The 144,179-nt window shown below is 42.7% G+C and overlaps 3 protein-coding genes and 1 long non-coding RNA gene across 5 annotated transcripts; 2 read left to right on the top strand and 2 right to left on the bottom strand.

The window, feature by feature from the left end:
- Positions 1-43,264: 43,264 nt before the first annotated feature.
- Positions 43,265-55,501, bottom strand: LOC125464969 (uncharacterized). The gene is made up of 3 exons (XR_007250151.2): positions 55,044-55,501; positions 54,814-54,934; positions 43,265-43,759 (listed from the first exon to the last, which is right to left on the bottom strand). It is a non-coding gene; the product is annotated as an uncharacterized LOC125464969 (long non-coding RNA).
- Positions 55,502-55,852: 351 nt separating this feature from the next.
- On the top strand, positions 55,853-75,730 carry LOC125464968 (testis-specific serine/threonine-protein kinase 3-like). 2 transcript variants are annotated; one of them, XM_059654421.1, is made up of 4 exons: positions 55,853-56,240; positions 65,058-65,128; positions 71,017-72,708; positions 74,087-75,730. In XM_059654421.1, coding segments are annotated over exons 1-3 (741 nt in total). In that variant the 5' UTR covers positions 55,853-56,238; the 3' UTR covers positions 71,685-72,708; positions 74,087-75,730. The 2 variants fall into 2 exon arrangements, with proteins under 2 accessions (XP_059510404.1, XP_059510403.1); XM_059654420.1 differs by lacking the exons at positions 55,853-56,240; positions 65,058-65,128 and adding an exon at positions 68,588-68,890.
- Positions 73,069-121,328, bottom strand: bsdc1 (BSD domain containing 1). The gene is made up of 11 exons (XM_048557951.2): positions 121,076-121,328; positions 106,934-106,997; positions 105,925-106,041; positions 104,061-104,228; positions 101,190-101,244; positions 97,724-97,839; positions 95,465-95,533; positions 93,442-93,523; positions 90,430-90,966; positions 84,341-84,444; positions 73,069-77,422 (listed from the first exon to the last, which is right to left on the bottom strand). Exons 1-11 carry the CDS (start codon positions 121,084-121,086, stop codon positions 77,390-77,392), a joined length of 1,356 nt encoding a protein of 451 aa, XP_048413908.1. The 5' UTR covers positions 121,087-121,328; the 3' UTR covers positions 73,069-77,389.
- Positions 121,329-142,118: 20,790 nt separating this feature from the next.
- On the top strand, positions 142,119-142,852 carry LOC125464903 (dynein heavy chain). The gene is given in 5 exon segments (XM_048557769.1): positions 142,119-142,213; positions 142,215-142,311; positions 142,314-142,612; positions 142,614-142,670; positions 142,672-142,852. Coding segments are annotated over 5 exon segments (729 nt in total).
- The last annotated feature ends 1,327 nt before the right edge of the window (positions 142,853-144,179 follow it).

The raw sequence follows: 144,179 nt of genomic DNA on the forward strand, positions 1-144,179 counted from the left end.
CAGACTTCTTTCTCACCATCCCCTTGATGATGAAATTCTTCCTCATCTCAGTTCTAAAAGGTCATCCCTTCATTTTGAAGCTGTGCCTATGGGTCTTAGTCTCTCCTACTAACAAAAACATTATCTCCACGCCCACTCTATCCAGGCCTGTCAGGATTCTGTAAGTTTCAATCAGATCACCCCTCATCCTTCTATACTCCATCAAGTACAGACCCAGAGTCCTCAACCTCTCCTCACATGACAAGCCCTTCATCCCTGGGATCGTTCTTATAAATCTCCCCGGTGCCCATCCCCAAGCACATCCTTCCTTAGATACAGGGGCCAACACTACTGACAACATTCCAAATGTGTTCTGACCAGAGCCTTATACAGCCTCAGTATCACACCCCTCTTTTGTATTTGAGCCCTATGAAATGAATGCTAACATTGCATTCGCCCTCCTAACTGTCAATTGAATCTGCATGTTCCCCTTAAGAGAATCCCAAACTAGGACTCCCAAATCCCTTTTTGTTTCAGATTTCTGAACTATTTTTCTATATAGAAACCAAACTCCGCTTTGATTCTTCCGACCAAAATAACTTTGTACCTTCCCACATTGTACTCCAACTGCCATTTCTTTGCCCACTCTCCTAACCTGTCCAAATCCTTCTGAAGCCTCCCCACCTCCACAACACCACCTGTCCATCTACCCTTCTTTGTTTTATCTGCAAACTTAACAAAAATGCCCTCAGTTCCTTCATCCAGATTTTCCAGAAGAAGTGAAAGAGACAAATAAGATGGAGGTGCAAGCAAGACCATCAAAACAAAAAACAAACACTACACGGCACTTTACTTAGTAATAAAATCAAAACCTGCAGAATGAAATAGAAGGATTATGGATTGGGCAACATCAGTGGCATTTTTACCAAATTGCAACTGTTCAAACAATGTATAGCACTTGATTTTACAGATGAAGTGATAGATGATCCCGAGAATCAAGCTCTAAAGGTCTTACACACCACCAACAAGGATGACTTTGTAGAATTGATATATCTGGTTGCTCCATCTATGATCAGAAGCATCCAGATAAAACACTTGAAAGACTTCACATCTCTCCCCAATGAGCTCAATGCATTCTGTGCTCGTTTTGAACAGAAGGTCAGTGAAACGATGTCACCTATCCCATCAGCCTCAGGTGTACCTGTACCCACGGTCACCAACGTCAGATCGACCTTCCTGAGGGTGACCCCACAGGAAGCGATTGGCCAAGATGGGCTCCCTGACTGTGCACTCAGATCCTGCGGGGACCAGCTGGTGGGAGGATTCACTAACATCTTTAACCTCCCCTTACACTGACGTGAGGTTCCCACCTGCTTCAAGAAGACCACCATCATCCCAGTGCCAAAGGAAAATCAAGCAGGGTGCCTCACTGACTACCACCCACGGGCTCTAACATCCATCGTGTGAAGAGCCTCAAGAGGTTAATCATGGCTCACATCAACTCCAGCCTCCCAGATTGCCTTGATTCTTTGCAATTCATCTACCATTACAACAGGTCCACAACAGACACCATCTCCCTGTCCCTACACTCATCCCTGGAACATCTGGACAACAAGGATACCTATGTCAGACTCCTTCTCATTGACTGCAGCTCTACCTTCAACACCATAATTCCAAACAAACTCATCTCTAAACTCCAATACCTGGGTTTTAACACCCCACCCCCAACCCCATAACTGAATGGTCAACTTCCTCACCCACAATCATTAAGAATAAGCAACAACACCTCCTCCACCATAATCCTCACCACCAGTGCCCTGCAAATCAGCGTAATCATCCCCCTACAGTACTCCTTATACACTCCTGACTGTGTGGCCAGTTTCTATCCCAACTCCATTAACACGTTTGCTGACAACATACCATTGTAGGTCAGATCACTAACAATAACGAGACAGGATACAGAAAAGAGATTGAATCTTTAGCAGCACGGTGCAAAGACAAAAATCTTTCCATCAATGTCAGCAAAACGAAGGAGCTTGTCAGTGACTTCAGAAAGTAGAGTGGAGGGCACGCCCCTATCTACATCAATGCTGCTGAGGTGGTGAGGTTTGACAGCATCAAGTTTCTGGGAGTGACAATCACTAACAGCCTGTCCTGGGCCATTCACATCAACGTGACAGTCAAGAAGTCACAACAATGTCTCTACTTCCTCAGGATGCTAAGGAAATTCAACATGTCCACAAAGATTCCCACCAATTTTTATAGATACACCACAGAAGATCTTCTGTCTGATGCATCACAGCTTGATAAGGCAATAACTGATCTCACAACTGCAAGAAACTACAGAGAGCCGTGAACACAGCCCAGCTCTTCACGCAAACCAGACTTCCTCCCATTGACTTCATCTAAGCTTCCCACTGCCTTGGGAAAACAACCAGCATAACCAAAGGCCACTCCCACCTCGGTTACACTCTTCCATTGGGCAGAAGATAGAAAAGTTTGAATATGCATACCAATAGATTCCTCCCTGCTATTGTCAGACTTTTGAATGGACCTCTCATATATTGATCTCTCTCTCTGCACTTTCTCTGCAGCTGTAACACTGTGTTATGCCCTGTGTTCTGCTACCCTAATACACTTTGTACTGTACGATCTGCCTGTATAGCACGCAAAACACTGTTCACTATCTCGGTACAGATGGCAAAAATAAATCAAACTCAAACTCAAGCTCAAAGACCAGGTGAAGGTAAGAATTAATTTCAGGGTTAACTGACTCTAATTGGTGTCATACAGGCACAACCCTAAAAATTTGAAGAGTCATATTGAACCTGAAACATTAACTCCGTTTCTTTCTCTAGAGATGCTGCTAAACTTGCTGAGGTTCTCCAGAAATTCCTGTTACCATGATCCAGAGATGGCCTGACAGTATTAAAGTGCCTGAGGAGATTTATTAATTTTAGTGACACAGAGACAAAATTGGTGCTTCAGAGCATGTCAACTTCAAGGGCAAACAAGTCCTTATACAAAACTCAAGCTATCATTTCAATATTAAACCAGGGACACATGAGTATGGAACAGACAAAACAGCTAACACCAGCTGGGGATGAATCAGGATGTTCAACAACTCATGAATACACATCGAGCCCAAAGGCAGAGGTACCCTCTCCATCCGTACAATGTTCCAACCACTCCTTGAAACAAAGTCACAACAGATCACAGTGCATGGGGAAAATTATATCCTTGTGATGAATTAATTTTCTAAATTCCCCATTGTTTACCAACTCAGCAACACTATCAGCATTATCATCCCTGATATTAAGAGCAAAATTTTCAGTTTATTCAGTATCCCAGATCAGCTATTGCCCGATACTAGACTGCAGTTTAATGGAAAATTTCAGTGACATTTGTACTGACCTATTTCATGTCATCAAGAAATTATCAAAAATCAGAAATCTCTTATAGGGATAAAAGCCGAAAGAACTGTAGATGCTGTAAATCAGAAATAAAAGCAAAATGGCTGGAAAAGCTCAGCAGATCTGACAATGCCAGTGGGGAGGAATCAGTGTTAATGTTTTTGCACCGGTCACCCTTCCTCAGAACTATTAAGGGCACCACGGTGGCTCAGCGGTTAGCACTGCTGCCTCACAGCACCAGGAGTCCAGGTTCGATTCCACCCTCGGGCAACAGTCTGTGTGAAGTTTGCACATTCTCCCCGTGCCTGTGCGGAGTTTGCACATTCTCCCCGTGCCTGTGCAGAGTTTCCTCCTGGTGCTCTGGTTTTCTCCCACAGTCCAAAGACGTGCAGGCTAGGTGGATTGGCCGTGCTAAATTGCCTGTAGTGTTTGGGGATGTGTAGATTAGGTGGGTTATAGGGGTCTGGGTGGGATGTCTGAGGGTCAGTGTGGACTTGTTGGGCTGAAGGACCTGTTCTCACACTGTAGGGATTCTATGAAAGAACACTGTTCTACCTATGTGTTTAATCACCAATTGATGCTGCAGACTGGTGTATAATTCTGTGTATCTGTTCAGGGTAACTTTGTGTCTTTGAAAAATAGGGAAATGTTGTGTTATGTCCCATGGTTAGTACGTCAGGATAACTTATAAGAGACATGTTCATAATATCATCACTGTATCCTGGTCTGTGCCCTGAAGATATAAAGCTCACAGACTGCATCTTACCCCAGGATCATTCGAAGGATGACACACTGCTGGGAGCAAACTAATAGCTTAATAGTTGCCCAGGCAATTTAGTGACTGTGGAAAGTAACTTTTGTACACGATAATTAAGTGTAATAAATGTGACTACATTATCTACACCAGTTTCTTATGTTGTGTGAGATAACAAACATTGGGTCTTCAGGTAAAACACACTCCTGGAGGAAATCCCACATCACGGCATCCAAAAACCTGGGCATTGTCTCGCTGCCTCAGTCCTCGATTCCTTTGTCTCCAATTAGAGAACTGGCACGAAGTGCAGCTTCCCTTCAATCGGTGCAGCTCCTCTTCAAGAGGGACAAACCATCTTTAAAAGCTGATGTCTACATAGACCCCATGCCCATATTAGCTGCAGTTAACCCCGTGTTGAGCAGCCAGGCAGACACATGTCTCCAGCGCAGCATCAGTCTATAAGCACCCTCAGGCAGGCAGGCTTGTGTGCTTCCTACCTCTAACCAACCAGGGCAGGCAGTTTGTGAATCCCCTCTCCACCCCTCTTTCAAATACAGGGCAGACAAATTTTTTTTATCCTTTTCTGTTTGTCTTTCATTCAAACAAGAGAGGAAAAGGACAAGCCTTTCATTATCTGATATAGGACCAAAAGGACAGTGTGGAGAAGGAACTTTGACGGTTAGAAATCCACAGGAATCTGTAAAATGTTATACTGAAAAAAAAACACGAAAATTCCAGCTCTCGTTGTGTTTTAACTTGAGAAAGCATAACCTTTGACCCTCTCTGGGGATGCCTGGGAATTTAACCAGTGATTGAGTAAAAACATGTGTCAAACAGTTTGTTGGGGCCAGCCTGTTTAAGTGCATGCAACAGATACTTTTGTTTTTTGCAGAATAAGTCTTGGTGTTGTAATTGTGAGGAAACCTTCAGTGAAGTCCACACTGCCAGTCCCTTTGTCAAATCATTCAGATCGAATGCTATGGTCCCAGTTACATTCGGAGACAATTCTCAACTGAGCAACACAACGAGGCCTCTGCCTTTGTCCATTAATGCTCACTCACACACGCTCACACACTCATGCTCACACACGCTCACGCTCACACACATGCTCACGCTGACACACATGCTCACGCTCACAGACACATGCCCGTGCACACTCACACGGACGGACACACATGGGCACACCCATCCATACACACACACATGCATGCACACAGTCACACATACATGTGCACACCCACACACACTCACGCAGAAACACACACATGCCTGTGTGCACACACACTCACACAGACACACATATTTGCACACATACATGCACACACGAGCGCATGCACACTCACATGGACACACACATGCACAGGCATGCACACACACTCACACAGACATGCACACACACATACATTCACGCACACTCACACTGATACACACACGCACAAGCATGCAAACACACATGCACACTCACTCACACAGACATGAGTTCACACATGTGCACACAAACATGCACACATGACATTCACTCACATGCACACACACACTCACACTCACACATGCACACACACATGCACGCACACACACACTCACACTCTCACATGCACACACACACACACACACACACACACACATATATATGTGCGTGTGCACACAGGTAGAAAAATGATTCAACAAACATCATTGCAGTAATCTGTACAGGCAGCCAACCATTCTCTTCCCTGCAAACATCTCCCAGCTCCAGGATAATTAAATAGGAAATCCTTCTTAAATATCGGGTGAAACCGTTTTGACTGACCCCAAAACACTGAGAATAAAGCTCACAATTTGACCATTTTTCCAATTGGCTGTGAAGTGATTAAGAATGCACCATCTGTAATGCCTGGCCTACATTTACTTGTGTATCCACCATTGCAGATGTGAAGTATCTGGGCAGATGTGTATCAGTATCCCATTGGAAATCCTGGTACTCTGACTACATTGACAGAAATTCCGAAATGCAATTCAGCTGCAGCATGGGAGTCTCCGTGGATGTGTATGACCCGGATCCCAGGGGATAGATGTACAGAACCTGCCTGCACACTTAACATGGAGATGTTGGGCAGTTTAATACCTGCTCTAACACATAATGTAACTAAATGAACAACACAGCCATCAGGTCCTAAAGGACATAGTTGCCAGACTGCATCTGTAGCAGGTGGTGAGGGAACCAACAAGAGGGAAAAATATACTCGACCACATCCTTACCAATCTGCCAGCTGCAGATGCATCACTCCATGGCAGTATCAGTAAGGGTGACCAATATACAGTCCCTTGTAGAGACGAAGTCCCGCTCTCACATTGAGAACAACCTCCATCATGTTGTGTGGCACTATCACCGTGTTAAATGGGACAGACTTCACACAGATCTAGCAACTCAAGGCTGGGCCTCCATGAGGTGCTGTGGGCCATCAACAGCAGCAGAATTGTACTCCAGCCACAAACTGTAACCTCATGGCCCAGCATATCCACCACTTAACCATTACCATCAAGCCGGGGGATCAACCCTGGTTCAATGAAGCGTACAGGAGGGAAGGCCAGGAGCAGCACCAGGCATAGCTAAAAATGAGGTGTCACCCTGGGAAAGCCTCCAAACAGGACTACTTGCATGCAAACCAGCGAACACAGCAAGTGATAGACAGAGCTAAGTGATCCCACAACCAAAGGATCAGATCTAAGCTCTGCAGTCCTGCCACATCCAGTTGTAAATTGCAGGGGACTATTAAACAACTTTCTGGAGGAGGACGCTCCACAAATACACCCCATCTTCAATAAAAACTGAAAGAACTGTGGATGCTGTAAATCAGCAACAAAAACAGAAGTTGCTGGAAAAGTTCAGCAGATCTGGCAGCATCTGTGAAGGAAAAATCAGTTGTCATTTCAGGTCCATCCTCAATGATGGAAGAGCCCAGCACATCAGTGTAAAAGATAAGCCTGAGCTTTCGCAGCAATCTTCAGCCAGAAGTGCCGAATGTATGATCCATCTTGGCCTCTTTCAATGGTCCCCAACATTACAGATATCACTCTTCAGCCAATTCAACTTACTCCACGTGATATCAGGCAACAGTTGGAGACGCTGGACACTGCAAAGGCTACAGGCTGTGACAACATTCCAGCAATAGTACTGAAGACTTGCCACTCCCCTAGCCAAGCTGTTCCAGTACAGTTACAACACGGGTATCTACCCAGCAATGTGGAAAATTGCCCAGGTATGTCCCGCACAGAAAAAGCAAGACAGATCTAACCCAGTAATTATCATCCAATCAGTCTCCTTTCGATCATCAGTAAAGTGATGGAAGGTGTCAGTGACGGTGCTATCAAGCAGCACCTGCCTAGCAATAACCTGCTCAGTGACGCCCAGTTTGGGCTCCACCAGGGCCAGTCAGCTCCTGATCTCATTACAGCCTCGGTTCAAACATGGATAAAAGAGCTGAATTCCAGTGGTGAGGTGATAGTGACAGCCCTTGATATCAAGGCTGCATTCAACCGAGTGTGGCATCAAGGAGCCCCAGCAAAACTGGAATCAATGGGTAGTGGGGGCAAACTTTCTGGTGGTTGGAGTCTTACCTGGCACACAGGAAGATGAACGTGGTCGTTGAACATTAGTTATCTCAGCCCCAGGATATTTCCGCAGGAGTTCCTCAGGGTCATGTCCTCAGCCCAACCATCTTCAGCTGCTTCATCAATGACCTTCCCTCCATCATAAGGTCAGAAATAGGGATGTTCACCGATGATTGCACAATGTTCAGCACCATTCACAACTCCTCAGATACTGAAGCAGTCCATGTTCACATGTAACAAGATCTGGACAGTATCCAGGCTTGAGGTGACAAGTTGTAAGTGACATTTGCACCACACAAATGCCAGGCTATGACCATCACCAGAAAGAGACAATCTAACCACCAACCCTTGATGTTCAATTTTGTTACCATCACTGACACCCCGTAGCAACATCCCTGGGGTAACTGTTGACCAGAAACTCAACTGAACTCACCACACAAGAGCAGGTCAGAGGCTGAGAATACTGTGGCAAGGGACTCACTTCCTGACTCCTCAAAGCCTGTTCACCATCTACAGGGCACAAGGCAGGAGCGTGATGAAATACTCCCCACGTGCCTGGATGGGTGGAGCTCCAACAACACTCAAGAAGTTTGATACCATCCAGGATAAAGCAGCTCCCACTTGATTGGCACCACATCCACATTCACTCCCTCCACTACCGACACTCAGTAGCAGCAGTGTGTGCTATTTAAAACATGCACTGCAGAAATCACCAAAGATTCTCAGACAACTTCCAAACCTACAATCACTACCATCTAGAAGGACGAGGGCAGCAGATAAATGGCAATAGCACCACCTGCCAGTTCCCCTCCAAGTCACTCACCATCCTGACCTGAGAATATATTGCCAGTGGAACAACAGGCAGAGCAGCATCTCAGGAGAACAAAAACTGATGTTTCGGGCTTGAACCCTTCAGAGAGGGGGATGGGGAGAAAGTTCTGAAATAAATAGAGAGAGGGGGGAGGCGGACCAAAGATGGAGAGAGGAGACAGACAGGTTAAAGAGATGGGGATGGAGCCAATAGAGGTGAGTGTAGGTGGGGAGGTAGGGAAGGGACAGGTCAGCCCAGGGAAGATGGACAGGTCAAGGAGGTGGGATGAGGTGGTAGGTAGGAAATGGAGGTGCAGCTTGAGGTGGGAGGAAGGGATGGGTGAGAGGAAGAACACGTTAGTGAGGCAGGGACAAGCTGGGCTGGTTTTGGGATGCAGTGGGAGGAGGGGACGAGCTGGGCTGATTTTGGGATGCAGTGGGGGTAGGGTATGAGCTGGGCTGGTTTTGGGATACAGTGTGGGGAGGGGACGAGCTGGGCTGGTTTAGGGATGCAGTGGGGAGAGGGGAGATTTTGAAGCTTGTGAAATCCACATTGATACCATTGCGCTGCAGGGTTCCCAAGCGGAATATGAGTTGCTGTTCCTGTAACCTTCGGGTGGCATCATTGTGGCACTGCAGGAGGCCCAGGATGGGCATTTCATCTAAGGAATGGGAGGGGGAGTTAAAATGGTTCGCGACTGGGAGGTGCAGTTGTTTATTCCGAACCCATCGGAGGTGTTCTGTAAAACGGCCCCCAAGCCTCCGCTTGGTTTCCCCAATGTAGAGGAAGCCACACCGGTTACAATGGATACAGTATACCACATTGGTGGATGTGCAGGTGAACATCTGCTTAATATGGAAAATCATCTTGGGGCCTGGGATGGGGGTGAGGGAGGAGGTGTGGGGGCAAGTGTAGCATTTCCTGCGGTTGCAGGGGAAGGTGCCAGGTGTGGTGGGGTTGGAGGGGAGTGTGGAGCGAACAAGGGAGTCACGGAGAGAGTGGTCTCTCCGGAAAGCAGACAAGGGTGGGGTGAGAAAAATGTCTTGGGTGGTGGGGTCAGATTGTAGATGGCAGAAGTGTCAGAGGATGATGCCTTGTATCCGGAGGTTGGTGGGGTGGTGTGTGAGAACAAGGGGGATCCTCTTGGGGCAGTTATTGTGAGGGTGGGGTGTGAGGGATGAGCTGCAGGAACTGTGGGAGACACGGTCAAGGGTGTTCTCGACCACTGCGGGGGGGGGATGTTGTAGTCCTTGAAGAACGTGCACATCTAGGATGTGCGGGAGTGGAATGCCTCATCCTGGGAGCAGATGCAGCGGAGGTGAAGGAATTGGGAATAGGGGATGGAATTCATCCAGCTCCACACTTTGTTTTCTTTGATTCTCCAGCATCTGCAGTTCCCATTATCCCCGAACAACAGGCAGTAATGTGGTGATAGGATTATTAGAGAGGAGTGGGTTGGGTAGCTTTTGAGTGCATTTTGATACAATACCACCAGAAATCTCACAGAGTGAAAACCCTCCCTGAAACTGGCAACTGATATTCAGGCAAAATACATAAGATTCAGGCTCCAGTTTCTGAAAGGCCCATCAACACATCTTAAAATATTGTTTACTCCATCAAACACATGGAAACACCACAACCTGAAAATTCCCCTCCAAGCCACTCATTGTCCTGACTTGGAAATATGTCACCATTCCTTCATCATCCTTGTGTCAAAATCCTGGAATTGACTCCCTGAGGGCATTGAAGTCTACCTACAGCCTGTGGACTGCAGATGTTCAAGAAGGCAGCTCATCACCACCTTCTCAAGGACAACTATGGACGGCCGATATATGCTGGGCAGCCAGCAACGCCCACATCCCACTAGTGGATAAAAAAAATTACATCTCCCACTAGCCCTCCAACCAGAACTGATCACCCACTCATCCATTAAGTAACTCACTCGTTTATTGAATACTTGGATTTTCAAAACATCTGAAAGAGCAACTTCTGTTTGAAAATATTCTAGCTCTTCTTGTGCTTGATGAGACAAACACTATTTTGCATTTTCTGATTTGGAACTGTGAGGTGAAGTTGAGAACTGGACTTTGAACAACAGCTTCTCAAATAAAAATCAGGGAGAAAATTCAAACTGATATTTGCACATGGGTTCTGGCCTGGAAAAATAATTGCAGGTTAATTATTGCTCTAAGAACACTGCAGACAGTTTGGTACCAGGCTGTTTTATGCTCACAGACAGGTAGCTGATTGGATGTTGCTTTGGTCAGTCAAGGGGAAGCTGGTACAGACCATCCAACCACAGACAATATGGGAAAAGGAAGAATCTATGGATTGAAGGGGTTTTAACTGGGTTTTGGGGGCAGATGGCTATGTGTTCACAAGTTGCTCAACTGGGAAACTGCTATCAAGTTTTACTCTCCTTCTAGTTTTATATTCGTTACAGAACAATTGAATGTTCTAAGAAAAGAATCCCAGTTTGTAAGAAATAAGTGAATATTCATAAGCGTTAATGGGAACTGCAGATGCTGGAGTCTGCTGAAAGCCGTTTGCATTGACTGGTGAATTTGGAATTCATACAAGATATAATCGTTTATCACCGCAATACAACACATTGTTCAAGGATTCCAGACAGACCTGGTACTCATTGTTGGAATAGCTATCACACTGGCCAATGATAACTTTTATTTTCTTTTGAATTGATCCCTTAACAGTGTCTGTCTGTCTGACTAAGTGTATAATAGGGGACTATTTTCAAAGAGGATTAGGGTTGAATCATAGACATCAATTTGATTATCTTATTTTCTAAATTTATTCTACAGAAGTTACAGTAGTAATAATAAATTGTTAATTTCTGTTTAAGTTACAAACTTGGCATCCTAAGTCCGCTAAAATCTGGTTAGAAACGAATGGACAGTTTTGAAGGTCATCAACAGTTTTAAGTTTGGTGTGTTGTGAGTCCAGTGTTTGATTTGGTCTGGCTTACTATCCCTGTATTATAACATGCTGAACTATCAATCATCACAGAAACTTCACTATGACAAGGACCGAGATGAAGAGGAATTTCTTCAGCCAGAGGATAGTGTGGTCACTGCCACAGAGAGCTGAGGAGGCCAAATCATTGAGTGTATTTAAGGCAGAGATGGATAGGTTCTTGACTAGTAAGGGGTTCAAAGTTATGGGGAGAAGGCAGGAGAGTAGAGTTGTGAAACATATCAGCCATAATTGAATGGTGGAGAAGACCTAATTCTGCTCCTTAATCTTATGGCCTAATGGGCTTATGATCAGAAAATATGGGTGTTAAGTTGTAAAAGTGTCAAGTCACAGAAATGCTCATGAACAGCTTCAACACACTCAGCCATAACCCAAAAGAAAACAAAAGATTTCTGAAGAACGGTCCGGACATGAAAATCTTTCTTGCTCCTCTGATGCTGCCTGGCCTGCTGTGTTCCTCCAGCTCCACACTGTGTTATCTCAGACTCCAGCACCTGCCCTCTTGGCCTCCTTCTCTCCAATGAGAACAGACCCAAGTCCCTCAGCCTTTCTTCATAAGGCCTTCGCTCCAAACCAGGCAACATCCTGGTAAATCTCCTCTGCACCTTTTCCAATGCTTCCACATCCTTCCTATAATGGGGCAACCAGAACTGCACACAATATTCCAAGTGAGGCCGCACTAGCGTTTTGTACAGTTACAGCATGACATCACGGCTCCGGAACTCAATCCCTCTACCAATAAAACCTAACACACCGTAAGCCTTCTTAACAGAACTATCAACCTGGGTGGTAACTTTCAGGGATCTATGTACATGGACACCAAGATCCCTCTGCACATCCACACTACCAAGAATCTTTCCATTGACCCAGTATTCTGCCTTCCTATTATTCCTCCCAAAATGAATCCCCTCACATTTATCTGCATTGAACTCCATTTGCCACCTTTCAGCCTAATTCTGCAGTTTATCCAAGTCTCCCTGCAACCTGCAACATTCTTCCACACTGTCCACCACTCCACCGACTTTTGTGTCATCTGCAAACTCACTAACCCATCCACCAATGCCTGCATCCAAGTCATTTATAAAAATGACAAACAGCAGTGGTCCCAAAACAGATCCTTGAGGCACACCACTAGTAACCGGACTCCAGGCTGAATATTTTCCATAAACCACCACTCATTGCCTTCTTACAGAAAGCCAGTTTCTAATCCAAACTGCTAAGTCTCCCTCAATCCCATGCCTCCGTATTTTCTCCAATAGCCTACCATGTGGAACCTTTTCAAAGGCTTTACTGAAGTCCATGTACACCACGTCAACTGCCCTAACTTTATCCACATGCTTGGTCACCTTCTCAAAAAACTCAATGAGGTTTGTGAGACACAACCTGCCCTTGACGAATCCATGCTGACTATCTCCAATAAAATTGTTGTTTGCTAGATGATTATAAATCCTATCTCTTATAATCCTTTCCAAAACTTTTCCTACAACAGATGTAAGGCTCACTGGTCTATAATTACCTGGGTCATCTCTACTGCCCTTCTTGAACAAGGGCACAACATTTGCAATCCTCCAGTCCTCTGGTACTAAACCTGTAGACAATGAGGACTTAAAAATCAAGGCCAAAGGCTCCGCCACCTCCTCCCGAGCTTCCCAGAGAATCCTCGGAAAAATCCCATTTGACCCAGGGGATTTATCTACTTTCACACCTTCTGGAATTGATAACACCTCCTCTTTACTAACCTCAATCCTTTCAATTCTAATAGCCCGTAACTCAGTCTCCTCCTCTACAAAACTCTCCTTTTCCTGAGTGAAAACAGATGAGAAATATTCGTTTAGCACTTCTCCGATCTCCACAGGGTCCACACACAACTTCCCACTTGTGTCTTTGACTGATCCTATTCCTGCTCTAGTCATCCTCTTATTCCTCACGTAACTATAGAAAGCTTTAGGGTTCTCCTTTATTCTACCTGCTCATGTCTGCTCATGTCCCCTCCTTGCTCTTCTTAACTCACTCTTTAAATCCTTCCTAACTAATCTGTAACTCTCCACCACCTCATCTGAACCATCTCGACTCATAAGCCTCCCTCTTCCGCTTAACAAGAGATACAATTTCTTCAGTAAACCACGGTTCCTTTACCTTGTCACTTTCTCCCTGCCTGACAGGGACATACCTATCAAGGACACGCAATATCTGTTCCTTAAATCAGCTCCACATTTCGATTGTCCCCATCCCCTGCATTTTGCTAACCCATTCTATGCTCGTAAGTCTTGCCTAATCGCATTATAATTGCCCTTCCCCCACCTATAACTCTTGCCCTGTGGTATGTTCCTATCCCTTTCTGTTGCTAAACTATACATAACGGAATTAAGGACACTCTCTCCGAAGTGCTCACCTACCACTAAATCAAACACCTGGCCTGGTTCATTACCAAGTATCAGATTCAGTGTGGTCTCCCCTCTTGTCGGCCCTTCGACATACTGTGCCAGGAAGCCCTCCTGCACGCATTGGACAAAAACTGATCCATCTGATGTACTAGAGTTATAGCAATTCCAGTCAATTGCAAAAAACAGTCTCTTCCTACCTGGGATCAACCTACTGAACCCTCTCTAGACTGTCTCCAATGCAGTTATTCATTCCTTATGTCAGGGGCCCAAAACTGTTCTCAGTCACCCAGCTGTGGTCTAGTGCCTTGTACAGTTTTAGCAAAACCTCCCTAACGTGCTGTAAAAGACACATTTTGTCAAATCATCAGGTAAACTTGCAAGAAACACAGAAATAAAGAGAAAACAATGTACTATTTGAGATGAGAGTACTGATGGTTGGTAAGTGTCCTCTGATTGGTGAAGATGTTGCCATGGAGAATGTACCTATCAATGCTGGTTGAGAGTTACCAGACAGACTATCTGTGAGCCAGCACCAAAAAACATCATTGAGAAAGGTGAACATAGTTACTCAGTGCTTCAGGGACTGTCACACCAACACAGTGTGAACATGATGAGTACTGAGTGTGTACCGTGATCAGGATCAATTTCTTCAGCCAGAGGATTTTGAATATGTGGAACTCATTGTCATAGAAGGCCAAGTCATTAAGAGTATTGAAGAACAGAGACAGATACATTCATTATTTATAAAGGAACCAAGGGTTATGGGGAGAAGACAGGAGAATGGCACTGAGAAACATAACAGCCATTATCGAATGGTGGAGCAGAATCAGTGGGCTGAATGGCATGATTCTGCTCCTAAATAGTACGTCTTATGATGTGAATCTGCCTGATATGATAGATTCTATAGTGAACATTAGCCTGGCTCTAACGCTCTTAGCTTCTCACAGATTTTATTTAATGTGTTCTTGAGATGTGGGTGTCACTGGCCAGGCCAGCATTTATGGTCCACAGGGCATTTTTGAATCAACCACATTGCTGTGGGCCCGGAGTCATGTGTAGCTCAGACCAGCTAAGGACGGCAGGTTCCTTCCCTAAAGGTCATTAATGAATCATGAGTTCAATTATCAAGAAAACATTGAGAAAATTAGAATTTACACTTGTAAACATTAAAACAATACAGGACTGTATACCTAATTCCCTGTTCCATTCCTTTAAATCAAGATTAAGTAGTTTCTTTGAAAACCTTTGCATTTTGCTGAACAAAATTCAGGTAAGTACCACATACCATATACCATAACATATCACCACATTGCTACTGAGAGTATTCCCATGAGAACATTGCATACAGCTCACCAACTCACTGCTTCAGTCTTTGGTACAAATAACCTCAGGATGTTCATTCCACACACGAACCACTCTGCGTGAAAAAGTTGATCCTCGAGTCCTTTTTAAATCTCTCTCCTCTCACCTTAAACATATGCACCCAAGTCTTGAAATGCCTAGGGAAAAGGCCCTTGTAATTTAACTTATCCATGACCCTCATATTTATATAAACCTCAGCCTCCTCCAAACCAATGGACAAAGTCCCAACCTACCTGTTTACTTTTACATCTCAAACACTCCATTCCTGGCAACATCCTGGTAAATCATTTCTTGAATCCACTCCAGTTTAGTGTTCAATCCTCTCCAAGCCCCAACTCCAGACCGGCCATGGGTACATCACTGACGATACTTGCAGTATCGCCCACTGAGCACTGATGCGCTTCCAGTCTTCATTCTGGCCTGCCATTCTCTCACCTTGGAACTAATTCAACACCAAGGCTCATATTTGTGTCAAGCTTACCTTCCTGATGAGCAAAACTAATTATTTTAATCATTGGTGCTAATTAAATCAATTTGCGAAAAGGCAATTGAATATTTATGAGGATAGCAGATTGTCCACAACAGTCTTTCATTAAATACAATTGCCTGTGAGTAAGCTCTTCAAAAGTGGATATGTGTTTGAAAATAATTTGATGTAAACGAAGAAAGGTGCTGTCCTTAATTAAGCTTCACCCGATGAAGAGGCAGTGCTTTGAAAGCTTGTGATTTTAAATAAACCTGTTGGGCTATAACTTGGTGTCATGTGACTTCTGAGTTTCTCCACCCCTGTCCAACACCAGCACAATAGAAATAGGCAATAGACAATAGGTGCAGGAGAAGGCCATTCAGCCCTTCGAGCCAGCACCACCATTCATTATGATCATGGCTGTTCATCCACAATCAGTCTCCTGTTCCTGCCTTATCCCCATAACCCTGATTCCACTATCTTTCAGAGCTCTATTCATCTCTTTCTGGAAACTATCCAGAAACTTGGCCTCCACTGCCTTCTGGGGCAGAGCATTCCATATATCCACCACTCTCTGGGTGAAGAAGTTTCTCCTCAACTCTGTTCTAAATGGCCTACCCCTTACTTTTAAAGTGTGTCCTCTGGTTCTGGACTCCCCCATCAGCGGGAACATACTTCCTGCCTCCAGATTGTCCAATCCCTTAATAATCTTATACGTCTCAATCAGATCCCCTCACATCCTTCTAAACTCAAGAGTATACAAGCCCAGTCGCTCCAATCTTTCAACATACGATAGTCCCACCATTCCGGGAATTGATCTCGTGAAGCTACGCTGCACTCCCTCAATAGCCAGAACGTCCTTCCTCAAATTTGGAGACCAAAACTGCACACAATACTCCAGGTGCGGTCTCTCCAGGGGCCTGTACAGCTGCAGAAGGCCCTCTTTGCTCCTATACTCAATTCCTCTTGTTATGAAGGCCAGCATGCCATTAGCTTTCTTCACTGCCTGCTGTACCTGCATGCTTGCTTTCATTGACTGATGTACAAGAACACCTCGATCTCATTGTACTTCCCCTTTACCTAACTTGACTCCATTTAGAGAGTAATCTGCCTTCCTGTTCTTACCACCAAAGTGTATAACCACACATTTATCCACATTAAACTGCATCTGCCATGCATCCGTCCACTCACCTAGCCTGTCCAAGTCACCCTGTATTCTCATAACATCTTCCTCACATTTCACCCTGCCACCCAGCTTTGTGTGATCAGCAAATTTGCTAATATTACTTTTAATGCCTTCATCTATATCATATTCTATATCATATATCACCTTCATATCTTGATTAAACTAACAAAGGTATTTCATACAATTGCATTGATTGTATACTAATATACAAATGGCTAAATCTCAAATCAGAAGGGACTTTTTAAATTAACCATTGCCCAAGTCTGATGGTGTGCTTATTTTCCTTGAATTCTGCTTTGGGATCTTTCCAATCCTTCCAAACATAATGATATCTGAATTAGGAGGAGTAGGCCCCTGTTCCAACATTCAATGAGATTATAGCTGATTTGATGTAGCCTCAAATCCACATTCTCACGACCTCCAGGTCCCAATAACTGTTGGCTCTCTTTTGGTGAATGTCACTCCAAGCCAGCCCTGAAGATGTAACTAAGGACATTCACTGAAGAGTATCTGCCTGATCTGGCCTTAGCATCTCCCACATTATCCCCACTCTGGCACCAGTCATAGCCAAGATCCCAACTGCGTGGGATGTGAAGCTGGTGTGAGTTTGCCTCAAACTGGGTGCTGCTTTAACCATGTTTATGTCATCTCCTTTAATATGATCCTGGGGATTCTGAAGGATTGGAAAATTGCCAGTGTGGCTCACCCATTTAAAAAGGGAGGGAGGTGAAATGTGGGTAACTATTGGCTGATTAGTGAAACATCTATCGTTGGAAATGTATTAGAATCAATGATGAAGGAAGTAATAGCAGAATATTTGGAAAATCATGGTCTAATCAAGCAGCATCAGCTTAGCTCCATGAAAGGGAAATTATGTCTGACTAATTTAATAGGGTTTTTCAAGGAAGAATAACCAGAGTGGATTGAGGGGAACCAGTTGATGTGTTGTATTTGGACTTCCAGAAGGTGTTAGACAAGGTATCCCACAAAGTCAAAAGATTACATTGCATGGTGTTGGAGGTAGCATATTGACTTGGATAGAGAATTGGCTCATGGGCAGGAAACAGAGAGTGCGGCTGAGAGGTTCTTTTTCAGGTTGGTGACCTGTGAGTAGTAGGGTTCCACAGGGATCAGTGCTGGGACTATAGCTGTTCACAATGTATATCAGTGACTTGGAGGAAGAAAGTAAATGCATCATAGCCAAATTTGTAGACAACACAAAAATTGGTGGAAAGGCAGATTGCAAGAGAGATATAAACCAGTTTACAGAGAGACCTCAATTCATTACATAAATGGCCAAAAGTTGGTGCATGGAGTCTAATGTGGGAAAATGAATTTGTTGACTTGTTCCCCAAATTGGTTGGTTATTTTTACACCAGCCAGCTCGGTGAGCAAGCCAACAACTGCACCCACAACCCGAGCTAAAAAATCTTTGCAAGAGCCTTAAATACAAGAAGATGTAAAATTGTTCAGAACAAGAGAACAGAATATTATTTAAATAGAGAAAATCTGCAGAAAGCTGCAACACAAAGGTACTTGGGGGAACTTGTACATGAAAGACAGAAAGCCAGCACACAGGGGCAAGTGGTAATCAGGAAGACTAATGGAATGTGGCCCTTATTTCAAGGGGGTTGGAGCATAAACGTAGGGAAGTCTTTACAGCAACTGGACAAGGTGCTGGTGAAACCACATCTAGAATACTGCTGACGCTGCCTGGCCTGCTGTGTTCCTTCAGCTTCACATTGTGTTGTCTCTGACTCCAGTATCAGTTCTTACTACGTCTGGAGTATGTAGGTAAATGTGAGAATAATAAATCAATCAATATCCTAAAACTAAACTAAACGTTTTCAGCTTAGATTTGAGATACAGTAAATTTTGCAATGGTCTCTGCCACCTGTGCCCAGGCAGTAAATACCTCTTCAAACCTGTTTCATAAAGAGTCTGTCTTTGTCTTCAGGAACAGTGGGGGAAGTGAAACATTTCAATCTATCATCCCACTCAGCCAATACCCAGTATCTAACCCACCTTCCCTTCTCCGTCTCCCTCTAGTTCGCCACACAATAACCCGTCTATCCAAGTAGCTTGTGACATACAGCTGTGTACATCTCATTTTTGAATCTGCATCTGACAGTGAAGTACAATACAATCTCAACTGCTCAATGATTCACTACCATCTAAAAACTTGACTTTTTAAATTAACACGTCAATGTGTTGTTATTCTAGTGATAATGCAGGCTTTGTCTGACTTTTAAGTACAAATATGAAATAGTTCTATAGGACTTCGGAAAGTAATTATTGCTCAGACAAGGAGCCAATCATGAATTCAATGAAAATATATAATTCAAACTTCAAAAATAGTCATTTCATCATCCTAAATTATTAATGCATGGTGAAATTTGCTTCAAAGGGACATTTTCACTGCTGTGTGCCCAGAGAGAAAACGCAATTGCGTGTAATCAGGGTAATTGTTAATTACAGCACCCTTGATGACAGAGAACAGAAGATTATTTATTAATGCATGTTCCAATGACAAAGTTCACTGCAAAAATTCCTTCAACATTATCTTCCAAACTAGCAATCTTCCCATGTAGAAAGACAAGGGCAGCAGCTATATAGGAACCTGCAAGGTCCCCTCCTAACAGTGCAACATCCTGATTTTGAAAAAAAAATCACCATTCCTTCACCGTTGCTGGGTCAAAAACTTGGAACAGCCTCCCCAAACTACTATGAGTAAAACACACCATTTATTGTGATCCTAAGAAGTGGGTCTCTAAGACAGACTATATCTCTTCAAGGATATTTTGGGATGTTCAATAAATGCTGATGTTACCAGCAATGCTGACATCCAAAGAATGTATTTTCTTTTAAAAATCGAAGACATTTGAAATCAATGAAATAAATTTGCAATGCTCCCTTATTGGAATTGGTTCCACCCAAAAATCGACAATATGATGTTACCAGTAACTTTTAAAAATGACTTTATCAATGGAACAAAATCTCAAGAATGAAAATGAGAATAAATGATTGAAGCAAACTTCAACCTGTTTGAGAAAGCACCTGAAATTTACACTGAAGGATGGATTTAACATTCCTGTTTCTGGTGAATTATATTTGATTCGAAGTTCACAAATAACTTTAGAATTTAATCAATCTGATACGTAAGCACCATTGTCTCTTAAATTTGTAAATGTCAAGAATCATAAGCTGAGGACTATTTGTTCTTCATTGAGTTAACTTATTAGGCTCATGTATAAAAGTACACAAAGAAATACCTCATATCGGCTTGGAGCCCAGAATAGTGACATTTGACCTATTCACTTTGCCATTACATTAATCAACTATTACGTGGTTCAGACACAATGGAAAAGCCACTGTTGTTTCAACAATATCCTTTAACCTCAACCAAAATAAAATGCATTCCCTGTTCCAAACAAAGAGACAAGTTCAGAGCTCTTCACCTTCACTAATACAAACATTGGTTCATCAATTAAATCAGTGATCCCACAATTTAACTATGTTACTCCTTGGCATTGGCTAGAGTTGTCACTCAATAAAGCTCATTGCTGTCAGCACTTCAGGCTGAACTAACTACATCAACAACAATCTCAGTTTCTCCCTCCTGAAGAGAAAGCTACAGAACTGAATGGATCTCACAGCTCAATGGAGATGATAAATCCTCCAAGAGAGCTGAGAGAGTGTTGAGTTCTCAAAGGAGAGAGTGGTAACCATGATTTAAAAGGATGCTGTGACAAGAGTGGGGAGACTCTGCAGAATCATGTGGATTTTGGAAGTCGGGGTTGAGAGGTGAATTCTTCTATCTACCTGCTCCACATTTAAGTAAATTGTTTCAGTTCACCACCTATAGAGATATTATGACACTCCTCAGGAGCAGGTGGGATTTGAACCACAGTCTCCTGACTCAGAGGTGGGGGCACTACCACTGTGCTATTTGAACCCTTCTATGAAGATGCACAAATAAGTCCATGTAAAATCCGTTTTCCTGGTGATTATCTGTTAGGCTACACACAAATAAGTTCCTTGTTTAAAAATCTATTGTTCTATCACAGAGTTTAGGTGTCGCCAGACGACCCAACATTTATTGCCTGTCCCTAATTGCACCTGAGGAGGTGAGCTGCCTTCTTGAACTGCTGCAGTCCACATGCTATAAGTGGATCCATTGTGCTCTCAGGAAGGGAATTCCAGGAACAGCAACATTAAAAGGAACAGTGATACATTTGGTGAATATAACCAGGTGATAATAACCAAGAAAAGCAGTCTGAGTATAACCCCACCAGATATAAATGGAATTGACACTATTGGTTAATGAAATCATTAACTGATCTGGTTTTTAGATTCCTCCCCCACTGGATTTTTGAAGCAAACGCATGACAAGGATTGTTAGATTCAGACAGAAATTTCTTGGCATTCTCTTGATTTATTCACATTGTTTCTAAGACCTCATTTTGCCTGTTGTGTAATTGGTAATGAGATGTTTGTCAGTAAATGCTTCTAAAACCAATTAAGATCTGCACAAGTGTGCTGCATATTCCAGATGCTGAAGGGAACTAATGCACAATTTAAATATGGTCATTCACCAGGGGAACAGAAGAGAATATCTCAATTGTATTCAACGCATTTTCTTAATACTGACTAACAGTAAATCCTAAAATAGATATGGGCCATTCAGGATAGAGTTACCATGGATGCTTGTAACTATCGGAAGCAAACAGGGAAATCATTATGTGCAGCACCATGGACAGTTCTTCTGAAAAACAAAGGTCTGGACTGCAAACACTTGGCTGAGTCTTCCAGACCCACCGAGATTTTACAATGGAGGGAAGAGGCAGGCTGTTTGAAGAAGAGGTACATTTCCCATTTCCAAACCTGAAGAGTGGAGCATGAACAGTTTGAGTCTCTCAGTAACATTCAGGCAGGTGTGATCTGTCAATGTTCATCATCTGGAACCTGGTTTGCATTTGTTAACTGATGCTCTCCCAATTGAATCCACTGGAATTGCATTCGGAGGTTCAAACTTGCACCTGAGAATGGTAAACACATGTTAACAAATTGACTTTACGTGAGGTACCTACCTGGTAGGAAAGGCTTCATGCTCAATCAGTTTCAGCCATCTTCAGTTGCTTGGTCCCTTCAGAAATAAAATGTGTCTTTGCATAACAACAGGAAGCGCTGGTGCAACTCAGCAGGTCTCACAGCTTCTGTGGAGAGAAAACAGAGTCATTGTCTTACATCCAGTGACTCTTTTTAAAGAGGGTTCAGAAGAGATTTGCCAAGATGTTGCCGGGTATGAAAGGTTTGAGTTATAAAGAGTGGCTGGATAGGCTGGGACTTTTCCACAGGAGCATAAGAAGTTGAGAAGTGACCTTGTAGAGGTTTATAAGTTCATGAGAGGTATAAACACGACTAATTGTCCTTTCCTAGAATGCGGGATTTCAAGATTAGGGAGCTTATTCTGAAAGTGAGAGGAGAGAGGTTTTAAAAAGGGGCAATATTTTTTACGCAAAGGGTGGTTCGCGTGTGGGATGAACTTGCAGAGAAATGGGTGGATGTGGGCACAATTATAATGTTACAAGACGCTTAGATAAGTTCATGAATAGGAAAGGTTTGGAGGGATATGAGCCAGGAGAGGCAGGTGGGACTAGTTTAGTTTGGGATTATGTTTGGCATGGACTTGTTAGACCAAAGGGTCTGTTTCCATGCTGTGTGACTCTATTAGCAGCTCAGGAAATTGGGGAGAAAGAGTATTTGTGCTGAAGAAAGAGTATATGGCGGTGAAGAAGTGAGTGGATAGGTGGGGAAGTGGGGAGAGATAAAAGGCGCAGGCAGACAAGAATATAATTGATGGTAAACCAGGAGAGAAGGGAAGCTGAGTAAGTGGCAATGAGAGGTCAGAGTAGGCGAGAATGGGTAGGCTCAGACAGCGAGCTGAACAGTCTTTCTTTTGCGGAACTGGAGCCAGGTTCCAGTTGACACCGAGCTCTGCAGCCTCTCTGCAGCCACCTTTGTCCAGACTGCTGTCTTCAATCTGTTCAGTTTCTTGATGCCATTGCTAAAATGTAGCAGCGCTTTGCACATGATCTCTGAAATCTCGAGGGAATGGTGTGAGGGGTGGGGATGGCAGAAGGTGAGGGATCCTCCTGAGTTGCAGAGGCTGAATGCCCAGATGCAGGAGCTTTAGAGGGCACTGGCAGGGGCAGAATCTCCAGCCTGTAAAATCCGGCATTTCACTGTATGTGACTATGTGATAAACTGGGAAAATAATCTGCAGAGAAAACACAATGGGCACTCAGCAGAAGTCTCTCCAAATTTTATGCACATCTCCATATTGTAGTTCCATAAAAACAATATCTGATTGGACAATAATGTTCACACTTATCGAGGCTTCTATCAAGGTAGTGGTGCCCCTACCTTTGGGCTAGGGGACCAAGGTTCAAGTCCCACCTCCTCCAGAGGTGTGTCATATTATCTCTGAGCAGGTTAGCTAGAAAATACCAGCGTAGTTACCTTGCAAGCTGTGCTCTGTGTGAATATCATGCAGGAGAACTCAGTTGCTGCATTTTAGCCGAGAGCAGCAACATCAGGAAGAGGAGGAGGAGGGAACTGGCGCTGAAACCATTGCTCCTAGCTCACCACAATTCCCCAGCTATTGTCTGCAAGGACTTAAAGGGCTTGAAGAGACTTTCACAGCCAACGAGAGAAGATAAGTTGGAGTTGGAGTCGGGAGGTAAGGGAGAAACTGGGGGGTGGCTGCTTACAGTAGGCCAGTGCATCGGTTGAGCCTGTTTGGAAGGATTGGTCAAACAGTGGCTAGGGGAATTGGAGTAAATTCAGGGGGTTGGGTGGATGGGTCTTTGGGGGGCTCTGAGGGAGTTGGGTATTGGGTTGAGTTCAGTGTAGGCGAGTCAGGATTCCAGGGAAAGACAGGGTTCAGGGGGTGGTTGCATTGGGGGGAGAGAGAAGCTAGGGTCCAGGGGTTAGAATAGGTTTTAATGCTTCTGGATATTATTAAGTGAAGTCAGTCAGAACCTTTGACTCTGCCTCAGAGTTAGGGCATTTTCAGGGGGCTCCAGATAATTGCCCATTAACACTTTAAGTCCAGGCCAAGTCTCAAAGAGTTAACTGCATGAAAATGTCCCCATAATCCCAGCACACAGCTCAGGCTGCTTTGCCCCAAAGTCTATCTTTCTATTCTGGGCCTGAGCCTCCAGTCCTGACCAATGTTCAAGCAAGTCGAATACCAGCAGGATGCCTGGGACATGGGGAAAGAGTGGGAGACTGATGCTAATTAAGTAACTCTTTCATTGAGTTAGTTCATGCAGGATGGGCCAAACGGCCTCCTTCTGCACCTCCAACTTGAGGAAAGCTCTGAAATTCCATCCCTGAACCTTGCTGTCTCTCTTCCTGTCTGTCTTCCTTTGGAATTCTCTTTAAAACCGAATGCTGCTCAGATCCTCATCTCTCAATATCTGACTGTGCTCATCTGTGTTTCTTATTCTTTTGAGCATTTTACAATGTTAAAGGTCAATCTTCATTAACTATTAATTTTAAATTGGCAGGTTGACTGATTGGTTAAGGTGTTCCTATGTAGATACAGCAGAGTTTCAAGAGTCCTTTCTCTGTTCAGAAAGGTGTAGTATGTGGTACATCATGTGACTGATAACATGTGTGATATACAGGCAAAGGAAAAAGGGCACACATCATAAAGTTAAAGGAACAGCCTCTCTCAGTATTGCTATGGTAACCCAGGGCTGACCAGAGTCAACTTTTCATGTTTGAATCTAATTAATTAACTAAAATTGACAGTAAATAATTCCTGCTGTATTTTCATACCAAACATAGTTTGACCAATCAGCACATTGCATAAATTGTTACCCTTTCTAAGATTGGTTTTCTTGCAGTTCAGTCCTGATGAGGAACAAAAAGTAGATCTTCTGTGTCCTGTTCCTTACGAACAACATTCATTGTACAAAATGCAAAATAAATTGGAACATATGGGTTTAAACCAAATTACAGGTTTAAATGGGATTAAGTTCAAAACTGATATATCATAAACTTTAAAAGGAAAGTAAATATGTTTCATTTTAGAAAATTATGCAATTTTTAAGTATCTTTTGAGCAAAAATGAATTCATGTTACAAAAATAATTTTGCAGGTCCAAGTCCGGAAAAGTTATTCATACTTTGATGTACTAGGAAGCAATAATTAATTGTATTATCATTAGACTATTAATCCAGAAACACAGCTAATCTTGTAGGGACCCAGGTTCAAATCCTGCCAAGACAGACTGTGGAATTACAAGTCAATAAAGAATCTGAAATTAAGGGTCCAGCGAGGGCCATAAATCCATTGTCGATTGTTGGAATAATCCATTTGGTTGATTAATGTCCTTTAGCGCAGGAAACTGCAATCCTCACCTGGTCTGGCCCAAATGTGACTCCAGACCTACCGCAATGAAGTTCAGTCTTAGCTGCTCTCTGGGCAATCAGGGATGGACAATAAATGCTGCCTGGTTAGCGATGCCTGTGAGTGAATAAAAATAAACGTGTCACTGTTAAAACCTCAGCTTCCCTGACCGAACAAAGAAAAACATTTTAATTTATTTTTACAGTGAGAATAAGATGCAAAAATTACATCAAATGACAAACCAGAGATGCTATGTTAATTGTAGCAGCACACGTTTTGAAGGAGCAGCACCATCGGGGGTAGGTGACTGGGTCATGGGCTGCGCTTCACCAGAATCTCAACAACAGACTTGCCATGAAATCAGCAGACGTTGTTGCACCTTTCCACTAATCACTCAAAAAAAAGATTAGTGTAATCACATGAGGGTGAATATTAACTCATGTGATAAGTGATACTGACAAAGCCAATGTCTCCATCCTCTCCTCCAACACTGACTCCATCTGCAGTTATTCAATACATTATACAATTCAAAACTTGTTTGAATGTCTGACACAAGACATTTTGTTCTCTATCCTTCTTATCAAATTGCATAACCTCATATTTTCACACATTGTATTCTATCTGTCTCTATCCAAGTCCTTCTCAAGCCTCCCCAGTTCATCACCACTACCTGTCCTTCCATCTATCTTTGAGTCATCTGCAAACTTAGCAACAATACCCTTAGTTCCTTCCTTCAGATTGTTAATGTATAACATAAAAAGTTGTGGTCCCACACTGACCCCTGCGGATCTCCCTTAGTCACTGACTGCCATCCTGAAAAACACCCCTTTATCCCCACTCCCTGCCTTCAGCCAGTCAGCCAATCCTCTATCTATGCCAGTACCCTTTCCATGATACCATAGGCTCTTGTCTTATTTAGCGGCCTCTTTTACCGTATCTTGTCAAATGTCTTCTGGAAACCTAAATAGATCACATCTACTGGCTCTCCTTTGTTCTATATAGTAAGGGTATCATTGTTCAACAAAGGGAACTTAGAGCTGGTGGAAACTGATAAGAAATGATTGGAAGTACAGAGGGCTGCTAAGTGCATTGTGTGCTGTTGATGTTGAAGCAGAGATATTGAGTCAAGAACATAAGAAGCTGGAGCTGGTGTAGGCCATTTGATGATCTTATAGTGAAAACTGGGTCCCGAATCAACTTAAGAATAGGCCCATGTTCCCTTTATAGAGTCATAGAGTCCTACAGCATGGAGACAGGCCCTTCAGCCCAAACTGGTCCATGTCGACCAAAATGTCCACCCATGCTAACTCCATTTCCCTGCATTTGGCACACATCCAATTCCTTCCTATCCATGTATTCATCCAAATGCCTTTTAAATGTTGGTAATGTACCCATCTCAACAATTCCCACTGGCAGCTCATTCCATATGCATAGCACTGTCTGTATAAAATTGTTGCCCCTCAGGTTCCTGTGAATTCTTTCCCCTCTTACCTTAAACTGATGCCCTGTAGTCCTCAATTCCCCAATCCTGAGAAAAAGACTGAGTGCATTCACCTTATCTATGCTTCTCATGAGTCTTAGAGAAGTGTACATCTCTGTAAGGTTCCTCCCTATACTCCTATGCTCTAAAGAAAAATATCCCAGCTTCTCCAACCTCTCCCTATAACACAGTCCCTTGTGTCCTGGCAACATTCTTGTAAACTTTTTCTGCATTCTTTCCAGTTTAGTAACATCCTTCCTATGGCAAAATGACCAAAACGATCAACAGCTCCTCTACTGTGATAATAAATTGTGGAGCTGGGTGAACACAGCAGCTAAGCAGCATCTCAGGAGCACAAAAGCTGACATTTCAGGCCTAGACCCTTCATCAGAAAAGCTCCAAGTTCCTCCATTCCCAAAAACATTCTGCCTCCTTATTAGTAAAGAACCTACCCACCTCTGTCATTGTCCCAACATCTCCCATGCTCTGAGGAAGAGAATTCGACACATTATCACTCTCTGAGGGAAAAACATTTTCCCTTATCTCCCTCCTAAATGAAAGGACCCTTGCTTTCAGGGTGTGTTCGCTAGTTTGAGACTCTCCCTCAAAGAGTAATGCCCCTTCAGTACCCAACCTGTCAGAGCGTTTCAGGATCTCACAAACACCAATAAGGTATAAATAGTACTGCTGCCTCCTAGCACCAGGGAGCCAGACTCAATTCCAGCCTTAGGCAACGGTCTGGGTGGAGTTTGCACATTCTCCCCATGTCTGTGTGGGTTTTCTCCAGGTGCTCCTGTTTCCTCCCACAGTCCAAAGATGTACTGGCTAGGGTGGATTAGCCATGCTAAATTGCCCATAGTGTCCATGCAATCTTAGGGCTAGGTGGATTAGCCATGAGAAATGCAGGGTTGCAGAGATTGGGTCGAGGGGTAATCTGGGTGGAAAGCTCCTGGGGGGTAGATGTGAACACAATGGGCCAAATGGCCTGCTTTCACACTGCACAGATTCTATGATTCTATGATTGTATGAACTCTGTCCCAGGAACCAGTCAAATAAACCTTCTCTGAACTGCTTTCAAGTAATTATATCTTTTCTTAAATAAAGAACTAAAACTGTACACAGTATTCCAGGTGTGCTTTCACTAATACTAAGGTTTCTGTGGAACTGCTATCATGTTACAGGAGATTGCGGGAAAGGAATTTACTCAGATGCATCAAAAAAAGTTCCCATTTGCCTCTTTAGATCCTGGGAGAGTATCAACACACATCAGAGCAGCTAACAAACATCAGTTATTTTCCCAAACAATCACAAAAGGTGATGTTGCTGCCCTACTTGCATTGAGAAACTGGACCGTTATCAGGCTCGGCTTTAAAGAAAGCCAGCCTGTCAGTGGCCCCTGGCCCTGTCTGACCCTAATATACTGAGCAGACAGCTGGGAGAAACATGATGTCAGTGAGACAGGGAATCAGGAAAAGTAATGCTCAGTAAAATGAGAGAGAGGCTGCGGCCAAATTCCCAGTTCCAGCCGGTTTTTAATTGGGAACAGCCCATGATCTGCAGTTTATTGTCAAAAGAATATGATTACTGCTGCATGGATATCCTGTTCTCTAAATATTTTTTAGTAAAAGATCATTTCTGCAAGATTTTTTTCCAATTAAATGTCAAAGATCACTCGCTTCATGTGCTCTGGTGAGAGTAAATCCAGCTGTATCCTGTAACAAACTTCAGCAGCGTACACGTCTGAGTAGAAATTGCTGCTGGGAGAAGGCACAAAGTACATTGTCACCATTTACCAAATCCTCCAACACTTCCGCCATCTACAATCCGACCCCACCACCCAAGACATTTTTCCCTCCCCACCATTGTCTGCCTTCCGGAGAGACCACTCTCTCTGTGACTCCCTTGTTCACTCCACACTGCCCTCCAACCCCACCACACCTGGCACCTTCCCCTGCAACCACAGGAAATGCTACACTTGCCCCCACACCTCCTCCCTCACCCCTATCCCAGGCCCCAAAATGACTTTCCATATTAAGCAGAGGTTCACCTGCACATCTGCCAATGTGGTATACTGTATTCGCTGTACCCGGTGTGGCTTCCTCTACATTGGGGAAACCGAGCGGAGGCTTGGAGACCGCTTTGCCGAACACCTACGCTCGGTTCGCAATAAACAACTGCATCTCCCAGTCACGAACCATTTTAATTCCCCCTCCCATTCCTCAGACGACATGTCCATCATGGGCCTCCTGCAGTGCCACAATGATGCCACCCGAAGGTTGCAGGAACAGCAACTTATATTCCGCTTGGGAACCCTGCAGCCCAATGGTATCAATGTGGATTTCACAAGCTTCAAAATATTCCCTCCCCCCGCTGCATCCCAAAACCAGCCTAGCACGTCCCCACCTCCCTATCCCGTTCTTCCTCTCACCTATCCCCTCCTCCCACCTCAACATGCACCTCCATTTCCCACCTACTAACCTCATTCTGCCCCCTTGACCTGTCCATCTTCCCTGGACTGACCTATCCCCTCCCTACGTCCCCACCCATACTCTCCTCTCCACCTATCTTCTGCTCTATCCATCCCTGGTCCACCTCCCCCTCGCTCCCTATTTATTTCACAACCCTCTCCCCATCCCCCTTTTCTGATGAAGGCTATAGGCCCGAAACATCAGCTTTTGTGCTCCTAAGATGCTGCTTGGCCTGTTGTGTTCATTCAGCTTCACACCTTGTTATCTCGGTTTCTTTAGCATCTGCAGTTCCCGTTATCTCCAATCTGGAGGGAATATCTGATCCAGCAACCAACTCATCACCCAGTTCAACCAATGGGACGATTCAATGCTGTACACCTCCACCTTGTACCAATGCTGTTTGATCAATAACACAGGGCCCCAGGCAAATGATCCAAAGACATGAGTTCACTGCACCAACTGGGAAATGTAACTTCACTTCATTAAACCTGGAACAAATCACCAATCTTCATAATGTTGACCATGGAGCTCAATGTTGAGTTTCTTCTCTAATTTTCAGTTGCATCATGTGCTTTCGGAGGTTTTTCATCACTAGACTCAGTGGGTTTACATGCCCTACCTTAGCAAACTCACTTTGTTCAATACCCACAAACCCCCACAGCGTCTCTCATGTCCAATTTCTGCCCCATCCTATCACACACCATTCCCACAGCAACTTCAAACTGAGTGGATAATGCCAGAAAGACTGGAATCCCTTGTGGCTGCACTGTCTATACAAGCCCATATGCACTCAGACAAATATTAGGATTCCCAATGCCGAGGTCATCGGAACATGGTGAAGAAAGGCAGATAGCACCATGCTTTTCCCAACAAGAACCTGGAAGTCCAAGCTGACGGAGTGGTGCAGGGGAGAGATGGCATTTCCCTGGAGGATCAGACTCTGCAGTCTGGTCTGAGGTCACCACCCAGTTCGGTACTACCTCCAGGGTGCAGAGAGATAGCTAGCAATGTAGAAAGAAGGTCAATGACTTTCTGCACTCCGCCACACTCCATTCTGCCAGGACTCGTGGCCTACCACTCTGTAATACTCCCCACATGCCTGGGATGGTGCAGCTCCAACAACACTTAAGAAGCTTGACACCATCTGGGCAGACATTTCCGACTTTCTTGTCTCTACATTAACAAATGTTCACCTGGGAACACGAGCCCAGGCAGCTGCTCAACTCCTGGCAGGAGTGGAGCCTGTGAGGTGAGCAATCAGGGATTTTGTCCATATGCACATGGAGGTACAGGAGCAACAGGCAGGGATCTGTGCACAATGGCCCTCATGTCCTAGAATCTGTAACCATTATTGACCATCTGCTCTCTCTATGGAAGGGTTGGCAGTGCCATGGGTGGTCATGTCCAGCACCATCAGGCTCAGCTGGAGAGGCACACAGATCTCTACCCCATCATCTTCAGGACCAAAGACAGGGCTTGGGATCTGAGGCTGGGGAGCGGAGGAATTCTTGGCCCCAGTCCAGGTGCTACATCTCACCAGGGGACTGGGCAGTGGCAGGAGCAACCAGACCACAGTGTTTCTGTTTTAAATCCAAAGTATTTTGAAGAACATGAATAAAAGCAATGGTAGATCTTAAATAAACAAATTTACATTTAAGATATTAAATGTATAAAGCACATAGATCTTTACACCTTAAACCAGCCTCTTAACTGAACTTTTCTTCTGCAACCATTTGATAAAGAACCCCAAAAATTCACATCAGATATTTATCAGACAAATCAAAGTTTTATTATTTGGTCATAGAACTGTCCCAAAGATTTAAATAGGAGAGAAATTTCCTGGAACATCCAACAAATTCCATCAAGGTTGTCCTTCCGATCCTTTACAAATGAAACAGCCCATGTCCAGATGGAGCGAGGCCCAGACAATATCTAGGCTTGGGCTGACAAGTATCAAGTAACATTCATGCCACACAAACGCCAAGTAATGACCAACTTCAAAAAGAGATAATCTGACCACCAGCCCTTGACATTCAATGGTGTTACCATCATTGAATTCACCCTGTGTCAACATCCTGGGGGTTACTATTGACCAGAAACTCAACTCAACTTGAGCCATAAACTGAGTGGCTACAAGAGCAAGTCAGAATCAAGGAACACCGCAGCAAGTAACTCACCTCCTGACTTGCAAAAGCCTGCCCACAATCAACAAGGCACAAGTCATGAGTGTGATGGGATACTCCCCACTTGCCTGGATGGGTGCAGGCCCAACAACACTCAAGAAGCTTGACACCATCCAGAACAAAACAGCCCGCTTGATTGGCACCACATCCACAAACATCCCACTCCCTCCACCCCCGACACTCAGTAACAGCAGTGTATGCAATCAATAAGATGCCCTGCAGAAATTCACCAAAGATCCTCAGACAGCACCTTCCAAACCCACGATCACTTCCACCTCGAAGGACAAGGGCAGCAGGTACATGGGAACACCACCCCCTGCAAGTTCCCCTCCAAGCCACTCGCCATCCTAACTTGGAAATATATCGCCAGTGGAACAACAGGTGATAAGATGGTGTTAGAATCATTAGGGAGGGGTGGGGTATATAGTTAATGACTGAATTTGATAAGATACGTTCAGAAATCTCACTGAATTAAAACCCTCCATAAAAGTCACAACCGACACTTGGTCAAAATACCCAAAATTCAGCCTTCAGTTCCTGAAGGACCCATCAACACAACCTGAAATATTGTTCATTCCAAAAGTACATGCACCATGACAGGAGAGAGGTCCATTGTAGGGTAAGTGTTAGTGGGGCCTGTTTCAGGGTTGGTGCAGGGTGAGGAGTGGGGTCAGTTGGAGGATAGGTGCAGGGTGCATCTGTTTGAGGGTAGGTGTAGAGTGGAGTCTTTCGGATGGTTGGTGCAGGGTTGGGTCTATTGGAGGGTAGGTGTAGGGTGGGATCTGTTTGAGGGTAGGTGTAGGGTGGGGTCTGTTTGAGGGTAGGTGTAGGGTGGGGTCTGTTTGAGGGTAGGTGTAGATTGGAGTCTCTTGGATGGTTGGTACAGGGTTGGGTCTATTGGATGGTTGGTGCAGAATGGGATCTGTTTGAGGATAGGTGCAGGCTGAGGAGTGGGGTATGTCGGAGGGTAAATGGTCTGGAATATTGACGGTGATGGAACAGGCCAGGCAAATGTTCATTCAGGTGAAAGAATAGAACAGAAGGAGAAACAGGAAAGACATAGAGAGACAATGCACAAATGTCCTTTACAAACCAGGATTTTGTAAAATGCTGGTGACAGGATATTGTGATAATTTTCTGTTTTGGTTTGAAAGAAGGAAAGACTGCCATCTACTGTCAGCCAGTGAACAGTTCACATTGATTCCTCTCTCAGGCTCAACTTGATTGTTCCTCCGGCTATTAGGTGCTGTGTGGGACTAACAATGTGCTAGAACATTCAACAGCCGATCAGATATCTGGGAGCTAGAGCCCATATGGGGCAGAGGGAGAGGGAACAGAGACAAAGCTCTGCACAGCAAGCTCCCAGAAACAGCAAAGATGTGTTTTCAGTTTTGGCTGGAGGGTAAATATTGCATATTGTCAGAGCATCATAGAACATAGAACCTAACAGCACAGGAGCAGGCCCTTTGGGCCATGACGTTGTGCTGAACACCAAATTAAACTAATCCCTTCTGCCTGCCCTTGGTCCATATCCCTCCCTTCCTTGCATATTCATGTTCTTATCCAAAGGTCTCTTAAATACCCATATCGTATCTGCCTCCAGCACCATCCCTGGCAGCACATTCCAAACTCCTACTACTATCTGTGTAAAAAACTTGCTCCTCACATCTCCTTTGAATATTCCCTCTCTCACCTTAACTGCATGCTCCCTAGTTGTAGACATTTCAACTCCGAGAAAAAGATTCTGTGAACCCTACCTGTGCATCTCATCATTTCACAGACTCTTAGCAAGTCTCCCCTCATTCTCCACTGCTCAAAAGAAAACAACCTGAATTTTTCCAGCCTCTCCTTACAGCTCATACCCTCTAATCCAGGCAGCATCCTGCTAAACCTCTTCTGCACCCTCTCCAAAACCTCCACATCCTTCCTGTGACGTGGCAACCAGAATTGAACACAATATTCTAAGCATCAGTGCTAAGGGAGCATGGCACTGTCAGAGGGTCAGTGCTGAGTGAGTGCTGCACTGTCAGAGGGTCAAGAACATTATTTTAATAGAACGGTGGTGTAGACATTAATATAAAACATTTGTTTTTTGTGATAAACCGTAAAAACTTCACCAATGTCCATACTGCTGAATATCTTTTATTGTAAAAACATTTTTGACCCAGTCTAAAGTTGCATGTACATGTTCGTGCATTGGAGATTTCACATTCTGCAATATGAAATTTGCTTCCAGATTGCCAAAGTGGACTCTGGGCCTTTAAATTACAATTGATCTCATTTCTTGCCTTAATCATTGGTTTAAAGCAGAAGTCTCAGATTTTGTGCTGAGTCTCTAGACTCAGCGTTTAAAAGTCCTTCTCAAATCATTACAACAGTGTGAAATATTTATTTATAACAGTAGTCTGTTGGTATAAGGCCAAAAAATGAATGAAGATGTCACTTGAGCAAAAAATATTGCAGCTAAGTCTAGTAATTATCAAGACTTCATTATAATATTCAGAATGAGTGATAAGCTTCTCTGAACATTGCAATAATTGTTGTTTTATGAATTTGACGATCTAGTGAGGAGTTCATTAGATGAAGATTTCTGTAAAAGAGTGAAGATGTCTTACTGAAGTTGTATGAAACTTCAGTGAGAGCACAGCTGGAGAATTAGTGGGGAGAATGGTTACCTGAAAGGGGAGAGGAATTTACTGTAATTACAACCATTTGTGAAGCTGAAACAAAAACAGAAGTTGCTGGAAAAGCTCAGCGGGTTGGCAACATCTGCGGAGAGAAATCAGAGTTAATGTTTGGGTTAAATGGCCCTTCCTGTACTGAGCAAACTGATGGAGCTGTGGACTGACAAATCTCCAGATCCAGACAGATCTCATTGCAAGGTCCTAAAAGAAGCTGCTAATGAAGTAGATGTGTTGGTGTCGGTTTTCCAAAATTCTCTGTATTCATGAAAGTTTCCATCAGACTGTAATTTAGCAAACATATCCCCTCTGTTTAAAAAGGAAAGCAGAAAATGAAAACTGTAGGCCAGTTAACTGAGCTACTGTCCTGGGAAAGGTGTTAGAAATTGATTGTTAAAAAAGTTGAGGCTGCACACTTAGAAAAACTCAAGGTAATTGAGAAGAGTCAGCATGGTTTTGTCAAAAGGAAATCATGTTTAACTGAAGACCTGCAGATTCTGGAAATCAGAAAGTGCTGGAAAATCTCAGCAGAGCTAGGTTCTGAAGAAGGGTTAATAGACCCAAAATGTTAACTCTGCTTTCTGTCCACAAATATTACCAGACCTGCTGAGCTTTTCCAGCAATTTCTGATTTTGTTCATGTTTAATCATGTTTATTGGACTTTATTTGTTGGAGTGTTCTGAGGGAATAATATGTGCTGCTGATAAAGTGGAGCCTGAAGGCAGAAAGTACTTGGATTTCCAAAGGCCATTTGACAAGATTTAACATCAAAGGTGGTTGTGGGAAATAAAAATTCATGATGTAAGGGGTAACATTAGCACAGACAGAAGATTGGCTGGCTGGCAGAAAACAAAGAGTATGTCTAAATTTGTCTGATTAGAGAATGTGATGAGTGCAACCCAAAAGGGGTTTGGGTGGAGCATCTATCTTTTACAATTTGCATCAATCACTTAGAGGAACGTAGCGAAGACTTGGCAGCTAAATTAACAGTTGACAGTAAACCAGATTGAAACGTGTGTTGTGAAGAAGACATGAGGAATTTGCAGATTAAGATGTGGTATAATGTGGGAAGATGTAAAATTGTTCACTTTGGTAGGAAGAATGAAAGAGCAGAGTGCAAGTCAAACAGAGAGTGTCAAGGTACAGAGGGATTTAGGTGAGCTGGAGCATGAATCACAGAACTTTAGGAAGGTACAATGCATAATCAGGAAGATTAATGGGATGTTAACCTTTCTTACAAGTGGAATTGAACATAAATATAAGAATGTTATGTTTCAGTTACACAGGCAATGGTGAGACCACAGCTCGAATACTATGTGCAGTTTTGTTTCTTATTTAAGGAAGGATGTCAATGTGAGGGGCAATTGGATTGAAGTGTATCAGATCCCAAATGGTCATGACAATGTCGATATGGTTGTTTACTCTTGTGGGTGAGTCCAGAGCTAGGGGGCACTGTTTTGAAATTAGGGACCAAGTCGAGAAGTATGTTTTTCTCTCAGAGAATTGTGCGTCTTTGGAAATCTCTCTCTCAGGAGGCAGTGGAGGAGGGTCATTGAATTTTTTTAAGGCAGTCGTGGATAGTTTCTTCTTCTGCAAGGAATCAACATTGATCAGGGCTAGAGGTAAATGTGGAATTTGAAACATAGCTGGATCAGCCATGATCTTATTGAATGGTGGAACAGGCTTGAGGAAGGGTCACCAGACCCAAAACATTAACTCTGTTTTTTCTTTCATAGATGCTGCCAGACCTGCTAAGCTTTTCCAGCAACTTCAGCTTTTGTTCCTGATTTACAGCATCCGCCGTCCTTTTGGTTGTTATTAACAAGTACAGCAGTCTACTCTTCTCCTCTTACATACACATGAACGTGTAAAGTTTTGATCTCTTTACCTAAGAAAAGATACACTTGTATCTGACAGAGTGCGATGAAGGTTCATAAAATTAATTCCTGGATTGCAGAGGGTCTCCTCAAAGGAAAGATTAAGTTGATTGGGTCTATGTTCTCTGGGGTTTATAAGACTGAGACGTGATGTCACTTAAACACATAACATTCTTACCAGAAGGACTGACAGAAGAGATACAGGAGCAATGTTTGCCCCTTCCCCTGGTTGTGAGGGCTAGAACCAGGGATACAGTCTCAGGGTGAGGGCAGACCACTTTGGACTGAGATGAGGAGGAATTTCTTCACCTAGATGGGGGTGAATCTTTGAAATTCTCTGCCCTAGAGAGATGTGGAGGCTCAGTCATTGGATGTGGTAAGATTGAGACTAATTGTGGATGGGGCCAGCATTGCATCTGCTTTCTGAGGGTAATACAATGGTGTAATGACATAAGCCATGGTCACAGTGGGTAGTCCCTGACCCCAGTAGCCACCTTGAAATGCACCTGGACCCTCAAAAACACCGGATATGTGAGAGTGCTCCAGGATATAGGAGCTGCCAGGGGAGCAGGTCAATAAATCCATGAAGTAGAAACAGTGATTGCAGATCACTTAGATATCAATGGAATGGAAGGCCATCCAGTTAATGAATTTCACAGTGTTGTGATACAGCTCTGTCAGTGCCATGTAAGAATGGGACAGGCTGCATTCGCCCCTCCCCCCAACACACGCACAGTGGGACAGGCTGCACCACCATGCCCCCACCTCCGCCATCTCCCCCACTCTCTCTCACACACACACACACACACACACACACACACACACACACACACACACACACACACACACACACACACACACATGCACACACACAGAGAGAGTGAGACTGGCTGTACCCCCACGCAAGACAGTCTAGGTGCCCTCTTGGTGAAGGTGCCACACTGACCGAGTAATCAACAGACTCAGGGCCGTTGCCATCCCAGGCCCGTACCATTCATTTACCTTCTCAATACATCCCGTGGGACACCATCATTAACTGTACATCACAGGTAACAAAGCATTCAGCTCCACCTCCAACAGCTTCCTTAGAAATGGCACAAGTGTTGGGGTCACCAATGGTTTGCAATCAACAGTTTTGTAACTCATCGCTGCTCACTTCAGAATCATTGAGGTGACAATGTTCAACTTACAAGCACCAATGGCATGATGCAAGTTACCTCTCACCAGGATTTGAACCCTGCATTTGTTCCTTCAGCATTGCAAAAGGATGATGAAATGATTAGAGTTTGAATGAGCTGGATTTTGCATAAATCTGCGTCATGTGTTAGTCCTTTCAATGTCCAGCAGACAGGGATTCTGCACTTTTTCCCTTCAAAATGGTACCAGCTGTGCACACGCTAGGCATTGACCCAATCATTTTCTCATTGCATTTCACATCTAGAGAACATGAGGTGATGGCATGGAATGCAGATGGTAATGGTCACTGTCTAAGACACTATGACCCCTTTTCTCTCTCATTATCCCAAAAGTCCATTTATTAATGTGATTTCCTGAGGCAATCTCTTTGGTGTAACTTATGGAGAAACAATTGTAATGGAGAAATTAGATTTATTTTTACAAGCTACAGATTACCTAAGGAAAGGTGATCAGATCAATGTTCTAATTTTACACCATAAATAATCAATGAAATAATCAATAATTTGGGAATGAAATAATGTATATCTTCAGGTCCTCAATAATATCAGAAGAAGTGTAAAAAGATGTCATCAAAATTTGAAGACCATGATGAGTGTCTATTTTCAGATGTGTCCTAATGACTGGGATCAACAAATTCCCTTATTACTATTTGCCATTAGAGATATTCAGTCCATGTGAATTAAGATATGAATAGAAGCCAGGACTCCTTAAGTTAATTAAAGAAAAAAATATAAACCAACACTCATGGACAGCCCATTTGACACATACAAAAAATTTCCAGGAAAAATGAACTAAATTGTGTGAATTAACCAAAAAAAAGTTGAGAGTAACTTAATGAACAATGAAAGCAAGAGCAAATAAAAATGCCGAAGTTCAAATATTGCCACTGAGGACAGGATGTTATCGTGGCTACCTGCCTCTTGGGAACTGATAGGAATGAAGCTGACTGGATCTTACTTAATTAAAAAGAAGCTCAGTTACGTGGGTTATATGATGGGTCTTCAGACAGGAAGAATAATCAATGAGAATGGCATGATAATATGCTAAAGTGATACTACAACAGGGAGGATACTCAGCAGAGGAGATAATGGGAACTGCAGATGCTGGAGAATCCAAGATAACAAAGTGTGAAGCTGGATAAACACAGCAGGCCAAGCAGCATCTCAGGAGCACAAAAGCTGACGTTTCAGGCCTAGATCCTTCATCAGCTTTTGTGCTCCTGAGATGCTGCTTGGCCTGCTGTGTTCATCCAGCCTCACACTTTGTTTACTCAGCAGAGGTGTTTGTTTATAGTAGTGACATAAATGGGGAGTGAAATAAAATATCAGAGTAATTCAAGAACAAACCAGAAATTGAAAACTGTAAAGTCAACTTTTAACTAATCAGACTGAACAGTATATGTTTGTGCTTGAAGTGTCTGATGTAACATTATGCTATCCACCAGAAAACTATCAAGGTGAAATACCAAATCAACTACAGACCAATAAATTGATGTATAATAAAAACCAATACAAATTGCAGATGCTGTAAATCAGGAACAAAAACAGAATATTCTGGAAAAGCTCAGCAGATCTGACACAATCTGCGGAAGATTCACTGGACCTGAAACGTTAATTTTGATTCTTCTTCACAGATGCTGCCAGACTTGCTGAGCTCTTCCAGCAACTTCTGTTTTGAAATTGATGCTTAGGTTCGGAGAAACAGCTCTTGCTGTATACATAAGAAATAAGTCACTCATAAAACAATATCCATTCAGGACCAAGCCAGAGCAGTTGGTCAAGTCAGGTAAGAGTTCTGAAGTATCATGTCTTCCTTTCAATGTCATTAGCTGCTTGTTACTAAGCAATCAGTTTTTTTATATATCTTTTCAATGAACTGAACTACTCACCTTGAGGGTTGAAAACATCACTGAAATGCTTCTTAAACAAAACAGACACTCAGTTCCCTGCACCACAGCCTTTAGTCCGCAAATGAAATGCTAAAAAAAATTAAACATATTTTTGCCACCATAACACACAAGATATAAACTTAATATAGAACACAGTCACTGTTCTTAATATTGCTCAACAAGAAAAACAATTCAAGAGGTATCTTTAAGATCATTTTCATTTTTCAATTATAAACCTCTCCACTATATCCTCATTACTTAAATAGATTTTACTTGTGTCATAACAATGTATTTATAATAAATACACAAGGACTTTCTAGAAGATATTTGACACAAGTCCATTTTGACCACAATATTCATGTTCCTCCATAATTGGTCTTTGATACTGAAATGAAAATAGAAAGTGCTGGAGAACCACAGCACATTTGGCAATGTCTTTGTAGACGGTAATCAAGTCACCACTCTAAATCTAATCATTTTTCTTCAGGTGCCTCCCTGCACATTAGTGAGGACTATCCTACTGAGACTTTGAGACTGAGCTGTTTACTTGATGCACATGCTGTGTGTTTACTGTGTTAGCTGCTGGCACATGGAGTGAAAATGAGACTGATGTTACAACATACCAGACAGCATCATGTCCACCCCCACACCCCATTCTCTGTTAAACCATTTCTGAACATTTTAGATTATTTTGTTGCTATTCTATAATACAGGTGTTTTTCTTTTCCCTGCAGCATTATTAGCGCCAATAGATTTTCCATTTGGGAAGTTCCTACCTGAGGAATGAGTAAGAGGACATCCAAAGAAGATAGTAACAGCAAATTACTCCTGTGGATTCCATAAAATGGTTGGGTTAAGTGTTTTGTTTCCAGATTGTACTTTTCTGTAGTTCTATAATGCATAAGTTTCTTAGTTAATGTGTGAATTCACTACTTAGCTCTGACCCAGCATCAAAAGCAAAACTCCCCAACTCCCTACAGCACACTTCCCTGACAACACTAATTCCTCTGACCCTCACCAGACGGGATCTGCTGATTCTGGAAGGTAAGGGAGACGGGTTAGGGTGAGAGGGAATGGGAGTGAAAGTTGTGAACATTGCTGTGTGTCTTCACACTCCAGCTGATTTACTCTGAGTCTCACTGTTCAGGAGGCTTTTGTCGTGAAAAACACCAAGTGAATCTGTTTAAAAATCAGTGCAAGTATTGGGGAAACAGCCACAGTTCTGGCAACCTGACATTGTAGGGAATAAGCAGGAATCCACAATGGGCACGGGCCAGGAATTCCTCACGGTAACGAGGTACTTCAGTGATTTCTAGTTATTTCTCACTCACCACAAATCAAAATATTTTGTCATTGGTCCCTCAAGATAGGTTGGTCCAGAACAGTAAGTCACATGGGATCAACAGTAAGGTGGAACATAAGACATAAGAGCAGAAATTAGGCCATTCGGCCCATCGAGTCTGTTCCACCATTCAATCATGGCTGATAAGCTCCTCAACCCTATTGTCCCCAAAACCCTTGATCCTCTTGACAATCAAGAACCTATATATATCTGTCTTAAATGTACTCAATGACAGCCTTCTGTGGCAATGAATGCTATGGGCTCACCACTCTCTGGCTGAAGAAGATTCTCCTTATCTCTGTTCTAAAGAGTCTTCCCTTTACTCAAAGGCTGTGTCTTTGGGTCCTAGGCTCTCCTACCAATGGAAACATCTTCCCAACATCCACTTTGTCCAGGCCATTCAGTATTCTGTAAGTTTCAATTAGTGCCCCCCTCATCCTTCTAAACTCCATTGAGTACAGATCCAAGATCCTCAAATGTTCTTCATTTGTTAAGCATCGTTCATCATATGCTAAGTTGGTAAGTTGGATACAAAATTCACGTGGTCATGGAAGAGAAGGTAGTTGTGGAGAGGTGTTTATCTGACTGGAGGTCTATGACCAATGGTGTTCCACAAGGATCAGTGCTGGAACCTCTGTTGTTTGTAATATATGGAAATAATTTTGATGAAAATGTCAGCAGCCTGCTTAGTAAGTTTGGAGATAACACTAAAATTGGTGGAGTTGTGGATAATGAGGAAGATTGTCAAAGGATACAGCAGGATACAGATCATTTGGAAATGGGAGAGTGAGTTTAAACAGGACAAGAGATGCATTTTGGGAGGCCAGATGCAAGAGGAAAGTATGGCAGTATGGAAAGAATAATGGAAAATGGTAGGACCTTTAAGGGCATTAATATCCAAAGAGATCCTGGAGTCTAAGTTCATAGCTCCCTGAAAGTGGCAGCATAACTGGATAAGATGGTAAAGGGGGCATACAGCATGCTTACCTTCATCGATCGGGACATTGATTATAAAAGTTGGCAAGTCATGTTGCAGTTGTATAAAACTTTAGTGAGGCCACATTTGGAAAATTGTGCACAGTCCAGGCCTTCATGCTATAGGAAGGATGTGGAGGCTTTGGAAAGGGTGTAAGCTACTGACTGGATTCAACACCCCCACACCCCACTCACCCATTGGCCAACAAGTTGTATCTGGTATCCACCAATCTCCACCATTCTGCCACCCTCCCCCCACCTCCAGCAGTGCCCCCTCCCCCCACCTCCAGCAGTGCCCCCTCCCCCCACATCCAGCAGTGCCCCCCCCCCCCCAACATCCAGTCCTGAATAAGTACATTCTTGAAACTCTAACTTTTCCTCCAGGTGCTGCCTTCCTGTTTGCGTTTTTCCAGCCTCCTATTTGTCTACCTTGGATTCCAGCAGCTGAAGTTTCTTTTGTCTCTCCCCAGCACATCACCTGGATTGGAGTGCATTAGCTGTAAGGAGAGTTTGGAGAAATGATTGTTTTCACTAGAATGTCAGAAGCTGAGAGGCGAACTGATAAACGTTTATAAAATTGTGAGGGGCATGGATAGGATGGATAGTCAGAGTCATTTTCCCAGGTGGAAATGTCAAATACTAGGAAGCATAGGTTTAATTTGAGAACATGAGAGTTGAAAGGAGATGTGGGGGAAGGTTTTTTTTAAACAGAAGTTGGTAGGTGCCTGGAACACACTGCCAGAAGCAAATACAATAGTAACGTTTGAGGCATTTAGACAGACACATGAACTGACAGGGCATAGAGAGATATGGATCAGGTGCAGGCAGATGGGATTATTTTAAAATGGCATCATGGTCAGCGCAGACATGGTGGATTGAAGGGCCTGTTCCTGCACCGTACCGTTTTATGTTCTATGGTCCAATAATCCAGCGAGACAGACCATTGCTCTGGGATCATGTGTTCAAAATTCACTTCGAAAGCTGGTGAAATGTAAATTTTATTCAAAAATCTGGAATATAAGGCTCGTCTCATTCATGTGATCAGTAAACTAACATCGAAAGGTTTAAATAACTCATCTGATTTTCTAACATCGTTTAGGGAAGGAAACTGCCATCCTTACCCAGTCTGGACTACATGTGACCCCTGACCCACAGCAATGTGGTTGACTCCTAATTGTCCTCTGAAATTGCCAAGCAGGTAGCTGAGATGAAAAGCAATTAGGGATGGACAACAAGTGCTGAACTTATCAGTGATGCCACATCACATGAAAGAATAAAACATTTAAAATGAGCATCAGGTTGACTGTAATACAACTAAGCAGGAAATGATACCAGCTAGTCATGCAAATAGCTTTTATATTCCTGAACTTTCCATGAACCAACAATAGCCACAGCGTTCACAGGTAAGTGTGCAAAAATATATCCCCAACCTCCCATTTTACTTCCCAAATTTCCAGTGAAATTTAGCATCTCCACAATTGGTGACTTTGTACAAAGTCATCATAGAAACACACACTCTCATTACTCCTGAATATCACTGACTAAAAGGAATTTGAAGGACCTTTTAGTTATAAATCTCTGTTAATAAAGATTGTCAGTCAAAGAGATAAAGACAGATTTATTAGGTGTTAGAGATTAATAGCTAGTCCATATCCAAAGCAGACAGGATGATTGTGAGTTTCGCCTTTAAAACTGATAGGGATGAGTGCCTGAGAGAGACAGATACTATTTGACTGGACAGTAAAGCAGCTGTGAAGGCTGAAGCTAATAAAACCGTGCAGTAAATCAAACAACCAATAATAGCCAGATCATTAATAGTTTGGTCACAAATGTTTATTATGGAGTTGGAGAGCTCTGATTTATCCCAATCCATTACATTGCCAAAACAAAATGTGGCTGCAATATTTCCACCAAGTCTTTCTTGCCGACAGGTTGAGTTGAATGAAATTCTTCTAGAAATTTGAATTAGGTCATTTAGATAAAAGTCAAATGAGAGGTAAGTCATTATTTTAAGTATTGGGGGTTGGAACTGAGCCAAACTGAAGTCAATAAGAATTTTAAAAGATGGCTTCAGTGCATGAGTGGTATTTGAAGACTATTTTTATTGCATTGTACAGAGACATTTTCTTAGGCAGCCACCACAATACCCTAGTCTTCCACTACCTGCTCCCATATTCTGACATTTATTCTAATACTTTCGTGGCAGGTTACGTTGCCCGTGCTGGAGGGTTCCTGTCCATTGCAATATAAACATCGATGGAAACATGAGGAATAGTCAAGCAGTGACTACCTGGACATCTTCTCAGCTGTCTGCATAATGAAAAATAAAACTTGGTTAAAAATATTGCAATTAGTTTTGTGCATACCTATGATCAGTACATAAGAAGGTAGCTCCGTAGTTAACAACCTCACAGCAACAATCATTTTTGTAATACATTTTAGGCTGAGATTCATACAGATATTAATGATCATCAATACTTATGTAATCACTGCTTCAGATTCATAAACATATCATGAATTATAATCTCTATCAACAGAAGACTGAATTGAAATCAATGAAATGTAGTATGTGTCTTTCCCTATCGTAAAACAAACTCAGAATTTCTCTCTAACCCTGAGAAATTTGATTCATGTTAATTCTCTAAGTCATCTCCCATTGGATAAAAATAATGGGGTCGAGTTTTCAATCTGGCTGCAGTCAAGGAAATGTATCCAAAATACACTTGAAATTAAACAGAGTTAAAAAATGTATCCAAAATACACTTGAAATTAAACAGCGTTTAAAAATGTATCCAAAATACACTTGAAATTAAACAGAGTTTAAAAATGTATCCAAAATACACTCGAAATTAAACAGAGTTTAAAATGGGCTCATATGATATGGGCATTGTCAGCATTTCTTGCCCATCCCTAGTTGCCTTTGAGAAGGTCGGGATGAGCTGCCATCTTGAACCGCTGCAGTACATCTGCTGTGGGTTGATCCACAATGCCCTTAGGGAGGGATTTCCAGGATTTTGATCCAGTGACAGTGAAGAAAAGTGATATATTTGCTAGACAGGATGGTGAGTGGCTTGGAGGGGAACTTTCAGGGGGTGGTGTTCCCATATATCTGCTCCTCTTGTCCTTCGAGGTGGAAGTGGTCATGGGTTTGGAAGGTGCAGTCTGAGGATCTTTGGTGAATTTCTACATTTAATCTTGTAGATAGTACACACTGCTTGTGAATGAGGTACCAATCCAGTGGGCTGTTTTGTCCTGGATGGTGTCAAGCTTATTGAATATTGTTGGAGCTGCACCCATCCAGGCAAGTGGGGAGTATTCCATCACACTCCCGAGGTATGCCTTGTAGATGGTGAATAGGCTTTGGGAAGACACAAAGTGAATTCATTGTTGCAGGATTCCCAGCTACAGACCTGTTCTTGAAGCCACTATATTTATGTGGTTAATCCAGTTCAGTTTCTAGTCAATAGTAATCACAATAATGTTGACAGTGATAGTAACTGGATGTCAAAGGTTGTTGGGTAAATTCTTTCTTGTTGGAGATGGTCATTGTCTGGTATTTGTCTGCCATAAATGTCATTTGTCAGCCCAAGCCTGGATATTGTCCAGATCTCCTTGCATTTGAACATGGGCTGCTTCAGTATCTGAGGAGTCACGAAAGGCGCTGAACATTGTGCGATCGTCAGCGAACATCCCCATTTCTGACATTACGATGGAGGGAAGGTCATTGATGAAGCAGCTGAAAGTGGTTGGGCTTTGGTCACTACCCTGAGGAACTCCTGCAGAGATGTCCTGGAGCTGAGATGACTGACCTCAAACAACCACAGTGTTCGTGTTCTGTATGAGTCCAACAGTTGAGGAGTTTTCCTCCTCATTGGCAATGTCTCCAATTTTGCTAGGGCTCTTTGATTCTATTCTCAGTCAAAAGCAGCTTTGATCTCAAGGGCTGCCATTCTCACTTCTCCTCCGGAATTCAGCTTTTTGTTCATGTTTGAATCAAGGCTGTACTGAGGTCAAGGTTAATCTGATAATCTCCAATTTCTGCCTTCTCCCCTTCACCTTTGATTCTGTTTCTGATTAAAAATCTGTCACTCATCCTAAATATACTTAATGCTTCAACCTCAACAGTCATTTGTAATAAAGAATAAAGTCTGTCCCTGCTGCTCAGAAGGGAAGGGGTAAGAGGAGCAGAGCATTAGTCATTGGGGACTCCATTGTTAGGGGGACAGATAAGAGGTTCTGTGGGGACGAGAGAGACTCATGGTTGGTGTGTTGCCTCCCAGGTGCCAGGGTGTGTGATGTCTCTGATCGTGTTTTTGGAATCCTTAAGGGGGAGGGGGAGCAGCCCCATGTCGTGGTCCACATTGGCACCAACGGCATAGGTAGGAAGAGAGATGGGGATTTAAGGCAGAAATTCAGGGAGCTAGGATGGAAGCTGAGAGCTAGGACGGAAGCTGAGAGCTAGGACGAACAGAGTTGTTGTCTCTGGTTTGTTGCCCATGCCACATGCTAGTGAGGCGAGGAATAGGGCCAGAGAGGAGTTGAACACGTGGCTACAGGGATGGTGCAGGAGGGAGGGTTTTGGATTCTTGGATAATTGGAGCTATTTCTGGGGTAGGTGGGACCTCTACAAGCAAGATGGTCTTCACCTGAACCAGAGGGGTACCGATATCCTGGGGGGGAAATTTGCTAAGGCTATTCAGGTGGGTTTAAACTAATTCAGCAGGGGGATGGGAACCAAAATTGTAGTTCAAGTATAGAAAAGGTTGAGAGTAGGGTGGTCCGAAATAAAGTTTCAGGGAAACAAGATGGCACCGGCAAGCAAGAAGTTGGATTGAAGTGTGTCTACTTCAACGCCAGGAGCGTCCGGAATAAGGTGGGTGAACTTGCAGCATGGGTTAGTACCTGGGACTTCGATATTGTGGCCATTTCAGAGACATGGATAGAGCAGGGACAGGAATGGTTGTTGCAGGTTCCGGGATTTAGATGTTTCAGTAAGAACAGAGAAGATGGTAAAAGGGGCGGAGGTGTGGCATTGTTGGTCAAGGACAGTATTACAGTTGCAGAAAGGATGTTTGGGGACTCATCAACTGAGGTAGCATGGGCTGAGGTTAGAAACAGGAAAGGAGAGGTCACCCTGTTGGGAGTTTTCTATAGGCCTCCGAATAGTTCCAGAGATGTAGAGGAAAGGATAGCAAAGATGATTCTCGATAGGAGTGAGAGAGACAGGGTAGTTGTCATGGGGGACTTCAACTTTCCAAATATTGACTGGGAACACTATAGTTCGAGTATTATAGATGGATCAGTTTTTGTCCAGTGTGTGCAGGAGGGCTTCCTGACACAGAATGTAGATAGGCCAACAAGGGGCGAAGCCACATTAGATTTGGTACTGGGTAATGAGCCTGGCCAGGTGTTAGATTTGGAAGTAGGTGAGCACTTTGGTGATAGCGATCACAATTCTGTTATGTTTACTTTAGTGATGGAAAGGGATAGGTGTATACCACTGGGCAAGAGTTGTAGCTGGGGGAAAGGCAATTACGATGAGATTAGGCAAGATTTAGGGAGCATAGGGTGGGGAAGGAAACTGCAGGGGATGGGCACATAAGCAATGTAGAGCTTATTCAAGGAAAAGCTCCTGTGTGTCCTAGATAAGTATGTACCTGTCAGGCAGGGAGGAAGCTGTAGAGTGTGGGAGCCGTGGTTTACGAAGGAGGTGGAATCTCTGATCAAGAGGAAGAAGAAGGCTTATGTTAGGATGAGATGAGAAGGCTCAGTTAGGGCACTTGAGGGCTACGAGGTAACCAGGAAAGACCTAAAGAGAGAGCTCAGAAGAGCCAGGAGGAGACATGAGAAGTTGTTGGCGGATAGGATCAGGGTAAACCCTAAGGCTTTCTATAGGTATTTAAGGAATAAAAGAATGACGAAAGTAAGATTAGGCCCAGTCAAGGATAGTAGTGGTAAGTTGTGTGTGGAGTCAGATGAGATAGGAGAAGCACTAAATGAATATTTTTCAACAGTATTCACTCTAGAAAACAACAATGTTGTCAAGGAGAATACTGAGATACAAGCTACTAGACTAGGTGGGATTGAGGTTCACAAGGAAGAGGTATTAGAAATCCTTCAGAGGGTGAAGATAGATAAGTCCCCTGGGCCGGATGAGATTTATCCCAGGATCCTCTGGGAAGCCAGGGAGGAGATTTCCGAGCCTTTGGCATTGATCTTTAACTCGTCATTGTCTACAGGAATAGTGCAGACGACTGGAGGATAGCACATGTGGTTCCCCTGCTCAAGAAGGGGAGTAGAGACCCTGGTAATTATAGACCAGTGAGCCTTACCTCAGTTGTTGGTAAAGTGTTGGAAAAGGCTATAAGGGATAGGAGTTATAATCATCTAGAAAAGAATAAATTGATTAGGGATAGTCAGCATGGTTTTGTGAAGGGAAGGTCATGCCTCACAAACCTTATTGAGTTCTTTGAGAAGGTGACCAAACAGGTAGATGAGAGTAAACCGGTTGATGTGGTGTATATGGATTTCAGTAAGGCATTCAATAAGGTTCCCCACAATAGGCTAATGTACAAAATGCGGAGGGATGGAATTATGTGAGATATAGCAGTTTGGATCGGAAATTGGCTTGCTGAAAGAAGACAGAGGGTGGTAGTTGATGGGAAATGTTCATCCTGGAGACCAGTTACTAGTGGTGTACCGCAAGGGTCGGTGTTGGGTCCACTGCTGTTTGTCATTTTTATAAATGACCTGGATGAGGCCGTAGAAGAATGGCTTAGTAAATTTTCAGACGACACTAAGGTCGGTGGAGTTGTGGATAGTGATGAAGGATGCTGTAGGTTGCAGAGAGACATAGATAAGCTGCAGAGCTGGGCTGAGAGGTGGCAAATGGAGTTTAATGCAGACAAGTGTGAGGTGATGCACTTTGGTAGGAGTAACCGGAAGGCAAAGTACTGAGCTAATAGTAAGATTCTTAGTAGTGTAGATGAGCAGAGAGATCTCGGTGTCCATGTACACAGATCCTTGAAAGTTGTCACCCAGGTTGACAGGGCTGTTAAGAAGGCATACAGTGTTTTAGCTTTTATTCATAGAGGGATCGAGTTCCGGAACCAAGAGGTTATGGTGAAGCTGTACAAAACTCTGGTGCGGCCGCACTTGGAGTATTGTGTACAGTTCTGGTCACCGCATTATCAGAAGGATGTGGAAGCTTTGGAAAGGGTGCACAGGAGATTTACTAGGATGTTGCCTGGTATGGAGGGAAGGTCTTACGAGGAAAGGCTGAGGGACTTGAGGCTGTTTTCATGAGAGAGAAGAAGGTTGAGAGGTGACTTAATTGAAACATATAAAATAATCAGAGGGTTAGATAGGGTGGATAGGGAGAGCCTTTTTCCTCGGATGGTGATGGCGAGCATGAGGGGGCATAGCTTTAAATTGAGGGGTGAAAGATATAGGACAGATGTCAGAGGTAGTTTCTTTACTCAGAGAGTAGTAAGGGAATGGAACGCTTTGCCTGCAACGGTAGTAGATTCGCCAACTTTAGGTACATTTAAGTCATCATTGGATGAGCATATGGACGTACATGGAATAGTGTAGGTTAGATGGGCTTGAGATCGGTATGACAGGTTGGCACAACATTGAGGGCTGAAGGGCCTGTACTGTGCTGTAATGTTCTATATTCTATGAATTCAACAGATTCAATACCCTCTGAGAGAAGAAATACCCATTTTATCTCTGTCTTAAGTGTGTAACCCCTTATTCTGAGATTAAACTCTCTGATTCTGGATTCTCCCTCAAGTGAAATCAACCTTTCTGTATCTACCCTGTCAAACCCTCTAAGAATCTTGTGAGTTTTAATATAGTTACCTCTCATTCTTCTACATTCCAATGAGCACAGGCCCAACCTATTCAACCTCTCCTCATAAAACAGTCCCTTCCTACCTGGGATCAACCTACTGAACCTTCTCTAGACTGTCTCCAATGCAGGTGTTCTTTTCTTATGTAAAGGGCCCAAAACCGTTCTCAGTCACCCAGCTGTGGTCTGTCTAGTGCCTTGTACAGTTTTAGCAAAAAGTTGCTACTTTTATAATCCATAACCTTTGAAGCACAGACAAACATTCCATTTGCCTTCCCTTGTTACCCATTGAACTTAGATGCCAGCTTTTTGTGATTTCTGCATGAGGGCTTCCAAATCCACTTGGTCTATAGTTTTCTGCAATCTTCCTCCATTGAAATAATATTCAGCTCCTCTATTTTTCTTGCCAAAGTGCATAACCTCACATTTCCCCACATGACATTTATTTGCCACTTTTTTGCCCACTAACTAAAATCATCTATATCCCTCATAGATTCATAGAGAGCTAGAGTACAGAAAAAGGCCCTTTGGCCCACTGCATCCTTGCCAGTCGCCTAATGATTCTAATTCCATTTTCCAGCCCTTGGCTCATAGCCTTGCATACCTTGGCATCACAGTGTACATCTAAATACTTCTTAAATGTTATGAGGATTTTGGTTTCTCTACAGCTGTAACATCATATTCTGCATTCTATTTTATTACCCTGATGTACTTATGTAGGGTATGATTTGTCTGGATAGCATGCAAACAATAGTTTTCACTGTGTCTTGGTACATGTGACAATAATAAAATCAAATCAGTGAGATCCTGATCCCACCACTCTCTGGGAGAAATAGTTTTTCCTCACTTTTCCTCCAAAACACCAGACCTTCCATCAAAGGAAAAAGTTTCTTCCTGTCTACTCTATCTATGCTCCTCATAAATTTATAAGTCTCAATCATGCCCTCAGCAGACTTTTTGTCATCCTCACCATTGCCTTTCCACCTATTTTTGTGTTATATGCAATCTTGGCAATATCATCTTCACTTTCCTCATCCAAGTCAAGAATGTATACTGTAAATGAATGTGGCCCCAGCCCTGATCTCTTTGGAACTCAACTAGTTACAGTTGGCCAGGCTGAAAATGCTCCTTCATGCCCAATTCTCTGTCTATTATTAAGTAGCCAATCCTCTTTCCATGCTACTATACTACATCCAACGCCGTGGGCTCTTATCTAGTAACCTAATGTGCAGCACCATATCAAATGCCTTCTGAAAATCCAAACATATTACAAACACTGGTTCCCCTTTATCCACCTGCTTGTTACCTTCTAAAAGAATCCTACCAAAAGTTTTGGAGTAGATCCGTAGCTCGGGTTGTGGGTATTGGGGTTGGTTGTCTCATCAAGCTGAAATAACAAACCAACTTGGCGAGCCAACCAGCCTCAAAATCCTACCAAATTTCTCAGCTGGGGTTTCCTCCTCATGAAGCCATGCTGACTCCAATTTCTAAATGCTCTGCCATTACATCCCTTATGATAGATACTAACATTTTCCCATTAACAGATGCCAAGCTAACTGGCCTATACTTAACCATTTTAAGTCTCCTTCCATTTTCAAACAAACATGTTAATTTGGTAGTTTTCCAATTCTCTGAGACATTCCCAGATTCCAAGGATTCCTGAAAGACTGCTATCAGTGCATCCACTATTTCTATAGCGAATTCTGTTAATATCCCAGGATGCATCCAATCAAGTCCAGGGAACTTACTAGTCTTTAGCCAGCCCCCATTAGTTTTCTCAATCATTTTTTCTCTAGTGATAGTTATTGTGTTTATTCCTTTTCCTCCTTTTGTCCCTTGACTGTTTAATAATTTCAAAATGCTATTAATGACTTCTGCTTGTGAAGACTGATGAAAAGAATTTATTTAGCTTCTCTGTAACTTCCCGATTCTCAATTATTATTTCTCTAAGGGGCCTATGTTCACTTTGGCTTCTCACTTCCTTTTTAATATATTTAAAGAAGCTCTTGCTGTCTGTCTTGATATTATCTGAAAGATTACCCTCAAAGTTTATTTTCTGTTTTCTTGGTTTTAAAACTTTCACAATACTCTGGTTTTCCACTCATCTTTGCCACACTGTATGATTTTGTTTTTCTTTTGATCTAATGAGACCTTTAACATCGTTGGTTAAAAATCAATGGTTTGTCCCCATCCTAGAATTCTTCTTTCTCACTAGGATACACCTTTGAGGTAAGCCTTATTTAAGCACAGTTGTTTCAAACCCGAGTTACTCACACTCAAACAGGATGCTAAATTCTGCCATGTCATGTTCACTGTTTCCAAAGGGATAGTTACTTTGACATCATTTCTTAAACCTGCCTCATTACACACCACCAGATCCAAAATTAGCCTGATCCCTGGTTGGATCTACAACATATTGTTCTAGGAAACTGTCCTGAATAGTCTCTATGAATTCTTCCTCATGGCTTCCTCAGCCAATCTGACTATTCCAATCTGCATGCATGTTGAAGTTAGCAATGATTAATGTACTGCCTTTGTCAAAGGCCTTATGTGTCCTGATGTATTCTCTGTCCCACTATACAGCTACTGTTAGGGGGCCGACAGATCATTCCTACCAGTGTCCTATTTCCCTTTTTATTTCTTACCTCCACAAGTCTTCAGTACTGTTGCTGAAATACTGTCATAGCCCATAGCTTTTTGAAGTATCCAGTGCCTTCAACCACTTTTTGATATCATGGTAAGTGAATTGAATTGGCTGAAGACTGGCATCTACGATGCCAGAGACCTCCAGAGAAAGCTGAGATGAATCATCATGTTGGCACTTCTGGCTGAAGACTGTTGCGCATGTTTTAGCCTTATCTCTTACACTGATATTCTGGATTCCCATATCATTGAGGATGAGGATATTTGTGGAGCTTCCTCCTCCAGTGAGTTGTTTAATTGTCCACCACCATTCACACCTGGATGTGGCAGGACTGCAGAGCTTAGATCTGATCCCTTGGTTGTGGGATATGTCTAGCTCTATCAATTGCATGCCAGACAATAGAAGCAACACATAAGTCGTCCTGTGATAATGGGGACTGCAGTTGCTGGAGAATCCAAGATAATAAACTGTGAGGCTGGATGAACGCAGCAGGCCCAGCAGCATCTCAGGAGCACGTGTCTGGTAGCCTCACCAGCTTGATACCTCATCTTTAGGAATGCCTGGTGCTGCTCCTGGCTTGCTTTCCTGCATCTCCATTGAACCAGGTTTGATCGCCTGGCTTGCCGGTCACGTGGAGTGGGGGATATGCCAGACCATGAGGTTGCAGATTCTGATTGTGCTCAATTCATTAGTTTTGAATTGTAGATCTGTTTGAAATCTGTCCAGTTTAGATGAATACACAATGCAGTGTATCCTCAGTGTGAAGACAGGATTTCATTTTCATAAGGAAGTACAATGGTCTCTCTTCCAGATACTGTTACAAAGGGATACATCTACCAACAGGCAAATTGATGAAGGCAAGGTCAATTATGTCAACTTCAATCTTCCAGTGAAAATTATTTTCATTGGCAGAAAAAGTAAAATTTTCCCTGAGCCAAATATGCTGACCTATGGATTAAGTCAGTTTGTGGGGATTCTCAAAATTGTGAAAGTGAGTCCTAAATCAGAACAAAATGCTGCTGAAAACATGAACCAAAGTGGTTTTAGAGCTAACTCATTAAGGATAAATGTCTTGATTTTTTTTCGCCTTGATTTGGTTAATTCCACCTCAGAGCGCATTGATAGGACAGAGTCTCAAGCCAGATATTTTCATATTGCTACAGAACAAGGGAGTGGAATCAGTGCTTGCGTTAAACTCCATTTCACAACTTTAAAGACAAATTCAAAAATCATCACAAAAGCGAAATATTTCAATGCTGGAAATCTGAAATAAAACCATACAGTGCTAGAAAAAATTCAGCAGGTCTGTAGAGAGAGACTAAGTTAATTTTTCAGGTGAAGTCATCAATTTCCAACATTTGTTTTAAATTCAAAACTAATTATCCTTTCTATACAATAAATAGAATGTTTTGTTTAAAAAAGGTTGTTCAGTTGAAGTAAGCAAAATACATTATAAATCCATTTTTGATCTGTGGCTAATATTTTGGGGAGATATTTCTGTCAGGATTGCTGGGCAGTAACCTGACAACACAAATCATTCATTTGTAGTTTTCATCTCATTACTTTTGAGGAGAAAAGTTGAAAATGACCCCTATTTGTATTCAGCCAATTTTGCTCATCCTCGATAAGTTTTTCTTCAGGCAAGTGTACTTCCAGTCTCTGTCAAGATTTCTATATCACTGAGTTCAGTTTTACTGAGGTCTCAGTCATGCACAGGAATTAAATTTAACATCAATTCACAATTCCCAGCTTGTTCCCAGGAATGAGTCTGGTACCAATAATGCTGGATGAATTGATAATTAGTTTCTGGAAACATCTTGATGATCTGTTGTAACATCTTCCATCACTTTGCTTATGGGTCAGTAGGCAGGGCATAATCAATCAGAATTTTGCTGGAGTTGTCTTTTGTCAGCAGGACAAATGAGTAACAGTTAATGTCCATGTTGTATTTCTGTGGACAATGTGCTTAATGTTCACAAGGCATAGTGCACAGCTTTTCACAACAACACAGTTGGGTTGTGTTCATGGTCCACAGATTTCCCTGTAGCCACAGCACTCAGCTATGTCTTGGATACTCAGGAAGTTACCTCCTGCAGTTGGTAGACATTCTCCACCCAAATAATATTTTATGCCCTTGAGATCTGCAGCAATTTCCTGGTGGTGTTCACTGTGGAGAATTCCTGCTTCAACAGCAGAGGGTGTGCAGTGGGCAGGACCAGGTTAGAAAATAACAACATAACACACAACAGTTCCATTCCATTTACAAACACTGGAAATAACAAAAGAGGATGGGTGTTTTTATATATTTCATATGTCAGAATCCATTGATTTTCAAATCATTGTCACATTATTTGCAAATCTATTCTGAATAGATACAAGTATCAACCTTGAGAATGAAATCTGTAAATGGCAGTTCTGTGTGAATCAATAGATTTATTTACAGTTAATACATTCTGACGCGTTTACCGTTATCTGGAGGACAGCTACTTCCTCCAGGACACAAGAAGCTTCCGCCTATCATCACCATGGCCAAGGCAGTGGTGAGAAATGATGTCACAAAGATCTCAGTGGTTTTGGTGAAAGCGTTGTGAGATCATGGAGAAGCTCAGCTGTTACAGCTGTCACTGAATGTTTCTCATTGAGGAGTGGGCAAAGCATTTGGGTGAATTGAGACTGACACCGAATTAACTTGGTCCTTGGCTGAAAATGCAGAAATAGCAGCTTTCCCGGGACCAGCAGGAGCCAAGCTTTGGAGGGAGAGGGGAGAGGGAGAGAGAGTGGAGCGTGGGGGTCCATTGCCTCTTGACCCGGTTTGCCCCCTTTATGCCCTTAACCCCCCCCCCCCCCAATCCCCCACGGCCCTGTTACCTGGCAGAGCGGTGGTTTGGGAGCTCGGGAACCGGGTTTACTGGCCTCGACACGGATCCCTTGGAATCGCCTGCCTCGATGGGGAACCTCCTTGGTTCTGGGTTTGTGGGGGAGCTCATTTCTTGATGAAAGAAGGAAAAGAGAAAAACATGCGGTTAACGTGCGGCCAGCAGGAGCTTCAGTGCGGGCTTTGGGTAAGGGCTGGGGGGAGGGTGTGCTGCGGGACTTACTGGTCGGAGGAGATGGAGCTGGGATAGAACAACAGCCGCCGGGGGGTTTGCATTGATCAGAATGGGGCGGGGGTCAGGGCCCAGGCTTTGACAGCCGCCGCCAGGCTCCAGCGTCATAATCGGCCCCCGGCAGGAAACAGGCGTAAGCAGCGCCCCGGAGCCGGAGGGAGAGCGCGGGGAGAGCGGAGAGGGAGCGCGGGGAGAGCGGGGGGAGAGCGCGGGGAGAGCGGAGAGGGAGCGCGGGGAGAGCGGGGGGAGAGCGCGGGGAGAGCGGAGAGGGAGCGCGGGGAGAGCGGGGGGAGAGCGCGGGGAGAGCGGAGAGGGAGCGCGGGGAGAGCGGGGGGAGAGCGCGGGGAGAGCGGAGAGGGAGCGCGGGGAGAGCGGGGGGAGAGCGCGGGGAGAGCGGAGAGGGAGCGCGGAGAGGGAGCGCGGGGAGAGCGGGGGGAGAGCGCGGGGAGAGCGGAGAGGGAGCGCGGGGAGAGCGGGGGGAGAGCGGGGGGAGAGCGCGGGGAGAGCGGAGAGGGAGCGCGGAGAGGGAGCGCGGGGAGAGCGGGGGGAGAGCGCGGGGAGAGCGGGGAGAGCGGGGGGAGAGCGCGGGGAGAGCGGAGAGGGAGCGCGGGGAGAGCGGAGTGGGAGAGGCAGGGAGAGTGGAGAGGGAGCGCGGGGAGAGCGGGGGGAGAGCGCGGGGAGAGCGCGGGGAGAGCGGAGAGGGAGCGCGGGGAGAGCGGGGGGAGAGCGCGGGGAGAGCGGAGAGGGAGCGCGGGGAGAGCGGAGTGGGAGAGGCAGGGAGAGTGGAGAGGGAGTGCAGGGGGAGCGGAGCGTGAGTGCAGTGGGAGTCCAGGTAGAGCACAGCAGGAACGCAAGAGGAGCGGAAACAGATGCCATAGCCTGCCTCATAGCCGCCCTGCTCCTGTGGCCAGCTTTGGGTCCTGAGCTGCTGGCACTGGGGCACTGTCGGGTGGTAAGGGTGAGATTAACATTCAGCCCAGGCCAGTTTGTGATGTGTCATGGGCATCACCGGCTAGGCCAATATTTTTGCCCAATTCTAATTCCCCTCCATAACGCAGTGGCAAGCTGCTGCACTCCATGTGTTGTCTGGATATCCACAATGTCCTTAGGGAGGATTTTGACCCAGCAACACTGAAGGAACCGTGATATATTTCCAAGTCAGGATGGAGAGTTCTTGGAGAGGAACATGTAGGTGGTGGTATTCTCATGTATCTGTTGCACTTGTCCTTCTAGATGGGAGTAGTCGGGGTTTGGAACGTGCTGTCTGAGGATCTTTGGTGAATTTTTACAGTGCATCGTGTAAATAGTACACACTGCTGCTACTGAGCATCGTTGGTGGAGGGAGTGGATGATTGATTAAACTGGATTTCTGATCATTGAAGGTGGGGACTAGTTTAGGTAGGAATGTAGTTTTGGCAGTATAGACATGAAGGACTGAAGCACCTGTTCTGTACTGTACAATTCTAAAATTCAATTGATGTTGTAAATGGCAAGTAATCCATTAGTTTACGCCCCACATGAGAAATTCTTGGTTGAAGTTGAAGGAGATGGAATTGAGGTTAAATGATTGAAGTTTCTTGGAAATTTGCTGAACTACAGGAGCAACCATCCCAACACCCATAAACGAAGCTGCATTAGAACATTATTCCAACGAGCCACCACACACTGCAGCACAGAGGAACTACGCAGAGCAGAGGAAAATCACCTAGACAGCGTATTCAAAAAGAATGGGTACCCTATGAACACAGTCCGCTGATTTCTCAGCAACAAACCCAAACAAACAGACAAAACGGGCCCAAAAACCATAACCACTCTCCCCTACATCAAAGACATTTCCGAAATGACTGCCAGACTACTCCGACCTCTTGGCATCAGGGTAGCCCACAAACCCACCAACACACTAAAACAGCAGCTAATGAACTTAAAAGACCCTATACAGACAACAAATAAAACGAACGTCATCTACAAAATACCTTGCAAGAACTGTGACAAACACTACATTGGACAAACTGGCAGGAAGCTAGCCGCCAGGATACATGAATATCAACTAGCCACAAAACGACATGACCCACTATCACTCGTATCCTTACATACAGATGAGGAAGGACACCACTTTGATTGGGACAACACATCCATCCTAGGACAAGCCAAACAGAGACATGCACGAGAATTCCTAGGAGCATGGCATTCCAACCAGAACTCCATCAACAAACACATTGACTTGGAGCCAATCTACCATCCCCTGAGAAAAAGAACAGGAAATGACATCACCAACCCAAGGAAACCTAACCAGATAAATAGAAAGCAGGACATAACACCAGCGCTTCGTCGGAGGCTCACTGATGATGTTACCTAGAATGGTGATGAAACGTCTGAAAACGAACCTTCCAGCTCAGTGAGCAAACTCACATCCAGAAATACCGAGAACTGTGGATGCTGTAAATCAGAAACAAAAAACAGAAATTGCTGGAAAAGTTCAGCAGGTCTGGTAGCATCTGCGGAGAGAAATCAGAGTTAATGTTTTGGGCCAAGTGACCCTTCCTCAGACTTCTGATTGTCCTCAGTGGCATGTGGATTCCAATCAAAAAGGTTAATGGAACTTTGGCCTTTACATCTTGAATGTTAAGTTACAGAAGGAGTATGCTTTAGTTATACAAAGACCTGTTTAAATCACAGCTAGGGTCAATGTAAGGCGGTCTGAGCACTGCAGCCTACACGGATTTAATGATCTTTGAGGGAATGCAATATATGTGTGCTTAAATAGTTAAACTGCAAAGAGAGATTTAAAAAACCATAATTATATTTCTTAGAATTTATTAGGTATGGAAAGATATGAAAAATTATCCTAGTTATAGGAACATGTAGTAGATAGCAAGAAATGCTTTCTGTTATCTGGGGACACCATGACAAGGAGCAAAGCCTAGAACAGAGCCAGATTTTTTGGAGCTAATTTCCGAAATCAAGAAACATTTCTCAATGTGACGTATGACAAAATTAAGCGACTGTCTACCGCAAAGGCAATAGGTCCCGATCAGTTATTAATTTTAATACTAAGTTTGATAGTTTTTTTTAACTTCCAAAGGTATTAAAGGATATAGAGAAATGATGAGTATATGGAGTTAGATAACAGAACAGATCCTAACATTGAATGATGGAAATACCATTGACTGTAGGGGGAGCTGGCTTGATTCGAGATAACAAGGTGTAGAGCTGGATGAACACAGCAGGCCAAGCAGCACTGTAGGAGCAGGAAAGCTGACGTTTTGGGCCTAGACCTTTTGAAGGGTCTAGGTCCAAAATGTCAGCTTTCCTGCTCCTCTGATGCTGCTTGGCCTGCTGTGTTCATCCAGCTCTACACCTTGTTATCTCAGATTCTCCAGCATCTGCAGTTCCTACTGTCTCTGGCTTGACTCAATATCATTAGAAATTATTGTTGCCTAGCAGTTGTGTACTTATATTATCAGTTGTCACTTATCAGCCCAAACTTGAATCTTGTCAGGTCTTGTTGTGTTTGAGGAGTTATTAATGGAACAGTCCAGCATGTAATCATTGCAGCCATCCATCTGGTCTTATTGTGGAGTGGTCATTGATGAAGAGGATGGAATCTCAGATTCTGCCTGAGGAACTCCTGCAGCAAAGGCATGGGGCCAAGATGATTGGCCTGCAATGACCACAACCATTATCATTTGTATTAGGTACAACTCCAACACATGGTGACCTTCTGGCACAGTACCCATTGATGCCAGTTTTGCCAGGGCTTTTTGATGTCAGACTGGGTCAAACACTGCCATGATATCAAGGGTTGCCAACCTACTCCCACCTGTGGAACTCAACTCTTTTATCCAAGTTTGGACCAAAGTTTTAATGATGTCTGGAGCCAAGTGGTCCTGATGAAAATCAAAATTGTCAGTGAGCCAGTCATTGGTGAGGAAATGTTGCTTAATAACACTGATGATGAAACTCCTATCACTTTTCTTTTGTTTGAAGAGAGGAGTAGGAAAGAGGGGGATCCCAAGATAGAGAGTCAGCATTACGTACAGGAACAGGTGAGGGAGTGATCCTGAGACATAGAGTCAGCATCAACTAAAGGAACAGATGAGAAAAGGACAGAAGGAAGGCAGTCAGAGACAGAACCAGATTCACTGAGACTGGTTGGATTTGGTTCTTGCTCTGTCACAAAGGCAGGAGCTAACTGGTTGTTGAGTGTCTGGTAAGTGGCTAAGATCTTTGCTATTTATAAAATTTAATGTAGCACACAATTTGGTGACAACAAAATATGTAAGTAGCAACTTAAGTAAGTGAATAATATAATTACATAATTAAAACTCATTAAGAATGGGTGTTCAGATGATGTGTCGTGGCTAAAGCATGTGGGAGCTCCTGGGTACCCTTGTGAACCAGAACAAACACTTCCTAAGTGCCTGTTTGATGTTTGAGCAGCTTTGGCTCAGCATTTAGGAGCTGAAGGCTAAATTACAGACACTGCATCACATCAGGGATAAGAGGAAGAGTCACCCGGATTCTTTGCAGCGGGAGGCAGTTACACCATTAGGGTTTTCTGATTTTGGTCAGTGGTCAGGGACAGAGGTTGAGATCGATAGTGAAGAAAGTAAGGGGATTCATGGGCAGAGACTCAGTCTGTGCAATTATCCAGTAGGTTTGAGGGCCTCTCTGTGAGGATCTCTCGGGCTGTTGAATGTGTGCAGGATCTGCAGAGTGTATGACCAAATAGACCATGGTAATGGGAAGCAACAAGGAATGTCATGGTAGGTGACAGTATAGTGAGAGGGATCAACTCCATTCACTGCAGCAAATAGTGAGTCCAGTCTTAGGGCTCAGGACATCTCAGGACCAGGGAGCAACTAATGTGGGAGAATCCAGTGACCATGGTCCATTACACAAGCAGAACTAGTAAAAAGATTCTGCCTGGAGATATGAGGGGAGAGACACTACATTAGAAACCCGAAACTCAAAAATTATGATGTCTGTTATTACGTGAGCCACCTAAAAATTAGCACAAGGGATGTAAAAGTAGCGAGATGAACATGTGGCTCAAAGATTGGTGTGGGAGAAGTGAGTTCTAGTTCAAGGGCACAAGTCCTGGGAAAGTGAGCATGGTAATATTGGATGGTCTACTCCTGAACAATGCTAGGTCCAGGGTTCCTGTGAATTGTGTAACTAGGGAAGTAGGAAGAATTTTAAACAAAATAGTGGAGTAAGGGATCAAATGTGGATCAATGTGATACATCAAAGGTTAGGGACAAGCTAAGAAAGGAAAATAATGGCAAGGGAAAGACAAAAATCTCACGACACCAGGTTATAGTCCGACGGGTTTATTTGAAATTACAAGCTTTTGGGGTGCAGCCCCTTTGTCAGGTGCAGTAGGAGGAGAGCACACAGACACAGAATCTGGAGACAGAGAGATCAAAGGATCATACAACTGGTGTGAGTGAGTGAACAAACCTAAAACGGCTGACTGCCTCCTGCTGAATCTTTAATCTTTCACACATTCCTGAATTCTAGAAACTGCAGAAGCAGGGTATGGAAAACTCTGTCAGAAAGGAGATGCAGGATTCAATCGATTAGGATGCAAATTCCTGATTCTATTTCAAGTCACTGCCCCAAGGTAAGTAAAGGTTTCACCAGCCTCTGCCTAACTTTCCAAATTTCAAACAGGCAGAGCGATAGGAATAAACAAAAGGTGACATCTCAGGTCAGACACTGAATTGTCGGTGTGAGGCTTTGTTCGGAATCTGTCTCAGAGTTTTAACCTGGAATCAGGTTTGTTTTATTCCAAAAGCAGGAATATATAAAGTGCCTCACTGACTGACAGTCCAAACTTCAAACATTTTATATATTCCTGCTTTTGGAATAAAGGCCTCACACCTACAATTCAGTGTCTGACCTGAGATGTCACTTTTTGTTTAATCCTCTGCCTGTTTGAAATTTGGAAAGTTACGCAGACACTGATGAAACCTTTAATTATCTCAGGAATGTGACTTGAAATAGATTAAGATGCAAATTCCCGAATCTGTCAAATGTTGCATCTCCTTTCTAACAAGTTCTCTATACCCTGTTTCTGCAGTTTCTAGAATGCAGGAATGTGTGAAAGATTAAAGATTCAGCAGAGACTGTCAGCCATTTTAGGTTTGTTCACTCACTCACACCAGTTGTATGATCCTTTGATCTCTCTGCTCTTAATCTATCCAACTATATATTGTGTGTCTGTGTGCTCTCCTCTCACTGCACCTGATGAAGGGTCTGTGCTCCGAAAGCTTGTGATTTCAAATACATATGTTAGACTATAACCTGGTGTCGTGAGATTTTTGACTTTATCCACTCCAGTCCAGCACCTCCACATCAAAGGGAAATGAGGGTCAGACAATGCCTGCAGTGGGCACAGGTAATTTGGAATTCACCAACAATCAAGACTAACTATTACAAAATTAAAAGGAGTCAGTATTCGCATTGGTATTCACCAAGGAGAGGGACATGACGGATGTTGAGGTTAGGGATAGATGTTTGCTTACTCTCGGTCAAGTTGACATAAGGAAGGAGGAAGTGTTAGGTATCCTAAAAGACATTAAGATGGACAAGTCCCCAGGTCCTGATGGGATCTATCCCAGGTTACTAAGGGAAGCAAGAGAGGAAATAGCTGGGGCCCTAACAGATATCTTTGCAGTGTCATTAGACACAGGTGAGGTCCCAGAGGACTGGAGACTTGCTAATGTTGTCCCCTTGTTTAAGAAGGGCAGCAAGGATAATCCAGATAATTATCGAACAGTGAGCCTGACGTCAGTGGTAGGGAAGCTACTGGAGAAGATACCGAGGGATAGGATCTCTTCCCATTTGGAAGAAAATGGGCTTATCAGTGATAGGCAACATGGTTTTGTACAGGGAAAGTCATGTCTTACCAACTTATTAGAATTCTTTGAGGATGTGATGAAGTTGATTGATGAGGGAAAGGCTGCAGATGTCATATACATGGACTTCAGTAAGGCGTTTGATAAGACTCCCCATGGCAGGCTGATGGAGAAAGTGAAGTCACATGGGGTCCAGGGTGTGCTAGCTAGATGGATAAAAAACTGGCTGGGCAACAGGAGACAGAATACTAGTAGAAGGGAGTTTCTCAAATTGGAGACCTGTAACCAGTGGTGTTCCACAGGGATCTGTGCTGGGACCACTGTTGTTTGTGATATACGTAAACGATTTGGAGGAAGGTGTAGGTGGTCTGATCAGCAAGTTTGCTGATAACACTAAGATTGGTGGAGTTGCTGATAGTGAAGGGGACTGTCAGAAATTACAGCAGAATATAGGTAGACTGGAGAGTTGGGCAGATAAATGGCAGATGGAGTTCAATCTGGGCAAATGCGAGGTGATGCATTTTGGAAGATCAAATTCAAAAGCAAACACTGCAGTAAATGGAAAAGTCCTAGGGAAAATTGATGAACAGAGAGATCTGGGTGTTCAGGTCCATTGTTCCCTGAAGGTGACAACGCAGGTCAATGGGGTGGTCAAGAAGGCATATGGCATGCTTTCCTTCATTGGGCAGGGTATTGGGTACAAGAGTTGGCAGGTCATGTTGCAGTTGTATAGGACTTTGGTTCGGCCACATTTGGAGTACTGTGTACAGTTCTGGTCACCACATTACCAAAAGGATGTGGATGCTTTGAAGAGGGTGCAGAGAAGGTTCACCAGGATGTTGCCTGGTATGGAGGGTGCTAGCTATGAAGAGAGGTTGAATAGATTAGGATTATTTTCATTAGAAAGACGGAGATTGAGGGGGGACCTGATTGAGGTCTACAAAATCATGAGGGGTATAGACAGGGTGGATAGTAAAAAGCTTTTTCTCAGAGTGGGGGACTCAATTACTAGGGGTCATGAGTTCAAAGTGAGAGGAGGAAAGTTTAAGGGAGATATGCTTGGTAAGTTCTTTACACAGAGGGTGGTGGGCGCCTAGAACGCGTTGCCAGCGGAGGTGGTAGACGTAGACACGTTAGCGTCTTTTAAGATATATTTGGACAGGTACATGGATGGGCAGGGAGCAAATGGACACAGACGTTAGAAAATAGATGACAGGTTAGACAGAGGATCTTGATCGGCGCAGGCTTGGAGGGCCGAAGGGTCTGTTCCTGTGCTGTAGGTTTCTTTATTCTTTGTAAAAATAAAGGCTCTGAATCTGTGCATAACAAAGTGAATGAATTGACACTGTATGCTGAAGTAAATAAATACAATCTGGTAACCGTTATGGAGACATGACTTCAGGATGATGAAGAATGGGTCCTGAATATTGAGGAGTGTATGACATTGAAGAAAAATAGAAAATGAGGGAAAGGTGAAAGAGTACCATTATTAATCAAGGATGACATTTATGCAATAGTTAGAGATATTAAGAATGTGACAGGTTAATTAGTGATTGCATCGTTAAGGTCACTCTTGATTGAAGTGACCACAATAAGATTTCTTTTAAACTTAAACACATGTGGTACGATTGAGTAGTTGAGGTGAAGTAGTTTAAGCTAGCAGGTAAATAAGTACAGGAGTAGTGGCAAATATTTGAGTGATATTTTAGAATACTTAAAATAAATACATTCCCAGTGTGAAGTAAACATCTGAAGGGAGGACCCACTATCTGTACTTAATTAGAGAAGTTAGAGAAAGTATCAAACATAACGAAAAAGTGAATAACTGCACAAAGATGATTCACAGGTCAGATGATTGGACAGAACATAGAGAATGGCTTAGAATGATGAAAAGGTTAATCAGGAGGGAGAAATGCAAGAAGTCTAACTAGGAACGCAAACATGGATAGCAAACGTTTCCACAGAAAATTAAAAAGGAAGAGACCAAATAAAGTGAGTAATGGTTCTCTAGAAAGAGAATGCTGTGTTAATATTGGTTAAAAGGTGGCTCAGTGGTTAGCACTGCAGCCCCACAGCGCCAGTGGTCCGGGTTCGATTCCAGCCTTGGGTAGCTGTCTGTGCAGAGTTTGCACATTCTCCCCGTGTCTACGTGGGTTTCTTCCGGGTGCTCCGGTTTCCTCCCACAGTCCAAAGATGTGCAGGCTAGGTGGATTGGCCATGCTAAATTGCCCGTAGTGTTCAGGGGTGTGTGGGTTAAAGGGGGATGGGTCTGGGTGGGAAGCTTCAAGGGGCGGTGTGGACTCGCTGGGCCAAAGGGCCTGTTTCCACACTGTAGGGAATCTAATCTAATATAAACAAGGACATAGCAGATGAAATTAACAAACATTTTGGGTCAGTCTTCACTATAGGTCATAAAAACATTCCAGTAACATCTGCTAATGCGGAAATGGAAGGAAGGAAGGAATTTATTGAAATTACAACCACAAGGGAATGGCACAAACCAAACTAATGGAATTGTGGGCCGATAGGTTTCCAGGTCTAGATGCATTTTATTCTAGGGTCTTAAAAAAGGTGCTAATGAGGCAATTGATGCATTGGTGTCAATTTTCCAAAATTCACTTGATTCAGGAAAGATTAGATTAGATTCCCTACAGTGTGGAAACAGGCCCTTCAGCCCAACAAATCCTCACTGCCCCTTGAAGCATTCCACCCAGACCCATCCTCCTATAACCCACACACTCCTGAACACTACGGACAATTTAGCATGGCCGATCCACCTAGCCTGCAGATCTTTGGACTGTGGGAGGAAGCCGGAGCACCCGGAAGAAACCCGCACAGACAGTTGCCTGAGGTTGGAATTGAACCCAGGTTCCTGGGGCTGAGGCTGCAGTGCTAACCACTGAGGCACTGTGCCATTTAAAGGTACCATCAGACTGAACGCCCTCCCGCCCCCATTTATGAACAAGAGGCAGAAAACTATAATGCAGTTGTTACCTTGCTGTCTGTCTTGGGAAAGGTGATAGGCCCAACTGTTTCATGTAGCTGCACACTTCGGAAAATTCTAGTAATCAGGAAAAGTTGGTGTGTTTTGCTGTAAAGGAAATTATGTTTAACCAATCTATGGGTGTTCTTTATTCTATAGGAAAAGGGAAGCTTGCCACTTTACTGTTCTTGGATTTCCAAAAGGTTTTTTGATGGAGTGCAACATCAAAGGTTAGTATGCAAACATAGCACATAATCAAAAAGGCTAATAGGATGTTATTATTTATTGCACGAGGAATTGAACATCAAAAAATAAAGGTATTATGGTTCAATTATATAGGGCAGTGGTAAGACCACATTTTAAATACAGAGCCAATGTAGACACGATGGTCCAAATGGTCTACAGTGTTGTAACTCCTCTGTGATACTGTGTGCAGTTGTGGTCTTCATTTTTAAAGATGGATATAAATTGATTGGAAGTGTTTCAAAGTATGTTCACTAGATTGATACCTAGAACTTGTAGATCGTCTGAGGAAAGTTTAAACAGGCTGAGCTTGTTTCCACTGGAGTTTGGAAGAGTGTGGAGTGACTTTAGACAAGGAAAGGAAGTTTCCACTTGTGGGTGGATCCCGAACAAATAGACACTATTTTAAACTCAGGGTTCACCCTTTCAGGGCAGCGATCAGGGGACTTTGTTTTTCTCTTAGAAGTCTGTGTGACTTTGGAACTCTCCATTAGAGGCAGAGTGATTGAATATTTTAGAGAAGGTCAACAGATTCTTGGAGGTAGGGAATCAAGGGTTTTTGGGAGTAGCTGGGAATGTGAAAACAAATAGGCCATGATCGCATTAAATGATCTAGCAGGCTTGAGGGCTGAATGGTCTACTTCTACTCCTGCTTTCTATGTTGAGAAGGGACTGATGGTGTAGTGATTGGTCTGGTAGAATTTTTATTCATAATACATGTCAGATTAGTACTAGTGTTACAGCCACAGAGGGGGCCATTACTGCTTCCAGCATGCTCAGGCACCAATTAATATCATAGTAAGGCAATCAGATTAGGTGAAGATTGGCATTTGTGGTCGTGAGGACCTCAGGAAGAGACTGAGATGAATCATCAACTTGACATTCCTGGATTAGGAGGATTTCAAATGTTACAGCCTTTTTTTTTATACATTTGTGCAATCTTCATTGAATTTCCAGATGTGTGTATGTGGAGCTCATTCCCCTGGCAGCATATGACTGTTGCTCCTTCCAGTGGGTGTGTTCTGGTGGTGGGGCAGGGCTTATGCAGGCATAGTGGTGGTAGTGTCAGGGACATAAGGTGTAGGTAATAATTGCGAGTGAAACTGTTGCTTGGCTGGTCTGTAGAACAGCTCTCCTAATTCTTTATAGATGTCCCCAGATATTAGTAAGAAGAATATCGCAGGTTTGGCTGGGTAGGGTATGTCTGAAAACAATGCTAAATGGTCAACATGTTTTATTCTTGAATGTTACTGGTTTAGTGAATTGTACCAACTTAATAGAGCTAAGCGGTTTGCTGATGAAGGGTGTAAATCTGCAATGTTGACTTTCCTGCTCCTCTGATGCTGCCTAACCTGCTGTGTTCATCCAGCAATATTCTATACGTGCCTTCCTGCTCCTAAGATGCTGCTTGGCCCGCTGTGTTCATCCAGCTCCACACCTTGTTATCTCAGATTCTCCAGCATCTGCAATTCCTACTATCTCCGAAACAATTTTAACCACATCATATTGAGTGGTTTGCTGGCAGTTTAGGAACAAAGAAGCAAAGATTACATTATTCACCTGGAGTCATGTGTAGCCCAGACTCTGTAGCACAGATTTCCTTCCCTCAAAGGCATGAGTGAACCACGGAGGTTCTTTATAAATCCAGTAGTTTCATAGTCATTATTAAGATTAGCTTTATATATTTAAGATTTATTCAGTTAATTGAATGAAAACTCTCCCTGAATCAGCAGTGCAGTAACTGCCATCATCTTTGTCACATTTGCGTCGCAATAGCATAGACATTTTAATCAAATTTTCCAAAACTTCAACTATTGAGCTATTTGTAATTACAACTGTCCCTGGTAATTTCACAATCCTGATCACTCGACATTGTATTGCGGATGGTTTCCAGGAGAGCTATCTCAAACACAACATGAAGACAACCGTGAGAGTCTAGCGTGTGATCCTCGCTGCTGCTGTCTGTAAAATGACCCTGTTCCTCTCCGATATCAAAGGAGCACCAGCTTCCAGAAAGAAGCGGACCAGCAAAAACTTGGCAGTCGGCAATCTACATCCCAAACCAAACATAGAACATAACAGCACAGTACAGGCCCTTCGGCCCTCGATGTTGGGCCGATCTGTCATACCGATCTCAAGCCCATCTAACCTACACTATTCCATGTATGTCCATACGCTTGTCCAATGACGACTTAAGTGTACCTAAAGTTGGCGAATCTACTACCGTTGCAGGCAAAGCATTCTATTCCCTTACTACTCTCTGAGTAAAGAAACTACCTCTGACATCTGTCCTATATCTTTCACCCCTCAATTTAAAGCTATGCCCCCTCGTGCTCGCCGTCACCATCTTAGGAAAAAGGCTCTCCCTATCCACCCTATCTAACCCTCTGATTATTTTATATGTCTCAATTAAGTCACTTCTCAACCTTCTCTCTAATGAAAACAGCCTCAAGTCCCTCAGCCTTTCCTCGTAAGACCTTCCCTGCATACCAGGCAACATCCTAGTAAATCTCCTGTGCACCCTTTCCAAAGCTTCCACATCCTTCTTATAATGCGGTGACCAGAACTGTACACAATACTCCAAGTGCAGCCACACCAGAGTTTTGTACAGTTGCAGCATAACCTCTTGGTTCCGGAACGCGATCCCTCTATTAATAAAAGCTAAAACACTGTATGCCTTCTTAACAGCCCTGTCAACCTGGGTGGCAACTTTCAAGGATCTGTGTACATGGACACCGAGATCTCTCTGCTCATCTACACTACCAAGAATCTTACCATTAGCCCAGTACTTTGCCTTCCGGTTATTCCTACCAAAGTGCATCACCTCACGCTTGTCTGCATTAAACTCCATTTGCCACCTCTCAGCCCAGCTCTGCAGCTTATCTATGTAACAGCACGGATTTTTCACAAATGGAAAGTTTATCAGTGTACCAATCAAAAAGGACAAGGCTCGAGGTCATATTGAAAAGGAAAATGAACATTATCATGGTGTAGAGTTGGACTAGCTTTCGGGGTGAGAATGATGATGGCAGCAGCGGCGGCTGGACAGACCCCATTCTCTCAGACCGCCCTTGGCGAGGTTTTGAATTGATGTCATCAAGTGGAACGGCGTCATTTTCCCCATTCCTTGGCGGAGCTGACACATGTTGAGCTGTGGTTTGACAGAGATTTCCTGAGTTTGTGTGAGGCGCTGTGCTTTAAGGGACTTGGTGAAGGAAGTTGGCGGGGGGAGAGAGAGGAGAAGGTCCGGAGCTTCCCTTCTCGGCGCTAACTAGAGGCTCCAATCCGAACCAACTAACTGCTTACAACCCAATCCTTGATTTGTTTAAAGACTTTTAAAGCAATGACTATCAGCGAGACAGCTTGAGCAGACAGCACAAAGTCTCCTTAGTAACAGGTAAATTATGGCATCATAATGAAGTCATATTTATATCCACTGGCATGGTTTTGCCTGGGCGGTCACACCCGGGATTGCTATTTTTTTATATAATGTCCGATTTTAGAAATAAGCTGGGAAGCCGAGAAACATTGGGTAGGTTGCGTGGAACTGGCTAAATTGAGGAATGTGATCGTTGAAACTGGTTAAGAAAGTGGATGAGAAGCGATGGAAAAACTGCTCCTGTCTAAAGGATATCAACTTGGGAACACGATCGGGGAGGGGACTTATTCCAAAGTGAAAGAAGCTTACTGCAGAAACCAGCAGAAGAAAGTGGCCATCAAAATCATCAACCGCCAGACAGTACCAAAGGGTAAGGCACACAGCGGCTGAGCAACTTCTTAAAAATCGTCCCAGTTCATTAGCTACGGAATTCACGTCCACCTGATGACGTGCAGCTAATCAGTGAAGCAACCAATATTACATCAGTAGCTTGTGTTCTGCTTCAAGTGCTATGACATTTATTTTATTTTAAACTAAGGTCTGCGCACAGCGAGTAACTCCCCCGAAATGAAGATTTCACCTAGAGTAGAGACTAAGTGGGACCAACTCGAACATCACTTGGAGTCCATACGTTAACTAAAAATACATGACTAATTCTAAATGATTCTCGACTATTCAGAAAAACCCCAACAAAATAAGGCGGAGAGAATTTTTCAGTTTCCACTCACTGTTTAAAAGGGTCTGTTCATTTGGACTTTCACTTTCCAACTCATTTTTTAAATCCCAGGATCAGTAATTCGTTGCACTCAAGTGACCCGCTCCTTTAGTGTATAGCCTCACTTTCCCGGTTTCAAAATTGTTATTCCGGTTGTTGCTAGTATCTCATGAAGTCCGAGTGGCGAGCAAAGCGCCAGCTCTTCCACGACCGGAGGAGATGTTAGGGGAATCCAGCAGGAGTTTTAGATTTAGAGTGAGAATTAAGATTTATTATTCATTACGCCAGTGTGTGCATTGACCGATCAATGATTCATATCCCTTATTTCATAAAATAGCAGTATTTGTTCTGTAATCAGGATATCATTAAATAAAAATAAATTTTTAATGACCAGCAGCTAAAGACAACATATTTAAAAAGTAAACAAAACAGTCAAAACTTTTAAATCTGCAAGTTACCACAATCCCAAAGGACTAAGGGACTACTCTCTCATGAGAGAGAGAGAAAAAGACAACCGAGGGTGGTTTAACATGAGGGGCACCAAGCCTCAGGCGAGGGGACAGGTTGTAAAGGAGAGTTCCTCGTGTCTGATACTTAGAAAGATAAGGCTGCAGCTGTGAAGAAAACATGTTTCGGATCTAAACCTTTCTGCAATGGAAAAGTGGAATTAAATTTGAAACAGCGCATGAACTACAGAACAAGAACAAGAGACGAGGGCGGGGGGAGAAAGTGGTAGAATAAATGCTAAAAGATTTAAGAATGTGTGAACAGCAGGGACAATTCTGAATTAACTAGAATCCAACAACCCAATAGGAAATAAAATAGAAAAACAAATCTAGATTCGGAATTTGGTTCAAGTGTAAAGTAGTCAGTATGATCACCTTTAACATTTTTCCGCCATTTTGCTGGGAGCTAGGGGAGGTAACGTCCAGACAAGGGACGCCCCATTGTATTCCGAAACACAATGTTCATGAGTAATTTCAATAATAAAATGTACAGACAGCCGCTTGGTTGACATACGCAGCCAATGCAGAAACAGAAATGTTACACCTTACTGGCTTCTGTTAGGCTACAATTTCGCAGACGAATTAATCAGGTACTTTTTTTTTTAAATATGCAATTTGAGTTAGTCATTCGATAACTCAAACATTTGTTTACAAGATATTTTCTAACCAGGCAGATGTTATTACACAATTCTGGAGCAGGTCAGCCTTGAGCCTAGGATAACAGTGTGGAGCTGGATGAACACAGCAGGACAAGCAGCATCTCAGGAGCATAAAAGCTGACGTTTCGGGCCTAGACCCTTCATCAGAAAAAAGGGTCTAGGCCCGAAACGTCAGCTTTTGTGCTCCTGAGATGCTGCTTGGCCTGCTGTGTTCATCCAGCTCCACACTTTATTATCTCGGATTCTCCAGCATCTGCAGCTCCTACTATCTCTGATCACAATTTCAGCCTTGGGCCGAGGCCTGGTAACCCGGGAGGTAGGGACATTACCACTGCGCTACAGCAACACCTCAATATTGGGTTTCTTTATATATCTGGATAGGATGTATGCAGCCTTTACACACTCGCGAAAGAAAACAGTTGTTTTTAAATCCATTACTACAATTGGGTGTTACTGGCAAACCCAGCACTAACGGCCAATCCCTAATGCTGCTGAAACCCCTACTCAGAGCAGACCGCACCTAGTCAATAATCAAAGGGTCATGTAAGCAAAATGTTAATCACGTAAGACACACAACAGGCTTCAACCTATAAAATATTGCATTTTCCGTTTCTAGATTTCATCCACAAATTTCTCCCACGAGAGCTGCAAATAGTACAGAACTTGGATCACAAAAATATCATTAAGGTTCACGAAATCTGGGAGAGTGATGATGGCAAGATCTGTATAATCATGGAGCTTGCAGAAGGTGGGGATGTTCTGGAACACATCAAAAAGGAAGGGCCGTTACCAGAAGAACTGGCAAAAACCTTATTCCGTCAACTTGTAGCAGCAATTCGATACTGTCACGACTGTGGTATTGCTCACAGAGATCTGAAGTGTGAGAACACTCTGCTGGATAAAAGCTTCAATGTGAAGTTGGCAGACTTCGGCTTCGCTAAGAATTTCCGGACCGGGACAGCTGAGTTAAGCAAGACATTCTGTGGTAGCACAGCTTACGCTGCACCAGAGGTTCTCCAGGGAGTTCCACATGAGAGCATCAAGAGTGACATCTGGAGTATGGGCATTGTGTTGTACATCATGCTGTGCGGACACCTGCCTTTCGATGACTCCAACATTCCCAAGATGTTGTGGCTGCAGCAGAACGGGGTGGCATTCCCGCAGCACCTGGAGCTGAGCCGAGAATGTCGAGACCTTGTTGGAAGATTGTTGGAACCCGATTGCAGTCTGAGACCTCCAATCCAGGAGGTCTGCTTCCATCCATGGTTATCAGACAGCCAATAAACATGAGAATCAAAACTGGTCGTTTCACCTTTTTAAAAAAGGTTACAGGGCAGTATACAGGGTACGAATGAACACTGGCTGCTGGCATGGAACCTAATTTCCAGAGTGTCCAAGATAATTGGAAAGACACGGTCCTAACGTTTGTCACTAGGTGGCAGCACAAGCCCTAGGCGATACTGGCCATTGTCAAGATAAGCAGTGTAACACTATTGCAATTAGCTTCAGTGAATATGGTCTCAGACATGGCTTGTCATTAAGGGTTATTATCGGCTGGTGGGTATGAACATTCACAATCTGTTACACATTACTAGAAGTTACATTGTCTATATGATGTGTGTAAGGCCCGAAGTGAGGCTTCAGACGCACTTGGACAGGCGACAGTTGGAAATTGCCCAAGTTTCCACATGGAAGGATAACTCAAGCACAAGACATGTAGGTTTTTAAAAGTTCATATCAATCTTTCAGTTTTATACAAAAAAACAGAAATGAGGGGGGAGAATCAAGAAATAGAATGGTTTTACACCCTTAAAACGGTTTGGTCTATTCTATTTTGATGATGCTTTTTTAAAAAGGGCATGTTTGGTTTGAGCAGCAAATCGCCAGACTCTGTTTGAGGGAAACTTTTAAAATTATATGTGTTTTCAGGGTGGGAGAGTACTCGGCCCTTAATGAAAGTTATCAAAATAATTCATGTGTTGTTTACAAAAACTTCTGTTGGGTTGAAAGTTTCAAATTGATGTGTCCCAATAAACAAGATGCCCAATCAGACACAACTTGACCTGAAGTGTCTTTCATTTCTGGCTGAAGCCCTCCCACAACACATACAAAAGGCCAGTCAGGCCTGCAGCAGAAATCTGACATGTAACAATATGCTCTGTGTATAGGTACCACTGCACAAGCAGACAGGAGGCCACAGCCCACTGAGGGCCACCTATAGAAAAGGAGAACCATTGTCTGTTGAAGGGGGAAATATTCAGGCATCTGACTTCATTCATAACCAGAGTAAGCTTAATGGGTTGTGATGGTAAGATAACAAGTTTTATACATTTTTCCTCATCTATAGGGATTCTCTAAAACCAAAACAGAAATGGTTGGAAAAACTGGGCAGGTCTGATAGCATCTGTAAGGAGAAAGCAGAGTTAATGCTTCAGGTTCAGTGACCCTTTGGAACTGAAGGAGGACCCAAAACATTAGCTTTCTCTCCCCAGATGCTAATGTTTTGGGTCCAGAGATCCTTCTTCAGTTCTGAAGGGTCACTGAACCTGAAGCATTAATTCTGCTTTCTCCCTACTGATGCTATCAGACCTGCCCAGTTTTTCCAGCCACTTCTGTTTTGGTTTCTGATTTCCAAATCCACAGTTCTTTTAAATCTAAAAACCAGCTAGCTTTGTGTCAGGTGCAATTCAATGTCATTGAATGTGCACTGTTACATCTTAGTTCGGCCCATTAAAAACCAGCAGCAACCCAAGTGAATGAGATTGATTTTAAAGGCAGTCATTCAGGCAGTCATAAGTAGGCCATTCAGCCCACAGACTGCTTTATTTATGAGATCGTGGCTGATCCAATCAATCATTCTCAACTCCACTTTCCTGCCCTTCCCCCATAAATCTCAAATACTTTAATTATATTCAAAGCTGAATGGGATTTTTAATCAATGACCAAACCTCCATAGTCCTCTCATATTAAGTAATTCCACAAACTGACAAGCGTCAATAAAATTCCTCAGTGTCTTAAATGGGAAACCTCATGTTGTGAGATTATGCTGTTTAGTCCTAGACAGGGGAAAAAGAACATTTTCACATCTAACTTGTCGACTCTCATAAAGATCTTGTATGTTATAATAAAGGACACCTCTTATTCTGCTAAACTCCAACGAATACAAGCCCACCTGACTCAATCTCTCATGTGATAGTAATTCCTCGGATCAGTCTAATGAACCCTCTAAATTGTCTCCAACGGTACTGTATCTTTTCTTGGATACAGGGCCCAAGCATGTTCACAGTACTCTGGCTGTGGCCTGACTTGGTGCCTTCTTTAGATTGCCTTTTCTTTAATACTCAATCAGGTCCAGGAGACTCAAACAATCCAGTCAGCGATGTATCATTAAACCGTTTACTTAGCACCTATCAGAAAGAAAATAGCAAACCTCTGGGCTGAAAAAGAACAGGCTCTAGGATACCATAGTTGCTCTTGCCTCATCATATTCATCTCTTACCCTTTGTAACCAGGAACTTGACAAACCCCATAATCATCGTGAACATAAATACTTTGTAACATTTAACCTCTCTGCCGATTAACATTATAGTGCGAATGTACAGTTTTACAGTAGCTTACTTTTTCAAATAATCTAACTAGTCAATAAGTCAATGACTTTATTTTAAAAATCATTTGTTTTATCCTAGATGTCTAAGCAATTGAAGAATTTGGCACCACTCAAGAACCTTAACAGCCTTCACAGCACATGATCACTTTTCTCACCTTCACATGATTGACACCAAGATATTAATAATTTTTTTGCTCTTTAAAACACAGATACAATATTGCACACTCTCATCACATCACCAAAATTTCAAAATGAAATATCAATGCACAGAATCATGCTTCAATTAGGGAAGGTCTTTGAGGAATTGACCAGAATGTGTTAATAGACAGATAAATTTCAAAAGCATTTTATAAAGTGGAAGAAACACCAACAGAAGAGTGACAACTGGATGACTGGACTTCAAAATCTTGTAATTGGCTGTAAAAGTGTTTTTGGACATTCAGTTATCATTGATCTCGCCCTGGTCTAAATATATTCCAGAAAAATTAAAGTCACTGCTTTAAAATAAGAGGTCGCCCATTTGAGATGTGGTGAATTTCTTCTCTCACACAGTCTTCCTCAAAAGGTTGTGGAAGCAGAGTCTTTGAATGTTTTTTAGGCAGCTTAATTAGCTCAGTTACCTGGATGGCTGGTTTGCAATGCAGAGTAACACCAACAGTGCAGGTGCAGTTCCTGCACTGACAGGCATTACCAAGAAGGTCCCATGTTCTCAACATCTCCTTTCATCAGAGGTGTGCTGGCTCTCAGGTTAAACCACCACCTGTGGTCTTTCCTTAATGACAGCAGCAACCCTAAGGTCCTTTTGGACTACGGGAACTTTAAGTTTGATGAAAATACGTCTTCTTGAAAAAGAAAACAAACATTGAAAAATACATGCTAGTTATTTGCTTTATAAATTAACTTCAGATACTGAAATATACAATTATAGTGTGGTGGAATTACAGGAAGATAAGCTGCAACTTGCAGATATTGTTCTAAATTAAGAAATAGTAACCCAGCCAGCTAAGCCTCCTTTTCCCTGAATAAAAAAAAAATCCACTGAATCCCAAAATCATTTTTAGTTTGAGACTTTTCTTTTCTTGCCAGATTTTTGTCAGACTCAAATTGTAATAGGAATAAATGCAAATGCTGTAAATGATGGCATACAAGTCAATCCTCTGTACAACACCAGCCCTAGAAGTTTTGTTTTTGCATAAACTCAGCATGTCAGTTGATTTCCTCTTTTCAACCAATGACATGCTAAGGTTGTCAGTCTCAATTTTGGACATCACAATTGGATGTTTTACTTACTAGTACCCTATAACTGACAGGCAATGCAGGCTGTGACATGAAGGTGTGTGAGGGTTTAAGACATGCCCATTCTTTGTATTAGTCACCAGTAACATTTCAAATTGGCAACCACTCAATGGCAGTTCACTTTCATACTCTGAATACAAATCAACACCTAATTTTGAATGTTTCAATGCTTAGCGTATAGGTTAAGATTCATGCTACCTAATATATTGTATGTGAAGGTCTTTTGTTTGTATATTGTTAGCCATTTTGAAAAACGTGCCCAACGATAGAAAGTTATTCACTATTATGTTCTGTACCAAGTGTGAAACAGCAAGCACTAGATTTTAGTTGGTTTAAAAACTAGAAGGAAAATTAATCAATCAATCTCTTACTTACAGCTAAACCTCTTCAAAAGTACAGCTAGCAACATTTTCATTCTGTATAATAATCTGAGTGTGTTTTCCCTATTAGTACCTGTACAAGATAGAAGAGGATTGGGGGGGGGGGGGGGGGGGGGGGGGACTCATACCCCAATGAGTAACTTTTAAAGCTAAGCAATATTCAAATAATCACTTCCAGTTGTGCCAGGAGAGATTACTCATTAATGTTTCAACCTAGTGTTACATAGCAAATCTGGTCTGTACTCAGCACTTAGAAACAGGGTTTTAACATGCATTGTGGTTTTCAAAAATGTCCATTTAGCAAAATACTTGCATCTGTCAAATAAATATGCAAAGGTTTATTAAAGAAATAAAAACAAATAGCAAATACTCAGCAGGTTAGACAGCTCGTCAAGACAGCAGAAGTCTTTTGACATTTTAGTTATAAGACTTTTGAAGAAGCATCCTACACCTGAAATATTAGCTGACTTTTGTTTTTTGATATATGCTGCCTGATATGTTGAGTATCACCAGAGTTTTTGTTTCAAATTTCCAGAATGCAAAATTTTGCTTGTCAAATTTCAATCATATATACAGAAACATGGTAATGACACGCTTCAGTAGTGAAGGCACGGCGTGCAGTACAATAACTGTATTAGTGCTTCCAATTCATTCAGTACAGTTTTCAGTTTTTTCAAGGCAAACTGCTCTCCTTTGTTTTTAGCTTGCTCACAGGTCACCTATTACCAATTAACAGGAAGGTGTGATCAATTAGCCAGCAGATTTCTGAACTATTCTTGTATGTATTTCCTGCTGTATTCATGGGATCAATACAACTAACTAAATTTTTCTGCTTCCCAATCAGACCACCCCTTCTCCCACTAAAACATCTAGAACATTCAGTTAGTGATTTAACTGAGAAGCCTACTCAACTTGATTAACAACTGACCTTCCAAGACTTTTGCTACACTTTCACCACAAAATGGCAGTCAATATTCATTTACTGATCCCATATTTGTTTCAACAACCACAATTCAACATTAACAGAGTAGCAAATCTGTACTAGTGTGGGACTGGTTACAAGCAGAGTCAAGGGTTTCAAAAACACATCTGAAATACCATGTAGCTCAAAATTATAACTATTTTTGGTAAGCCTCCAATTTTAAAAACAGCATTGCTCTATCACTTCAGTAAATTGGAGGAATTCAATTTCCAATTAGCACTTTTAGCTGACATTTGTTTTATTTAAAAGGTGCATAAACACTGAAAGCATTAGTCAATTAACCTTGTATAAGTTAAGTTTAATCCATGTAAGTGCAAATCTGTAAAAGATCTAAGGGAACTTGAATTACAAAACTAATGGTCTCCCATATCTGAAAGCTAGAAAATGCATATTTAAAATATATATTGCACAACCAACCAGCTGTTAATTACGCAAAAACAAAACACCATTAGAAACAATAAGAGCAATGTCTCCCACTAAATAGAACTTTAGAATAAAGAATGAAATATAACCCATGCTCCATAGTCCTTTATAATTACATGCTTAAAAGCCTGCTGTATGATACAATAGCATGCAGTATAAAACATGTTACCCTAGCTTGGTGAAGCAATGACACAGGAAACCTGTATATACACTACAGGCTAAGAATATAAACACGATGCTCATTACATTAGAATGAAAGAATTCAAGAAAATCAACTAAAGCAGCAATGTCCAATTTCACTTTATTCCCAATCTTCCCAGTCTTCATCTTCCAGCTGAAAGATATCAGGTTTTAAAAATTAATTAGAATCAGACAATTGAACAGGTCTTAAAGCAGCACAAATCATACATCCTACTAGTCATCACAAAGCTAAAATATCCACAGGCACCAAGCTAGTTTTTTCTTTATTTAATTATAACCTTGCTACACACACTGGAATGTTAATAATTTGCACCCACAGCTTTATTTCATCTGTTATTTAAACTGCTGTTTCTCTCCCTCTATGAGGGTTCAACATTACCACAAAATTCAGATACGAGTAGAAATGGCTAGATTAAGAGAAGTAAATCATCTAAAGACTAACTCATGCAATGAAGACCTCCTGTTTCCAATGCAAAGATATACATAATAATAAGTGGCTAATATTAAAGATTTTAGGATAGGATGCTTTCATGAAGTAGACCCGTTATGGTTTGAGATCAAGTTTTCAGGAAGCTTTTAAAATAAGTGAATGTAAGTGAAATGGATTAGGGAAGGAGGCATGAGCCAGAACATGTGCAAAGCCCAGAGTCACTGATGTAGGCTGGTCTAAGAAGTAGAACTCCCTTGACAGATACACAATGCCGGTCAGGAAATAGGGCTGATGTGTAACTAAGACAATATTGGCAATAGAGGTTGAGACAAATTTAAATTTATAAAAGGTAGAGTTAAAGCAGCTGGAGAAGTCACAGTAATGTAATCACAATATGGAGGTGGATTTCTGTAGTAGAGGGGATGAAATAGTGGGAATGGCTGGCAATCTCACAGATAATGAGGCATGTTGAGGGTTTGAACCTCAGCCTGGAATGCAGTAGGGCACCAAATAGTTTAGGCCAAACAATTCAAATGAACCACTAAGGCAGAGTTGGGGTTTCAGTTATGTTAAAAGTAGAGTGTGTTTTTTCCAGGTGTTAAAAGTTGTTGACATAGAAAATTAATGTGAAATCACTGTCTACTTTTTCTTAAACTAGTGAATGTCAGAAAAGCATCTTCCAGTGCAAAACAGTTGGCCAATATCTCTCCCCTCCACCCCACCATCCTAAACAATGACATCAAGATACTTAATGATTATCTATCTGGCTCTCAGGCCAAATATAGACTCTGCTGCCTCAATAAAGAAAATGCAGTGGCAAGACAATCTTTCCAAGTCTCTCTCAAAATTCCCATCAGAAAATTTTCTAAGAACTCAAACCTAATTAGTGGCAAAGATGAATGTTCCTACTAAGCTGCTTAGCCTAGGTATCAAAACAAGCCTTGTTCTGCAAAGAACACATCTGTACAGTTGTTGAAAAACTTGTCTGTGTGTGACTAACAATTAGAGGGAAAACTAAGATCATGGCATGGATTCAAATTCAGATTACCCATGTATCCCTAGTAGCATTCAGTTTCAAGACAACTTCCATGCTCAATGTGATGCTAACAAAAATATAAAAACACACTCTATGGTGACTTTTAAAAAAATATCTTGAAGGGAAATAGGAATAATCCAGGACACAACAGACAAGTGAGTCTCACACTAGTAGTTGGGAAGTTGTTGGAGAGAGTTCTAAGAGATAGGATTTATGCACATTTAGAAAAGCATGGCCTAATTAGGGACAGTCAGCGTGGCTTTGTGCATGGCGGGTCAATTCTCACTAACTTAATTGAATTTTGAGGAGTTGATGAAGGTGATTTATGCGAGTGGAGCAGAGGATGTCACCTTTGGGAATTTGTGTCAGGCTTTGACAGGGTCCCTCAAGGTTGACTCATCCAGAAGATTAAGATGCACGAGATCCTGGTTAACACGGCCGCATGGATTCAGAATTGGATTGCCCGTGGAAGGCAGAGGGTAGTGGTGGAAGGGTATGTTTTCAGGTCCATGACAAGTGGTGTTCTGTAGGGATCCCTGTAGGGACTTCTGTTGTTTGTGATATACATATAAATGACATAGATGACAATGTAGATGGTGGATTAATAAGTTTGCAATAGGTGAATTTGTGGATAGTGTAAAAGGTTGTCAGAGGATACAGCGGGATATAGATCAGCTGCAAATGTGAGCAAAGAAACAGCAGACAGAATTTAATCTGGACAAGTGCAAGGTGCCGCATTTTGGAAGATCAAAAGTAAGGAAACATATGCATTTAATGGCAGGACTCTGAATAGCACTGATATACAGAAGGATCTTGGGGTTCAAGCCCACAGCTCCCTGAAAGTGGCCTCGCAAGTAGACAAGGTGATAAAAGGTGGCATTATGGCATGCTTGCCTTTATAGGTAAGGGAATTGAGTAAAAGAGTCAGGATGGCTTGTTACAGCTTTAACAGACTTTCGTTAGGCCACATTTAAGAGTTTTACATTCAGTTTCCATTGCCAGGAAAGATGTGAAGGCTTTGGAGAGGCTGCAGTAGACGTTTACCAGGAGGATGCCTGGAATAGAGGGTATGAGCTATAAAGGAGAGGCTGGAAAAACTCGGGCTGTTTTCCTTGAGAGGCAGGGGCTGAGGGGAGACTGTAAATTTATGGAAAGTGTAGAAAGGGTTGACAGTCAGAATTCTCTTCCCAGAGTTCAAATATCTAATTCTAGGGGGCATGCATATAAAAAGGAGAGAGGAGGAAGTTCAAAGGAGAAGTGAGGGGCAAGAGTTTTTGTTCCACACAGGAGGGAGGAGGGAGGAGGAGGGAGGAGGGAGGAGGGAGGAGGGAGGAGGGAGGAGGGAGGAGGGAGGAGGGAGGAGGGAGGAGGGAGGAGGGAGGAGGGAGGAGGGAGGAGGGAGGAGGGAGGAGGGAGGAGGGAGGAGGGAGGAGGGAGGAGGGAGGAGGGAGGAGGGAGGAGGGAGGAACGCACTGCTATGTGCGTTGAGGCAGATGCGATAAAGACATTTCAGGGACTTTTAGATAAGCAAGTGATTATGCAAGGAATGGAGGGATATGGACCAAGGCAGGCAGAAGGGATTAGTTTCATTTGGCATCATGTTTGGCACAAGATCGTAGGCCAAAGGAACTGTTCCTGTGCTTACAGTTCTATGTTCTGCAACATTTTAATTCCACAATCATATAAATTGAGTTTTTCATCTTAATCCAACAACTTTAGCCACAAAATAAACAATCAATATTCAACGGATTGCTAATGTTATCATTCAAATTTATATAGATTCACAAATAATTTTATTTACATGAACAATGCTTCAAAAACTTACAAAATGCTCAATTACGTTCAATATCATGAATTATATTTTAGATGTGCAATGTATATTTACCTTGAGGGAAAAGCAGGTTACATACTGCATATTTAAACTTTAAAAATGTCCAATGAAATATAAGCAGATTTTTAAGATCGCTAGAAAAATACTTTCTAAGGTGCGGTGTGGTGAAGAGGGGAATATCTTTTGTGTAAAAAATAAATAAGGAAACTTCTTGTGACCTTGCTCACTGTTAAATGAGAAGAAATCAAATGGAACAATAACCAGGCAGGTTGTGGAGGGTGCAGCAACACATCAATGAAAAAGTATAATATATCAGTCCTCTGATTTCAATACACAAAGAACACTACAATGTTACCAACTCAAAGACTTTAAATGTGCCTTTGATTTTAAAAGGTGGCTTTCATTTTGTGTCAACAACAGGAGACACACCACCTCCAGATTCACTAAACTGATTCATCAGAAAATCAGATAAAAGAGACTTTATCTTCACTGAAAATCACACTGGGAAATAAATCCGCCCAAGAGCTAAACACCCAGGTATTATGGGATTAATTGCTCTTAGCATTTTAGACGATCATCCATTAAACTGAGAAATTCTCCTGTAGTTTTATAGGCATATAGTTATACACTATGGAAAGAGCCCTTCAGTACAACTCGTCCATGCTGACCAGATATCCTAACTAAGTCTAGTCCCATTTGCCAGCAGCTGGTCCATATCCCTCCAAACCCTTCCTATACATATACCCATCCAGATGCCTTTTAAAATGTTGTTATTGTACCAGCCTCCTCCTCCACCGGCAGCTCATTCCATACAAGCACCACCCTCTGCATGGAAAAGCTGCCCTTCGGTTCCGTTTTAAATCTTTGCCCTCTCACCTTAAACCTATGCCATCTAATTTTAAGAGACTCCTAACATGGGAGAAAGACCTTAGCTACTCATGCTATCCATGCCCCACATGATTTTATAAACCACCACAAAAGGTCACCCCTCAGCCTCTCCCTATAACTCAAAACCCTCCAATACTGGCAACATCCTTGTAAATCTTTTCTAAGCCCTTTCAAGTTTAACAACTTCCCTAAAGCAGGCAGACCAGAATTGAATGCGGTATTCTAAAGGAGGCCTAACCAAAGTTCTGTGCAGCCGCAACATGACCTCCCAACCCCAATACTCAATGCACTGGCTAACAAAGGCAAGCATACCAAATACCTTCTTCACCACCCTGTCTGTCTATCCACTTAAGGGTATATGTACCTGCACCCCAAGGTTTCTTTGTTCAGCAACATCCCCCAGGAATCGGGAATCTGAGGGAGGATCACCGGTCCTGAAACATTAACTGTTTTTTCCTTCACAGATGTTGCCAGACCTGCTGAGCTTTTCCAGCAACTTCTGTTTTCGTTCCCCAGGACTTTACCATTAAATGTATAAGTCCTGCCCTCATTTGCCATTCCAAAATGCAGTAACTCACAGTTACCTACGTTAAACTCCATCCACTAATCCTCAGCCCATTTGCCCATCTGATCAAGATCCTGCTGTACTCCAAAAGGTACCCTTCACTGTCATCTGCAAACTTACTAACCATTCCTCCTATGTTCACATCCAAATCATTTATATAAATGACAAAAAAAAATTGGACCCAGCACCAATCTTTACGGCACACTGCTGGCCAGAGGCCTCCAGTTAGATAAACAACCTCCCCCCCATCACCTCTATCTCCTCCTTAGAGCTAGCCATTGGGATACAAAATTGGCTTGCCCTATATTCCAGGCAATCTAACCTTGCCAACTGGTCTACCACACAGAACCTTGTCAAACACCTTACTGAAGTCCATACAGACAACGTCCACCATTTTCCTGAATCAATCCTCTTGGTCACTTCTTCCAAAAAAAATCAGTGAGGTATGATTTCCCACACACAAAGCCATGTTGACAATCTTTAACCAGTGCCTGCCTTTCCAAGTACATGTAAATCCTGACCCTCAGGACCCTCTCCAACAACTTGCCCACCACCAACGTCAGATTCACCAGCCTACAGTTCCCTGGTTTTTCCTTACCACCTTTCATAAATACTGGCATCACACTGGCCAAGTTCCAGGCTTGCAGCACCTCACCCGTGGCTACGGATGATACAGATATCTTGGCAAGAGGCCCAGCAACAATTCCATAGCTTCCAATAGAGTTCTAGGATGCACCTGATCAGGTCCCGGGGATTTATCCACCTTTATGCTTTGAGACATCTGGCACCTCCTTGTCTGTAATATTGACACTTTAAGAAATCACTATTTATTTCCAAGTTCTCTAGCCTCCATAGCCTTCTCCACAGTAAACACTGATGCAAAATACTCATTTATTATCTTCCCCCATCTTCTGTGGTTCCACAGATTGGCAGCCTTGTTGATCTTTAAAGGGCCCTGTTCTTTGCATAGTTACTGTTTTGTTCTTAACATACTTGTAGAATCTCTTTGGATTCTCCTTAACCTTATTTGCAAATGCTCTCTTGTCCTTTTCATGCCCTCCTAATTTCCCTCAAGTATACTCCTGCTGCCGTTACATTCCGAGCGATTTGCTCAATCCCAGCCGTCTATACCTGACATATGTCTCCTTTTATTTTCTTGACCAGAGCCTCAATAGCACCCCCTACACCTACCAGCCTTGGTCTTCACACTAACAGGAACATACTGTTTCTAGACCTCTGTAAACTCATTTTTAGCATGCTCCCCCTTTCCAGCTTTCCTTGCGAATAGCTGCCCAGTCAACTTGAGTGTTCTGGCCTAATACCCTCAAAATTGGCTTTCCTCCAATTTAAAACTTTAACTTTTTGATTTGGTCTATCTTTTTCCATTTTAAAACTGGCATTACGATCACCGGCCCCAAAGTGCTCCCCCAGACACCTCAATCACTAGCTTTGCCTTATTTCCCCAAAGAGGGTGAAGTTTTGCTCCTTCTCTAGTAGATTTTTCTACATACTGAATTTTAAAAGAAAATTATTGTACATACTTAAATTCCTCTCCATTGAAGGCCCTTAACACTATGGCAGTCCCAGTCTGTGTTTGGAAAATTAAAATCCTCTACCATTACAACTCTATTATTCTTACAAATAAATGAGATCTCCTTAGTTTCAGCAGCATGTAATCATTATGTGCCAACTTTCATCCCAAAAATAATTACAAAAAGACGTAATGCAACAGTTCAATCCAACAAAGGTTTTACTCAATAATGGGATGAGAAAAAGATAATGCTACGCTGACGGTCATCATCCCAAAAAGAGCACTGGTGACGTTTAGTGTCTGCTTTATAATTTCTGTATGTTATTTTAAGCTGTAGCTTAGTATTTAGCACATCACAGAAAGCAACATGTTATTATGCCCTTAAGCAATGAGAAAAATGTGGTAGACATCCCAAGTGACAAAGTTAACCATTATCAGAAGCTGTACAATCACATACTGAACACTGAATAACGTAACAACTTTGGGGTAATACGATCAGTTTGTTCAAGTATCTACTTTATCCAGGACCACAAGTTCCGGGGGGAAAAAGCCCAACAATGTATGATAGTGACTAGTTTTAAAAGGCTGTACCGCCATAGGTACTTTTTCCAGTAATAAAGTGAATATGAAATTACTTCACAGCACTCACTGTTTATTGCATGGATTACTCAAATTCCTTTAGCTTGTGGAAAGCTGCAGATTCACAGCAGTTACTAGTCTTAACAATTTCCCAGCTCAATCAGATAGGTTAGAAACCAGATTTACTGTACCTGTTCTGACACATCCACCCGGGACAGTGCTAACTGGACTTCTTCCTCGGTCATATCCAAATCAAAATCTTTTTCCCAGTCCTCACTGATATCTGTGCTAGACCCTGGAATAAGTAATAATTAGTTAGAACGAACATGATCAAAGATATGATAGAGCTTTCTTTTAAAAAAAGAAATCATCAAGTAATGGACAATTAGCAAAATTGCTACATATCACCAGCTTCTTTTCTAAATGGTATATTAGTGGTTGAATTAATTTCTGTATAGTCCAAATATCAATATTTTCTTATCAAACTTCAGTCTTTTTCTCCTGAACATGCCTGGCTTGGTCACAATGAATAACAAACATGACTTTGTTAAGGGGAGGTCACACCTGACCAACCTGATTGGATTTTTGGAAGAGGTGACCAAGTGTGTAGGTGACGACACTGCTTTAGAAAACATCCTTAAATAGGAGCCTGATAGCAAAATGTAACAGTCCACGGGTTCCAAGGAAATTTGGCAAATTGGATTCACGGGTTGGCTGGGTAGCAGCAGCAGCAGCAGAGTGTGATATTTGAGGGGTGCCTTACCAACTGGAAGTCTGTGTCCAGTAGGGTCCAAGGTTGCAGACTTGCTCACCAAATCACTGTTCGATTGCAGACGATGCATCACCCTGCTAGGTAACCCAGTGGGGTCCTTCAAGGGTTAGTATGGAGGCCTTTGCTGTTTGTGATTCATATAAATGATTTAGACTTGAATGTAGAAGGGTTGATCAGTAATTTTTCAAGATACAAAAACTGGTGAGATAAATAGGATTTATCTATTTATAGATAAATAGATAGCCTTAGATTATAGATTATAGACAAGCTTAGTAGATGGGCTGATCACTGGCAATCCGAATTCATTCTGGATAAATGTGTAATAATGGAATACATGAATAACCATAGGAAACACAGAGGATCGGAAAGACATTGGTATGCACGTGCATTGGTCCCTTAAGGCATTAGTATAGGTGGATAAAGTGATTAAGCCAGCAAATGGGACACTTGCCTTAATGTGCTGAAGCACAGAGTTCAAGAGCAGGCAGGCTATGCTGGAACTAAAATAAATCTTGCTTAGGCCACAGTTAGAATATCGTGTGAAATTCTGGGATCCACATCATTGGAGGGATGTGATTGTGCTGGTGAAGGTGCAGAGGAGATTTACCATTGCCTGGGCTGGAGAGTTTTACTCACGGAAAGAGATTAGACAGACTGGGGTTGCTTTCCTTAAAGGAGAGGAGATTGAGAAGGGACATGGTTGACATATAAGATTATGAGGGGTGCAGACAGGAAAAAAAATTTTTTCCCTTGGAGGGATCAATGTCGAGGGGGAACAGACTTATAAGGTGAGGGGCAGAACGATTAGAAGACTCAAGGAAAAACATCTTTCACTAGTGGTAGGAATCTGGAACTCACTCCTTGTAAGAGTAATAGAGGCAGAAATCCTTATATATCTAAATATTGCTTCCATGTTGCAAGTTGACATAAGCACATAAAGCTGTGGGCCAAGTGCTGGAAAATGGGAATAAAATACTTAATTGGCTGCTTTGTTTGGCTAGTGTGGACACAATGGACCAAAGGGCCTTTGTGTGCACTGTGGATCTCTGACTTGATGGCTATGCTGCCTGTAGAACAGTCAATCCTGTTTCAGTACCTTGTGATACTGCATGGATAAGGAATGTCAACGCGCTCTCTAACCACAGGGTTTCTTGGGTCTGAGCCTGATCAGTCTTTCCAAATATACACACATTTCTTTCTAGCAAAGGGGAATGTAGTCAGCCAGTGGGCACCCAAGTCAATTTCCCTTCCCCAATTTAAGTAACAAATCAACTGAAACATGTGTCTGTCATTCTGGTTAAGGAGGAAGCAAAACAGAAAACAGGGAACTACAGACTTGTTAGCCTTATGTCAGTGGGAGAGAAAACACTAAATCTAATATAAAAGGATGTAATAACATAGGATAATAATGATCTAATTGGGCAGTTAACATGGAGGAGTTTTTGAAGATGTTACTAATAAAGTTGATAAGGCAAGTTGATGAACGGAGTACATTTGAATTTTGATAAGGTCCATCACAGGTGGTTGGCTAAGAACATTACCTTGTAAGAAATATTCTTTACTGTATTGGTATGGATTAGTGGCTGGCTAACAGACAGAAAACAAAGTAGGAATAAATGGGTCACTCTTATGTTGGTAGACAGGCAGCGAAGGATCACAGGGATCAGTACTTCGGCCCTAGCTATTCACAATATATATCGATGGCTTGGATGTGGGACCAAACATAATACATCCAAAGTTGCATATGATACAAAAGCAAGCAGAGATGTGTTATGAGGAAGGTGTAAAACGATTCCAGGGGTGGTGTACAGGCTTAGGTGAGTGGACTGTAATATGGCAGATGGAATATAAAGAGGAAAGTTGTGACATTATTCACTTTGGTAGGAGGAACAATGCCCAAAGTATCTCTTAAATGATGAGAGGTTGGAAAGTGTAGATGTATAAAGAAGACAGTGTCAATATGTCTCTGAAGACCAACATGCAGATGCAAGCAACTATGACGAAGGCTAATGAAATTAGCCTCTGTCACAAGAGAAAATAAGTATAGGGATGTGAAGTCTTGCTTCAATTGTATTAGATCATGCCTGCAGTATTGTGTGTAGCTTTGGTCTCACTGTCCTGTGAAGAAAGGCTGAGCATACTAGGCCAGTATACTCACGAATTTCAAAGAATGAGACGTGTGATATCATCGAAAATTACAAAATAATTAGAAGTGATATACAGGGTAGATACAGGTAAGATGTCTCCCCGAGTGAAGTGTCTGGAACCAGAGACACCGTTTTAAAAATAAGGAAAATGCCACTTAGGTCTCAGATGAGGGGCAATTATTTTACTCAAAGGATTATGATCCATTGGAACATTCCAGGTTGTGGATTCTAGAATTGGGAGGCACAGTTTGAGAATTAGGGCCTGACCTTTCAAGAGGCATGTTAGGAAACAGCTCTGCACACAAAGGGGTGGTAGACGTTGGAACTTTTTTTCCTCCCCAACTAATAGTGGAACAGCAGCAGACAAACATTTTGTTAATTTTGTGTTTTGGTATATGGAATCAGCCATGATCTCGTTGAGCCTGTTCCATCATTCAAGGGGCTGAAATGACCTATGCCAGTTCCTTTGTAATTAACTCCTCTCAGAGTGCATTCTGTGTACGGAACAGAATCAATTTTCTACATTAATTTTGAGAGGATTTTACTCCAACATAGCAAGAAGGATTCTCCCATGCAGTTTAAAGAAATAAACTGGTTCACTGGGAAATCAGAAATTATTATTTAGGCCACACACTTTTGGTTCCTTGATCTGCTGCAGAACACATTTTAGTTACAAACAACTCATGAATGACATTTAATACCACTGCCGTAATACTTTTATAAAGGACTGCAGAGGGCAGCAATAATCCTCTGGTCCAGAAGCCTGGACTAAAGCTCTAGAGACAAAAGTTAACATCCTATTATAGCAGCTGAGGTCACTTAAATTCAATTTCCTAGTAACTCTGGATTAAATTCTAGCTCATTCATATCAAAACTGTTGAATTCAGATTATAAAAGCTGATTCGTTAAAATCCTGCAGGAACAGAAATGTGCTGTGATAGCTGGCATGGCATTTATGTGACTCCACACCCACCACAATGCAGGAGGTGATAGCCTCATGGTATTATCGCTAGACTATTAACGCAGAAACTCAGCTAATGTTCTGGGGACCCGGGTTTGATGGTGGAATTTGAATTCAACAATAATCTAGAATTAAGAATCTACTGATGACCATGAAACCATTGTTGATTGCCAGAAAAACATCTGATTCACTAGTGTCCTTCAGGGAAGGAAATCTGCCATCCCTCAGTCTGGCCTACATGTGACTTCAAACCCACAGCAATGTGGTTGACTCTCAATTACCCTCTGAAATGGCCTAGCAAGCCACTCAGTTCAAAGATAACTAGGGACAGACATTAAATGCTGCTCAGCCAGCGATTTTCACATCCAACGAGTGATTTTTTAAAAGATGCAGCTAATTCTGAATGCCATTTCAGAGGGTCAATCTACTCAATTTATGGGCAACGTGAGATGGACAATAAACGCTGGCTTTGTCAGTGATGTCAACATCCCAAGTGGGAGTTTAAAAAAATGTTGATTTGATATTAGGACTGATGAACCACACCAGCATACTTTTTTCAGAGAAAGCAAATGCATAAAACTAAACTATCCAGTCACTAAGAAACAATTTAGGATCTTTGAGGAAAAGAAAGCTATTATCCACCAGGACCAGCTATGCAAATACATTGAAGATACAATGCTTCAAAATGCATGGTTTCTTAGGACCACACTAATGTCACTTTTTGATGCATTTTATTAAACCATATTTTAATAACATTATCTACCATATTATTTCTGACAGTCTCTGGCATTGCATTCTTCAGCTTAAGAAACTCAGAAAACGCTCCCAACATTTTACTGGAGTTGGAAACAGGTTTTTAAAATTTCAGTGAAAACACGGAGAGGACAATCAAGTTTGTTAAATGTGAACATTTGAACTAATCTCATGCCTCTTTGAATCTAGTAGCAATTGCATTAGTTCTTTGACAACATCAACTGTTTAATGGAGTTTAATTCTAAAGGATAGAGAGTAAGTATGGTGAACAGACTTTGGGAGTCAGGTAAGTTACTCACTGCAGTATTCCTAGCATCTGTCCTGCTCTTGTAGGCACTGCATTTATATAGCAAGTCCAAGTTTGCTGAGTTTTGTTGCATTTAAACATGGTCTGCTTCACTATCAGAGCAATTGCAAAGAGTGCTGAACATTGCCGTTTGTTATTACATATAAATGATATAGGAGGGGATAATAAGTAAAATGTGAGAAAGATAAAGATTGGCCAGATGGTTTACAATGAGGAGGAACGTATTAGGTTACAAGAGGAAGAAAAAAAAAGACAGACTGAAATTTAACCCTGAAAAGTATGAACTGATGCACTTTGGCAAATGTAACAAGAAAAGGGAGTACTCAATGAGTGACAGGACACTAGGAAACTCTGAGGGATCTTCAGGTACTTGTCCACAGATCCCTGACGGTGAAGGACAGGTTGGGGACCTACAGGACACTCACCTTTGCCACGGCATTGATCATCAGAGCAAGGAGCGTATGGTGAAGCTGTACAGGACTTCGATTAGGCTACAGCTAGAATATATTCAGCAGCTCTCATCATTGCACGACAGGAAGATATGATTGCACTAGAGGAGTGCAGAGGAGATTCACCAGAACGTTGCCTGTGATGGAGCATTTCAAGTATGAAGAAAGACTGGATAAGCTTGGATTGTTTTCTTTGGAGCAAGAAAGGCCGAGGGGATCTGATTGAGGTGTAGCAGACTGAGGGGCATGGGCAGTGAACAGAATGCAGTTATTCCCTCAGCTGAATGATCTATGAAAAGAGAGCATAATTTGAAGATGAAATGCAGGAGGTTGAAGAGAGGATTTGGAGGAAAAAAGAGATTTGCACCCAGAAGGTGGTGGGAATCTGGAATGTACTGCCTAGTTTAGTAGAGACAAGAAACCACGCAACTTTTAAAATTTATTCGAATGATTACTTGAAATGTTATCATTCAAGGCAATAGGCCACGTGCTGGAAATTGAAAAGATTGCACATTTAGACCAGTTTTGTGTTGAAGCAGCCAGAATGAGCCAAAGAGCCTCTTCTGTACTGTGTGACTGACTATCACAACCTAAAAAAAGGATTGCTTCTCATTGTGCCTAATGCATTTCTAGACTTAAGGGATGCAATGATCTATTAAAAATAAGTGGATTATGAATTCTTAAAGCAGCAAGAGGTTTACTGCATTGATTTTTTAAATAAGTTCCATTTTATGGATTATAAAATTCACCCCTTTCTAATTATAAATATTATTTAAAAACACACCTGCGACTTGCTTTTGGGTCCCATTTTAAGACTAGTAGGTTTATTTACCACTATTCCCCTTCTGGCTCCATCTGTACTTAGCACACATACACCATTTGTAACAATACCTTTCTTTCCATTATTGGATGGTGTTGATTTTCCACTGTCGGAGTTAAGTTCATACACTCTCAAATCAATTGGTCCATCATCTTTTGTAGTCTCCAGTTTGTTTGTGTTCTGTGCCTCAAACACTGCACCAGATACTGCAGTAAACTCCTTCGTTTTTTGATATTTTGTTGATCCATTTGCTTCTTCTTCTGGGATCGAAAGTCTGCCCTTACTACTTGGCTTCAAATCTTGTTGTACCACCAGCTCCACACTGGTTTCTACTACATTGCCTGCAATTTCCTTTACAGTCTCCTCAGACCTAGACGTCTCACTGGATGTGGAGATTTGACTTCTCAACTGGAGTTCTGTGGAGGTGCTGATGACACTATCAGACTGGCATTCCAATGGCCTTGGCATGACGTCAGCAATATTCTGGTTCTGAAGTTCAACTGAATGCTCCAGCCTACAGCATGCAACTGGAGATTGTAAATGCGATAATGGCTTTTGCGGCATATGTCGTAAATCTGAATTGGGAGACGAAGCACCTACAAATTCATCTGCAAGAATACAACATTGCATAGTTTTTTCACACTGTATGCAGTTGATTTTTCATTGAAAATTGTAAAAACGTCTGAGCAAAAGGATCAACAATCTAGAATCATACTATACTACACTGAAATCAATTGTAAACCAAATAACAGTACTTCATTTTTCAAAAAAAATTCAAAATAATCAGTGCATTTCTTATTATACACTTTCATGAACACTTTGGCTTACTTTTGATGTGATGATTAAGACAAATACAAAATACCGTGGATGCTTCAAATCTAAATTGCAAAAAGAAAGTCTGCAAATGCTCAAAGTCAGGCAGAATATTGAACAGAGTTAACATTTTAAAATGATATTTCATGAGAAGGTTCTGACAAATAGGGAGTTCTCTCTCCCGACAGATCCTCTCTCATCTACTGTGTATTTTCTGCATTTTCTTTTAATTTTACATTGGTCTAGTGTATTTTAGATCTTTTCAGAAATGCTAATTAATATTAAAATGAATGTAGTCTTGTGTTTTAGTCTTGCATATTAGCAAGACTGTAAAGAAGGTGACAAAGCAAAAGAAATAGGACCAAAAGTAGGCCATTTTGCCTCTCAAACCTGCCTTGCCATTCAACAAGATCACAGCTAATTTGTCCCAGGCCTCAAACCCTCTTTCGTGCCAGCTCAGCATAACAATCAATGCCCCAACATTTCATAAGCCTGCCTACCTTTTTAAATACTTCCAATGATCTAGCCTCCACAACTCTCTCAGACAATTTCAGACGTTCACTACCCTTTGGAGAAGAAATTATTTTGCATCACAGTTTTAAATGTATTCCTTATTCTGTAAATAATCCTCACCACTGATACCCCACAAGGCTGTGCAATCAGCCCCTTACTATACAGTCCTTACACATTTACAACTGTGGGGCCAAATTCAGCTCTGACTTGATTTACAAATTTGCAAATGACGCGACCGTAGTGGGTGGGATCTCAAACAGTGATGAGAGTGTGTTCAGGAAAGAGACAGAGCTTGGTGGCATGGTGTGAAGATAATAACCTCTCCTTCAATGTCAGCAAAACGAAGGTGGTGGTCATTGACATCAGGAAGCAGAGCAGAGGAGATATCCCTGTCTGCATCAATGTTGCTGAGGTGGAGATGGTCAAGAGCATCAAGTCACTAGAAGTAAATGTCACCAATCTGACCTAGCCCATCCATGTCAACAGTATGGTGAAGAAAGCACACCAACACCTCTACTTCCCTGGGAGGCTAAGGGAATTCAGCACGTCCACAACAACACTTACCAATTTTTCTTTTCATCAGATGCATCACGGAATGCAGCCTTGGTCTGATCTGGGTGAGTGATTGACTTGTCAATGTTTATGGGACCACAATTTTTTTTGTAAACTGGACCTTCCACCAACAACCTGGGTAGTCACTTTTGACTAGAAACTTAACCATATAAATACTGTGATTTCAACAGCAAGTCAGAGACTGGTAATTCTGCAACAAATAAGTTGTTTCCTACCCAGCACTGACACCCTCCCCAAAGCCTCCTCACAATCTGCAAGTCACGATTATGACAGGATATTCTTCTGTCTGTATGTGTGTAGCTCTAACACTTACAAAACGCAAACATTCAAGACAAAACAGGTTTCTTGATCAGTGCCCATCTGACACCATAACTATTCACTCTTGATCACCATGCACAGTGGCAGCAGAGTGAACCATCTACAAAGGTCTATTGAAGTGACCCAGCAAAGCTGCTTGACTGCAGTATCAAATCTTGTGGCCGTTGTACTATCCTGAAGAACTAAGGCAGCAAGTACATGGGAACAGCCACCAGCTTTAAAAAAGTCTCCCTACAAACCACGTGCCACCCTCTAACTACAGCACTATTCCTTTAGTGGGGTTCGGTCAAAATCATGGAGCTCTCTGAGCAGTACCAGTGATGGACTCTCACCATATGTACAGCAGCAGTTCAAGACATCAACAAATCATCACCTCCAAGGTCAATTAGGTATGGGAGGTAAATGCCAAGCAAGATAGCGATGCTCATATCTTCCAAATAAATAAAAGACCAATTAAGACTTAACTATATGGTTAAGAATCTGGAATAACCTTCAGACTGGCCAAGTAAGGTCCAACATTCCCTTCAAGCTCTGCAGCTGTTGGGAAGCTCCAAGCACATTGGCATATTGACCAATGCAGTCTGTGCACGGACCTCAGGAGAACCTTTCTCTCCCCTCACATGCTGCCAAGCCAGCCAAGTCTCTCCAGCAATTTCTATCTTTGTTTCAGATTTCTGGCACTTTTAGTATTTTGCTTTAATCGGAATGAACCATATAGGTTTTTATAACAATCTGTAATTACATGGTCACTATTAATGATACTGGCATTCATAAAAATATTCTTAACAACATACAGTACAGCAAGAAAAGTTTTGGCAAAAGATGTTCTCCTTACTATTAACTTTAATAGAATTTGAAATCCTTACCTTCTTCCTCTTCCCATTGAAGCTCCTCTGCATGAGAGGTCTGCTCCGCTCTCTGCTTCAGTGCTACTCTCCTGGTCTCGTCCTGTGAAAGGGCACTTCAGTTAGCATTTACTCCAACTTGTTCAACCAGATGTTTAATACAAGTTTAATAAGCTCATTTTAAAAATATTTGACAGACACTACAATTAGATTTAAAATTTAAAAACCAAACTAATCAAGATTTAACACATCATATTTTAGCCCAAATCCCTTTAAGTATAAGCTTTGGATGTACAGTACCTCCAATTTCTAACTCAGCCAATTTGATGCAAGAGGTACAGCAGAAATATCACAGTTATGGCACAGTAAGCAGACATTCAGTCCAAGATATCTGCACCAGCTCTCCTACTGAGAAATTCACATATGCCATTATCCCACCTTCTCCCATCGCCCCCTCCAATTCTCTTGAATGCTGCATTGAAGAAGTTTTCAAAACAAGGCAGCACATTCCAAACATTAACCACACTCAGAAAGAAAGAAATCAGGTCATGTTTGTTTCCTTCATTACTTTAAATCTATGCTTCCTTGTTCTCAAACCTTTCAAAAGTAGAAATTTTGCTCCCTCCAAAAACGGATTCATATCTTCCCACTGTCACTATTTACCTCAGCCCAACAGACCAATTTGTAAGATAATAAAATGTGAGGCTGGATGAACACAGCAGGCCAAGCAGCATCTCAGGAGCACAAAAGCTGACGTTTCGGGCCTAGAAAAGGGTCTAGGCCCGAAACATCAGCTTTTGTGCTCCTGAGATGCTGCTTGGCCTGCTGTGTTCATCCAGCCTCACATTTTATTATCTTGGATTCTCCAGCATCTGCAGTTCCCATTATCTCTGAGACCGATTTGTAATCTTAGCATCTCATTTGACTTTAAAAAGGAGCTTTAAAAACTTATTTGCTTATGAATATTACTACTATCACCACAACACCAACTCTACCTCAGTCCTTCCACCACTGAAATCCAACTAAACATTTCTGTCCTCTGCAGGCTTTTGTATTAGTTTTGTTATTGGCCACATATCAACAGTAATTTATCATAATTACCTGTTCTACACTAACTTATGGTCACTTACCACCTCATCCTTACTGAATTAACCCTGTTCACTTGTCCTGCAGTACATTTATTACAAAATTGCTGGCATCTTTAAATCCCTTCATACCTTGATCCACCAATGAAACAGATCATACATCTAGTCCATACCTTCTCTGAAACTCTATTCCTCTGACTCTAGCCATTGAGAACCTCTAACATTTCCCTATATCTCACCAAATGCAACAGTTAAACCGCATCAATATATCCCATTTATGGCAGAGAAAAGTCCCGACACACCTCACAGAAGGTGTAACCAAAAATGGAAGCCAAGTCCATGAAAGTGATATTGGAAGTGTGTTTGAACAGCGACCAAAACTCTGGTATAAGAAGTAAACATAAGAACATTGAGGGGAAGTAGTGTAGGCGCTCAGGAAGTGAATTCTCAGGTATAGAACCTTGCCATTAAAAAGCACGGCAGTTCAGCGGTTAGCAATGCTACCTCACAGGGACGTGGGTTCAACTCCACCCTCAGGCAACTGTATGTGTAGTTTGTACATTCTCCCCATGTCTGCATAGGTTTCCTCCAGGTGCTCCGGTTTCCTCCCACGGCCCACAGATGCGCAGGGTAGGTGGACTGGCCACCCTAAATTGCCGAGTGTTCACGGATGTGTAGATTATAGTGTTATGGGGGAATAGGTTTGGGTGGGATGCTGGGAGGGCCGGTGTGGACTTGTTGGGACAAAAAGGGCTGCTTCCAAACTGTAGGGATTCTATGAAATAGTGGGGTGAAGCAAGGAAGAAATTCATTAAAAAAAAACTTAGGAGTCAGCAAAATGAAGTATAGTGCATTCCAAAACAAACTTTTACAATTGGTCAGCTGACCTGATAACTGACTGATAGCCTAAAAAACTAGGATAAATATTTCAATCATTATTGAACTCAGTAATGACCCACCTGTTCCAACTGATACAGTTTATAAAAGTATCGATGCCAAAATTCTGAATGAGATACGGCTGCTGGTACCTATTATAAGAGAGGGAAAAACAAAACTGAAGACTATTTCATATCTCAATTGCACAGCTTTTAGATTATTGAATTAAATTATAGCAACAAAAACGTTGAGGCGCTTATTCCAGTCTTTATACATGACATCTATGCTGGCAGGTAGAATGGCAGGCATGTGAAGGTTCTTCCAGAATTTGGTTTAGGCAATTTAATCTGCCAGCAGGAATCAATGTTGAGCAGGCCACTGTTGAGGCATAATCATCTGGTTTTCGGGCGACCACAGTCCAGGTTATGACATGAGATGTACATCTGCACCAGGTTTGTGGAAACTACCCAAGTTTAAAATTTTGATGTTTCCTGGGACTGGTCATGAATATCTCTGGTTCGGAGTTAGATTCGGAGAGTTCAGGCAGTCTGCTTACTGACCTTGACAGTTACGGAGGACAGAGAAAACCACATAAATAACTGCCAGGTGCAGAAAGGAGAGGTGATGGCCTTGTGGCATTATCACCAGACTATTAATCCAGAGACCCTGGTAATTTTGTGGAGACCTGGGTTTGAATCCTGCCATGGCAAACAGTAAAATTTGAATTCAATATATATCTGGAGACAAGATTCTAATGAATAACAGGAAACTATTGTTGCCTATAGGAAAAACCGATAGGGTTCACTAATTTTGTGTCCTTATTTGGTCTGACCTACCATATGAGCCCAGACCCACAGCAATCTGGCTAACTTTTAATTGGCCTCTGGGTAATAAATGCTGGCCTGGCCAGTGATTCCCGCAACCAACGAATGAATAAAACAAAGTTTAAAAAAAAAAGAGAACTGAAAGGAGATAAAGTCAAACTTTACATTCATCAGGACCAAATACAAGAAACTATGCTTGAAAATAGGACAATCTGTCTAGCAAGAGATGACGCCTGAATGAGCCATCACTGGTATGGCAATATCAGACAGACTGACAGTTTCCATGACTCAAAAATCTTCCTTAAGCATACATAAAACAAGATCTTGTGCGTTCACATATGCGGCTTGTAGCAGAAACAAATGCACTCCACTCTATACTTGATGGGTGTCTAACCTCTGGTGACACGGAGATGGAATCTCTGTTGCATTCACATGGCAATGCCCTGACCAGTTACATCTGCCAGATCTGGGAACTAAAACTGACAACTTACAGTTTCTGCTGCATTGCCAGGCCAACAACAATCCAAGCAATGAGCACCCTTTTCACATTGTGTGAAATGGAGTCCCTTTTTCAGCCTGGATTCTTGCATCAATTCTCCTTAAAGTCCAAGGCAAAAAAAACTTCACATCCCCTTTTAGCAACATTTAGGAAAACATACTGTAACCAATGATAAATGCACCCCACCTACCTCACCAACTAGCCCTCCAACCTTACTCACACATTAACATATTCACCTCACTCAACCACTCACTGTTATTCGGATTGAATATTTTATGTGTCAATAGTGCCATAAAGGGATAGAGTGACCTGTTTTTCCTTGACGGAATTTGATCACTTCATGGTTCAAAGAGACATTCATGGTTGCAGAAATAAAGTCAGGTTCAAGAGACCATAGTAAAAATGTGAAAGAGCATCAAAGTTGCTGGAAAAGCTTAGCAGATCTGGCAGCATCTGTGGAGGAGAAAGCAGAGTTAACATTTTGGGTCTGGTGACCCTTCTTCAGAACCCTGCTGAGCTTTTCCAGCAACTTTGTTTTTGTTCCTGATTTACAGCATCCGCAGTTCTTTTGGTTCTGAAAGAGAATCAAGTTGGGAGTGTTTGAGTGGATCAATGACCTGATGATGACTACAACACCTCAGAAGGACCAGACTATCCTGTCCTCAATATTTCAAAATATAAAATATTTATACAAGGGTAACATATTTGGCACTCTTGGCAATGGTGTTTGCAATGGGGGGGGGGGTGGTGGTGGAAGAGTGGAAAGAGGGATAGAGAATGTACCGAGTATATTGTTCTACGCCACATAACATCAAGAATAAATGACTAAATTACGTTTTGGTGATTGTTGATCCTCATATCACGAATGTTCAGTTGAACAGAATTCGGCAATATCAAACACTGAAGTGACCCCTCAATGCTCATCTGGTGTCTCACTTGTTGCAACTGGGTTTGATCTAACAACGTTATTCAGACAGAGCATTAGCAAGTATAAGCAGAATGGTTGACATAGTACATACCATTTTTGTGTAAAGCGCACGTACTGCTGGACTGTTAACCAATAGGTCAGAGATTTCCCCTTTCTGATTTTCAAGATTAAAATCAGCAACCCACTCTTCATAGAGTTCCAGGGGCCCTGAACAGAAAGTAAACACAGCCAATGTACAAGTTAAAAAAAGTTTCAGCCAATAAAAGACAAATTACAAAAGTCTATCTTGTTTATTCTTACTGCTTATTCAAATGATTCTGCCAAATTACTCCCCATGACACTTTGATAAGGAGCTTTTTGCTGAAGACTCATTTTCAATGTTAAGTTAATTTCACCTGAAAACCCTAACACAGTACACCATGGAGGATACAAGCTACATCTCTGAAACAGCCATTAATCAGGATATTAACCTAATAGACAATAAGATTAGCTTAACCTCGGTAGTTGGTAAAATTCTGGAATCCATTGTCAAGGATGAGATTTCAAAATTCCTGGAAGTGCAGGGTCAGATTAAAACAAGTCAGCATGGTTTTAGTAAAGATAGGTCATGCCTGACAAAACTGTTAGAATTCTTCAAAGTGGTAACAAGTAGTGGAAACCCAGTAGATGTTATCTGTCTAGACTTCCAAAAGGCCTTTGATAAGGTGCCTCACGGGAGGCTGCTGAGAAAGGTGAGGGCCCATGGTGTTCGAGGTGAGCTACTGGCTTGGATTGAGGATTGGCTGTCTGACAGAAGGCAGAGAGTTGGGATAAAAGGCTCTTTTTCGGAATGGCAACCAGTGACGAGTAGTGTCCCGCAGGGTTCAGTGTTGGGGCCACAGCTGTTCACCTTGTATTTTAATGATCTGGATGAAGGGACTGGGGGCATTCTGGCGAAGTTTGCCGATGATACAAAGATAGGTGGACAGGCAGGTAGTACTGAGGAGGTGGGGAAGCTGCAGAAAGATTTAGACTGTCTAGGAGAGTGGTCCCGGAAATGGCTGATGAAATTCAATGTGAGTAAATGTGAGATTTTGCACTTTGGAAAAAAGAATACAGGCATGGACTATTTTCTAAATGGTGAGAAAATTCGCAAATCAGAAGTGCAAAGGGATCTGGGAGTGTTGGTCCAGGATTCTCTAAAGGTTAACTTGCAGGTAGAGTCCGTGATTAAGAAAGCAAATGTAATGTTGTCGTTTATCTCAAGAGGGTTGTAATATAAAAGCAGTGATGTGCTTCTGAGGCTTTATAAGGCTCTAGTTAGGCCCCATTTAGAATACGGGTGTCCAATTTTGGGCCCCACACTTCAGGAAGGACATACTAGCCCTGGAGCGTGTCCAGCGGAGATTCACACGGATGATCCCTGGAATGGTAGGTAGGTTTAACGTATGATGAATGGCTAAGAATCCTGGGATTGTACTCAGAGTTTACAAGGTTGAGGGGAGATCTAATAGAAACTTACAAGATAATGTATGGTTCAGAAGGGGTGGACGCTAGGAACTTGTTTCCGTTAGGCAGGGAGACTAGGACCCGTGGGCACAGCCTTAAAATTAGAGGGGGTAAATTTAAAACTGAAATGAGATGACATTTCTTCAGCCAGAGAGTGGTGGGCTTGTGGAATTCATTGCCGCAGAGTACAGTGGAGGCCGGGACGTTGGATGCCTTCAAGGCAGAGATCGACAAATTCTTGATCTCAAAAGGAATCAAGGGCTACGGGAAGAGTGCAGGGAAGTGGTATTGAAATGTCCATCAGCCATGATTTAAATGGCAGAGTGGACTTGATGGACCAAATGGCCTTACTTCCACTCCTATGTCTTATGGCCTCAGGAAAATTACAACAACCAGGCAAATGGCAGTTAGCAAACTCTGAGCTGTCGGTCCATGTGGATTTCATCCTAGGTATGAAAACAGGAGCACAATCTGCGATTATTAGGACGGACAAAGTGAACAAGTGAACAGGCATTAATGCAGTGTTCAACTCAACATTCTTACAATTGCTTAGAACCAGACCCACATTTTCACAAAAAACTGATCAGTTCTTCCTTAAAGTCACACCTTATCACCCTGCACCAAGTTTTGCCAAAATCCTTCCATCAGTTTTTGATATATGTTTACAAAAATCAGTTGAAAATATTTCTACTTTCAACCTTCAGTAGCAGACATGATATTAATTTGTTAAAGGAATAGACAAATTGTTGCCTGATAATGCTTGCAATTGTTACAAAATACTAGAATTGGATATTAGAATTTCAAGTTTAGGAGATAAGGTAATTTAGATTTCATCACATTATAAAGAGCATGATAAACGTGGAAGTGACTACCTTGGGAAGCAGACAGTTAAAAACTTCTTCAGCCAGGTCACTGAGTACATTTAAGACTGAGATAGATCGATTCTTGATTATCAAGGGGATTAAGGGTTACGGGGAGAAAGCAGGAAAATGGCCTTAAGGAACTTATCAGCCAGGGTTGAATAGTGAAGCAGATTTGATGGGCCGACTGGCCTAATTTCTGCTCCTATGTTTTACGGTCTAAATAAAAAATCCAATTCAATCCTTGAGACAGGGGGGGAATATCCTGGCTTCAACTTGCCAGTAATGCCAACATCCCACGGGAGAATAAACATAAAAAAGTGATGCTTTGCGCAGCATGGTGGCCTAGTGGTTAGCACTGCTGCCTCATAGCACCAGAGACTCAGGTTCAATTCCAGCCTCAGGTAACCGCACGTGGGGAGAATGTGCGAACTTCCCGTGATTGTGTACGTTTTCTCCCACAGTCAAAAGATGTGCAGGTTAGGTGGATTGGCTATGCTAAATTGCCCACAGTGTCAATGGTAGGAAATCTAGGGATACAGTAAGGGGTGGGTCTGGGTGGGATGCTCTTCAGAGGGTCAACGTGGACACGATGGGCTGAATGGCCTGCTTCCACACTGAGGATTCTATGGTGATATGACGACATGATTCTAGAACATAGAACATAACAGGCCCTTCGGCCCTCGATGTTATGTCGACCTGTCATACTGATCTCAAGCCCATCTAACCTACACTATTCCATGTACTCCATATGCTTGTCCAATAACGACTTAAACGTACCTAAAGTTGGCGAATCTACTACCGTTGCAGGCAAAGCGTTCCATTCCCTTACTACTCTGAGTAAAGAAACTACCCCTGACATCTGTCCTATATCTTTCACCCCTCAATTTAAAGCTATGCCCCCTCGTGCTCGCCGTCACCATCCTAGGAAAAAGGCTCTCCCTATCCACCCCTCTGATTATTATATATGTTTCTATGATGAACTTTTGGGATTGGCGACATGAACTGCATAGTTCCTACTGCTTTTGTACTTTTCAACATAATTCATTCCATCCTCTCAACTTAAAGTCTCTCCAAAATCTACTATCCATCAGCAAACCTCAACAGAATAAATACAGGAGGCTCATGCATAAGACCAAAAGACTCTCCTACTTGTAAATAAAAGGATAAACATTTGTCAAATGCTTTAAAATCCATTAGGTTTCTTACCATCTGGCTCATTGCAGTATGTTGCTGGATCAGCCTGTAGACTGTAAAGACGAGCCTGAAAAACAAGTTATTTAGTCAAAGAATTGGCAATTAGCAGCAATGGTCTGAAGGACTTGTTCTACATTGCAACTCAGACCGGTTTCTTACATGCTTAGAAATAACATACGCAAAAATTTCATTTGATTATGAAAACGGAAAAAACGGCAGATTGCTTTCTCATTCTCAACAGTTTAAATTTTACCCTTGATATAATTTGTTATTGTTTTCAAAAATTAAACTTTCCATCTACGATACAAGCAAATTTTGAGCAACTACAAAAAGACTTGCATTTAAATAGCACTTTTTAAGTCCACCAGATCTCAAAGTGTATTATATTCAAGGAAGTACTTTTGAAGTGCAGTCACATTGTAAAATGTAGGAAATAAAGAAACATTGAGCGCAGTGAAACAATTTCGAATGAACTTTTTCCCAACAATTTTCAGTAGTTACTTTACATAAGTTATATCAATTGGAAGAATCTAGACAGACATATCAAGGAGGCAGGGATAAGAGGGGCTGGGGAAGGTAGGTGGGATGGCTATAGGTGAGTGCAGCGAGGTAATGGTGGGGATTGGTCAGTGAGGTGGGCTTAGCAGATAGGTGGGAGAGAAGACAGATAGGTCAAGGAGGCAGGGATGAGAGAGAGGTTTACTCATGGGATGAGGCTGGGGGGTGGGGAGATTTTGAAGCTAGTAAAGTCCACATTGAGACCATTGGGCTGTAAGGTCCCAAAGTGGAATATGATGTGCTGCTCCTCCAGTTTCCGGGTGGCGTCATTGTGACACTGGACTAATCTACAACTAGTAGAAACTGGACTAGACTATACCTCCTCTCACCCACCTTCCTGCAAGAATGTGATCCCCTACTCCCAATCTTCCGCCCTCTGCCCAAGATGAGGCATTCCACTCCCGAGCATCCCAGATGTCCTTGTATTTCAAAGGACACATCATACCCCCTTCAGTGGTTGAAAACGTCCTTGAACACACCTCTTGTGTTTACCACGCCTCTTCCCTCACACCACCACCCCACACAATAAAAACAAAGATAGAATTCCCCTTGTCCTCACATATCACCCCACTAACCTCCGAATTCATTCCCTGCCACATCCACCACCTGCAATCTGACCCAACTACAAAACGATAAAATTGCCCTCCCCCCACTTATCTGCCTTGTGTAGGGAACACTCTGACTCCCTCGTCCGCTCCACACTCACCACTAGCCCCGGCACCTTTCCCTGCAATTGCAAGAGGTGCTACACCTACCTCTATACCGCCCCCTCACCTCCATCCCAGGCCCCAAAAAAAAGCTTCCACATCAAACAGATACTCACCTGCACATCCGCTAATGTGGTCTATTGCATCCACTGTTCCCGATGTGGCCTCCTCTACATTTGGTGAGACCAAGATGAGGTTCGGAGATCATTTTGTAGACTGCACTCTGTTCATGACAAACGACAACACCCTCCAGTTGTGAGCCACTTCAACTCCACCTCCCATTCCCTGGTGACATATCCATCTTGGGCCTCCTCCAGTGTCACAACGACGCCACCCAGAAACTAGAGGACCAGCACCTCATATTCCACCTAGGGAGCCTACAGTCCAATGGTCTCAATGTGGACTCTATTGGCTTCAAAATCTCCCCAGCCCCGACCTCATCCCATGACCAACCCTCCCTGTCTTCTCTCCTACCTATCTGCTCCTCCCACGTCACTGACCAATCCCCGCCACTACCTATCTGCACCATCCCACTTACCTTCCCCAGCCCAACACCCCATCTCTATTTATTTCAGAGCCCCCATACCCTGCCCATTTCTGAAAAAGAGTCCTGACCCGAAACATCAGCTTTCCTACTCCTCTGATGCTGCCTGGCCTTCTGTATTCCTCCAGCTCCACACTGTTATCTCAGCCTCCATCATTGGCAGTTCTTACTAACTCTGAGGTATATACCAAATGATTTCAACGTTTGGGTTCTTATATGGCATATGATTTACTGTGAACAAACTTTAGGAACTGAAAGTTACATTTTACAACATGCATTTTTAACATACACACTTTGCACTTCTGCTTTATTACAGAAATAAGTCACCTTATTGTCGGCTCTGGATTCTCGTAGTATTAGAGCTTCATTAGGAGGTGGAACCAGGATAAAAATAATGTGAATATACAGAGAGAGACATTTTAGTTTAACAAAGGAAAGACGCTTAAGCAGAGTAGCACAGATAGTAGGAACTGCAGATGCTGGAGAATCTGAGATAACAAGGTGTGGAGCTGGATTAACACAGCAGGCCAAGCAGGCACGCTAACATTTCAGGCCTAGACCCTTCTTCAGAAAATGAAGACGAGTCTAGGCCCGAAACGGCCTTCCTGCTTGGCCCGCTGCATTCATCCAGCTCCACACCTTGTTATCTTTTATAAGCAGAGTAGCCTTTTCCGTGAAGTAACTTTTTTTTTTAATGCAAGCGTCTTCAACAGTTTAGTCACAAATTTATTTCTCCCAGTTTCAAGTAATATAATTTATATGACAGTTCTACAACACAAACAACTTGCTTCCACGCTACTTTGCAATGCATACAAAATCAAATATTATCATAAATAATGGAAATACTATAAAACCCTAAAAATTCATGATGCAATAGCATGTGTTTGCAATGAAAATTTCTTAAAATTTCAAGTGAGATCCATGCCCAGCCTGTATCAAAATGACTGTAGAAATTATAATAATTTGAAACACTCATGATGTGGCCCACCACACCTTCATTCAACAGTCTTCTAGAAGTGTTGAAGTAGGTAGCTTCTTAAAGACTAGATGTGAGCTTGAAATTACTCCAAGTACCTTGGTACTGTCGTAGAGTTCTGTAGTACCAGATGGTGTTGCAACCAGTGTTATAACATCACAATCAATAGTTTTGTCTGGAGGAGGTGCAAAAGTGTCCGAGAGGACTCCCAGGATGTTTGATAATCCCTTTTTAACTTGCTGTCCAGCTCCTGTAGATGTTTCTGCCTGCACACAAAGTTTCAAAAGAAATGTACTTAGCTTTAATCATTTCCTTCAAATGAAGGAAGAACAACAATGCACACAGTCATTGCACAAGTCCATCCCTGCTAGGTTTGCTTTTTCGGCCCCACTCCTCAAAAGGTCAGGCCTTTATGATAATTACAAACCTTCCAATCTACCTGCACACAGATTGCAAGACGATGCTGCCTTGAGGTCACTTTATATCATTGATACTTATGCGAATAAAATGCCACTTGGAGTTCAAAGTGATGCTGAAGCAGCACTCATTGAGCTCAGAGACAAGACCGGGTAAGAAAAAAAGCAATACTAAAATAAATTCTGTTCCGACTTGGATAGTGTACAACAAATTAAAAGGCTTTATAAGTTATCCTTAGTATTTGTTTAACAAGTCATAATTGTCTTTCCATTGCACAACAAGCTGCTTAAATATCATCATTTAACTGCAACCCATATAAATGTTCCTTAAGATTCTTACAAATAGCTTGTCTCACATCAACTACCACAACCATTGTTGAGTACAGGACTCTGTGTCAAAGTTAAAACTACACGGTCATGAATACAAAAGACAGATAGATTAAAAAGAATCTCAAAATACAGAAACTTGTGAATTATGCAGCAAATCTCAACATGTGGCTGCAATATACACTGTCAAACAAAGAACTCTAGTCAACTTGCAACTTCAGCCTCAACTAACGTTCATAATCTTGACTGCCTTTAGTTGGTTTGAAATTTTTTGGTGGCAATCTCTGAAGAAACGTTGCGACGAGGAGAACTCCTCCCTGATGAAGCCACAATAACTTTTTCTGTTGAGACACTGCAGGCTCATCTATTCCAAATAACAGCATGATAAATGGCAACAATTGATGCAGAAAGCAGAAAAACAAATTTACCCACATTCCCCCCTCCTCGTCTGTACATTCTCTTCACACTGTAACAATCTTCAACTATGAAGCACTAGCGAAACAAAGGAAGGCTGATTACATTCATATTTAGCATGTTATCATTATCAGGTGATTTTAACCAGACAACTGCGTGAATCATATATTATAATGTTTAACTATCAAAAGTCTATAACCTGGAGACAAAATTTTAGGAATAGTAAAGAAATTGCTACACTAACAATGGAAACTCAAACCCTTTGATGGGAGAGTAAATAGATATTGTGTGCCTGGCATCTGACAAAAAAAACGCACAAGCTAGCTGAAACTATTTGTGATGCATCTCTCTTACCTACTCCAGGATGTTCAATTCACCTTCTGTTAACCTTCCAAAATCAGTGGCCCATCTGCTGCAACCTTTTTGAGCAAGATCCACCAGCAGACATCACTTCGATCAAGGAATGAGAAACATGGAAAGTCACAATCAGGCCCTGAATGACCATGATTGTGGTCAAGGCTAATCTGGTTTAGGGCACGCCAGGGTCCCTGTGTACCACACCCACACAATCGGAACTACAGTACAAACTCCTTATGGATTTGCAAATAGAAGCAAATAACACTGCTCATTACCTAGGGCTGTCTGTCTACATACTGAATGGTAAACTAATCACCTTAAACTCAGCATTATTCAGCACCAGCATTTCATGTGCCTAACATTGTACATTAGAATGCCGAGTCCGCACTTCTATCATGCTCAAACTGAAGTCAACCACAGATAGAAATAATCACATATGTATACTCACACTCAGTCTTTCTTTCACCGCATTTGCAGTGGCTGCAATTGTACATGCTGTATCATGCTGTACCACATGTGAAAACTCTGCAAGGTCCCGTTTCATAAACTCCAGTGCTTCAGTAGACTGTTGGTGGGGACAAGAAAGCGTCATGAACATTCTCATATTCTGTGAAGATTTCTTTTGAAAGGATTTTAAAAAAGTGTTTTCTTTCAACTTGCTTCCAATTCCTCAGTACTATTTCTTATTCCCAGAAAAGCAGTTAACACACATGCAAATAGCATGTACATATTTATGATTAAAATGATATTTGGAATATCCCAAATATGTAAAATAGTTCATGCTTTCTTGGTTGTTTAATTTTGCTATTTTCACAGTATAGAAGAAAATTGCTGCATTCAATTCCAAACTGACCATCATTCTCTGGGATGGTTTAGCAGGATTTGCAGAGCTTTGGGGTGCAATATGCTGATACACTCACGTTCCACACAAACCTCAGCTTCAAACCATGCTGGAAGTAGATCCTATATAATTTGAGTAAGAGGTGTGCAATCTAAAACCTAATTTGCAAGGCTCATCTTAAGGATCAGCAAGTTCAGTCAATTGCTACAGCACATATGCATTCTTCAAGCAAGGAATCTAACAACAGGTTTGATATGATTCACTTCTAAAGTCATCTTGACCAGGCAGAACGACTGCAAAAGCGACTAAAAACTTGATCCACTCCCCTGCAGAATATCCGCTGGTCAAACTCTACAAAATGCTCTCTCATTAGGTGTTTATCCAATTTCCTTCAGAAACTCCCAAGCAGCACACTCCAGCAACATACTCAATGACAAATCAAGGATAAATATTTAAAAGTGCCCTCTAATGAGAGTGGAGAGAAAAATGTAAATAATGTAAAATATTTACAAGTTAACATACTGCGTTTTACTGCTATGGTAATGTAGCACACAATAAAATGCAAATCCTAAAGCCAAAGCGCACAAATTAAGACAAAGGTACATGGTGTTCTTACCTTTTCTTTTACTGACTGGAAACCTTCTTGTATCCAGCTCCCCCACCAACTCCCAGCAGATTCCCTGCAGACAAATAAATACTTCTGTAAACTCAAATGTTTATCCCAAACAAAAAAAAATCAACCATGTACAATTTTATAATACAGTACTGCATGCAATTTTGCCATTTTGATATACAGCTGAACAGCCCAGTTGAAATTTAGCAAGCTCAGAATTACTAACAAATTATACGTGTACTCCAGCAGTCACTTGCAACTACAATTCTCGTCCTTAAAGCCAAAAATGGACTTTAAGGAGCAGAGATATACCATTCAGCCTAATCAGTCTTTTTTTACCATTCAGTGAGCTTATGGCTGACCTGATAATCCTCAACTCCACTTTGTGACCCAACTCCAACAGCCCTTGGAGGTAAAGACTTCCACAGATTCAGTGGCCTCCGAAGTAATTCCACCTCATGTTCTTAAATGTGAAATCCTTTATTCTGAGATTAAGACATCTGATCCTAGAGTCTCCCAAAGTGGAGATAACCTTTCCACATCTACCTTTTCTGTTCCCCTAACAACATCCCTATTCCAACTACATCTTCAGTTAGTTAGGCAATCCTCTAGCCAATCCTCTTAATACAATACCTCCAAAATTATGAGCTCTTAAGTAGCCGAATGTGTAGGTACCTTATCAAATGCCTTCCAAAAATCCAGAAACCATATATTCACCAAAGTCGCAAGCTTAACAAGACGAATCAAGAGAAGATAGGAAACTTAAAGTGCTTCTAAAACAAAATGGTACAGTTAACTAAGGTATGAATCACTAAGGCATTCTGTACACATAAAATGTACTGGTTATAGAAATGCAACAAAAGTGTAAAAGCAAAGCCTTTCTTAGATGAAGGGAGAGTTGATGTGGGATTAGATCAGAAGGATATTATAGTTCAAAGAAGATTACCACACTTGGAAGCAGGTCATTCCAATCAATCAATCAATCACGTAAGTCAGTGCAGAGACAGTTATGACAAAACACTCTTTTGGGAACCTTAAAGACCATGAACAAATAGCTGCTGTACCAGTTTCAAAACAGCCTTTCAAAGCATGTAGGGTTTTAGAGATTTAGCTGAAGCATAATTGTGATTTATTTCAAAATATCCAGGACAGTATAAACAATGACAAATCATCATTTACAATCAATATTAACTCAACCATTATCTCAGTCGAAGTATTGGTAGAAGTTATCATTGCAAAACTCCTTGATTGTTCATTCTATTCCCATGACAGATTTTAACATTTCTGCTAAACACTGCAAAAGACCAGTGATGATCCCCTCCTCAGCATGCATGAAATTCTGCACCAACCGCATATTTAATGCAAGTAGCCCATAACTAAACATCACAAATGAAGCAACATGTCTACCTTGGTATAACATTTTTGTTTTAAGGCTGTAGAAAGAAACCTGCCTGTCATCAAAACAGTTTATGTCTTTTAGTTAGATAAAGCAGACCAGGAAGTAATGCAATTGGTTTGGTGGCTTGATATACTGCAGATAACAGCATATATTTCACAGACTCACACAGTCATTCAGCACACAAACAGACCCTTCAATCCAACTTGCCCTTGCCGACCAAGTATCCCAAACTAAACCAATCCCATTTGCCTGCACTTGGCCCAAAACCCTCTAAACGCTCCTATTCATGTACCTCTCCAGACGTCTTTTAAATGTTGTAATTGTACCCACCTCCACTACTTCCTCTGACAGCTTGATCAATACATGCAGCACCCTGTGTGAGAAAGTGCCATCAGGTCTCTTAAATCTTTCCCCTCTTACCTTAAACCTATGTCCTCAAGGTTTGGACACTCCTAACTTTGGAAAACAGGCTATTCAACTTAGCTATAAGCTTTATGATTTTATAAAGCTCTACAAGGTCACCCTTCAGTCTCTAACATGCGGGGAAAAGAAAATAGTCCCAGCCTATCCAGCCTCTCCTTATAACTCAAATCTTCCAGTCCCAGTAACATCCTTGTAAACATTTTCTGCACCCTTTCTAGCTTGACAACATCATTCCTAAAGCAGGGTGGCCAGAATTTACACATTATTCCAAAAGTGGCCATAATGTCTTGTACAGCCACAACATGACATCCCAACTCCTACACTCAGTGCTCTGACTAAGGAAGGCAAGCATGCCAAATGCCTTCTTCATCATCTTGTCTACATGCAATGCCACTTTCAAGGAACTATGAATTTGTAGTTTGGGTCCCTCTATTCAATTACACTCTCCAGGGTCCGACCATTAGCCGTAGGAGTCCTGCCCTAGTATTGGAATAATTTTCCAAGAATAGATGTACGTTCACATAAATCAGACATCAGGAGAGCTATCTTGGTGTCCTTGTCAAATATCAGATTATCTGGTCAAAAAATTGTTGTTTGTGGGAATTTACTGAACATAAATACACACCAGTACACCAACAACTGAACTTCAAAAAAAATACATCCTTGACTAGAAAATGCTTTGGAATGTCCAGTGGCCATGAAAAGTGCCACATAAATGCATTTTCTTCTTCTTTTACAAACAGGATTCAATACCAGATTACTTTACCAAGAAAAGGGGTTCCCTTCATCCAGATGTTTGTTGTCAAATTTTACTGTAAATGCATACTTCAGATTTGTTTTAAAATCAGTCTTAATGCTACGGAATCATAAAACAGTGACAAAGGAGGTGATTCACACCCAAGTCGGTTCTCTGTAAAGTAACGTACTGGGTGTCACTCCTCCACCTCTTTCCTGCAACCCAGCAATTAATGATCCAATTCTCTTTTGAAAGTTTCACTTCAATCTGCTTCCACCACACACTCAGGCAGCACATTCCAGACTAGCCACAACAGCAAACCTGCCTCTATCATACTTGCCAGACACCAACCACTTGCTGCATGAAGACATTTTTCATGTTGCCATTCAATTTAATTTGGTACCCTGTTTCTTGATTTTTCCACCAACAGGAACAACTTTTCCCTATTTGCTCTGTCTATGTTGACCATCCCTGTCAAATTTCATCTCAATCCACTCTTCAAAAGAGAGCAATCAATCAATATGAATGAAGTAGCTCATTCCTGGAAACATTCTCAAAACTTTTCAGTATTCTTTCTAATGTCTTTGTTTCATGGCGTGGCAAGGCACTCAGCAATTAGCACTGCTGCCTCTCAGCGCCAGGGACCCAGGTTCGATTCCAGCCTTGGGTGACTGTCTGTGTGGAGTTGGCACATTCTCCACGCGTCTATGCGGGTTTCCTCTGGGTGCTCCAGTTTCCTCCCACGGTCCAAAGATGTGTAGGCCACGCTAAATTGCCCGTAGCATTCAGGTGTGTAAATTAGGTGGATTAGACATGGAAAATGCCAGGTTACAGGGAAAAGGTAGGAGAATGGGTCTGGGTGGGATGCTCTTTGGAGGGGTGGATTGGACTCATTTCGACACTGTAGGGATTCTATCATTCTTCATATACTTCTTAAATTTTATCATAAGCATTTCAGAAATAAGTACTGTTATTGTAGAAGGAAAAAAATCCTAGAAAATAGTTTCTAATGACAATTGAAGAAACTCCGTCTTTGAGCAGAAAAGAAAATGAGCCTACCCATTTAAACATGTATCAGTTAATCATAAAAGCGCTTATTAAGCCAGGATGGGGTACAGCTGAATAGCAACCTGTTTACGCGATTGACCTCTGCCTGGTTGAAGCTTTGATTTGATTGAAAACTGGGAACATCATGGTTCCCATTAGGGAATGTTCCACTTCAGAAGCCAGCCGTACAGCACTGAGGAACAGGCTAGAAGTGTGTAACAATAAAACTGACCAAACCAAGCTAAATAAAAGTTTGAAAGACTTCAAAAATGGCAAAAACAAAATCCCATCTACTAACTTAACACCATCACGAATTTAAAATAAAAAAATTTGATTAGGGTTTGACTTAACTGCTGGTCACCCTACTATAAGGAAGAATGTTACTAAATTGGAATAGGTCCAAAAAAGATTTACAAAATGTTACAGAGACTGGCAGATTTGAGTTATAAGGAGAGACTGGATAAGTTGGGACTTTCTCCCCTTGGAGCATAGGCAGCTGAGGGGGACTTTATACAGGTTTAGAAAATCATGAGGGACATAGGTAGGGTGAATAGCCAAGGTCTTTTCCCCAGAATAGGGGAGTTCAAAACTAGAGGGCATAGGTTTAAGGTGAGACAGGAAAATTTAAAAAGGGACCTGAGGGGCAGCTTTTTCCACACAGAGGGTGATACATATTGCTGCCAAAGGAGGTGGTAGAGGCGGGTGAAATTACAACATTTAAAAGACATTTGGACAGGCGCATGGTTAGGAAAGGTTTAGAAGGGTATCAGCCATTGCAGTTTAGGAAACCTAGCTGGCATGGGCGAATAGGGCTGTAGAGCCTGTTGCATGCTGTATGGTTATAACTGTTTCTTCTTAGTTCTGGCCCCTTGAGCTGAAAGGCCTTGTCCCTTGATTATACTCAACTGAGAGGTTTTAAAAAAGAAACTGAGAAAACCGAATATTCTTAAGTACTAACCAACACTCCTGGTCTACAACTTGCACAAACTACACCCTTTCATTTAAGTAACTTACTACCTTAACTCATCTCAACTGGCTCCTTTTTTAATGAGAGATTATACTTGCATCTGACTTCAGTCAGGTCTCCTTCAAAACCAAAAGCTGAAAAACTTTAAACTAGATTCTGCTAAGTTATGGCAGAACGTATTCCCCCTAATATTGCAAACCCCTACAATATAAACAGACTATTAACACTTAAGGAAGCGCATACTGGTTTAAAATCACCTCACTAGTTCCAACACTACTCCCTCAATATCACCAAATAGTTCTCCCACTTTAGTAACTTTCAATAACTCCCATTAACAGCTCAAAACCTCAGGCCCCCCACCTCACAACTGTTAAACTTCCTTTGGGTCACAAAACTTTAAGTCCACTGGAGTCCTAACATACACAGGAACCCAAATAGTTTAACCAATCTGTACAACTTATCCGTCAACAATCCAAAATTAATTGCACTGCAAATAAGGAGCCTGATACACCATTATAATATGCGTACACTATGTAAATAACATGGATATCTACATCAATCAAGCTTTATCCTTTAAAGGAATTTAGAAAATTTGGGAGAACTGAAGGCTCTGGTCAATACAATATGCTTGGGCAAGACATGGATAGACTTAGAGAACAGGAAGAGTAAGTCATTTAGCCCTTCAAGCCTGTTCTGCCATCCATTCTGATCATCCAAGTCAACAGCTGGTCATTTTTTCTGTAATCTGAAGAGAGGACTGGAGAAGAGCATTGAAAGGAATCCAAGATATGTTAAAGCTGGCGGATTGTGGAAATCAGAGGTGAATGAAAGGCCAACAATTTCATGATTAATGTGGATGGGAGGGGGTCAGACATGCAGCTTCAACAGACGCAAGACGGTGACGGTGGTAGCGGCTGTGCGTGTGCGTGTGCTTCGTGGAAAGGGAAAAGTTAGAGCAAAAAGTACAAGAACCTTCTCGCTTTGTGTATATTTCTTCAACCTTCAAGTTATAGATTGACACCCTGAAGGCGGTCTATGCCTCTCGATAAAACTCTTCAACCAACACCATTCACATCTCCAACTCACTGACAATACAGCAAGCACAGTTAAAGGTAAGCAGAAAAATAGAAGCAAAAGGGCACACAAACAATACAAAAAAACAAGAATCACAAACATGAAGCCATTACAGACACAAAACAGATTATAACCTTGCATCTATCAACCTTTAAAAAGGCCTCTTCCCTCCCAGCTTAAAGTCGTTTACTTTAACCCACGCCAGCTTTCTCTCCCCACCCCCAGATAAAATCCTAGCAATAACACAAGAGACCATATACAAAAAATGATGCATAAAAGCTCTCCACATAGCAGCACAGCAGTTCCATTCTGCCCCTCAAGCCTGATCCCCATTTGAAAACATTGTTGGTTATCAAATTCAATGCCGTTTTCTCATACTAGCCCCATACTCCTTGCTGTTTTCTTTGATAGACTTCTGGATACTATCTTCAAATTACTTATTGTAGGATTCCACATTACTTGAAGACTGAGCTTCCAAATCCCTTTGGGGTAGAGAATTCCAACGATTAATCAATCATTCTCCAAGTGAAGAAGTTACTCCTCCGAGTTCTCCATGATTTGCATTTTATTCTAAGACTGTTCCCTGATTTTCAACCCCACATCTCGGGGAAACATCCCTCAGCAAATATTCTACCCCTTTAAGAATACTGTTGCTGGCGAGCTAATTCAGGGCTCATGCAGAGGGAATGCAGAGAGTATAGACTCAGTCATGCAGCATGGAAAGACCATTCAGTCCAACTCATCTGTGCCAATCAGATATCCTAAATAAGCCCAGTCCCATTTGCCAGAATTTGGCCCATATCCCTCTATACCCTTCCTGTTCACTAGCTATCCAGATGCCTTTTAAATATTCTAATTGCACCAGCCTCCACCACTTCCTCTGGCAACTCATTCTACATATGTCCACCCTCTGCGTGAAAAAAAGTTGCTCCTTAGTTCTGTTTTAAAATCTTTTCTCTCACATCTTGAAGCCACACTCTCTAGTTTTGAACTCCCTCACCCCAGGGAAAAGACCATGTCTATTTACCCTATCCATCCCCTCATGATCTCATAAGCCTCTAAGGTCACCCCCTCAGCCCTCCAACACTGCAGCATAAATAGCCCCAGCCTATTCAGCCTCTCCCTATTGCTCAAACCCTCCAATCCTGGCAACATTCTTGTAAATCTTTTCTGAACCCTTTCAAGGTTCACAACATTCTTCCAATAGTAGAGAGATCAGAACTGCACCAGTGGCCGAACCAATGTCCTGTAAAGCCACAGCATGACCTCCCAACTCTTATACACAATGTACTGGACCAATAAAGGCAAGCATACCAAACACCATCTTCGTAATCCTGTCTACCTGCGGCTCCACTTTCAAGGAACCATGAGTCTACACTTCAGGCATATTGGCCTATCTAATCAATATCCTGCTGTACTCTGGCATGACCTTCTTTGCAGTCCATGACACCTCCAATTTTCGTGTCATCTGCAAACTTACTAACCACACCTTCTTTGTCCATGCTTGAGAAAGGAGCTGAGTTCTAAAAGTTTGGGTTTTCAAATAAACCTGTTGGACTATAACCTAAAGTGTGATTTTTGTCTACCCTAGTCTAACACCGGCATCTCCAATTCATCACATCCAAATCAAATGATGAAAAGCAGTGGACCCAACACCAATCATGTGACAGACTGCTGTTCACAGGCCTCCACTCTGGAAAGCAACCCTCCACCACCACCCTCTGTCTTCCATCCTCAAGCCAGTTCTATAGCAAAGTGGTTAGTTCTCCCTGTATTCCAATGGGATCCAAGCTTGCCAGCCAGTCTATCATGAGGAACCTTGTCAAACGCCTTACTGGCATCTGTATTGTAGAAGTCCACTGCTTTGCCCTCAATCCTCTTTATTACTTCTTCAAAAAACTCAAGTTTGAGACATGATTTCCCACGCACAAACCATGTTGACAATCCCCAATCAGTCATTGCCTTTCCAAATACACATAAATCCTGTCTCTCAGGATTCCCTCCAACAACTTGTCCACCACCATCATGCTCACTTGTACATAGACCCCAGGTTTTTCCTTAACACCTTTCTTAAATGGTGGCACCACATTAGCCAACCTCCAATCTTCCAGCACCTTACTTGTGGCTATAGACGATACAAATATCTCAGCAAGGGGCCCAGCAATCATTTCCCTAACTTCCCCGAGTTCTAGGGTACACCTGATCAGGTCCCAGAGATTGATCCACCTTTACTCATTTTAGAACCGTTGTACGTCCTCCCCTGTAGTGTGGGCATTTTTTCAAGATGTCACTGTTTATTTCCCCACATTCTATATCTTCGATATCCTTCTTCACCATAATCAATGATGAAAATCTCATTACATGGTTCCCGTGTCTCACGCAGTTCCACACAGACAACCTTGCTGATCTTTAAAGGAACCCTATTCTCTGCCTAGTTACCCTTCTGACTTTAAATGGATTTGTAGAATCCTCTTGGAATCTCCCAAACCTATTTTCCAAAGCTGTCGTCTCATGTTATATCCTTTTATTCTTAAACCATTCAAAATGGCATCAGATTGTGGCAACAGTTGAAACTTTTCACTGTAAAATACAAGTAACAAAAAATCATTCAAATTTTGTAAGTTTCAATGAGAATACTTCTCATGCTTCAAAAACTTCAGAGGATATAAGCCCAGTACCTTCAGTCTCTCCTCACAGGATAATCCCTCTGCTGCACTCTTTTGCAAGTGTATCCTTCCTTAAGCAATAGGACTAGAACTACACACAATACTCCAAATGCAGTCTACCTGTGCTCTCTACAACTCAAGCAAGACTTATTTGCTCCTGTACATAAATCCACTTGACAAAGGCTGACATACCATTTGCCACCTGAATGGTTTGCTGCAAGCAATTGCTAGCATTCAATGACTTAGGAACAAGGACACCTAGATCTCTAGACATCAGCATCTTCCATTCAAGAAATACTCTTTCATTTCTCTTACCAAAGTGGGTAATCACACAATAATGCACATTATATCCCATCTATGAGTCTCTTTACCTCTCATGCAGCCTGTCTAAATCAACTTGAAGTCTCTTTGCAGCTACCTCACATTTCTAACTAGTTTTCCATCATTTGTAAACTTGGAAGCGTGCAATTGGCCCCCCACATCCAGATATTTTCTAATAAACCTGCTCAAAAGATGTCATTACACATCTCTAGAGGTGATGGGTCTTGAAATCAGGCGACTTTCAACTCTGAAAACCAAAGAAAAAATGCTGGAAATCACAGTGGGTCAGGCAGTATTCACTGAGAGAAAGCAAGCTAACAATTCAAGTCTAGCTGCTCTTCTTGAACCCAGGTCTCCTGGCTTAGAGGTAGGGACACTACCACTGTGCCTCAGGGGCCCCAGGATCCCAGACCCAATCAGTGGATTGTCAACAGCTGGGACCAAAGCAATGGTTCTTGTAGTACCCCACTAGTCATAGCCTGCCAACCTAAAAATGGCCTATTTATTGCAATTCCCAGTAACCTATTCTCAATCCATGCTCATATATTCCCCCTCAAATTTCTTTCAGTTGTGTTTTCTCATCTCAAATTATTTCAGGAGCTTTATATCTTCCAGACAGACAAAGCACTTATACAGTCTTGCATTATTATTCAATTTTCTGTCGATTTATTGGTCACCCTTTGCTGAAGACTAAATCTTTCACAATCTCAAGGCTTACAACTTAGTTCCAAGACTTTATAAACCTTCTTGTTTGACCTAATATTTTTTACTTCCTATAGAGTCATGCAGCACAACAGAAGATCTGCAATCCATCAAATCTGTGCCATCAGATCTATTCCTTGTTGGCAACACCATTCTTGCTTTCCCTTAATTTTTTTTAGAAATCATGCATTAATTCTTTAAATTCCACGATTCCCCAACTACCTGAAGTATAGGGTCTGGAACAGTGGAACGACTCATTTTGGCACAATGAATATAAGACAAGATTATCTAACTGGTGAGAAGTTGCAGGCCTCAGACTCAGAGGGAGCTGGGTATTTTAACACATGAATTGCAAAAAGGCTAGTATTGCAGGTACAGCAAGTACACTAGCAAGTTAACAGAACACTAAATTCAAACAGAAATGAGGCAAAACTTTCCCTGTGTTATGGGTCTTTGGAACTCTTTTCCTGATAAGGCAGTCAGAGTCTGAATATCTTTAAGGCGGAGGTGAAGAGATTCTTCAAAATCATGCGGGTGAAAGGTTATCAGTGGTAGGCAGGAATACGAATGAAGTTACATCAGATCAACAATACTTTAAATGGCAGAGCAGGCTTAAGAGACCAAAATTGCCTACTCCTGCTCCACATTCATTTGTTAGCAACATAAACCATTCAATATATTTTTCTAATGCAAGACAACTAACTCCCAATTCACAGAATTATACTGTCACTAAGCTATACAGCATGGAAACAGACCCTTCAAATGTAATTCAGCCATACCAACCAGATATCCTAAATTAACCTAGACCCGCTTTGCCAGTATTTGGTACATATCCATCTAAACCCTTCCTACTCATATACCCATCCAGATGCCTTTTAAATGTTGTAATTGTACCAGCCTCCACCATTTCCTCTAGCAGCTCATTTTATATACACACCACCTTCTGTGTGAAGAAGTTGCCCCTTAGTCCTTGTTAAATCTTTCCCCCTCACTTAAAATCTATGCCGTCTAAGTTTTAGACTCCTCTACCCTGAGGAAAGAATTTTGGCTATTCACCCTATCCATGCCTCTGATTTCATAAACTTCTACCCAACCCCCCCCCCCCCCCCCCATTAGCCTCCAGGATAAATAGCCATGATCTATTCAGCCTCTCCCTACAGCTCAAACCCTCCAATCCTGGCAACATCCTTTTAAATCTTTTCTGAACCCTTTTAAGTTTCACAACATTCTTCCTATAGCAGGGAGACCAGAATTGCACCAGTGGCCTAACCAATGTCCCATACAGCCACAACATGGGATGGCTTCCCACACAGTGCACTGACCAATCAAGCCAAGCATGACAAACACCATCTTCACCACCATGTATATCTGCAACTCCACTTTCAAGGAACTATGAAACTGCGCCTCAAGGTATCTTTGTTCAGGTTCACTCTCCAGGAAGTTACTATTAAGTGTCTAAGTCCTGCCTTGATTTACCTTTCTGAAGTGCAGCACCTCTCATTTATTTAAATTAAACTCTACCTACCACTCCTCACCACACACCTGCTTGATTGCCCTTATTTAGACTTAAGATCCTATTTTCAGATTGAAATATCTCTTAGCGAGTTTTGAGAAGATTTGTAGCTCAGGTTGAGGTTCTGGATGTAAGTTTGCTCGCTGAGCTAGAAGGTTCGTTTTCAGACGTTTCATCATCAGTGAGCCTCCGGTGAAGCACCGGTGTTATGTCCCGCTTTCTATTTGTGTGTTTAGGAAAGGAAACTTAAACACAAATAGAAAACAGGACATAACACTAGTGCTTCACCGGAGGCTCCCCGATGATGTTACCTAGAATGGTGACGAAACGTCTGAATACAAACCTTCCAGCTCAGCAAGCAAACTTACATCCAGAAATATCTCTTTTCTCCATACTTAATGGTATATTCTATCAAACTATGGTCACTATTACCTAAAAGGTTATTTTATAAACTGTGCCAAAAACAAAAAAGGGAATGATCTATTTCAGCTTCCCAAGGTTCTTGGCACCAAAGACCACAGTCTTCAGACAATTTGATGAACTCCACGTGATGTCAAGGAACAGGTGAAGGCACTCAATATAGTAATGGCTATGGGCCTGACAACACTCTAGCAACAGTACTGAAGAACTTGTCATGCCCCTAGCCAAGTTGACTCAATATAGCGACAGCACTGGCATCCACCGAACAGAGAACACGGCACAATTTTGCCCTGAACACAAAGTAAACAGATCCAACAAATCCAATTATCAATTATATCAACAGAGCTATAAGGCAGCACTTTCTCTGTAATAATCTCTTTACTGACATGCAACTTGGACTCTGTCGCATTCACTCAGCACTTCAATTCAGGCTTTGTGTAAACATGGGTAAAAAGAAATGAAACTCAAGAGGTGACAGTGACTCTTGACATCACGGCAGCATTTGACTGAGCGTGGAATCAGTGTTTAGCAAAAATGAATTCAGGGAGAAAACTATCCATTAGTTAAGAATCATACCTAACATTAAGAAGAAGGTTATGATGTTGAAGTTAATCATCTCACTATCGAGACATCACTACTCCTCAAGGCAGTTTCTTTGGCTCAACTTTCCCTCCATTAGAAGGCCAAAAGCGGTTAACAACATTTATTATTTCTCCTAACTCCTCAAATACTAAAGCTGTATGTGTCCATACATCGAAACATAGAAAATAGGAGGAGTAGGAACAGACTAGGGAGCCCTCAAGCCCGCTCCACCATTCAACACTATCATAGATGATTATCCAACTCAGCGCCCTGCTCCCACGTTTCACGGATATTCTTTGATTCCTTATACCTTTGAACATTTTGAAGAACTATATTGTTCTAACGTTTTGGCCTCAATTGCCTCCTGTGGCAGGGAATTCCACAGGTTTGGCACTCTCTGGATGAAGAAATTTCTCCTCTTCAGTCCTAAATAGCCTGCTACATGTCCTTGCACTGTGGTCCTGGTTCTGAACTCCCTAGTCATCAGGAACATCCTTCTAGCATTTACCCTCTCTAATCCTGTTAGAACTTTATAGGTTTATATGAGAACGCCACCATCATTTTTCTACACCGCAGTGAACATTATCTTAACTGATCCAGTCTCTCTTCATACACCAGTTCTGACACCCAGGAATCAGTCTGGTGAATTTTCAATGCACTTCCTCGATAGCCAGAATATCCTTCCCCAGACAGAGCAAAATTGCACACAAAACTGAACAATTGCATCAAGCCATCCCTGCTCCTGTAAAAATATTCTTACTATGAAGGCAGACATACCATTGCTTCTTCACCACTTGTTGCACCTACATGCTTCCTTTCAGCGACTGGTGTACAACAGCATCTAGATCTCATTTCGTCTCTCGTTTTCCTAATCTAGTGCCATTCAGATAATAATCTACCTTTATTTTTCTCCCCCAGTGTGGATAACTTCACACTTACTGCTGACATTATTCTTTACCTTGGCATACATTTGGTCACACGCTCAACTTGCCTAAATATAAAACATCACTGCAATTTCCTTCACATCTTAGTCTAATCACCCAGGAAGACCTAGACAACAGTTAGACTTGGACTGACAACAGGCAAGTAACATTCATGCAGAGGTGCCAGGCAATGACCATTTCTGGTTCAAGGCTAAGAAATCTGCAACAATAACTCACCTCCTTAAACTCTGCAGCCTGTTCATCATGTACAATACACAAGTCAGAAGTACGATGGAATACTCTCCAATTGCCTAGATGAATGCAGCTCCAACATTACCCAAGAGGCTTGGCACGATCCACAACAAAGCAGGCCTCTAGACTGGCAACCTGCCTGACTCATTTCATGTAACTTTTTCCAGCAGCAACACATGTAACAGTATTAAACACCATCTACAAGATGTGCTGCAGTAACTCACCGAGGATCCTTCAACAGTACCTTCCAAAATTGCAACTTCTACCAATGGGAAAAACAAGAGCAAAAACACATAGGAACACCACCACCAGAAAGTTCCTTTCCAAGCCACACACCATCCTGACTTGGAAATACAACATAGTTTGTCAAGTGACACAGACAAAAATCCTGAAATTCCATTCTTAACAGCATGGTAGATATACGTAAATCCCAAGGACTGCAGCATTTTGAAACTGCTAATAACCATCATCTTCTTGACAGCAATCATGGATAGGCATTAAATGACAGCCTAGAGAGCAACTCTCACATCCAATGAAAGAATCAAAAATTGCAGAGCTATCAAGGCTTCAAGCAACATTCAACTACTGCAAACTCATGACATCATTTGTTTACTGCTTTGCAACTTGCTGGTGAGCAATTATTTACCTTAAGTGGAGCATTCAAAATTTGTATAAAGCTACTGAATTTTTCTGCCCAAAAAAGGTCAGAGATTACATGTACAACATCTTTAATAATATGTTCACAGCAACACAAACTGAAACAGATAAGAAAATATCGTCTATTGGGACATGATTTCATAAGGAAGACCTGGCTAACTGATCATTTCCAGCAGTTTCTGTTACTACAAATTCTCCATCTAGCCTATGCTGGACACCTACAGCAAATGTTCTCTAATCCACCCCTGCACTCCCTGACACAGTAAATCCTCTTACATTCCTCTTTCCACCTTCGCCCTCTCCAGTTCTTGACTTTCTCCCTTCCCCATTCTAACCCCTCTGCTCTCATCCTCTCCCCACTCGTCCACCTCCCCGCAATACACAGTTCCCTACCCCACAACGCCCCCCACCCATCACCTTACACCGCACACCGCACACCGCACCCGCCCACTCCCCCACTCACCCGGCCGCCATTCTCCCCGAGCCGCTGTCATTGAAGCCTCGGGGATGCCCGGGTCTCCGCGGCCTATCGCAGCGAGAGCTGGGTCAGGGAGGGTGCTGCAGGAACAAGCTGTGGCTCTGGACACTGAGCCGTTAGGGCCGGGGCCGGTTCGGTGCCTCTAATCGCGGCCTTTATCCTCGGGGTTTTCAGGATGTTTTTCTTCAGTGGCTGCGGGAGGCTGCGCGATGACGTCACTGACGGCTGTCGGTCTGTGCGCGTCGCGTCACCGGTCAGATTATAATAATATATGATATTTTAGGCTAATTTATGCCGGATTATATTAAAATGCCCCACCCCAGTGATTCCACCCACTGCACCCCACATTCCGTTCAGACAACCCCCACCTACTTAACCACACCCCCAGGCACTAACGCCCCACCCCCCAACCTCAAGCACTGACCCCGCTCCACAACAGACACTGACCCCTCCCCCAACACGAGGCGCTGACCCTCCTCCTCCACCTCAGACACTGACCCTCCCCCTGCACCTCAGACACTAACCCCTCCCCCAACCTCAGACACTGACCCCCACTCCAGCTCAAACAGTGACCCCTCCCCCAACACAAGGCATTGACCCTCCCCTTCCACCTTAGACACTGACCCCCTCCCACCTCCAGCTTGGATACTGACCCATGCCCACAGCTCGGGTACTGACGCCCCCCACCTCAGACACTGAGGTGTCTGGATATTCCACCTGGAAACTGATATCCATTGGGGCCCAGGCCCGAAATGGCAGCTTTTGTGTTCCTGAGATGCTGCTTGTCCTGCTGTGTTCATTTAGCTCCACACTTTGCTATCTTGGATTCTCCACCATCTGCAGTTCCCATTATCTCTGATCTATTTCAAGCCTACCGACTCCCACAGCTACCTAGAGTACACCTTCTTCTCACCCAACTTCCTGCAAAAATGCATTCTCCTATTCCCAATTCCTTCGCCTCCGCCACATGTGCTCCTGAGATAAGGCATTCCACTCCTGGTCTTCCCAGATGTCCTTGTTGTTCAAGGACTGCAACCTACCCATCCCCCACAAAGTGGTTGAAAACCGTGTCTCCTGCATTTCTCTCAACTCATTCCACACACCCCCCTCCCCACAATAATAACCAAAGCAGAATCCCCCTCAACCTCACGCACCAGGCCACCAACCTCCGGATCGAATGCATCATCCTCCGACACTTCCGCCATCTGCAATCTGACCCCAGTACCAAAGACATTTTTCCCTCTGCACCCTTACCTGCTTTCCCGAGGGACCGCTGTCTCCATGATTCCCTTCTCCACTCCACAATCCCCTCCAGTCCCACCACACCCGGCACAATTCCCTGCAACCACAGGAAGTGCTACATCTGCCCCTACACCTCCCCCGTCACCCCCATCACAGGACCTAAGAAGACCTTCCACATCAAACAGATGTTCGCCTGTATACCTGCTAATGCGGTATACTGTATCCGCTGTTATCGTTGTGGCCTCCTCTCCATTAGGGAAACCAAGCGGAGGCTTGGTGACCACTTTGTGGAATACCTACGCTCGGTTTGCAACCATCAACTGCACCTCCCAGTCACAAACCATTTCAACTCCCCCTCCCATTCCTTAGATAACATCCATCATGGGCCTCCTGTAGTGCCACCACGATGCCACCCAAAGGCTGCAGGAACAGCATCTCATATTTCGCTTGGGAACCCTGCAGCCCAAAAGTATCAATGTGGACTCCACAAGCTTCAAAATCTCCCTTCCCCCAACCGCATCCCAAAACCAGTCCAGCTGATCCCCGCCTCTCTAACCATTCTTCCCACCTCAAGCCCCACCTCCATCTCCTACCCACTAACCTCATCCCGCCTCCTTGACCTGTCCATCCTCCCTGGACTGACCTATCCCCTCCCTAACTCCTCATCTACACTCACCATAACTGGCTCCAAACCCGCCTCTTTGACCTGTCTGTCTCCTCTCCACCTAACTTCTCCTTTATCCACCTTCTATCCGCCTCCCCCTCTCTCCCTATTTATTTCAGAATCCCCTTCCCCTCTCCCATTTCTGAAGAAGAGTCTAGGTCCAAAATGTTAGCCTTCCTGCTGCTCTGATGCTGCTTGTCCTGCTGTGTTCATCCAGATCTACACCTTGTTATCTCAGATTCTCCAGCATCGGCAGTTCCTATTATCTCTATCACAGGAAAGCAGGCAGATTAGTTGTACAGACACAGTAAACTGGATCAATGGTTGCACAAGTTTGCCAGCAAAACCTGTGTTGACTGTAGCAATGTATGTATTTTATGTTACCAGCTGCCATTGAGAGCCAAGTCCATCTGAATGTCAAGTAACATCCAGAAATTCATTACATCACTCCAGGCATTGGCATCAGCATCAACACAAGGAAAGAGGGCTGTGAAAGATCTCAACATTCTTACAATTACGCCTTTCCTATTCAGGAGAAAGGATAGTGCTTGCAAACACCCAGAGGTGGAACCACCTGCTGGCCTCTCCAGATGTTTACTCTCAGGACATTCCAGAGGTGCCATATGCCTCCATCTCTATCTGGCCTATGAACCCCAACCCTGCAGAAATTAAAGCTGATGAGGGTGAATCTGCTTCTGGGCAAAATATTGTCTGCATGCCTGGACCTTCTAACCACAAACACTCCTGGGAGTGTCCACACAAATCTTCCAGGCCAACAGAGTCCAGTACAGAGCAGGATCCCTCCATCCCAGCTGCAGACTATTCACTGGCACATTGTGAGGGAATCTTCACAGCTGTAAATATTCTTACAATCCACTGGGGTAGCAGACAGTAAATTAAACTCTGCCATGACCAAACAATATAATTTTTTTCCTAAATGTATGCACAGTGGCCAGATTTACCTCACATTCAGATAATGGTTCATAGAAAGCATGGACCAGGTTTCTGAAATAACCAAACATTATTAATTATTACAATTAAAAAGGCAAGTAATTAAATAGATATAAATCAATTGATTATAACACTACTAACTAGAACTTTAATCCCCGATTAACTTCCCCTTACAAACTCACACAGCCAAACACATAGAATAAATAGATTATTGGCAGACACTAAAAAATACTGGATAGATTATTCCATGTTTCTGAAGTTGAGGTGATCCTTCTTCAGCTGCTTAGACCCCTTGTTGTTCAGATGTCTTTCTCTAGAAGTTTCCACGGATTTATAAGAAGTACAGAGTGACTGACTCTCTTGGAAAGTGTCTCTGGTTTATCATTACAAGTCACAACTCACAACTGCTGCAGGAAAGGTAATTGACTTTCTTCAGGTTTATACTTTGTTTTTATTGTTGAAAGCAGAAAGCTTCTGAGCTGACAGAAAATTTGTACACTTTGTCTCCATACTCTCTGTCTTTCTGTAATTTGTTTCCAACTCCAAGCTGCCCAACCATTGAGAACAAATCACACAACAATTGTCAAGCAAAAGGTCATTGATAACTCTCACTAATCCACGATCCAGTCAGGTTTTTGTGCCAACAAGAGCTGCATTAGTGCATACCATTGACTCCAGATTGTCTATAATCAGAGCTTGTTCAATTACAGCTTGTTCAAAGAGTTGTTTACAATTCCTGCCACAGAGGCAGGGGGATGCGTAATACTGGCAGTATTATGTGTTTAGATCATTTATCCAAAAAACACAGCTAATGTTATGGTGACCCAGGTTCAAACCCAACCATGACAGATAAATTGGAATTCAAAAAAAATACCTGGAATTAAGAATGCACCAAACACTGTAAAACCACTGTCAATTGTCAGAAAAAACCCATCTGGTTCACTTTTGTCCTTCAGGGAAGGAAATCTGCCTTTCTTACCTGGTCTGGCCTACGTGACTCCAAACTCACAGCAATGTGGTTGATTCTCCAGTGCCCTCTGAAATGGCCTAGCAAGCCACTCAGTTGTACCAATCACTACAAAGTCTCAACAGAGAATTGAAACAGATGATCACCTGGCATTGACCTAGACACCACAGAACATAGAACATAGAAAAGTACAGCACAGTACAGGCCCTTCAGCCCACGATGTTGTGCCGTGGAATAATCCTAATTCAAAAATAAAATAACCTAACTTACATTCCCCTCAATTCACTGCTGTCCATGTGCATGTCCAGCAGTTGCTTAAATGTCACTAATGACTCCGCTTCCACGACTTCCACTGGCAAAGTATTCCATGCGTTCACAACTGTCTAGGTGAAGAACCTCCCTCTGACATCTCCTCTATACCTTCCTTCTAACACCTTAAAACTATGACCCCTCGTGGCAGTCAATCCTGCCCTGGGGAAAAGTCTCTGGCTTTCAGCAGAAAAGACAACAGCAAAAACAGCCCTGTCAACCCTGCAAAGTCCTCCTCGCTAACATCTGGGGGTTAGTGCCAAAATTGGGAGAGCTGTCTCACAGACTAGTCAAGCAACAGCCTGATATCGTCATACTCACAGAATCTTACCTTACAGACAATGTCCCAGACACCACCGTCACCATCCCTGGAAATGCCCCGTCCCACTGGTAAGACCCAGCAGAGGGGGCAGCACAGTGGGGTCCAGTTGGGAGGGAATTGCTCTGGGAGTCCTCAGCACTGACTCCAGACCCCATGAAGTTTCATGGCTTTGGGTTAAACATGGGCATGGAAACCTCCTACTGATTACTACATACCGCCCTTCCTCGGCTGATGAATCAGTACTCCTCAATGTTGAACAACACTTGGGGGAAGCACTGAGGATGACAGGGCACAAAATATACTCTGGGTGGGGGATTTCAATGTCCATCACCAAGAGTGGCTCAGCAGCATTACTACTGATCGAGCTGGTTGAGTACCAAAGGACATAGCTGCTCGACAGGGTCTGCGGCAGGTGGTGAGGGAGCCAACAAGTGGGAAAAACATACTTGACCTCGGCCTCACCAGTATGCCAGCTGAAAATGCATCTGTCCATGACAATATCGGCAAGAGCAACCATCACATAAGTCTTTCCCCTCTGTGGAATCATTTCACCAACCATTACCATCAAGCCAGGTGATCAACCCTGGTTAAATAGACAGTGCAGGAGGACTTGCCAGGAGCAGCACCAGGCTGACCTAAAATGTGTTGCTGAACTGGTGAAGCTACCAAAAAGGACTACTTGCGTGCCAAACAGCATAAATAGTCCCACAGCCACAGAATCAGATCTAAGCTCTGCAGTCCTGCCACATCCAGTTGTGAATGGTGGTGGATAATTAAACAACTCACGGGAGGAGGGGGGGGTCCACAAATATCCCCATCCTCAATGATGGAAGAGCCCAGCACATCAGGGAAAAAGATAAGGCTGAGCATTTGCTGCAATCTTCAGCCAAGAGGATAATCCATGTCAACCTCTTTCAGTGGTCCCCAGCATCATAGTTACCAGTCTTCAGCCAATTCAATTCACTCCATCTGCATTCAAGAAACAGTTGGGAGCATTAGACACTGCAAAAGCTATGGGCCTGACAATTTTCCAGCAATAGTACCGAAGATGTGCTCCAGAATTTGCCAAGATGTTCCAGCGCAGTTACAACATTGGCATCTACCTGACAATGTGTAAAATTGCCCAGGTAAGTCACATATATAAAAAGCAGAACAAATCCAACCCGGCCAATTACTGCCCCATCAGTCCCCTCTCGATCATCAGTAAAGTGATGGAAGGTGTCAGTAACAGTGCTATCACGCAGCACCTGCTCAGCAATAACCTGCTCAGTGACGCCCAGTTTGGATTCGGCCAGGGCCACTCAGCTCCTAAACTCATTACAGCCTTGGTTCAAACATGGACAAAAGAGCTGAATTCCAGAGGTGAGAGTGACAGCCCTTTGAAGCAAGGCTGCATTTGACCAAGTGTGGTAACAAGGAGCCCCAGTGAAACTGGGATCAAAGGGTCCAGTGGGCAAACTCTCCAGTCGGTTGAAGTCACACAAGACAAATGGGAAGATCATTGTGTTTGTTAGAGGGCAGTTATCTCAGTTCCAGGGCATCTCTGCAGGAGTTCTTCAGGGGAGCGAGCTTGGGCCAAAGTTTTGTGGCTTTGTCTTCAATGACCCTCACTTCATCATGAGGTCAGAAGTGAGATGTTTGCCGATTACTGCATAATGATCAGCACCATTTGCAGCTCCTCAGATACTGAAGCGGACAATACTCAAATACAACAAGATTTGGATAATATCCAGGCTTGGGCTGACAAGTGAAAAGTGACATTTGTACCACACAGTGACCATCACCAATGAGAGACAATCTAACTCCTGCCCATTGACAGTCAATGGTGTTATCAAAACTGAACCCCTCACTATCAACATCCTGGGGATTACCATTGACCAAAAACTCAACTGGGTTTGCCAAATAAATACAGTGGCTTCAAGAGCAGGTCAGAGGTTAAGAAGAGATAATAGGAACCACAGATGCTGGAGAACCCGAGATAACAAAGTGTGGAGCTGGATGAACACAGCAGGCCAAGCAGCATCTTAGGAGCACAAAAGCTTATTTTCGGGTGTAGACCCTTCATCAGAAAATGGGGATGGGGAGAGTGGTCTGAAATAAATAGGGAGAGAGGGGGAGGCGTATCGAAGATGGATAGAGAAGAAGATACGTGGAGAGGAGACAAAAAAGCCAAAGGAGGGGGATGCAGCCTGTAGAGGTGCGTGTAGGTGGGGAGTTAGGGAGGGGATAGGTCAGTCCGGGGAGGACGGACAGGTCAAGGGGGCGGGATGAGGTTAGAAGATAGGAAATGGAGGTGTGGCTTCAGGTGGGAGAAGGGGATAGGTGAGAGGAAGAGCAGGTTAGGAAGGCAGGGATGAGCTGGGCTAGTTTTGGGGATGCAGTAAGGGTAGGGAAGATTTTGAAGCTTGTGAAATCCACATTGATACCATTGGGCTGCAGGGTTCCCAAGCGGAATATGAGTTTCTGTTCCTGCAACCTTAGCGTGGCATCATTATGGCACTGCAGGATGCCCATGATGGACATGTCATCCAAGGAATGGGAGGGGAGTTAAAATGGTTCGCGACTGGGAAGTGCAGTTGTTTATTGCGATCTCCTCCTCCCACCTCAAGCCGCACCTCCATTTCCTACCTTCTACCCTCATCCTGCCCCCTTGACCTGTCCGTCCTCCCTGGACTGACCTATCCCCTCCCTACCTCCCCACCTACACTCACCTCTACAGGCTCCATCCCTGCCCCTTTGGCTTGTCTGTCTCCTCTCCAGATATCTTCTCCTCCATCAACCTTTGATCCGCCCCCCCCCCCTCCCTATTTATTTCAGACCACTCTCCCCATCCCCGTTTTCTGATGAAGGGTCTAGGCCCGAAATGTTGAAGGGCCGAGAAGAGGGGAGGCCACACTGGATCTGGTACTTGGTAATGAACCAGGCCAGGTGTTTGATTTAGTGGTAGGTGAGCACTTTGGAGACAGTGACCATAATTCGGGTATGTTTAGTTTAGCGATGGAAAGGGATAGGAACATGCCACAGGGCAAGAGTTATAGATGGGGAAGGGCAATTATAATGCAACTAGGCAGGACTTAGGAGGTATAGAATGGGTTAGCAAAATGCAGGGGATGGCGACAATCAAAATGTGGAGTTGGTTTAAGGAACAGATATTGCATGTCCCTGACAGGTATGTCCCTGTGGGGCAGGGAGGAAGCGATAAGGTAAGGGAACCGTGGTTTACTAAAGAAATTGTATCTCTTGTTAAGCAGAAGAGGGAGGCTTACGTGACAATGAGACGAGATGGTTCAGATGAGGCGATGGAGAGTTACAGATTATCTAGGAAGGATTTAAAGAGAGAGTTAAGCAGAGCAAGGAGGGGACATAAGCAGACATTAGCAGGTAGAATAAAGGACAACTCTAAAGCTTTCTATAGGTATGTGAGGAATAAGAGGATGACTATGGTAGGAATAGGACCAATCAAAGACACAAGTGGAAAGTTGTGTGTGGACTCTGTGGAGATCGGAGAGCTGCTAAACGAATACTTCTCATCTGTTTTCACTGAGGAACAGGAGAATATTGTAGAGGAGAAGACTGATTTACGGGCTATTAGAATTGAAAGGATTGAGGTTAGTAAAGAGGAGGTGTTATCAATTCTAGAAGGTGTGAAGGTCGATAAATCCCCTGGGCCAGATGGGATTTTTCCGAGGATTCTCTGGGAAGCTTGGGAGGAGGTGGCGGAGTCTTTGGCCTTGATCTTTGAGTCTTCATTGTCGACAGGTTTAGTACCAGAGGATTGGAGGATTGAAAATGTTGTGCCCTTGTTCAAGAAGGGCAGTAGAGATGACCCATGTAATTATAGACCAGTGAGCCTTACATCTGTTGTAGGAAAAGTTTTGGAAAGGATTATAAGAGATAGGATTTATAATCATGTAGCAAGCAACAATTTTATTAGAGACAGTCAGCATGGATTCGTCAAGGGCAGGTCATGTCTCACTAACCTCATTGAGTTTTTTGAGAAGGTGACCAAGCATGTGGATAAAGGTAAGGCAGTTGACGTGGTGTACATGGACTTCAGTAAAGCCTTTGGTAAGGTTCCACATGGTAGGCTATTGGAGAAAATATGGAGGCATGGGATTAAGGGAGATTTAGCAGTTTGGATTAAAAACTGGCTTTCTGTAAGAAGGCAACGAGTGGTGGTTTATGGAAAATATTCAGCCTGGAGTCCGGTCATGAGTGGTGTGCCTCAAGGATCTGTTTTGGGACCACTGCTGTTTGCCATTTTTATAAATGACTTGGACGCAGGCATAGGTGGATGGGTTGTAAGTTTGCAGATGACACTAAAGTCGGGGGAGTGATGGACAGTGTGGAAGAATGTTGCGGGTTGCAGAGAGACTTGGATAAACTGCAAAATTGGGCTGAAAGGTGGCAAGTGGAGTTCAATGTGGATAATTGTGAGTTGATTCACTTTGGGAAGAATAACAGGAAGGCAGAATACTGGGTCAATGAAAAGATCCTTGGTAGTGTGGATGTGCAGAGGGATCTTGGTGTCCATGTACATAGATCCCTGAAAGTTGCCACCCAGGTTGACAGTGCTGTTATGAAGGTTTACTGTGTGTTAGGTTTTATTGGTAGAGGGATTGAGTTCTGGAGCTGTGATGTCATGCTGCAACTATACAAAACGCTAATGCGGCCTCACTTGGAATATTGCATGCAGTTCTGGTCACCCCATTACAGGAAGGATGTGGAAGCATTGGAAAAGGTGCAGAGGAGATTTACCAGGATGTTGTCTGGTCTGGAGCGAAGGCCTTATCAAGAAAGGATGAGGGACTTGGTTCTGATTTCATTGGAGAGAAGAAGGCTAAAAGGGGATTTAATAGAGGCATTCAAGATGATTAGAAGATTAGATAGGGTGGACAGTGAGAGTCTTTTTCAGAGGATGATGACGTCAGCTTGTACGAGGGGGCATAGCTACAAATTGAGGAGAGATAGATTTAAGACAGATGTCAGAGGCAGGTTCTTTACTCAGAGAGTGGTAAGGGTGTGGAATGCCCTGCCTGGCAATGTAGTTAACTCAGCCACATTAGAAGCATTTAAATGGTCCTTGGATAAGCAGATGGATGATGATGGGATAGTGTAGGGGGATAGACTTAGATTAGTTCACAGGTCGGCGTAACATCGAGGGCCGAAGGGTCTGTTCTGCGCTATATTGTTCTATGTTCTATGCTCTGTTTTGTGCTCCTAAGATGCTGCTTGGCCTGCTGTGTTCATCCAGCCCCACACTTTGTTATTTCAAAGGTTAAGAATATTGCTTATTCCCCAAAGCCTGTCCATTATCTACAAGGCACAAGTCAGGAGTGTGATGGAATACTCCCCACTTGCCTGGATGAGTGTAGCTCCAACAACACTCAAGAAGCTTGACACCATCCAGAACAAAACAGCTTAATTGGCACCACATCTACAAACATCCACTCCCTCCACCATGGACGCTCAGTTGCAGTTCTGTGTACAATCTACACAATGCACTGCAGAAAATCACCAAGGCTCCTTAGGCAGCACCTTTCAAACCCACAAGCACTTCCATCTGTAAGAATAAGTGCAGCAGACACATGGGAGCACCACACCCTGCAAGTTCTCCTCCAAGCCACTCACCATCCTGACTTGAAAATATATCATCATTCCTTCACTGTGTCTGGGTCAACATCATGGTACTGCCTGACAGAATTGTGGGTAAACCTACTGTACCTCGACTACAGCAGTTCAGGAAGGAAACTCACCACCACTTTCTCAAATGTAACTAGGGGCGGGCAATGTATGCTGACCCAGCCGGTAACAGCTATAGTGAACACTGACCCAGCCAGTAACAGCTGTACTGAATGCTGACCCAGCCAGTAACAGCTGTAGTGAACACTGACCCAGCCAGTAACAGCTGTACTGAATGCTGACCCAGCCAGTAACAGCTGTACTGAATGCTGACCCAGCCAGTAACAGCTGTAGTGAACGCTGACCCAGCCAGTAACAGCTGTACTGAATGCTGACCCAGCCAGTAACAGCTGTAGTGAACGCTGACCTAGCCAGTAACAACTCCACCCCTCAAGTGAATAAAAACACAATCAGATTACTTGCTTTCAAAACAACAGTCAAAAGTTTAAACCAGTGTTTCGTGATTTTTGATTCCGTTTTTTAACCAATAGAAAATAAAAAGAAATGGTCCTCATAATTTAGATGCCTTTCAATGTTAAGATAATCCAGTCCAGCCTAAGGAAAGCCCCAGTAAACTTGGAAAATGTGACACTGTTTGGCATCAGACTGAGTTCTGAGACAGTGTTTTTTGATAATGTCTGGACCCATTCCATTATTCCTAGCAGCAGCTCTGTTGCTCCAAATTGGTCCAAAACACAATTGCAACATGTAGTTTGTCAATATAATTGTAACTATATAATTCTATTCAAATTTACCTTAATGTGGCATACATTTCATTCCTCTTCTTGTTAGCTCAGTTCCCCATCTGACTACATTAATGGTTTATACAGCATACAAAGAAGGAATCAATTTGAGTTTTGCAAATTCAGTCAGGTGGTTGATTGTGCAAAACACAAACTGAAATACCTCCTGCTGGATGTAATTCCGTGGTTGGGCAGCATTTGCTTAACAATCCATAGTGCACTGATGGCCACATTTAAGACCATTTAAGGAAATCTGTTGAGCTCATGATATGGTTCATTTACACTTGCTAGAATGAGCACACATTCATACATAGGGGGCTGTTGCCTGCATACAGAAAGGAATATGTTCATCCCTTAGATCTTTCATGAATTACACAGGAACATAGGGAGATCACCTTTGCTTTCCTCATGAAAACATCTTAGCCAATCAGAGTTGACTAGTGTAGGGTGTGCTCCCTGGTTCTGACACTGGGCTTCTGTGTGTGATGTGGTGTGGTGGAAAAACATTAGATGCAGATGTTTCAGAGACCAAGAAAATTTGATTTTTTTGAACCAAATAAATATCAGAGTTCAAACATTGCTATCATATTGCTGTATTGTCTGAACTGTTAATTGGTGAGTTAATGGAAGGAGTTTCAAACTTTTGGGTTCAGGTGTGTCCAAGATGTTACAGTTCAGCATGCTCAATGTGTATTTGAATTGTGTAAATGTTGAGGCTGGTAAACAAACTATTCATGCTCCTAAACAAGATAGACCCTGCTCCAAAGTATTACTCCCTCCAACTAATGGTTTGGTTAAGAGTTAGAAAAGTACTCTTTCTGGTGGGCAAACTGTAATGAGCACCAACCATGCAACAGAAAGATCATGTCAAGTGGCTGTAGTCTTACCAGACCACAGGGCTGCTCTCATTGGAGAGAGAGAGATGACTGGTGGGGGTTTTACCTGAGGAGCTCCATACTTCAGGTCAGGGGAGAGATTGAGAAGGATAGTCCTTCACTGTAACCTCAGCCTGTGCAGGACTGCTTGCAAACCAACCATCTACCTAACTGAGCTAAACACTGCCCCCAAGAGAAAACACAATCTTTTTAATTTTACCTTATTCTAACATATTCTTCGATAATGTAAAGTGAGACAGAGCATTAGATTCCCAGAAAAGGCGAGGTCCACCAGTCTCTGTTGGGCTTTCTCAAGAAGGAAGGGCTGAGGATTAGGCCTATTCCCACAACATTAGTGCATCTTGACATAGGCCGAAACATCAGCTTCTCAGATGCTGCTTGGCCTGCTGTGTTCATCCAGCTCCACACCTTGTTATCTCAGAATGCTACTGTGGAGTTTTTTTGGGAGGAAGGGGATAGAGGAATAGATAACACAAACTACTTCTCACTTAGTCAGTTTTAAATAGATAACAAACTGATTGTTGCTGAAAAGAGACATGTTGCTTTGCAGTCATCAAGAATGTCAAATTTCAAATGATCACAACAATTTGTTCTACAGGAAAATAAGTGCGCTGATTAGTTGGCCATGGTAAGGTGAACCAAAAATCCCCATCAGTTGTTAGACATACCCTGGATTTAAAAACCCCCTGAAGGGGGAAGTTATCGGAATTATAGTATATTGTATTAAAGTCACTGGGACTCTAGGAACCATGAGCTGCAGCTGAGCCAGGAAAAGATAATAAAGTGTGAAGCTGGATGAACACAGCAGGCCAAGCAGCATCTCAGGAGCACAAAAGCTGACGTTTCAGGCCTAGGCCCTTCATCAGAAAAGGGGGATGGGGAGAGGGTTCTGAAATAAATAGAGAAGGGGGGGCAGATCGAAGATGGATAGAGGTGAAGACAGGTGGAGAGGAGGCAAAGGCGGCTGAAGAACTGCTCAATGTCCAAACATGACTGGTATTCGTTGATGTGTGGGTGGATCCCCTTGCTGAGGACTGACCGTTCATCCTCAGTCAGGGTGAGATCTGGGAGGATGGTGAAGATTCAGCAGGGCTCAGTGTTGCTGTCTCCTCTGCAGCTGTTGGCTGTGGAGGCTATGGGTTGAAACATTTGAATTGAAAGGCCATACAGCTAGTTGCCTAGCAGCAGCTTTACCAAGACAACAGGCCTTTGTATTTAGCCAATCAGTTTGAACCAGGCACTTAGAAACCAAAGACCTATGAAATTTAAGTCTGATGCTTTTAACAGTGTAGGATCAATCTTACCGTAAGAAATATCGATATGTCATCTAGGGTATAAAAAGAAGGGGGCAGTTGGACACACAGTGCAGGCCTACCTGCCATCCACTACAGCTAACACCCTTCAGCTCTCAAGAGAGAATTGCTGGCTCTCACATCTTCCTCTATGCTTTAAAGAAAGCATCATCTGAATAATGGGGACACCACTGGCAGAACTTGTCAATATTCCTGGCAGAAGAATCAGTGAACATTCAGAAGATGTAACCTGGCTATAAGGCCCAGGACGGACATGTTATCCAAGGAGTGGGAGGGAGAGTTGAAGTGGTTTGCAATTGAGAGGTGCAATCGTTTCTGGTGAACCAAGCATAGGTGTTCCACAAAGCGGTCTCCAAGCCCCCAACCCAGGCCCCATAAAACGTTTCACATTTAAAAGAGGTTCACCTGCACATCTGCTAATGTGGTATATTGTATCCGCTGTTCCCGAAGTGGCCTCTACATCGGGGAAACCAAGCGCAGGCTTGGAGGCCACTTTGTGGAACTCCTACACTCAGTTCACGACAAGCAACACCTCCCAGCCGTGAACCACTTCAACTCCCCTCCCATTCCTTAGATGGCATGTCCATCCTGGGCCTCCGCCAGTGCCACAACGACGCCACCCAAAGGTTGCAGGAACAGCAACTCATATTTTGCTTGGGTACCCAGCAGCCCAATGGTATCAATGTGGGCGTCACAAGTTTCAAAATCTCCCCTCCCCCCAGTGCATGCCAAAACCAGCCCAGCTTGTTCCTGCCTCCCTGACCTGTCCGTCGTTTCTCCCATCTATCCACTCCTTTCACCTCACTGACCAAACCCCACCCCCACTCCATACCTACCAGCCTCATCCCCGCCTCCTTGACCCATCCGTCTTCCCTTGATTGACCTATCCCCTCCCTAACTCCCCACCCACACTCACATTTACTGGCTCCACCCCCACCTCTTTGACCTGTCTGTCTCCTCTCCACCTATCTTCTCCTTTATCCATCTTCCATCCACCTCCCCCTCTCCTTCTATTTACTTCAGAATCCCCTTCCCCTCCATCATTTCTGAAGAAGGGTCCAGACCCAAAACATCAGCTTTCCTGCTCCTCTGATGCTGCTCGGCCTGCTGTGTCCATCCAGCTTCACACCGTGTTATCTCGGATTGTCCAGCAGCGGCAGTTCCTGCTATCTCTGTACCAGTAGAATCTTGTTTTGTTCAGGAATAGTTAACAGTTAGAAGTTGTTCAGTTTGTTCATAGTTCAGTTAATTTATTCACTGATAGAGTTAGATAAATAAATTGTTACTTGCTGAGTTTAAAATGAGTGTAATGATTTATTTTATTGTATCACTAGAGCTTGTTGAAAGGCAGGTTACACCACTTTTCATACTCCTTTTACAGTTTGTCAGGTGGGGTGCTCCTCTTTGAACATTTCCGTTTTAGTTCTGGGGCGTGGAGAGAGGTAGATCAGTCTCCGTTTTATAATACACACTCCAAAGAAAGTTCCACTATGTATAAGCATTTAAATTGAATAAATACTTTTCCCCAATGGGAGATTTCAGGCATGAACCAAATAATCTCCGTTTATGATTCAAAATATACGGACATATTTAATTTGTGTTCCTAGTAATAATTATTTTAAATTATATAGAGCAGAATTAGTCAAGCTGTGATCCATCTGTAACCAAACTAATCCTGAGATCCTGCATTTTATATCCTGACAAGTGAAAAGTCACATTTTACCTGATATTCAGAACTTCCTACCTCATTTTACGAAAAGAAAGAAAGTGACTCACAGCCCAAAAAATCCTCTACAATTTAAAAACTAATGGGTAAGTGGGAGGAAGCAGAGCAGTAATTTAACTCTTTACAGTCAGGAAACAGACATATTGGTGACGCTCGCAGTGATGAGTTTTTAATTAACCTATTTTTCTAATTAACCTGTTCAGAGACATTATTAAACACTTCAAGAGGAAATGGGACTTGAACCTGGGCCTCCCAGTTCAGGGGTAGGGCTTTAACCCTGTAAGATGGCTGCTGTTTTCTGCCAGTTGCTACTAACTGAAGCCTTAAAACCTGCAAGCATTCTAATTTAATACAAGTAACCTGACATATTAATGACATATTAGTAACTGATTCAAAGCAAAGAAATCACTGTTTTACCAGCTTTCCTGCTCCTAAGATACTGCATGGCCTGCTGTGTTCATCCAGCTGCACACTTTGCTATCTCGGATTCTCCAGCATCTGCAGTTCCCATTATCTCTGATACAATCATTGTTTTCTTTCCTGCTCCATTTTTTTTCTGTCTTTGTAGAAATCAGTTGGAAATAACTGAAAAAGAAAAAAAACCTTTAAATTCTCTTAGGTTCAGTTTTGTGATTTGTTGTGTTTCAACTTTGCCTGGGGTGTATGTAGCGAAGTGTTCCAGCAAAAAGGAGAGAGATAACAATAACATGAATGTGGGGAAATCCAGTTAATTCCATATAAATTGTTCCCTCAGTGGTTGAAGCAAACATAGTTATCGGTGAATCATTTCTTTTCCTCTTTGTGGTTTGACCTTCTCTCTTACGAAGATGTCTCATCTATTCTCTGTTTGTCTTTTGAATCTATCCTTTTTCTTTCTGTAATTTTCTCTGTTTGGTTTTGTTGGTCAATGTTGTTGCCCATGAACTCCAAAAATGCCCATGTAACTAAAAAATAAAGCTATTAATGCAGGACAGAGTCCAGAGAGTAAGAAAAGAACAAGAAGTAAGCTGTCTGTATAAACTGAAAATACAATCTGTTTTATAATGCAGGTTTAATTAAAGAGACTCTCATTCTAGCAGTAAAGTACAATTAAAGCTAAGAAGGGGAAAGAAGCAGTGGTTTTCCAGCGTATTGGTGGACATGAGGCTTTGTTAATCCTTTGAGTAGAAACAGACACTTTTGTAAGAGAATCTAAAGGCTGCATCATCTTGTATCATTCTTGTTGTAATCATTAAGCTTGGTTTTCAGCTGTGAAATGGCCTTTCATTGGAAAGCTGCCTTTGTGCAAAAGTTTGCAACAGTAAATGATTTACTGATGATGTTAAATGTGGCTTGTCACTGAAGCCTCGTTCTGGCACAAAATATAACAGACAAATTAGTCAGTACATACAATCTCATTTCACAGTCCTTCCTCAATGTTAACCTTTGAGCATTTTCAAGAGGGGTTCACCTTTTATCTACAGAGGTTGAATTATTACCTGATCGTAACTTATATTGAAACGCAGTAAGGAGAACAAACTAACAAACTGGCTGTTCCATTACCTGAAATCCCAGATGTCCTCCTACTTCAAGGGCCGTAACTTGCCCTCTTCCATGATTCATAATACCGTCAACTGCATCTCCTATGTTTCCCACTCTTATTCCCTGAAACATCCTCCCCCCAACAACAAGGACCGAGTCCCCCAGGCCCTTACATAACTCCCAGGAACCTCTGAATCCAATGTACCATCCATCACCACTTTGACCACCTGCAATCAGAACCTACCACCAAAGAGATATTTCCCTCCCCACCTCTACCTGCTTTCTGTAGGGACCACACTCTCTGCAACTCCCTTATCTGCTCCACACTCCCTACTAGTCCCACCACCCCCGGCACCTTTCCCTACAACCACAGGAAATACTATACCTTCCCCCACACCTCCCCCCTCATCTCTGTCCAATTACCCTACCTGTACGTCTTCTAACCTGGCCTAGTGCGTCTATTGCTCCTGATGTGGTCTCCTCTGTGTCTGAGGATGGACACCTCAGTACCTGACTCTACGGCAAGCCCGCGTCTGATGTCTTCTTCCTTCTAGATGGAAGTGGTTCTGGGTTTGGAAGGTGCTGTCTGAGGATCTTTGGTGAATTTCTACAGTGCATCTTGTCGATAGTACACACTGCTGCTCCTGAGCATGGGTGGTGGAGAGAGTGAATGCTTGTGGATGTGGTACTAATCAAGCAGTTGCTTTGTGTGGATGATGTTGAGCTTCTTGAGAGTTGTTGGAGTTGCATTCATCCAGGCAAGTGGGAAGTATTCCATCCCATTCCTGACTTGTGCCTTGTAGATGGTTTGCAGTCTTTGGGGCATCAGGAGGTGAGTTACTCGCGGCAGTAATCCTAGCTTCCAGCCTGCTCTTGTAACCCCTGCATTTATATGGTGAGTCCAGTTGAGTTTCTGATCAATGATAACCCCCAGGATGTTGATAGTGGGGGATTCAGTGATGGCAACACCATTGAATGTCAAGGGGTGGTGGTTAGATTGTCTCTTATTGGTGATGGTCTTAGCCTGGCATTTGTGTGGCACGAATGTCACTTGTCAGCCCAAGCCTGGATATTGTCCAGTTCTTGTTGTGTTTGAACATGGACTGCTTCAGTATCTGAGGAGTTGTGAATGGTGCTGAACATTGTCCAATCATTGGCGAACATCTCCACTTCTGACCTTATGATGGAGGGAAGGTCATTGATGAAGCAGCTGAAGATGGTTGGGCCTTGGACACTACCCTGAGGATCTCCTGCAGAGATATCCTGGAGCTGAGATGAATGACTTCCAACAACTACAACCATCTTCCTATGTGTCAGGTATGACCCCAACCACCTGAGAGATACCCATTGATTTCAGTTTTGTGACGGCTCCTAGATGCCACACTAAATCGATTGCAGCCTTGATGTCAAGCACTGTCAGTGTTACCTCACTCCTGGCATTACACCATGCCAGACCTGTGGGGCTCACTACTTCCTAATGATCCTAATACATTGGCTGTGTGTGTATCCTGTACACATGCCTGCCCTCGAGATCACTGAGCACTTCATTCAAGGCCAATTCTTTTCACACATCGAGGAAAGGGAGAGCATATGAGTGTAGGATGAGGGCCAATGGTGTCAGTGCACACCTTGTTCCAGAAGCTGCTGCAGGCTTTCATTCAGTCAGCGTCATAGACTCAAAGTCGTTGAATGTCTACAGCATAGAAAAAGGCCCTTTGGCCCATCGAGGTTACACTGGTCAAAAACTAACCTAATGATTCTAATCCCAGTTTCCAGCCTATAGTCTTATTTACCCTGGCATTGCAACTGTACCTCTAAAAGCTTATTAAATCTCTGCCTCTATCACCCTTACCCACCTTACAACACAGACATCAATCCATGGTACATTCTTTGTAGATACAGGGTGGGCATCTTGCTGGCACAGTTATATACAGGGTCACACACACTCAAATAATTAGGTGTTGTGCAAATCCATTAACATTTAATGCAAGTAGAGAATTAATATGCGTGCAGTGTCACCTATGTCCCCAGAATGTCCTCAATGAAACTCCTTCTTTCTGTCCTTTCCACTTGATCTGGGCTGGTGAGAGGCTGCTCAGCAATGGAGTGCATTGGCCCAGAATGATTGGTCAGGTGACCCTGAGGGCCTGGAAAGCCCAAATGTGCTGAGTGTTTTCTTGCCATGTGGACCCTTCTGAGTTTCAACTTGCATGGAAAGTGGGAGGGGAGATGGCAAGGTGGGGGCGTGAGGGTGTGACTACCTCTGGAGTGCCCTGAGAGGAAGTTCCTGAGAAACCTGTGTGTGGTTTTTCCTCCATAGGTACTACCTTGTGAGGAAGGAGCACCTCGAGTGTCTACCAGATTCCTTGTCCCCAAGCCACTATGCTTTCTGTCCTAAGAACCAATGGCCGGGACACTGGGATGCAGATCTCAAAGCATGTCCATCGGCCTGTGAAGGTGCTGAGGAGACACACAATGGGGTTACTGCATAAGATACAGTGAAATGGAGAGTAGTAATTACTTCTTTGGTGGGACATGAATGTCTGCATTCCTGCAGGATTGGTCTTTTTCACACGGGATGAGGATATGGTGTCCAGCACTCCCCAGCCGTACGGCCTCTTTCAGCCCTGGGGGAGTGGACGGTTTTCTCCTGTCATGAGAGAAAAGCTGGGAGTCAGTGAGGTTTAGGGGTTAGCACAGCAGTTAGTTCTCTTGTAGGTGGGTGATGAGGGCATGAGTTGGCACGAGTGGGTGAGTGAGCAGCACAGGTGGCATGCCGGGTGAGTGATGTGGTGGGTTGGGTGGGTGAGGGAAGTTGGTTCAGCAAACAGTGAGTGAGGGAGAGCATGAGGCTTGGAAGGAGTGGGTGCAGTAGCAGAAATAGAGTAAAAATCAAAAAAACTGTGGATGCTGTAAATCAGAAACAAAATTGCTGGAAAAGATCAGCAGGTCTGGCAGCATCTGTGAAGGAAAAAACAGAGTTAACATTTTGGGTCCGGTGACCCTTCCTCAGAACTTCAGAAAGCAGAGATAGAGTGTTGTATTCATTCATGGGATGTGCACTAGGCCAGCACTTATTGCCCATCTCTAATTACCCAGAGGGCAGTCAAGAGTTAACCAGGACTGAAGTTACATTTTACCAGAACTAGATTTTCCTCTCAAAAGGACATGAGTGAGTTAGTGGGATTTTATGACAATCAACAATGGTTACTTGGTTATTATTAGGTCAGCTTTTTATGCCTGATGGTTTCTAATTGAATTCAAGTTTCACTACGTGTCATAGCGGAATTCAAACCCATGCCCCTAGAACATTAGCTTGGGGTTCTGGATTATCAATCCAGTAATATTACGACCACAATGGCACTGCCTCTCGAGGAAGTAGCAGAGAGATTTGCAGCACTAACCCAGGCAGAGCAGAGAAAGCCCTTGACATCCTTATGGCACTGCTGCCCATTCCTCGGGGCTGAAGAATCAGCACAGACTAGGGTGACAATATTCGACCAGGCTTCCAGGGTCCACTGTCATGGCCCATGCCCTCCATCTGGACCTCCAGAAAAATCACCCTGCCAGTTTCCCCTTCATCCTTCATCGAGCAGGAAAATGCCAGTCCTCATTCACACACTATGACCTTTTAAAGATAGTGCGGGCACCAGGGAGGCTTGTCTTTTGACTGATATCCAGTGAGTGATAGGATGAGACTGGAAATGGATGCAAGAGGGAGGCACCAGAGAGATAGGGTAGGTAGTTAAGAAGACAAGGTTGGTAAGGTTCAGTGAAAAAACCTGCCAGGCTGCACAGAGGGTAACTCTGTGAAACTAAATGAAATTAACGCTTGTGAGAATGAATTAGCCACAACTGTACTGTACAACCATATGCATAGGAAAGAAGTAAAATCAGACAGCATTGATATTTCACACTGTTCATTAGTATCAGATAAACTGTGTGAGATCATTGTGTTTGGCAGAGGTACTGACCAGAGTGTAACAGTTTGATCATGAGAGAACATGCAGGCTTAGGAAGCTCTCTGCCACTGAGAACTCTCTTTGGGAAGTACTGCATACTGGGTGTTAACATTGAGACAACTTGACTCTTCCACTGAGGGAAAGAAAACAGGAGGGTGTGATACATCATCCACACACCATTGTTGTTTTGTGCTGCATTATTCAAAAGGAAATCTGTCACAAGAATTACGAGGCATTTTGGTGGGTTTTAAGTGAAATGGTTGCAACTTGTCCAAGGTCACCACAAGCTGCTCTGAACCGGGACCAAAATGGAATTTTGGCCCAGTTTAAAGAAACACCTGAGAGAATCTGTGATACAATCTCAGTTTGATGTTTTGTTCTTCGATTTCCTTGGCCCAGCCAGGTCACCAGTGTGCAGTCCCCAGCTTCCATCCACATTCTGACCAATGACCATCTTTGAGCATTCCTCCTGCACCAGCCCATGTCACACACAGTGCAGTGATGATCCTCAGAAAACCAAATGTTACAGCAGATTTACAAGCTGCATTAAAAGAACAGATGTCACATTTCCATCACCCAAGTGCACAGAAATACAGCAGAGGTTCTATCAAGGAAGAAACGTGTTGAAAATACCAAAAACACTAAAATCAAAAGTGTGACCAGTTTTTAACATATTATAGTTTTTTATCTTTCCCCAAAGCCATGGAAGAAACTCTCTAGTTAGAAAGTGATGGAGCATGAATCTTTGCTTTTGTTGCCAGATCCCAGGGCTACATTACAGTACAGTACACACATTATCCAATACAGTACACACATATTACAGTACACACACATTACAGTACAGTACACACATTATCCAATACAGTACTCACATACTACAGTACACTACACACATTATCCAATACAGTACACACATATTACAGTACACACACATTACAGTACACACATTATCCAATACAGTACTCACATATTACAGTACACACACATTACAGTACACACATTATCCAATACAGTACACACATATTACAGTACACACACATTACAGTACATTACACACATTATTCAATACAGTACACACATATTACAGTACACACATTATCCAATACAGTACACACATATTACAGTACACACATTACAGTACAGTACACACATTATCCAATACAGTACACACATATTACAGTACAGTACACACATTATCCAATACAGTACACACATATTACAGTACACACACATTACAGTACATTACACACATTATCCAATACAGTACACACATATTACAGTACACACACATTACAGTACATTACACACATTATCCAATACAGTACACACACATTACAGTACAGTACACACACATTACAGTACATTACACACATTATCCAATACAGTACTCATATATTACAGTACAGTACACATATTATACCATACAGTACACACATATTACAATACAGTCATTTTTACAGTTAAATATATCTTATTGATTATAATTTTAACAGTTCACAGTTTACTCACAACGCATTATCACAGTCACATTAAAATATTAATCTGAGTGCCTAACTGTGCAAAATGTTGTAATGTGAAATAGCCTGTTGTTGAGGGATTGTCTGGCTGATTTCCATTTACTGAGGGGTTAAGAGAGAGATTCACAGAATTTCTTCCATTCTTTATGTCCATATTTTCCATGTCATTTTCCCTTTCCCATGACCCACTTGCCAGGAAGAGGTAAGATAGTTTCAAAATCTTCAAACAAGCACTGTAAGGAAATAACAAGTGTGGAGCTAGATGCAGGCCAAGCAGCATCAGAGGACCAGGAAGGCTGATGTTTTGAGCCTAGACCCTAAGGCCTGCTGTGTTCATCCAGCTCCAACTTTGTTATCTCGGACCCTCCAGCATCTGCAGTTCTCATTATCTCTGTAGCCCTTGATCCCCTTACTCATCAAGAACCTATCTATCTCTGTCTCAAATGCACTCAATGCCTTGGCATCCTCAGCTATCTGCAACAATGAGTTTCACAGATTCACCAACATCTGGCTGAAGAAGTTCCTCCTTATCTCAGTGCTAAGGCCAGATTTTATTCTGGAATTTGATTGTCCAGTTATAACATCGACTGGGATCAGAACAACATCTTCTAGCTGGATGCGGTAAATCAGCAGAAAGATGAGCTGTGTGTTGTGAAGAAACAGGATCACTGGAGACGCACACAACACAAACACACACACACGTGCGCATGCACGCACACACACACACGCGCACACACACACAAACTTGGGTCGTGGATGAGGCGTTGGTTTGCTCACTGAGCTGGCTGGTTATCGTACAGACATTTTGTCACCATGCTAGGTAACATCATCGGCGCAGCCTCCAATGAAGTGATATGGTTCTACTCCGTTTGGAATTTATACGATCCGGTCTGTTAAGTTGGGTTGTGTCATTTCTGGTTCTGTTCTGAATGAGTATCAACCCCTGATTGTGGAGGGGTTTTAAAGTTTCATGTATGGGCACCTGCAGTGAACTAATTGGGAGAATTGCTGCCTTAAACCTGTATGAGGTGATTTTGGAAAATGCATTGCTTCAACAGATCCAGATACTGTTGAGTTTTTTAAAAAATGTATTCAATATGGTATATTTATTTGGTGACTTGATATAAAGACAGTATTTCTAAAAACCCTCCTTAATCTTACACTTCATGAACTATTTGAAGACTGAAATTACATTTCAGTATATTTACGGAAACCTGTAAACTAATATCATCCAGCCCTTTGCATTCCCAGGAATATGTTTAATAAAAACACAT

Source organism: Stegostoma tigrinum, chromosome 24 (genome assembly GCF_030684315.1).
Source record: "Stegostoma tigrinum isolate sSteTig4 chromosome 24, sSteTig4.hap1, whole genome shotgun sequence".
Taxonomy (NCBI): Eukaryota; Metazoa; Chordata; class Chondrichthyes; order Orectolobiformes; family Stegostomatidae; genus Stegostoma; species Stegostoma tigrinum.

What these genes read in the sequence shown, in the direction of transcription:
- bsdc1 (XM_048557951.2), bottom strand. An exon ending in GTGCGCTTTACACAAAAATG is followed by an intron (nt 95,534 to 97,723) that starts GTATGTACTATG and finishes CTCTTATAATAG; the next exon opens with GTACCAGCAGCCGTATCTCA. An exon ending in TCAATGGGAAGAGGAAGAAG is followed by an intron (nt 90,967 to 93,441) that starts GTAAGGATTTCA and finishes GTATTCTTGCAG; the next exon opens with ATGAATTTGTAGGTGCTTCG.
- LOC125464968 (XM_059654420.1), top strand. Translation starts at nt 68,746, where the DNA reads ATGGAAAAACTGCTCCTGTCTAAAGGATATCAACTTGGGAACACGATC. An exon ending in CCGCCAGACAGTACCAAAGG is followed by an intron (nt 68,891 to 71,016) that starts GTAAGGCACACA and finishes TTCCGTTTCTAG; the next exon opens with ATTTCATCCACAAATTTCTC.